Raw genomic sequence first — 110191 nt, 5'->3', positions numbered from 1 at the left:
CTGCTGTTAACCTGATACTTCTCCTCATAAAGTTTGAGGATCTCTTGTCTCTTGCTGCTTTAAGGATCTTCTCTTTATCTTTGGAATTTGCAAGTCTCACTATTAAATGTCTCACTATTAAATGTCAGGGTGTTGAATGGTTTTTATTGATTTTACGGGGGGTGGATCCGGTTTTCATAGATTTTGGGGGTGACTTCTCTGTCTCCTGGATCTGAATGCCTGTTTCGCTTCCCATTAGGGAAGTTCTCAGCTATGATTTGTTCAAATACACTTTCTGGACCTCTGTCCCTTTGGCACCCTCTGGAACCCCAATTAAACTAGATTTTTTCCTTCCGAGGCTGTCATTTATTTCCCTTACCCTATCCTCATGGTCTTTTAATTGTTTTCCTCTTTTTTCCTCAGCTTCCTTCCTTGCCATCAACTTGTCTTCTGTGTGACTCACTCATTCTTCTACCTTATTAACCCTCATCGTTAGGACCTCCTGTCTGGATTGCATCTCATTTAATTGATTTTTAATTTTGGCCTGATTAGATCTAAATTCTGCAGTCATGAAGTCTCTTGAATCCTTTGTGCTTTTTTTCCAGAGCCACCAGTAGCTATGCCTTTGGAATATAACTATGCATCCATCCATCCATATATGTGTATATGTGTATGCAGCACAGGGACAACAGATATAAACAGTGGGTCTTTTGTGGATCAAAGTTGAGAAGGAAGAGAGTCAGGAAATCACAGAAATCAAACCACCATATTTTTTTTTTTTAACATTTCACAAAAGCAACAAAACCCATCTTCGATGTTAGAAAAGTTTTACTGAAAACTGTGAGAAAGTTTCCTTTCTTAGTCCAAGATAAACTTGGACTAAGAAAGTAAAAATCTGGAGGCGGGGCAAGACGGTGGAGGAGTAGGATCCCCAGGTCACCTGTCCGCACCAACTTACCTAGGTAACTTTCAAGTCATCCTGAAAACCTACGAATTCATTCTGAGATTTAAAGAGAGAACAGCCGAATGCTATAGTGAGAAGAGTTTGCGCTTCTATCAAGGTAGGAAGATGGAAAAAAAAAAAAAAAGAAAAGAAAAAGAAAGAAAGAAAGAAAGAAAAAAAGAAAGAAAGAAAGAAAAAGCACCCAAGTGGGAGGGGCCATGCGAGAGCCCCCAGGACAGGAGAGCCCCGACCCGGAGAAGCAGGAGCTTCACCAACCTTCCCAGAGGGAGAGGCGCTCAGGGAGTTGGAGCAGGACCCCAGGAGGGGCGGGGATGCCCTCAGGCTCCCGGGGGCAGTAACAGACACCTGCGCCCTGGGGAGAGCCCCACACCCCGTGGCCGAGCTCCCTAAAGGGCTGCAGGGCGGGCTCGGTTGGACGCGGGAGCAGGCTCGGGCGGAAGATCAATGCGGAGGGGGCTGCGCAGCCGTTCCCGCGGTGCAGGCCCCCATCCCAGGGCACAGGGGACACAGCCCTGGATCCGGCGCTCCCCCCCGCCCCCAATAGGCGGAGGCCAGGAGGGCACAGGACAGCGAGGACGCTCCTGCCGTGGGTGGCCCCGAGCTGTGCAGATCAGCACCCCCCGCGCCTGAGCATCCAGGCCCCTGTGGACTGGGAGCTGCGGTTGTTACTGTGGGAGCTGACTCCAGGGCTGGAGACCTGACCGCTGACACCGTTGTTCCTCCTGGTGTCACCGTTGTTCCTCCTGGTGTCACCTTGTACCTGGGACGGTGCAGGCCACCAGGGAGCAGAGGCCTCACAGGATAAACAGCTCCCACAGAGCCTGCAACAGGCAGAGGGCAGGGCAGCTGCCGCAGGTGCACACACCTGAGAATCAGCACAGCAGGCCCCTCCCCCAGAAGACCAGCTGGAAGGACAGGGGAAGAGCAAGTTCTTGACCAAGCAGCACTGGAAAGTTCCAGGGGAAGTCTAGGGACTTAAAGTATACAGAATCAGAGGATACCCCTCCTTATTTTTTGTTTTTTGTTTGTCCCCACCCCCCCTTTTTTTCCTTTTTCTCCTTTTTCCAGTACAACTTGTTTTTATCTACTCTGCACTGAGCAAAATGACTAGAAGGAAGAACTCACCACAAAAGAAAGAAACAGAAACAGTCCTCTCTCCCACAGAGTTACAGAATTTGGATTACAATTCAATGTCAGAAAGGCAATTCAGAAGCACAGTAGCACAATAATTTATTTTAAAATTTAGCAAAATTTTAATAATTTAACAATTTTAGAAATTTCAATTTTCAAAATTAGAAAAGTTGCAAAGGTAAGACAGAGAATTAAAAAAAAAAAGACAGAGAATTTTTGCATACACTTTACTCAGCTTCCCATAATAATAACATGGTACATTTGTCAAAACAAAGAAATTAATATCGGTACAACACTTTTAAATAACCACACACTTTATTTGGATTTTACTAGTTTTTCACTAATGTCATTTTTTTCCTGTTCTGGATCCAATCCAAGATATGACAATGCATTTAATATTTCCCCATCTTGATCATTATATAGGCATACAATGTTATGAATAACTTCCTGAAAACAAGTGCCAATTGGATTTCTGTAAATTGAAGAGTTCACATCATAAATTTAACATCTATGTTGTATTTTATAATTACAGAGGGTTTTTTTACACGTATTTTTTCACTTTATATTCCTAAGTTATTGAATATTAGCACAGGAAGGACACTCAAGGGTAAAGGCAAGATGGCGGAAGAGTAGGGTCAAACTGTGGAAGGAGCCTCGGTGTCTATTGAAAGATGAATGGATAAAGAAGATGTGATATATGTATATAAAGGAATATTACTCAGCCATTAGAAACGACAAATACCCACCATTTGCTTCGACATGGATGGAACTGGAGGGTATTATGCTGAGTGAAATAAGTCAATCTGAGTAGGACAAACATTATATGGTCTCATTCATTGGGGAATATAAAAATTAGTGAAAGGGAATAAAGGGAAAGGAGAGAAAATGAGTGAAAATATCAGTGAGGGTGACAAAACATAAAAGACTCCTAACTCTGGGAAATGAACAAGGGGTGGTGGAAGCGGAGGTGGGTGGAGGGTTGGGGTGACTGGGTGATGGGAATTGAGGGGGGCATTTGGCAGGATGAGCCCTGGGTGTTATGCTGTATGTTGGCAAATTGAACTCCAGTAAAAAAAAAAATTTAAAAAAAGGAAGGACACTCGAGAATCATCTACACTGGGGCACCTGGGTGGCTCAGTGGTTGAGCATCTGCCTTTGGCTCAGGTTGTGATCCTGGGATCGAGTCCTGCATCAGGCTCCCCAGAGGGAGCTTGCTTCTCTCTCTACCTGTGTCTCTGTCTCTCTCTCTCTGTGTCTCTCATGAATAAATAAAATCTTTTAAAAAAATTATCTACCTATACAACCCTAATTGTTTTATCAAGGATGATTTAAAATGGTTAAATATCTTGAATAGATTCATATCAGAGCCAGGACTAGAACCCAATTTTATTCCCTGTTGAGTATTTTCCTAGAGTATTATACTCAGATCCCAACAATTGGATCACCCATTTAATAATTATCAAAAAGAAAAGGAAATACTGAGTCCCAAGGTCAGGCCTTCATGAACATAGTTGGAAAGCAGCTAGCCTTCTGAGTTTTGAGGCAGGCTTCTTTGCCCAAAGGTGTTGTATCACTTTTTGAACTGGCTTGAAGCTAACCATTTAGAAGAGACCAGAGGAATTCCTTTGTGAAGGAAATAAACCTTTTCAAAATGTGAATAATTATTCTCTTAAGTGGCCTATGAATTAGGATATGTGCATATCACATTTTCGTGAAATATTTTTAAAATATTGCCTACAGAGCAATAAATAGATAAATCACAGATTGAAAATTGAAATATAATTTTCTAAGACCCTTTTCTTATTTGGCTTAATTACTTATGCAACAGTGGGTGGAGATAAAACATAGTAAGTGATGCTCCTAAGTTTAACTTTCTGATAATATTGATAGAAAACAGACAACAAACCTAAAAATCCCTAAGTGAGGCTTTCTAGGCAATGTTCTGCTAATGCATCAGGTTCTGCCCCAATGGGAGGATTAAGTCACCTTCATTAAAAAAAAAAAAAAATCCTTTTGTAAAAGAGGATATTCAGAGTCCTATCCAGAGATCCAAATTCAGCCACACTCATGCCTTGCCATCACATTCAATTGCCTCCCAAAGTTACACCTTTTTCTTTTTTCTTGACTGAAACAATATTCAGATCATCCTCCTTCTCATCTTTGGTTTGTTTTCTCATCTTTGACTTGATAGCCAGAACCTCTAGCCCAGGGCTATCAAACTTTAGCACATACCAGAATCACCTGGATTGCCTGTTAAAGCACAGATTGTGGGTCCCACCTAGTATTTCTTCTCCAGTATGCCTGAGTAGGGCCTGATAATTTGCAGTTCTAACAAAATCCCTGATGATATGTGTGCTGTGGTGCTGCCAGACTTATGACCATGCTTTGCACTGCTCTAACTTGTTTCCTCTAATGTATGCTTTCCACATGTGTGTATAGTTGCTCTCTCTCTTCCTCCCAAGGGGGAGAGGACAGACAGACAAACCAAGAATTCCTAGTTCTGAGCCCATATAAATATTAGGTAGAAGAGAAGGAACACAAAACAGAAAGAACTATGAGTCACATAGAAAGAAAATCAGGAGGGGATGACTTCACAGAACTAAGAAAAGTGTCTCAACTGGGAAGCAAAGAGGTGTAGGATTTCATCACTGTCCAGTTCCACTCAAGTACTGATGCTGGACTTTCTCCTCAAATTCTTAAAAAATAACCTCTCCTCCTTTTCAGGGGAATTAAAAATGTACTAGACTGATAAAAGTGGGATTTCCACACAAAGTGGTTATCCAGATTGGGGTTCAGCACTGCTTTAGGATGACTTATCATGAATGATCCAGGGATGATATACAGATATCTGAAAATGGAAGGATATCACTAGATAATGATAAGAAAAACATTAATAGGTCACTTCCATGACCTATTGCCCATGAGGGCAATGTGCTTTACTCAGTTGAAGGAAGAAGGATGGCCTTTAGACATCAGTTCAGCTTCCATGAAGCTCCCTTGTACTTGGCAATCTACTGACCCACTTCCTTGTCATGTGATCTCTCCCAAATCAGGCCTTCTTTTCCATTTCCCCCGACTTTAGTATTTTCCCAGATAATGAAGTCCTCCTTCACCCAAGCTCCTTACAGAGAGTGGACAATTGTTTAAATATTGAGCATTACAGTAAGTTAAGAAAAGAGAAGTCATCATCAGCTTTGATAGTAGGGTGATCTTTGGTGACCTTGCCAAGAGTTTCATTGGAGTAGACGGGACAGAATCCAAGTAATGTGATGAAGATTAAAAGGGAAGTTAAGGAAGAGGAATGATGAGGCTTGTACAACTCATGAGAAGTTTTCTATGAAGAATAGAAAAGTGGATTGTGAATGCTGAAACTGAAATCAAATGTACAGTTGAGGATATTTTTTTAAAGATTTTTTATTTATTCTGAGAGACACAGAGAGAGGTAAGGACACAGGCAGAGGGAGAAGCAGGCTCCATGTAGGAAGCCTGATGTGGGACTTGACCCCAGAACTCCGGGATCATGCCCTGAGCCAAAGGCAGACGCTCAACCACTGAGCCACCCAGGTGTCCCTAGTTGAGGATGTTTTCAATGATGTGAGATGATAAAGCATTTTTATATGACAATGGGAATGGTTTAGTAGAGAAAGGAAGATTGATGGTCTAGGAGAGAGATCTGAAGAAGTTATGTCCTTGGAAGGTAAGAGGGAATGGTATCTAGAATAGAGGGTAGATGGATTGACCTTTAAGAGGAGCAGGGACGAGTCTTCCACTGTAATAGGAGAATACAGAGAACAGGATGTTCTTGAGGAAAGTTTATAGATTTAGTAATGAGAAGTTGAGACAGCTTGCCTCTGATGGATCCTTATCAATTTCTGCATTTGTATTTCTCTGAGATCTATTTCTATTGAATGTGAAAATGCTATTGTGATGGTGGTTGTATTTTGTCCAATAGCTGGTTATGAGATTGTTTTCTGCAATAGATTTGGGAAGAATTTGTGGAGCTAGTTCTGGGAACTACATCTATTGGGATAAGCAGTTGTTTGTAGAGGAACCAGCTGTTAGTAAAGATAGCATGACCTAGAAAGTGGAACCATCTAACGTATTTAGTGATAAATAGTGAGAAGTTCAGGGGAGCAACTAATAACGGGGAAAGAGGTAGATGAGAGTATAGCAAGATATATCCTATCAGATGGGTGGAGCATAATAATTAGAAATATATAAACGCAGGCTGCATTAAAAACTTTAGTACATAGCCTGGCATATAGTTTGCAGCCAAGATGTCTGAAATCAGAAGCATGTCCTTCCCTAGTTAAAGCCAATTTAGGAACAGACTTCAGTCCCAAGCTCGATGGAGAGGAGGTATTAGAATGGCAAGTATGAGGCAGGAGCTCATTCTAATAAGCATAACTTTATGGAGAGATCATCAAGATGATGAACTTGGCAAGAAAATAAGATTTAACCCTTTTACCAGGACTAGTGTATAAACTTGGGAAGTGGAAAATGATCTTGGAAATATCATAGGGTCGAGGGGCCTTGGTGATTTAGTTGGTTAAGCATCTCACTCTTAATCTCAGTTCAGGTCCTGATCTTGAGGTTGTGAGTTCTATTGGGTTCCATGCTGGGCACGGAGCCTACTTTAAAAAAGAAAAGAAATAAAGAGTGTAGGGGTTTAGTTCTTTCCTATCAGAGGATTCATGTTTTCTGGGGGCCTGAAGTTTTTACAATTTTGAGAGCTCTCTGTAATACATAATTGGGTATAAAAGGAAAAATATTGTTAGAATGAGAAAGGAAATCACAAATTACAAAAAGCTGACACCATAAACATCAATCTATAAAAATAATGAAATAATTTTAATCATTAATTGCTTGCCATAATCTAAAATATTTTTTCCTCTAAATTATTTTGGCTACATATTCCCTGATTATGTTTTTGTGTAATAATGTTTTATAATTTTTTATATATGAATAGTTTAAAAAGCTTTCTTTCAATTTCACAATTCTTTATTAATAATGACATCTGATACATTAAGATGAATAAAACAGATATACTTGATGTATTTAGTACTGCATATAGTTTTGTGTCCTACCAACACAGAAACTCAGATACATTGTATATTTTAAATCAAAAAGGAAAAACGTAGGGGAATTTATAATTGTATATGCTTCATTGTTGAGTGTATTTCTTAGCAGAGAATTTCCATGGTGACTAGGATTTGATAAGGACCAAATCTTTTTCTTATAATTTTACATGTAAAGTGATTAGTTTGCAGAATTAATTACCACAAACATAGTGACTTAAAGCAACACACATTTTTTTGGAAAGATTTTATTTATCTATTTGACAGTGTGCACTGGCAAGAGCATGAGCATGGAAAGGGGCAGAGGGAAAAGCAGACTTCCCGCTGAGAAGGAGCCTGATACAGAGCTCAATCCCAGGGCCCCGGGATCATGACCCAAGCTGAAGGCAGATGCTTACCTGACTAAGCCACCTGGGTGCCCCAACAACACACATTTCTTATCTCATAACTTCTGTGACTACACAGTCCTGGAGTGACACTGGGTCCTCTGTTCAGTCTTATCAGGCTACAATCAAAATGTTGGCCAGGCTGTGCTCTTACCTGGAGGATTGACTAAGGAGTCCACTTCCAAGTTTATTCAGGTTTGTTGGCTGAATTCATTTTCCTGCATCTGTATGACTGAAGCTGAAGGCCTAGCTTTCATGGGATGCTACCCGCAAGTCCTAGAGGCTGCCCACAATTCTCTGCCATGTAACTTCTGCAAAGATAGTTCATAGCATGGCTATTGGCTTTTTCAAGAGCAGCAGGAATATTTGGCTCCAGTCAGCTAAGATAGAGTTTTAGATGATGTAACATAATCATGGGAGTGACATCCCATCACCTTTGCCTTATATTGTAACCTAACCAAGGGAATCATATCCTGTGAGCTTTGCCATAAGAAAGCATGGTTAGAAGCAAATCACAGGTTCCATCTGCCCTCAGAGTAGATTGCAAAAAGTTGTGATTTATTGGGAAATACTTTAGGGTGTACATCCTGAGGGCTGGAAAAATTTTCCATAGACCAGCTTCTGTACATTTTATACCCTGTTTTCCCTCCCCTACCCACATAGTTCTGATGCCATATGTCCAGGCACATTTACATCATGATATGACCTCTGACCTTACATTTTCCTGTCACTATGATGGATAAATCAGTATGACGGCTACCAATATTTTATCTAGTACTATGCCTACGGGCTTACTGTGATGGTTAGCAGTGACTTAACTGTGTGTACATGAAAGTGACCAAGAGCCACATAATATCCCTTTAGTTTCAATATTAATATATTCCTGTTTCAACTCACCCTTGGCTGGATTGTGAAGGTATCCATGGACATTCTAATACTGCCTCATCTGAGGGGAGGAGGAGTGGGGCAGAGAGGAATAAAAAGGGAAAGAGATAGTCTTAACCCATTACAATGATAATATCTTGTTTTTGTGAATTTTGCAAAAACATATGACATTGTGAAGACATCTTTCCCAGGGCCTCAGAAGGGAACTGAATAAATAAGGAACTTGAAGTTAAGTTTTATTAGCTTCATGGAAAATCTGCTTCAGATTGCCACATATTTATACTAATTTATTTGACAATTATTCTCTGGATCTGAAGTGATCACAAGAATTTTAAAAAACTTATGAAAATTTCTTACTCAGTGGAATAAGCGATAAAAACAGACAAACAAAAAACAGGGACCAAGAGTTCCCAAGAAAGTAAATAATTGGGCAGGAGCTACCCTCTGCTTCTATTGAAGCTTCCAACTACTGGAGTTTAAAGGGTTTGGATTTAGATTGTGAAAAACAGTAAAATCTTTCGCCTTAGGGCTACAATTACTATGTAATTACTATGTTCCAATAACTATATTTAGTCTATATGCTTTGTATTCAATTGTGTCTGTGCTTCTTAAACTTTTTGGTATACATAGTTTCAATTTTATTTTGATAGTAAAGTTACTGCTGCTTTCTGACCTCCAAAACATTCTCCTTCTGCTCTTAGGAGAAAGAAAGAGAGAGAGAAGAGAGAGAGAGAAAAAAAGGGGGGGGGGAGAAAGAGTTGGATGGGGGGGAGAATGAAATAGGGGAGAAGGGAGGAGAGACAGAGAGAGGGAGAGAATGAAGGACATTATTTTTATCTGATAGCTAAATAGTAGGGGAAATGAGCCCTGACTCCCTAAAACAAAACATACTTTAAAGCTATTTAAGGTAATTGCCCTCTCCTTTGCTAGTAACTAGTTTAGAACTGGCCACGTGTTCCAATTCTACCCAATTTAAGATGAAGTGCTTAAAGTTCTGGGAAAGGGGAAGCCATGCTTTCTTTCTGACCTTGAGACTTAGAATTGCAATTAGCTTCTAAAGGAAAGCTCAGTGGAGGCAGAGAAAATGACTTCAAGCTCTGAGTTAACTAGCTCTGCATGCTTACCTAAGAACGTCCTATAACCTGAGATGAAAACGTGTCACTTTTAGTCTGACGTTTATTACAGCAGAAAGCATTCTAACAGTGAGAGTGACATGTAAAAGTCATACAAGCACACACTCATAAAACATTTTTTTTTTCTCATTACAAAAGCAGTATATGTTCACTTTGGAAATTTGGAATTAAAGGAATTCACAAGAAAGAAGATTTTAAAAATCACTCAGAAATAACGATATCAGTACTTTTTATTATATTCTTCTATGGTTCCTATACACACATTTAATTTAATTTAATTATTATTTTAAAAAAGATTTTATTTATTTATTCATGAGAGACACAAAGAGAGAGAGAGGCAGAGACACAGGCAGAGGGAGAAGCAGGCGCCATGCAGGGAGCCTGATGCGGGACTCGATCCCAGGACTCCGGAATCACACCCTGAGCCAAAGGCAGACAGATGCTCAACTGTTGAACCACCCAGGCATCCCCCTATACACACATTTTATAAATTATATAACTGTAAAAATTAGGCTAATAGTTTTAAACTTGATTTTTGAACTTAACTCTAACAATTAAATTGAAGATTTAAATTAACTTTAGAGATTAAACTCAACTATATTCTTCTATTTAGTTTTCCATGCACACAGTTTTTAGTAATTAGACAAGCTCAAAGCATTGGCTTAACATGTGAAACCAGGCTACAGGTAAAATAGGTGAAATTCTAAGCATATTTAACCTGTCCATAAGTATTATCTCTTTATGACTACAAAGTAAATTCTGAGACCAGGTCACTTTAAGGACATTCCTAGCTCATTTACACTGATATATGGTCCTTGGAAAGTAATATTTATGACACCCATTTCTCTTATAGTTTATTTTTTTCCTTCTCAGCTGTTATAGCTCTGTTTCTTGGGCTGAAATTGAATTAGTGCAGTCTTTGTTCAATTCATTGTCATTCATTTATGTCATTTGTTTACTAAATTGACTTGCAAGAGGAACCCAAACTATACCCAATTTTATATGCTACATAAAGGAGACAACCCAGATAGAATTCTGGATTCATTCTACAGAATATATCCTTTTTTTTTTTTTTTTACAAGGAATCTTCATCTTTTGTTATGATTGGAAATTGAGTAAATGACTGGAATATCAAATGTATTGAATGGTCTCTGTTGAATGGTATATATCTTTAATTTAAAGCCACATTTACCTTTTGAGCTATAAATTTTAATTTAAATCCATATTATAATTTATATTACAATTCAATTTATATTATATTTATATAATATACTTATTTCTGAAAAGTTTTTAATTACATATTGAGCTTTAGGAAAATTTTTAAGTCTGAAGTGGTGAGTAATCAAATTGAAATAATCCAATATTAATATTATTATGCATGCTTATAAGCAAATGAATACATTCTGATAAAATTTTATTGTAAAAAGCTTTTTTATACAAAATCAATAAGGAACTCAACATTTTTTGTGACATGAGCTCCTTTGGCAGTCTGGTTTAGCCTATAAACCTCTTTTAGGATAATGTTTTTAAATGCGTAAAACAATACAAATAGAAATAAAAGAAAAACAGTTGCATTGAAATATAATTTTGTGCATGGACCATAGGTTACTAACCCCTGCACCAAATTTTGAATAGCCCTTTAGTTAGTATCAAAAAATGCCTGAGAGCATATCTAAATAGAACAATTTCTGGAGATAATAAGAGCCAAGCTGACATGTGTTCATTAAACACATATCTAATAAAGCCCTTAAATCATATCTTATATATGTTTATATGTTTGTTGTTTTGCCTTTAAGTCTGGAAGTAAGAATTGTATCAAATTAGGAATAAGTATATGATAAAGATTAAAGAAGAAAATTGGTTTTGTTGTGACTTACCAATATTATTGTGTCATTTGGTAGAACTATTAAATCTTGGTATCAATATACATGCCTTAAAAGTTAATTTTGAGCATTTCAAAACGTTATAAGTTTCTCGATGCCTTGAATTGAGCCTTGACCAATTCAACTGTAGAGTTGGCACATGGATTGATGAATTAAAGGTATGGGCTTAGTAAAAAAGAAGATATGAATGAAAGAGTAGAAGGAAGGAGCTGAATGGTGACAAACAGATTAGTGGAAGTGGAAATTAGAAAATAATATAGGCTGTGGAAACACACAACATACACACACAACTACACTGAAGAATATGCATGAGAAGAGAAAAATAAGGAAAGACTACATTAGTCTAATTAGTAATTTACTTTCCACAGTTCTCTATGCCCTAGAAAATTGGAAATTACATTTTGTCTTTGGGTGGCACTACATACCTCATGTGAATATAATAGTATTTTACCTATTTTTTAGGAAGAATTTAAAGGATGGCTGAATTTCTTTAAAGTCCTTTATAAACTTTTTTCGTTGTGTATATTGCAGTTTCCTAATTTTCATCCTCCCCTTTTTTCATGGAACAGGTAGAAACAGGCCTGAATTAAAAGAGGTTTGTGCCCATATATTTTGAAAACCATCACTTAATGTGAATATCAGTAGGTGTTACTTACCATTTACAAATTTTCTTTTCCTTTTCTCAATACTTTGTTGATATATTTGACCTGTATATATTAAAGCACACTGTCATTTTCAGTGTGCTTCTTATGTATCAAATATCTTTTCACTTGTGCATTTGCTTGATTTATTTGTTTTTCTCAGTGACTTTTGGATTATAGATTTAGTAAAATCAGAAGATGGAAAAAATCTCTCCTATTAAAATAGAGTGCATGTTATATATAAAACATAATCAATCTTTTCTTGATTGTATTAAAAACAATGTTATTACTACAGTTAATCACCACGAACTCCACTGACTACAGCCTAGAGGAATGTTCTAACCTTTGTCCAAATACTAATCCCTCTACCCCTCCTCTTTTTATGAAGGCGCTTCACACTGTTCCACTGGGATAAAGACTGGGATAAAGGAGAACTACTTCTAAGTTTTATCACATTGGTGGAATGGTTGGTGAGTTGGTTGCTGAATACTTAAAACTTCAGAATGCTTTTGAAATCAAAGAAAAAATTATATTTGTTGCATTTTTTTAACCAGAGGAAGGAAAATTGATCCTATGGACAGGGAATTTCCTGTGCTTTGCGTATCATTGGAGCATAAGATATAACTGCTGCTAGGCTCCTTGGAAAAAAAACTCTTAAAGGCATGCCTAGGTTAAGGCTGTGTTGTAGTTTCCCAGCCTTACTTTTTGTCTTTTTTTTTTAATTTAAAAAAAAATTTATTTATACGAGAGAGAGAGAGAGAGAGAGAGAGAGAGAGGCAGAGACACAGGCAGAGGGAGAAGCAGGCTCCATGCAGGGAGCCCGACATGGGACTTGATCCCTGGTCTCCAGGATTACACCCTAGGCTGAAGGTGGCACTAAACCACTGAGCCACCCAGGCAGCCCTCAGCCTTACTTTTTGGAATCTCGATGCCTTAGGCCATGGCTATTTAAAATTTTTATACATAATTAGACAAGGAGAAAGTAATAAGAAACCTATGTAATGTGTTATAGAAGCCCAGAAAGGGGACAGATTAATTCAGAAGTTTATGATTATGAGGGAATATTTTATTATTTTTCTTGAATTTTCTTTTTCTTTGTGTTTGTTATTTTTATTTGCATTTGAGTTTCTGACAATGTGTTTTCAAAAAGAAAAAGGATGTTAATATAATCTTAAACTCTGTTTATCCGTAAATGTGCTGCGACCTTTGTGTTTATTATTCCCATTTGATGAAATTCACCACCTTGCTCTTCTTTATATGGCTTCCTACATAGACTATCAATTACAGAGAGAAATATCCATATATAAGTGGATCAAAGCATGGATTTAAAAGAGCAAAAAGAAAGAAGAAGTGATTTACTGGATCTGACACCCTGTTTAACATTTCAGGATCAAACCAGTACCAAATTCCTAGAACATAGTAGGGAGTCCAGCACACAGTAAACGAAGTGGCAAATGCAACTGTCATTTTCAAGGTCCTCAGCCGAGCTCTTGGTATATTATTCTTGGACTGATTCAGTTGTAATTCTGTTAGATAGAGAAAAAAGTAGATATTTAAAGACCAGTTTTATTACAAAACCAACATGGAAAAAAGAAAGAGAGATTCACTAATTCAAACTAATTAATGGAATAGGGAACAAATTCCAATATTTTTCATAATGAAAATTTGTTTGAAAAATTTCTTTAATGTTTAATATTCCAAGTTTTCCTCTATGTCACATAACAAATAGAAAAGACTAAAAGATAGCAGTGTTCTTAAAAATAAATTTCCACCAAATAATTTGGATTTGAAATGTATGGGTACTCAAACTCTTAAAACATAAATTTGAGAGTAGACTAAAGTTGAACTAAATTGAATTGTGTGTTTACACAGAACCATACTTACTATCTCTGACAGTAAAGATAATAAGAATCACGTATGGATGAAAGTGTATGTCCAAAATTATCTTTCTCAACCATGTGCTTCTCTCTATGATATTCAAAACAATTTCCCTTTTCATATCAGTAAATCACTTAAAGTCCACATGTAGGTGTGTGGGTGATGTATGTGTGAAGCTTGTATGTGTGCCATCTGTGTGGTGTATGTGAGGTTTGTGTGTTTGTCACATATGGTGTGTGTGTGTGTGTAAATTCACTAGGGTTTAATGGAATTTTTGACACTCACAGGCTGCTTGCATGAAATTTAGCACATAGTTCTTAACTGCAGTTTTAAAGTGCTCAAAATCTGTTCTTGTATTTCATACGCCAGAACTGCTATTTTGAAACAAAAAATGCCTTTCCCATGCTGTATGTTTCATGAGGGACATAGATCATGCTATTCAGAAGCAACCATTTTGCAACTTCTTATTCATTGATCACAAAAGAATGGAAATATGGATGAAAACATTTGCATGCATGATGTTTTAATTATAAAATTAATTTTTGACTACAAATGTTAAAGTCAGTAATTTATTGAGAACAGGTAGGTTATGGATTTCTGTCATACAAACCTAATTATCATTTACTGTGTACCTTGCTATGGGCCTTGTTCTTTTCACACATTATTTCATTTAATCCTCAGTATCTGTAAACTCTAATGATATAAGTAATAAAGCAAACAATAGGAATGGACACATTTAGGAAAGCATCTTGGCTTAGCACAGCGGCTGAATCTGAAAAAATGTTCAACCTCCTATAACTGTCCTTCGACCTCTTTTGAAATATCATCACATATCATTATTGGTTTACTGTTATACCATCTTCTGCAAGACTGTAGACTCCATGAAAGCAGGATAGTGGGCTGTTTTATCCACTGTGGTATCCACATCTATCACCATTTCCAGCAATATTGAGTAGTTAATACATATTGGTTGAATAGAGAAAAGATTAATTAACTAAATCTGTGTTAGTAATATTGAACTATTGCTCCTTGCCTCTGCTGTTTTATTTCTCTGCTTCTGCCTAGCTCACATTTCTTCAGATTAATCCCTATTTGGGATTTATCTTCTTATTCTCCATATGGCCTTCTTAGATATCCCTTATAGAACTGAATTTCTCTGGGATAAGATTTTGAGGGCAAATGTTTTTGTATACTTAAGAAGTATCAAATACCCATTTTGTGCTGGGAACTGCTCAAGTATTTATTATAGAGCATTTCCACAATTATTTCCTTGAGAAAATATCTGCTGAGATTAGTAATCATGCTACTGTAATTAAGATGATTTTCCTGTTAAGTTGTACCACGTTTAACTATGCACCATGCCATTGAAAACATGTCTTTTGGACGTCAGGCCAATATAGCCACGTTTAATTTGAAAATTCATAAATTTAGTTTTCGAGACTACTCTGGATTACTGAAGCAAAAAAGGTACAACCACAGCTGTGAAGATTCAGATGAAAGAGTCAGCTCCATATTCAAGAGTATTTCACACAAGACACACATGCATACAAGTATACAGTTATGTTGTGTGGAAGAGGGGATCTGAGTGGGAAATGGAACAGCTTAACCTTAGCAAGTCTTTTGACTACCATTTGACGAGGCGTGCTTTGTGGTATTCTAGAAATCAGGCGTTTGGCATAGTGTTGTGGTGGCCCAGCAGGAGCAATTTGCCAATTCGTATCTTGGGTAAAATGATAAAATTGTTATTTCATTTTTAATTTCACGGTACAACTTTGGAACATTGGGAGATACCAAATTACTTCATCTGTAAACTGAGGATAGTAAAAGTATAATATAAGTATTAGCTCTTGGAGTTACTGTATTAAATATGCAAACTGCTTTGAACAGTATCTGGCACCTTGTACATGCCACTCTGCTGTGAACATTGCTGTTAAAATCTGTTTATCCACAATGAACACCAAATCTAAGAAATACGTACCGTGGGGATCCTGATGAAGGACTCGTGTCAGAGTAAGTATGATTTTTGCATTGCAGATTAACGTGATGAGAAGAGGGATGATGAAGAGGCAGCTGAAGGTGAAGAAGTTATAAAAGGCTTGATGCCACCATTGTGGAAAACTGCAGTGTGTTACACATTGGGAGAAACCCTCTGTCTGTCCAGAGCTATCTGCTAAGTGGATCATCCTGAAGATGTACAACTGTATGAGAAAAGAAAAAAAAAATAAGAGAGTGGCATTACTTTCTTTCAAACACTATTTGCATATTTTCTTGAAAGCTTTCTCCTTTTGTCTTCTGCAGGCCTTTGAACATGTTACCCAAAGCAAGGGCTCAGCTCCTTGATACTATCCTTTTGACCCTTCAGTAAAAAGTTGTAAATGGATCTTAACTTAAAATATATTTGGATAATGTGAATGAATCTATAGGATCTTAACTTAAAATATATTTGGATAATGTGAATGAATCTATAGGATTTTATTTTTTTTGAAATTATTTCAAACTAGCAGAACAATCATCAACCAAGGATTTAAATACTGTTTGTATTTCAATATCAGATATAATTATGCTGAGTAAAGTTTTTGCAAGTGATTTTGTCTATCATTGTATCTGCAGCACCCAAAACTGTGTCCAGTGGTTAGAATGTGCCCCCCAAATACATATTTAAATTTTACTTTTTTTGAGACAGAAAACCCCATTAAAATGGTCAAAAGACATGAATAGACTATTCACAAAAAAAGATATAGCAGTGCCCTTTGGCATATGAAAAGATGTTCAACCTCATTTGTGATTAAAAAAAATGCCGGTGAAGGCTATACTGAAATGGCATTTTTCATTCTCAAAATTGGCAAAAATGAAAAATAGCAACACATTCTCATATGAGGGCGGGTTGTGGGGAAATAGATACTCTCTCTCCCACACTGCTTAGTGGGAATGCAAATTGGCACAACCCCTATGGAGAAGAATGTGGCAATAAGTGACATATCTATATATGCATTTACCTTTGACCAAGCAATCTGACATCCAGGTATTTACTCAGAAGATACACTCCTACCTCCATTATATGAAAATACATAGGCACAAGGTTGTTATTGTTTGTAATTGAAAAACATTGAAAATAACATAGAACAGTAGCTGAATAAAATGGGGTGGACCGCACAATGGAGTCCTATACACCTGCATAAAAGGTAAGAAATATTTCTAGGTATATTTATGTACGTGTGTGTGTGTGTGTGTGTGTGTGTGTGTGTGTTTATTTTGTAGCTTTGTCTTCTAGGAGGCTAGGAACATCCTAGTAGCAATAAACACATTTTGTACCTGGATTTCGTTGTCTAAATACCATTCTCTATCAAAGGGCACCAGAGCTCATTGGAAAAGTGAATGATTCTCAAGGCTGGCATAGACAAACTACAAAGGGTGCTTGGAACAGCTTGTGCCCCAAATGCAAAAGTACTTAAAGAATAATGGAGCATGTCCAAAGAGGTCTGGAGCCACCTTGAAAAGAACTCCCATTGGCCAAATCTGGGACAGCATAAGCATTGAGAACAAAACCCAAACGCCAAAAAAACCAAACCCTGATAAAAAGGCATGATTAACCATTGAATAAAGTAAGAATCCTTGAGTCCACGCTGATATAAATTATGAAACAATAACAACAAAGAAATGGGGAGAGGGGAAAGAACCTCTTTATTATAGAAAGCAAACTAATAAATGTATAAGGAATAATGAAAGTAGTGATTACTGAATGGTAATGATAAGTGATTCAGGTAAGAATCATCAATGGATAGTAAAAACATGGGCAAATTTTGAGTAAAGCAGGATATTTATATAATTTCTAAATATCTACCTGCAAGTTACTTAGTCATTATGAAGAGTAAATTAATAACTTGACAGTACAAAAATAACCAAAAGATTAAATTAACATTGCCAATAATGGAACCATTGGACAGCAGCTGCTTCCTTATATAATGCATTGAGAGGTATTCACCACCACTACTTTGGTATTTCTGTTTAAAGTGCATAACTTAAATTTAACCATGGGAAAACATCAGACAAACTCAAATAGAGGGGCATTCTACAAAATAAGTGGCCTATACTCTTAAAAAATGTCAATGTTGTGAAACACAAAGAGAGACTGAGGAATGGTTCTAATTTAAAGGAGGCTAAGAAGATGTGGCAACTGAATTGAATGCATAATCTTGGATTTTCTTTTGTTAAAAGGTACATTATTGGGACATTTGGTGAGATATGAAGAAGTTATATAGATTAAATAATAATATTTTTTCAGTGCTAATTTCCTGATTTTGATACTTGTAATGTGGGTATATGCTAGAAAAAGCATATTGAAGTATTTTTTAAAGGGACATCATATCTGGATTCACTTTTAAACAGTTCGGAAAAAAAGTGTATATATGAAACAAAGCAAATAAATGGATGCAGTAAAATGTTAATATTGGGGAAGCTGAAGGAAAGCTATTCCAGAAGTCTTCATGATTATTGCAACCTTTCATTAAGTGTTAAATTGTGTTTTTTAAAATCACAAATTGAATCAACTACTTAAATGTTTCAAGTAGTTGTCAAAAACAAGTTCTAATGATAAGTGTCTACTTACTCATTCCTTCCCCATTTATGAAGCACACTTCTTATCCAGTCATTTCTAAGTTTCTCCACTGAGAAACTTCATTTTACTGTGACACATTATTAAAATGAAAAGCATGCCCAAGCACTGTAAAATTAATAGCAAATAAATTAAAACAAAAATGTCACAGGATTTTAAAAAATTTTAAGCAAATGAGAGACAGTATTGACTTTTAAAAGTTTCTGACTCAATTAATAAATTTTAATTTAGCTTAATTAATCAGCAGGCCCAGGATTTCTTTCCTCTTTGAGGCATTGGAATGGGAGTCAAGTGTGCCTTAAAAAATGCTGTATTTCCTTTATTTGCTTATAGAGTAGAAGATTTTTAAAAGGTATAAATATAACATGCCATAAATAAAATATAAGTAAACGTAATATAAAACATAATGCTGTATCTTTTATTTGTAATTAAAGTGTTGATTTTCAGTTTCAGATCTTTTTTCCAGGGCAAAACAGTTATTTTTAAATTAATCCACTAGAGAGCGCCCAATGACCATATCATCAACTTTAAAGTTCAGAAACTCCAACACCACTTCAACTGATTCTACTTTACAATCCAGACTTTTTCCACATCACGAAGGAACCATTTAAATTTTCTATACTGCCTTGCCACCTGCCCTTATTTAAAACTCAGTTTTGAATTTGATCCAACAGATGTTGTGAGGTGAAGTCTTTGGGTTACTTCATATAGAACCTGAGAATCTAATATTTCTTTAAAACCTTAGCTACTTCTTTCCCCATCTTCCCAACCATCCTTGGACCCAGATGACCCAAGGTTGACTTTGTGTTCTGCACTACTCTGCCACATTTTCACTTTAATATTTCATGTTTTTAAATCATTATGAAACTTTCAGTAAAATGACAAATTAAGTGCTAAGATTTGAACTAATGGTTATCTTTAATATCTTTATATAATATACTTAATAATTCAATTTTAAAAAAGATTTTATTTACTTATTCATGAGAGACACAGAAGGAGTGGCAGAGACAGACAGAGGGAGAAGCAGACTCCCTGCAAGGAGCGGGATGTGGGACTGGATCCCAGGACCCCCAGGATCATGCCCTGAGCCAAAGGCAGATACTCAACCACTGACCCACTCAGGCTTCCCTCAATATTCTCCTCCTCCTCCTCCTCCTCCTCCTCCTCCTCCTTCTTCTTCTTCTTCTTCTTCTTCTTCTTCTTCTTCTTCTTCTTCTTCTTCCTTCTTCTTCTTCTTCTTCTTCTTCTTCTTCTTCTTCTTCTTCTTCTTCTTCTTCTTCTTTTCTTCTTCTTCTTCTTCTTCTTCTTCTTCTTCTTCTTCTTCTTCTTCTTCTTCTTTCTTCTTCCTTCTTCTTCTTCTTCTTCTTCTTCTTCTTCTTCTTCTTCTTCTTCTTCTTCTTCTTCTTCTTCTTTTTTTCGAGAGAGCAAGTGCATGGTGGGGAGGGGCAAAATAAGAGAAAGAGAGAATCTTAAGCAGGCTCTACACCCAGTGCAGAGCCCACCACAGGACTTGATCTCACAACTCTGAGATCATGACCCAGAGCCAAAATTAAGAACTGGTTGCTTAACTGACTGAGCCAAGCAGGTGCCCCAAATGCTTATTGTTAAAGCACCTTCTTGATGAAAAACTATCCTTGGTGCTCTCTGTCATAAAAGATGAACCAGATATATCCTGCTATCAGAGAATTTAAATTTGGTAGGGGAGCTAAAGCATGTATGTGACACCTGCCACACAAGGTAGATTGTTGTAAGTTCTAAAAGAGTGATACAGAAGAGTGTTACAGTAACACAGAATCTTACTCGCCCTTGAATTGTTTTAGGCTGGGTTCAGTTTATTTTGTGCTCGAAATCCACGTTCATTAGAATGATTAATATAGGGATCCATTTTACTTCAGTGTTTTGTTTTTTGTCCTTGGATTATAATTCTTTAATTTCTTAGTTTCTTCTTTCTTATCCTTGGCCCCAGGTCTCATCAGTATTTGCTTTATTTTGCCATAAACGAGAACAATCTGTTTTTCTTCTTTACGGTCATTTGCAGATGCTTCTTATTGTCTTCACCCTCACCTTACCCCAGGCTACATTATCACCAAATCTTTTCCCGTTGTAATTATCTTTAGATGACGTGCTTCAATTTTCTCATCTATAAAATAGGAGATATTAGTAGTATTTACTTCTAGGAGCTGGCAAGACAACTAAATGGGTTAATGCTTGCAAAGCATTTAGAAAAATGCCTGGCACATAGTGCCATATAAGTAATAACCATAACCGTTATTTTTTATAAAAATTTCAAGACACACAACTTATAAACGTGTATTCATATATATTTATTTATACATTTATAAATGTTTACCATGTATTTTTTCCTGATAGCTCTTAACTATCTATTCTCAATTTAAGACTTTCCTGCCTTTTCCTTCTCTAGCCTCCTACAAGAATAAAGGAAATAGACGATATTGTGTAGTGTGATCCAGTGTAGTAGCCAATAGCTCTGGGTATGGAGTTAATTGGTACTGACACCTGCACTTACTAGACAGTAATCATGGGAATTTTATATAATTTTCTTAATCTTAGTTTCTGTGTGAATAAAATCAAGATAATAACTGTATACAATATATAGGGCTTGGGGGAGCCTTATATGAAATAGTGCAGCAAAAGGATTTAGTACAATTCTTGACACATATTTATGTCTTCAATATTTGTCATCACCATCATCATTATCGTTGTTATTTATTTATGTTTATTGATGTTATTTATGTTATTAGCATGCTACTCTATGTTCTAGTATAGTTCTTGGCATATTGTATATGTGTGGTGAGTATTTGTTGAATTTAAGCTGCTTGTCAAGTTCAGAAGTGCATTCTAGTCCTATCAGGTGCATTCTGTGTGTCAAGGCAAGCCTCTATACATCTTCAGATCACATATCTTTACACCAAAGACCAAAGGATGTCTCATCTATCTTGCCTTCCAACCTGGGTTAATGATAGAATTTAAATCCTGTCAGCATGTAATGCTCCACGTTAACACAGAAAAACTAGTATGAACTTCTGCAAATGATTCTTGTGGTGGGAGATGATTGCCATTGGAAACCATATGATTTTTGATTAGATATAAACACACCTAATTCAGGAAATGTTTTCTCCTCAACATGCACTTACCAGCCTAACCACACATGGTTTTAAGGCAGATTTCCTTTCATGTTTGTCCCTTCCTTTCCTTCCTTTTTCTTTTCTTGCTCTCTCTTTCCCTCTTTATCCCTCACTCTTCCTTCCATCCATCTTTTTTTTCTTTTGAAGATTTTATTTATTTATTCATGAGAGACACACAGAGAGAGGCAGACACATAGGCAGAGGGAAAAGCAGACTCCCTGTGGGGAGCCTGATGCAGGACTCGATCCCAGGACCCTGATATCATGACCTGAGCCAAAGGCAGACACTCAACCACTGAGCCATTCAGGTGTCCCTCTTCCATTCATCCTTATATTACTGTTACAAATAATACCTTCAAGACTTAAATTATTATGCTTTGGCATATATAGCTTTCAGAATGAGTAGGATAGCCTGATGACTAGGAGGTAGTTTGGTTAAACTGACTTATCAGTCACAATGAATGCTATAATTTGAGAAATTAGAAATAATCAATCTTCATATAAGCAATTATCTTTGCTGTCCCTTAAATAATCATGTAGTTTTTATACTATTTCCCTCCTGACTTCAAAAACTCTATTATGAACAAAGGAGTGAAAACAGGCAGAGGGGAAGGAATGAGCATTAATGGAATGTCCAATTATAAATTCTTGTACTAGGTGAGTTTATGTATCTTATTCTTTACAATTTATTCTTCACCATTATTCTTTTAAATTTAGTTAAGTGATTTACTCAGAGCCACAGAGATAGTAAGAGACAGCATTGAGATTTGAAACCAACTTTGTTTAAAACCCATACTCATGCCATTTCTACTATTCCATTGCCTTCCAAGCTTTGCTGCAGGAGATCTAAGGTCTTCAGAGACCATGAATGGGGCTAATGAATGCCCAAGCAGAAGACTGGCCTCTCTTATCCCTCTTCAACAAGAATATCTCCACTTAGATGTTTCATGTATTGGGACTCCAGATAGAATTTTGCTTTTTAAAGAATTCCATTTACTAAGAAAAAAATTGAAAGTTCAGCTATGCTATGCTGAAACTTCTGAAAATATATCCTCAAACCATCATAGAATTACTCAAGTAATAGACGATCAATACATGCACCAGAGGATGATGATTAAAGTCATCCTTTCAGTGTAAATTAGCCTACAGGATGCACCTTTGTCAATGGGCTCATTCCACTGCATGGTGAAGCATGAGGAGGGCTTGGTATGTGCTAGTCTAGAAGTAGAAATGTGCCCTTTCAATCTCTTATCCTCCCCATTTAATATATGTAAGCATTAGTCATGGGATTCAAAACCTCTTCTATTCAGAGAGAAAGCAGAGAGCTATAATAAAAAGAAAACCTAGACTTAATAAAAAGGCATGAGTCCAACAACCCAACTGACCCTGGGAAAGTCAATGAATTCCTGCAGACTGTTGTTTTTGAACTGCAGATTGTACCCATTGGTTAGTTGCAATCAACATTAAAAAATGAAATGAAACACAGTTGAATATTTATTTTATGAAAAATTTTCTCAAAGTCTGTATGTGGTACAGATGTCTTACTTTGGGCTACTGCCAGAAGTATTTGCCTGCCACTGCTCTCAAACTTCTTTGTACATTCTCTGATGCACTGGATAGGGATAATATATACATGGCTGTTATGTACTGCATAGAATGGGCTTTTTCAGGAAACTTCAGTAAAGTGCTTTATAAATTTAATCTGCTGCTGAAAGTAAGGATGAGTCATGTGTTTCACCATAAAATAATACCATTATTTTCTGTGGCCCATCTTCACATAAATCTCTCAGGAAGAGTAATGTATTTGAGGTCAGGCTATTACAGGAACATCCTAAACAATTCAAATTTAATTTCATATTTTCTTTTTACTACATCAAGATAGATAAGTATTTGACACTACCTTTCTATTATTGCTGTCATATACTTAGATGAAAATAATTGAATTAATAAATCAATATATTTTTTATAGCCTCTGGGACAGTCCTCTAAGGGAGACTGATGTTATTGGTTTACACTTCCGTTATTATCATAAACTGACCTTCATCAGTATCCTAACTTACTTTCCAAATACCTGTACCTATACAATGACCTCATATTGGTAACATTATGTCCTAAAGCAAATGTTTTCAGCTCCTTCAGAGCCTGCCTTCCCCTCCCTGTCAAACAAACAGAGAAACAAAGAGGCAAACACTCCTTTTCTCAATCTACCTGCCTATTTCAATGGTTGTTAAAACTCTTTGGCTAAAAGTATTGAAGCTGTAGCTTACACACCCTCTGGTTATTAACTCCCTAAATCCAATTTGTTGCCAAGCTTTGTTTTTTTGTTTGAAACGTCCCTCTTACAATCAATTCTCTCTGAGACTATTTTAGCCACCAACCTAATCACCTCATTGCCAGAAAAGCTGGAAAAGATTTCTCTGTCTCTCATGTCTATTTGGGTCTATGTAAATTTTCTAAAAGTATTTTTGTTAAAAAATCACTTTATTTCTTGCCCAGGACTCACAAAGGATTTATTGTTCTCACATTAATTTCAGAATTTCCCCATGATTATTACTGTCTTTTATAATACAGGTCCATCATACCCCACTCACTGATTCATCCGTCTGAAGTTTTTGTTTAAGGGAAAGGTGAAGGATTTATTTGATCTGAAGAGAAATCACATTATGCAAAGATTTTAAATTTCAATTTTTGCTAGTTATCTTATTAGGTAATTTAAATATTAATTAAGTTGAACTTAATGGAGTCTCCATCATTCAAGAGAATATTCCTTAATAGCAAAGACAAGCCAATGCATAATTATGATGTTTTATGACAAATAATGTCATATGTCATATGATATGTCTTCCACCTATGAGGTAGAAGAAAAGGAGCAACCACCAAATCTGATTTCCTGCTATCCCACCTCTCAATCTTTTACTTCAGCCAGAAAAGTCTGAAAATTAAGCACACTTTTCAACTCTTGCTGAAAAATACATGTGATCTTTGACTTATTTTTTCCATCCAAATACCGTTCATTTTAAAAGACTCAACGTATCCTACCTATAACCTTAAATCATTCCTTCCCCATTTCCACTCTTACTCATCTCTCCTTCTTCTTACACTTGTCATAGATTTAAAAAATGTTTAGTATATAGTTGCATTAGTTTTATATAAGTTTTGTCTCCACAACTGAATTACATTTCCTTTGAGGGCTGTTTCTTTCTTTCAGTATCAGACTCAGTGTGAAGAGCCTAACTTGCTTATCTTCCCCAAGAAAACCAGTAAGTAAGGAGCACTCTTAATTTAAAGAAATGAAATGGAAACTTCAGGCATAAGCCTTTGCTAAATAACCTCATTTGGAGAGACACATTTACTAAACCTATTCTTGTATATTTAGTCACTGTGAGAATCATTATAATATGCTTTTCTCCAGGGAAATCAAAACACTAGTATTTCCCATTTCTCCTGCCATAAAATACACCCTAATTAAATTGATCTAATATCCAAAAAATATTAGTTAAGTGAGGAATTGGTGGGAAATTTTGGTAATCCAACTTTCCGGTGCTTTAATGTATTTAGTGGGTTCTGCATGGCAGGTTTTTTGTTTGTTTTTGTTTATTTTTTTAACCACCTAGCTCATTTAGAATGTCTAGATAACTTCCATTTGTAGTGGCCAGTTTTTGGAACATTCTTGTTAACTTTGACATTACTTCTCGACACATCCTTGTACCCTGGGTTCATCATCAGGGTATGTCTAGGGACAACTTATTTATCAGTCATTAAAGGATCTTTGCTATCTGTAAGAATGTGTCATTTTCTTCAGAGATATGACTGCTGAAAAAGACAGATTCTGCAGGCCAATTAATCAGGTTGCCTCTGATGAGAGCAATCTGGGGCGGTATCTGCCTATACCAGAGGGCCTGTGCCTACACCAACAATTTTAATTTTGCTAACAGCCTGTTGTAGTCTAGCCTACTTCCAGATAAGCTCAAGTCAAGCTCAGGGAAATATTCAAATTTCAATAGTCCAGGATTCTTGTTTTTCCTCTTTGTTCAGTCCCACCCAGCTGCAAACTACAGAACAACATACTAGTTGAGAATCATTCTAAATTGTAACAAGACAGGATAGTTTCCCTCAAGAAGTCCCAAATGACACAGATTATAAACACTTCCTACCTGTGCAAATTTCGCAGTTCCTAAAAATTCTCTCAATTTACTATATTAATCAGAGTGAATGGAAAACTAGTTGAGGGACACCTGGGTGGCTCAGCGGTTCAGCGGTTGAGCGTCTGCCTTCAGCCTGGGGTATGATCCTGGGGATCCAGGATTGAGTCCTGCATCGGGCTTCCTGCATGGAGCCTACTTCTCTCTCTGCCTCTGTCTATGTCTCTGCCTCTCTTTCTGCCTCTCATTAATAAATAAATAAATTCTTAAAAAAAAAAAAAAGAAAACCAGTTGAAAGAATAAGATGGGGATGAGGTCAAATTTGACAATAGCTGCATTTTTTGAGGAGCATTTACTACATACCAGAGATATGCCAGACACTTTAATACATTGTTCAATTAATCTTCATGAAAGCTGCATAAAGTAGGCATTACCTCCATCTTATAAATGAAGGAACTGAAACCCAGAGAAGCTAAAAGATGTGCCCAAGGTAACAGAGCCGGGATTAAACTCCACTCTAATTTCCTGAGTCCAAGCTCTCCAAGATACGACAATACTGCCTTTGACATGCAATGCTGCATACAGTACTCAAGTGTAGATAGGAAATCTGTGATTGCCATATGCTAACAAGTTCATGATCTGGTTTACCTGTGGTCCAGCAAAGATACCACTGAGGAGCCAGGCCAGGCCAATCATGGACTGTCCGAGCTTGCCATTGTTTTTCATAGCTAGAGGCCTCGTGATGGCCAGGGAACGGTCCAGGCTGATCACTACCATCATGAAGGCTGGGGCATACATGGAGAAAAGCTTCAGGTAGCTGAGGACTTTGCAGAGGAACTCTCCAGCATACCATTGGACTGTAATGTTCCACATTCCATCCAGTGGCATGACAATCAGGGTCTCCAACAGGTTGGCCAAGGTCAGATGTTTTAAAAGCACTTTCATTCTCGAGAGCTTCTTCCCTTTCTCTTTCTTTTGAATCCACTTTTGAAGTTTCAACAAGAAAGAAGCATTAAAAATTGTAGACAGAAGAAAAAGGAAGAAAGTAACTGTCACTCGGATCTTCCCAGATAAGGTCAGGGTGGGGAGGTTGCCCTGCATCAGCATGTTGCTGTTGTTTACAGCTGAGCAGTGATTTTGATTCTGTTCAGGAGAGGCGCTTGCCATATTCCCTTACTGATGGAGCTTCAAGACTTGTGTTTCTGGCGCTTCTGATGTTTTATTGTAATCTAGCCCACAGCTCCGTTTTATTTCTGCCTTCTTTAGATGGAAACGTCATAGGTTTATGTCAAATTTTGTCCCGGAGCTACTTTATGTTTAACATAAAAGATCAAGGTGAACTTGTTGTGTGGGCTAATAATCCAACAGAGTGCTAAAACAGAGCATGTCAAACACATTCTGAGGGCCAAATGTAACTTAGTACCTCAGCAGATGGCCTGGTTTTCACAACATTTTTCCTAAGAAGAGAAGGTCGAAGCTTAGTTTTGAATTTAAAAGCCACTCATGCTACTCTTTACATAACTTTAATAAAGAGATTTTCTAAAAACTAGTATTATTGTTTTGACAGGTACAAAATGAAAATGAAGAAAAATACTAAAAAAGAACTTTATCCAGTTCAAATCTGTTTTAAGAAATTAATTCATTTCTCAAAAACATTTGTTTTTTCTTCTCAATCACACACTGCTATACATTCAGACACTAGACAAATATGTTCATTTAAAACCATCCTCCACAAAACGTCATATTACTTTTATTTATTTTATTTTTTATTTATTCATGATCGAGAGAGAGAGAGAGAGAGAGAGAGAGAGAGGAGGGCAGAGACACAGGCAGAGGGAGAAGCAGGCTCCATGCTGGGAGCCCGACGCGGGACTCGAACCCAGGACTCCAGGATCGCGGCCAAAGGCAGGCGCTAAACTGCTGAGCCACCCAGGGATCCCTCATATTACTTTTACAGAATTCATTTAGTCTAATACAAATTGGCCTGCATGCAAATTTATGTATCAGTCTAAGTGGCCAGACCATCCATGCTTAGGCTGTAGTAAAAATGATGAACTCTTTTTTATTATTGCCTTGTTTTTTATAATTGTTTGAATATTATACTTGCCATTATTGCACATTATTGCATAAGGTAGCTAGATATTGGAGAGAATACTGTATAAATGCTGTACCCACATTTATATATAATATGAATATTTGCTTAAATTCCTTTCACGCTATCTGATTGTTTCAAATTGGGGCCACTAACATGCACATGAGAAAATGCTCTGCATCACTTGCCATCAGGGAAATACAAATCAAAACCACAATGAGATACCACCTCACACCAGTGAGAATGGGGAAAATTAACAAGGCAGGAAACCACAAATGTTGGAGAGGATGTGGAGAAAAGGGAACCCTCTTACACTGTTGGTGGGAATGTGAACTGGTGCAGCCACTCTGGAAAACTGTGTGGAGGTTCCTCAAAGAGTTAAAAATAGACCTGCCCTACGACCCAGCAATTGCACTGTTGGGGATTTACCCCAAAGATTCAGATGCAATGAAACATTGGGACACCTGCACCCCGATGTTTCTATCAGCAATGGCCACAATAGCCAAACTGTGGAAGGAGCCTCGATGTCCACCGAAAGATGAATGGATAAAGAAGATGTGGTCTATGTATACAATGGAATATTACTCAGCCATTAGAAACGACAAATACCCACCATTTGCTTCAACGTGGATGGAACTGGAGGGTATTATGCTGAGTGAAATAAGTCAATCGGAGAAGGACAAGCAGTGTATGTTTTCATTCATTTGGGGAATATAAATAATAGTGAAAGGGAATATAAAGGAAGGGAAAAGAAATGTTGGGAAATATCAGGAAGGGAGACAGAACATAAAGACTCCTAACTCAGGGAAACGAACTAGGGGTGGTGGAAGGGGAGGAGGGCGGGTGTTGGAGGGGAATGGGTGACGGGCACTGAGGTGGACACTTGACGGGATGAGCACTGGGTGTTTTTCTGTATGTTGGTAAATTGAACACCAATAAAAATTAATTAAAAAAAAAAACAAATTGGGGCCACTGAGAAACTCTCTGTGTTAACTGCTTTAGCTTTCATAGTAAATGTTTGATGATGTTATTTACTAACACGACTATGACTTACGCTGGAATTTATTAAATCACTAGCTTGACTTGTCTTATGTTAACTAGTTTGCTACTGTGATAGCTAAAGCAGGAATAATGTTAAGAGTAGAGGTGACTCTTTTGACTTAGATGGTCCATTCTTGGCTCATTTTTTCCCATCTTATATTCATTTATTTAATAAATAGTTACTAAATACCTACTATATATACTCTTAGCCTTTGCAGGTGATAAAAGGTGCACATGGCATCATCTGGGCCTTGAAGGAGGTTCTCTGGTATTACAGAAGATTAGGTAAGAGTATTGGGTATGTCTCTGTGCCTCCTCAGAGTCCCTCTGTGCTGGCTGCCTCCTGCCTCTGGAGGAACTTAGAGCAGTTGCTTACCTGGGCTCCCTCTTAGCTGTCACCACATCCCCAGAATTACTGGCTTTCTCTCACTACTTCTAGACTTGAATGAAATATTATACTGCAGGACCTGGACTCTGGCTTCCTAAGTAGCTTTCTGAAGGGTCTGGAAATATTTTCTGAAGGAATATTTTGATTCTGAAAGGGACTACTTCAGAATAATTAGTGGAAGGAATAGATGAATCAGAAATTATGAGAAGTACACCTTTTGGAGAAACAGCATGTGTATTTTTAAGCACAAAGATAGCATAATAGACTTGACTCTCATTATTTGTGGTAGTTCTTTAAAGTTGCCACGAACACTGAATTGGTGAATCCTGAGCAAGTACTTGCTCCTAACAAAAATATGGGGTTAGGTTCCTGTGACCCCCAACCATTTGCATTATATAGGCTCATTTGCCAACATCCTTTTTTTTTTTCTTTCTTTTTAAATATATTTTTTAATAAATTAATTTTTATTGTTGTTCAATTTACCAACATACAGAATGACACCCAGTGCTCATCCCGTCAAGTGCCCCCCTCAGTGCCCATCACCCATTCACCCCCACCCCCCGCCCACATCCCCTTCCACCACCCTTAGTTCGTTTCCCAGAGTTAGGAGTCTCTCATGTTCTGTCTCCCTTTCTGATATTTCCCACACATTTCTTCTCCCTTCCCATATATTCCCTTTCACTATTATTTATATTCCCCAAATGAATGAGAACATACACTGTTTGTCCTTCTCCGATTGACTTACTTCACTCAGCATAATACCCTCCAGTTCCATCCACGTTGAAGCAAATGGTGGGTATTTGTCGTTTCTAATGGCTGAGGAATATTCCATTGTATACATAAACCACATCTTCTTGATCCATCATCTTTCCATGGATACCGAGGCTCCTTCCACAGTTTGGCTATTGTGGACATTGCTGATAGAAACATCGGGGTGCAGGTGTTCTGGCGTTTCACTGCATCTGAATCTTTGGGGTAAATCCCCAACAGTGCAATTGCTGGGTCATAGGGCAGGTCTATTTTTAACTCTTTGAGGAACCTCACACAGTTTTCCAGAGTGGCTGCACCAGTTCACATTCCTACCAACAGTGTAAGAGGGGTCCCTTTTCTCCACATCCTCTCCAACATTTGTGGTTTCCTGCCTGGTTAATTTTCCCCATTCTCACTGGTGTGAGGTGGGATCTCATTGTGGTTTTGATTTTAAAACAAGGTGATTTTAAAACAAAGTGGTCTCGGTATTGAAAACCTGCTTTTTCACATAACCCTTTTCCTGTATAACATTTAGCAGATATTTAAAATATTGTTCCCAAGATTCCTGATAGCAGAAATTGCTACTCCTTCAAGCTGAACATTTTTCACACCAGATGGCCTTTTGAATTGTGCAAGTCAGTTACCATAATTTTTTTGGCTTTCACTGTCTCAACAATGCTGTCCACTACGTTTTTAAAAAATTAATCCTCATCTCATGAACCCACATATTATGCCACTTTTCCACTTTTTCCATGGCTTCATCACACAGTGATTACGCTTTAGAACTCTCTAGAGCAGCCACGTGTTCAGATCAGCAATTTTTCTCCTCCTTTTTCTGGATGTACTGGATTGTTGATTCATTAACAATGAACTCAGCCACTGGCACTATTTCTCTTGCCTGAAGGAAGCTTATTTAATACACATATTTTCTCTGTAAGGCACATCACAGCCTTCTTGTGCTTATGAACACTGGACACTAGTACTTCAACACTATGTTTGGGGCCATTTTAATGAGTGAAATCATTACCAAAATGTACAAAAATGTGAAAAACATGGCACTAAATACACTATGGAAAGGAAGCTTGCTTATAGTGTGACAGCTGTAATGAGAAGGGCAGAGAGAGCGTCACCTTCTCTAACCTCTGCTGGAAACTGCACATAGGCAGTTTCCCTCAAATTTATCCCCTCTCTGTATATGCACATGTCTAGGAATAATTATAAAAGCACTGTGGATATTGATTTGGGGTTACAAATGAATTTTAACAAATAAGTGAGTTTACAAGTAATAAGGATTGCCTGTACATAAAAATCAGTGAGTAAAACCAAAACGTTAAAGAAAAATAGAAATTCCTACTAGAACTTCCAAGTAAGTTCAACTGTATTACAAAACATAAAATGTTTATAACATTAAAAAGCAAAGTGTTATCAGAACTTGGCAATAGATTGAAAGAAATACTGTTTTTTGAGTCCTCAGCTGTTGAGAGTTTAGGGGAGATAGTGAAATTATGTTTATATAGAATATTTAAAAAGGCATTTCTTTTACATCTGAGATTTGTGACCACAAAATTTGTACCTACTAGATTAGCCAAATGAGATTCCTTATAACAGTTTATTATTCTGAAGAACTCAGAAGACTTTGCATACACATCATGTCAGCTAATCTGAGCAGGGCCACATGTTTGAAACCAAACAAAACAAGGTAACCATTGGATAGATTTTACAAATCAGAAAAGCTATTACATGGGGTCCCAGAAACCAAAAAAAAGAAAGGAAAAATATTCACGATAAAAATCTAATTATTTTGAAGTATGATTTGCCTTTTGTCTCATTTAGGGAAAGAAAAAACTGGAGCATGAAAGCTGTATTATTAATTTCTACCTTTCCTTTCCTGCCTCTTTCCCTTTCCCATATTCATCCTGGCTGCAAGTTCTTCCAAAATGTGTTTGTTCATCAATGTAAGAAAGAGAACAAAGAAAGACAACAAAAGACAGGAGAAGGGAAGGGAAAAGGAATTTAGGAGACAGGCAAAAAAAGCAATTGTAGGACGGGGTAGATGGATAGGGAGGACTTTCTTGGCAGCTAGAGCAGTCACATGCAAATATGACATTAGAAGGTTTGGTGTACCTGGAAGAGGATATGTGAGTGTGACAACAGGTGAGGCAGCTATCAGATTAGGAAATCCTATATTACAGTATTTTCCCTTTACCTACTGGGACACATTCTAAGACCCCAGTGGATGCCTGAAACTGCAGATAATACCAAACCCTTTGCATATACTATGTTGTACCTATACATACATACATACTTATGATAAAGTTTAATCTGTAAATTAGGCACAGTTAGAGATTAACAATAAGAACTAGTAAAACAGAACAACAATAACAATATACTGTAATAAAAGTTATGTGAAGGTGTTCTCTCTCTCAAAATGTCTAATTGTACTATACTCACATCTCTTCTGGTGATCATGTGTGATAATAAAATGCTTATATTATGAGATGAAATTGAAATGAAGTGAATGAGTTAGGCATTGTGATGGAGTATTAGGCCACAATTGACCTTCTGGCAATATATTATCTGTGCCCAGACTGCACTTGACATGGGGTAACTGGAACTGTTGAAAGTGAAATTGCAGATAAGGGGGCACTGCTGTACATGCTAAGGAGTTTGGGCTTTCCCTGTAAATAGTGCCTTGAAGGATGGATGGTATGGTGTAGATATGGCCAGATTCATGCTTTAGAAAGATCATTGTGTAATATGCAGAGAATGCTTTAGGCAGTAGGCAGATCAAAATTTGAGACAGTTAATTTATTCAGAAAATCCTTGCTACCAATATAACATGGAAAGTACAGTGATAGCATAAAATGGAGAGCATATATATATATTATGTATAATATATACTATATAGTATATTATACTATATACTATGGAGAGCATATATTATATTATATATAATATATATAGTGCCATTAATAGGACTTGGTTGGTTAGTTCTTATTTTTGAGAGCAGATCGAATAAAAAATTAGTCCTTAATTTCCACTTGGAAACATGAGTTGAATGGGCTATCTATTAAGACTGGGAATACTGGAGAGGGAACAATTTTAGACATATGAAGTTTGGGGGTACATGTAAATTAGCCCAAAGGAAATTTTTAATAGGTGCTTAGCTATACAGGTGTGAAGCTCAAGAGAAACAACCTGGCTGGAGATATAAATTAGTAGAATATATTTGTATATTACTTGTGGGTGAAGCTATGGAAGCAATTACCTAGAGAGAATGTGAACAATGAGAAGTGCTAGGAAACAACACTGTGGACATAATCACTTAAGGAGCACATAGAGAATGGGGAACATTGTAAGGTAAAGAAGAAACCAGAAGTGAATAATGTAATAGAACTTAGTGGGAGCAGAGAATTTCAGGAGAAAGGGAGTGATCCATACCTCAAATATCTGTGATAGGATAAGGCCCAAGAAGAGTTAGTAGGATTAAGCAATTAGGAAGTCACTGATGACTTGCCTAGAGTAGCTTTGGAGCTTTGGTGAGAATGACCGTAGAGGGCACATGAAGTCTGAGGAAGTAGACATAAAGAAAAAAGGATTTTAGAAACAGATATGTAAGTCTTGAGGGTATTTAGAGATTTAGAGATGGAACCAGTAGAGAGGGAGAGCAAGCCAAGGGACTAGGGCAGATGTATCAGAAAGACAAGGGAGCAGATCCATTAGGGAAACTACGCAGTAAGGCATCAAGGAGTTAGGGTTAATAGGGAAGGAAGTGGGTCTATGAAAGGGTAGGTAAGGTAGACTCAAATAAGAGGAGGGTCAGGAAAGAGGATCTTGATGGAATGAAAACAAGTTATAATGGAGTAAGGGAATCTTAAACCTAGAAGGATGTATATAGAAATTTGAATTTAAGATTCCAGATGTGAGGTTGTTCTGATTAACAAGAAAGAATAGGGTGTGGCCATGAAAGTGGGTAGGTGAAGTACAGGGTGAATGAAGTTTGATGACATGTTAATTATGTCCTTTTGGTTGCAAGAAAGGAGACTGTACTAAATAATAGAGCCCACTTTCATAATATACAATGCCTAAAAAGCCAACAGGAATCCAGGCAGTTCCAGAGAGAAGCAAATCTCTGTTTTATGCCCTGAGTTAGTCCTCAAACATGGTATCTTTGCTTTTCTTTATATTATCTTCTCTATCCTCTTCTTGTACTTGACTGTTCAGCTCCTTCTGGATTCCAAATCTAAATTCTAAGGTGAGAGACAGATAGTAGTTTGGAAGTGACCCAGAGGAGTAAGAAATAGATTTTTAATACCTCTTTACCTGTAAGACTGAAAGATTAGAAGAAGGCAGGTCTTTTAAAGGAGAAATATGTAAATGAAGAATATTTGGGGAACATTTTGCTTCTGGTAGGAAGAAAAGATAGAGGTACCACTCTACCAGAGAAAAAGAATATATATTTTCCCCTGTTTTTCAAAACATTGTGTACTTTATTTAACCAAGACTATTAGTGTCTGTGACAACTCTGATGTGAGTAAACGGGGGAGAATTTTCATTCCAGTTTAATTGGAAGGAATTGAGTAGGGAAGGTAGGCTCTTCATTTTGAGGAAGTGTTTCCATGAAATTGCTATGGAAATGAGGAGCAAATTCTCAAAGCTATTCAATTTTTTTCTAAACCATGTTAAATTATACATAGCATTTTTTTTTTAATTTATTTATGATAGTCACAGAGAGATAGAGAGAGAGGCAGAGACACAGGCAGAGGGAGAAGCAGGCTCCATGCACCGGGAGCCCGATGTGGGATTCGATCCCGGGTCTCCAGGATCGCGCCCTGGGCCAAAGGCAGGCGCCAAACCGCTGAGCCACCCAGGGATCCCTATACATAGCATTTAAAATGGGAGATTCACTTTTTTTTTTTCTAAGAGTGTATCTTATTTGGAGAATCATGCCATGAGATATTATTATAGTTCTCATTTCAGTATAACTGTGTCAGAGGTAAATGATAGGAATTTATGGTAGAAAATTTATATAAGATATCACAGATAAGATTAACGAAAACCATATAACATAAATTATCAATATTATGAAGTTAATGAGGAAGCAGAAGCATAATGATTATGTTTGTCAAAATTGATATGTTCACTAAATACTGAAAGTCATAATATTTTTTGTTTTAATTATAATTAATATGTAAACAAATATAAGCTAATAAAGCAAGAATGATCATTTTTATTTCAATAATTCAGTTAATTGAACATATTGAACATTATGTCTTAGGCACTGTACTTGCAGTTACCGAAGAAAGGCTGACCAAAGCTCATTATATTTGTTATTTCCTAACATTTAATAATTATATTATGTTGAGATATTTTTATTCATATAGACTTCATGTGGGTTGCTGGGTATTGAAAATAGTACAATTTTAATTTTATTCTTTTGTTGATAATCTTCTGTTGACACACTTAGCATTTCCATTTCACAAGTTTTAAAATACAACACATCTTAACCTCATCTTTTTTAGCATTGAACATTTGAACACTATTATCTCCAATAATTGTTTTAAGAATTTATGATGCAAAAGCATAGTAACATGAATTTTAAAATACAATTTGGAAAGTGTATGTGGTCATTGGTATTACCCATTTTTATTCAAATTAAGTTTGAGCAAGACTGGGTTCCTATAAAATTAATTGACATCCTATTAATTCCTATATAACATACTCACTATTATTTCGTTCAAATTCCTCCTTTTTCTACTTTTAAAAATGTTTCTATAAAGTCTAGGATGTTTTCAAGAGTGGTTTATTTATTTTTATAATTCCTGATGCTCCTTTCAGTAGGCATATATGAAAAATCATCAGTATTGCTTACTTTAAATTCTGTTATGTGCTCCATACAGTCTAGTATTTTAAAGTTTAATATTTTTTGTAGTAGAATTAACTTGATTTCCAACATTTTTTCCATTCTATATCAGAGTGAGGTATAACAAAATGCCAGAAGTACTTTTGAGTGCCGCTGAACTTAGCTTTGAAATAATTAGTGTAATGCAACAAATATTTAAATACGTAGTATTTTTTTCTGAGAAAATAGTAAAGAAATGCTTTTAAAATTTATCTTACTACCTATGCTACCTCTAGAGAGAGGATAGGAAATTTCTCTGTGTTTATAAGATTGAACTATTTCCTAATTCCTACTTAATAAAATAATGAGAATAATGTATCACAAATCTATAAATATTCCACCAGAATAAGAATATACCGACTTAAGTAATTCTCATTTTAGCATTTTTCCCTGTTTTTTTTTAACTTATATTTCTTTAACAAAAGGAGGTAATATGAAGTAAATGGTTATCTTTCTTCAAGATAATATTCTCTAATATGTTAACCTCTTGTAAATAAAGATTTTACTTAACAAATACCAATAAAGAAGTTATTATGTGTCAGAACTATTCTAAGTGCTTTGTAGCTAGTCATCTAATCCTTATAACTACCTTTTGAGGTAAATACTATTATTATTTTGAGTCTATAAATGGGTAAACTGAAGTATAGAAATGTTAGGTAGGCTGCCTAACTTCACATAGCAAATTAGGTGGCAGAACCGGAATCTGAATTCAGGTAATGTTGGCTCTTAACCCTATACTTTGCCACTTCACAAAAAACCACTCAGCAACCTTTCCTGCTCTATGGGACATAACTATTCCTTTTGGAGTTAATGACGATGACACTAATTCTTTTATGATAATTTTTAATAAAACAGAGTTTTAAAAAATTTATTTTTATAAAAATCAATATTATGTTTTTAAATCATTAGGACTTAAAGTTGAAAGAGAATTGATACTCAGGGATGTTATAGTTATTTAACATCTTTTCGAAGATAAAAATCTTCGAAAGGATTTTTACTCAAATAGATGATTTTATTGTCTTTTATCTGGGATGTTTTTGTGATTGTTTAGCTAGAATGTGTGATTTTGAAACTTGGTAGTATTTTTTGAAGGTAGGAGTGATAATAGGAAGCTTATAAATAACCCTTCTCCAATTTATTTTCCCTGGTCTATAATGCAGATATCATATATTCAAGACTTATTATAAAGAGTAATTTCATAGATAGGAGTCTATATCTGTAATATAGTATTATTTTTATAAAGAATTTTTTCTTACTGGATCATCAAATCCCCCATGGGAACAAATAAAAATCTCTTAAAGCAAATGTCTTTGAATACCAAAACTTGACTAACTGGAATTTTACAAACCGGGATATGGTTAGTAACTTGGAAATGTTTTTGCACTATACTACCATGAAAATCAGAAGAAGGAAAAAGAAAGAAAAGTGATAACAGGGATTCAGTTAAACATAGACCATGTCCGAAAATCAGTATAGTTACATTTAGACGCTTAAACTACCTGCATCTAACCTTGTATTACAATACAAGGAAATATCATGTTTGTAATGATGAACTTTAGTCAAGATATTCTGAAACAATAAAGATTCAGTTGGGTTTATTATAGTGGATTTACTGAATTAGGAAAACACATTCATGTATTTCAGGAAAAATATGGCTTTCCCTAACTCACCTGAAAATGAAATTAACCAATGTATTAGGTCAGTCAGAACTGGAGATGATGATTCTTGTGTAAGTGGTTTGAGGAAGGCTCCAAGGGGAAGCCTATAAAAGAGGGAGGAAAGCAAGATAGGGCAGAGGAAGAAACCAGGCAAATGTGGCTTTGGCTGGACTTCAGCCTTAGCCCAGTCCCACGTGGAGCACTGCAGCACACGTGTACCACAGTTTCCCCACCTTTTGTATAGGGGTCTGAGCTTTTGTACTCCTGCATCAGTTACCCATTGGCTGATACCCACAGGTTGGGTGGGTAGAAGTATCACTTCTCAGGCTCAGATGGGGGATGGCTCCCAGAAACTGCAGGCATTTCTCAGAAGAGAGTAGCTCAACAATTGATGGAGGAGTATCCATGTCTGATAGAGGGGTCTGGGTGTAGCAAAAATAATGTCCCTTACAATCAGAAAATCCATTCAAAGCATTCTAGGAAATCAGGGTTTGAAGGCAATAACATTATCTGTAATTGAATTTAAACCAAATTTTCATAATAAATATAGTAGAGAAGAAAGAGCACAATATTGGGACTCGAGAGATCCCCATTTCCCTGTGTGACTCTCAAGCCTCTGGGGCCTCAGCTATTTCCTGTAAAATTCATAGGATATGTTCTCTGTTAACTACAAAATCATTTTCTTTAATTATGCACAGATTTCTATTCATTAAATGGTGTATTTTCATTTGTTGGATATGCCTTATTTAATACAGTCATAGGAACTAGATTCCAAGCTTTACTCATTCATTCACTTTTTCATTAATTTATTTAACAAATGTTTTTGTGCATCAGACAGAGTTCTAGGTGTTGAAAATATAGGTTGAAAGCCTATAATATGGATTTTACATTTTTATATGAAAAAATTTTAAGAAGTGTCACTTGAAGCATATGGGAAAATAAGAATTTTCCTCTTAGAAAAATAATTAACATGAATTTATATCAAAATTCCCACATAGTGAAGGGTTAAAAGAAAACGTGACAAGACTTATTTTTTCTAGTACTTCAAAATTTATGTCATAAGGTTCTCTCTCTCGCTCTATTTTTTTTTAACAAAAGGATTCTTGAAAATGAAGAAAGAATAAACTACAAAGGTTGTTGCTTTTGTATTGTTTACTTGCTGAAAAGTCTTGATGAAAATCATTGAGGAAGCCAGTTATTTTGCACTTAACCTATAAGATCTCCTGAGGGAAGTTAAATTATGGCAGAAAGAGTCTGAACAATGCTACATGCATTTTCCAGTGGCATAAACAAGGGTAGTATGCTTAGCAAAAAGAGTCCTGAAAAGTAGCAGTCTGAGTAAAAATGAGAGAAATCAGAGTTCACAGTGAAAATACTCATCTGCAGTAAGGGTAACAAATTCTAATAAAACTGGTTTTGCCAGATATTGAATTACCTGATAAACAATCACAATACTGCAAGAGATGCCAGATAATCCAAGTGGTTGCAGCACAAAGGCATGAGGTTTAAACAGGCAAAAGAATAAACCAACTTAGAAGTGAACCTTATAAATTAATTAACATATTACCACTAGTAGTAAGGAGGGGTTGATGGAAAAAGTGGACCTCAACACACAGTACTTACTTGTAGTGTTATCTATATGATATTTAACTTGTCTATTTAAAAAACTAGGTAATAATATATTTCTATTCAATGTACTGAGTTTTTACTATTATATCAAAGTTCTCATCATTAACTCTTGCCAGATACTATGTTAGAGCAGAAATGCCTGAATCTGGAGAGACCCAGGAATTACGACATTGTTGACCCAGAGGGCAGGAACCTGTCATTCCTTACTGTTCAGTCTCTCTTGTAGAGGAGAGGAAAAGGGAGTCTTTCATCACAGAGTGAATCATTATACAGGGTGATTTACTTAAACCGACACTATCTGGAAGTGGCAGGTTTCTTAAATGTGCTTACCTAATGTACTTGTTTCATGTCAAATTCTTTTCCAAAATAAAAAGTACTTGTACTTTTTTTTTCCTCACAGGAATATTATGCACTTTCTAAACACGAAGAAGCTAGGAAAAGAAGAGTACTGGTGACTTAAATCATCTAGCTTTTTTCTCAGATACCAGAATATGCATAGCATGATATTGCTTTATGCAAAATCTGTAAAGACAATAAATACATGAAAATATAGAATGTGTTGTGAGATAATATAATTTAGAGTAACACTGTTTTGATTCAGAAGTTAACACATTTTGCATTGGGTAATAGATGACCATTATTTTTTTGTCTGCTAGAATTTTTTTTTCTTTAAATGCTCCTCCCTGTTCTGAGGGGCTATTGATTAAGGCCCCTCCCACCTCCACCAGGTGGCACCCTCAGGATTATTTTTTTTAATGGAATTAGAGGGCCGGAGTGCTGCCTATATGTGCATCTGTCAGTTTAGCACTAAAGGAAACCTAATCATAGAGCTGGTCTTTACCACCTCAGCAGGTAGCATTTGGCCATGAATGAAAGCAGAGGAGAGAAAAGTTAAGATGTGGCTAGAGATCAAGACACCGTTGGAACCCCTGGAGCTAGCCCCAGGATCCACATGTGGATCCCTTTATTTTTAGTCAAATGAATCAAAAGTTTAATCTTTTCACTAAAGCTAGATTGAGTTTCTCTCGCTTGTGACCAATGAATCTTGACCAATATCCATATTTTTTGTAAATACTTAATTTCTAAAAAATTAGAAAGTAGGAATACTAATTCTTATAAATGTATAGCTTGAGATATGTCAAAATATTTTAAAAATCCATAAGATAATAAAGCTACTGTATTCATTCATCTACATAGTCTATGACAAATCTTACATTTTAGAATACTATGCTCGATAGATCCTTAAGTATAACCATAACACATAACAGTGCATAGTTGTTTAAAGTGTGGACCCTGGAATCCAATTCTCTGATTTTGAACCCCAGCTCAGGCAATTATAAGCTCTCTGGACTTCACTTCCGTCTATCTCAGTCTCCTTATCTATAAAATTATGATTGCAGGGGAATAACAACGTTGTGAGGGCTTAGTGTAATAATGCATATAAGCTGTGCCTGGCACATAGTGGTCTATAAATGTTAGCTACTATATGAACATAATTGTTCTTGGGGTCCATGAACAAAATCTATATCATAATAAAAGCTATTAGTGGTAGCTTTCGGTGATGAAAAAGAGAAAGATAAACTGACTTGGAGATACGGCCTGGACCACACACAGTCTGGGAACTCACTGCCAAAAGATAATATTCATGAGAAAAGCCAACTGATCTGTTTATGTGGCAAGTTGGCATGAGCCCTAACTGTGCATTTATAGACCTCTGTGCCCTCAGCTGGAATGTTTCTGTATGGGCAAAAGGAAAGTGAAATGAAAGTAAAATTTCCATATTATTTATTCTGCCTGGTAATTGATATTATTGAGGAATTTTAAGAGATTGAAGATATGGAATACATATCTTATATGTTATCTGCATAGCATGTTCAAGCCTACATAGTGAAACACAGCCCACGTGTCTGATGATAATTTTACTATTACGTGCTTCTATGTGAGAAACATCTTGGCCTCACATGTAAAAGAGAAATAGGAACAGATCAATTCAACGTACCCCGTGGGATTATCATGCTGTTTTGTGTCAAGAGAGTGAGGAAGCCATAGATAGGGAAGAGATTAATGTTGGCATGAAGACTGGAAAGAACACAGCTAGACAGATTTTCTTTGGGAACTTTTATAGGCATTACACTGCAATTCACTAGGCTGCAACTTACCAACACATGGATCGTGTGGCAGCCGTGTGATTCAGCAGGGGATTATTTATATATTCAGAAGGGAGTTTATTGCCAACACATATTCTGTGATTTCCTAAGGTACCTGGGTCTACAAATCGGTGAAGACCTCCTTAGTAAACTGTAATCCATGTTTGTTCATATAATTACCTTCAGTCTGGAGAGGGGTAAAGGGGAAATTATATATCCTAGTTCATTACTGTCACTAGCCCCTTTTCACAATCTAACATACAAATTTTTCATAGTTCTGAAATTGTATATCCTTATATTTGCAACATTAAATGCACATAAAGAAAGGTATTCTAAGTTAAATGTGGTTTGGGAATTACAAACATATTTGTAATTGTTTACAAATTACAATTTGTATACAATTATACCTGAAAAAGGTATAATTTTCAAACTTTATAAAGAACCTCTGCACTAGAGACCAGTTTTGGACAAGATCCAATCTCGATAGTATGTTACACGAGTGTAGACACCAGGCTTGTTTCGGAGAGCACATTCATCTCCCCAGCTTACAATGCCAGCAAGGAACCAAGTGCCTTTATAATCTGCACCAACCAGAGGTCCACCGGAGTCACCCTAGAGAGAAAAAGGATACATACAATTACTATACTTTAAAGGTGAATACTGCTTATTTTTCTCTTCTGTAATAAAGTCAGGGAGATGCAGAAAAAGGAAAAAAAACCCTAGATATTTCAATATTGAGTGGAGTCATTCAGTATTTTTTTTTTTTTTGTGGCTGGTTTATCTCACTTAACACAGTGTCTTTAAGTTTCACCCATGTTGTAGCATGTGTCAGCATTTCCTTGCTTTTTAAGGACGAATAATACTCAGTTTTATGTATATACAACATTTTGCTTATCCAATTATCCATCAGTGGGCACTTGGGTTGCTTTCATCTTTTGGATTGTGAATAATGCTCCTATGGGTTCAATGTCCAAATATCTATTTGTGCTCCTTCTTTTGAGTATATATCCAGAAGTGGAATTGCTGGATCATATGGTAATCTATTTTTAAACTTTTGTGAGGAACCGCCATACTGTTTTCCATAGAGGCTGCACCATTTTACATTCCCACCAATAGTACACAAAGCTTATTTTACAATTTTTAAAAATCTAGTGCCCTCCCTCTGAATCTAATCTCTTAGTTTCAAATTCATGGAGTAAATGGAGAATAATAGATAGCAATCTCTCCATTTCTTGTCCTGTCTCTTTTGACTTCCTAGCTCATCTGCATCAGTCCACACCTGTATTCATACTCCTTGTCAGCTAAATGGAGATACTTAGTTCTTTCTAAGGCTAATCCCTCCACCTGCGCTCTGGATCAAGGACACTGTTCTATCAATAATCTTCTCTTGTTTGTTTTTCCTAATATGCCTTCATTTTCTCCACTGTCTTTCCCCACCAGGCATATACATTTTTTTTTCCAGTTTTGCCCATCCAAAAAAAATGACAGCCTTTCTGATCTTAAGACCTCTTCTATTGCTCTAATTATTTTCCTTTCATAGCTAAGTGGCTTGAAAGGCTATCAGATTTCTTCTGAAGTAGAAGTTTATATTGAAATTTTCATTTTCTGGTCTTATTTTTCTTCTAAATGGTTTTTCTTTCTACCAAAGAACCTTCTAAACTTTACCAATGAACTATTGTTGAAGTTGATACACTCTTTCTAGCATCTATCTTACTCCTTGGCATGTGTCACTATTAACTATTCTCTCTCTCTCTCTCTTTTTTTGATCCTTGGAATCCCATGAAACCAATTTCTTCTTCTTCTTATTTTTCTGATCTTTCTTATCTCTTCCTGTTAGCCCCTTAAAAGCATTTATACCAGAGTTCTATCACTTAGGTGCTTATTTTATATACTGTATCTGAGCAATTTGTATCAGTGCTCCTGAATTTAACTACCACCACAAGATGATGATAACTTTCAGATATATATCTACGGCCAGAACTCTTTCTTGAGCTCAAGGTTTTTATTTCTAATGGCACATTAGACATATATACCTGGATATTTCACAGGCACTTCAAATTTAGCACACTCCAAACTTCATTCTCCACAAAACTTCCTTTTCTCCTGTACATCTTCTCTCCAGTTGCTCAGGGAGAAACATGGAATTTAGCATGTATTCCTTCTTTTCCCTCATCCTTAATTCTAATCACTCCTGCAGTCTTGTCTACCTGTCTTGTCTCTTCATTCCTAATGTGTCTTAGTTGAAGCCCTTATTACCTTTTTTAGGATCTTTTAATAGTTCTCAATATCTCTAACTTACTTGCTTCCAGTCCATCTTCCACTCTACGTGTATTGGATTTGGCAATTATATTGTCATTAGTAATCTTGGCTAAAATACTTTCACTGATCTGATAGGGCAAAAGTCTGGAAGCAGTGGGTTAGAGAGTAAATAAGTTGAGACTATGGAACTATTGGTGAACTATTCTGTAGAGATTTGACCAAGAAGGGAAAAAGAAAGATAAAGTAGGATGTACTAAAGGAGAGAACTAATAATACTTATAAGAATTTGGAAGAGTCCATTGGAGTGGGACAGTTTGGAAAATATGGAAGAAAGTTCAAAGTAATGTAAAGTTCAAATATTTGTGTAGACAGAGAGTGGGTGAAGAATACAGACAAAAGATTAGGTTTGAAGAGTAGAAGTAATTAATTTGTTTGTCCTGAGCCTGGAGGGTGAAGATAAGTACAAATATAAATTTATCATGTAGAAAAGAAATTAAAGGAGCTCTCATGACTTTTTTCATTTCTTTTTTCTAGTTAGTATGATGAAATGTCATATGTTAAGGAGTGTAAGGGCATATAGGATCACATTCAAACAATGCAATGAAAGGCTGACATAGACTACAAAGGAGGTATTAAATAATTCTATAGTGTGTTAAGGACCCAGCTGTGATATATATGACACCAGTTTACAAGGCTATCAGATTTCTTCTAGTTGTGCTCAGGAGCTCACACATAGGAGTCAATAAAATAATCATATTGCTCTGTGGCTGGAGATTATTTAGCATAGGTGTGGGGAAGTAGAAGATGGTGAAGTCACTGAGGGTACTGTCAATGGAGTGGTTGAAATAATAACACCTCGAGGCTGCATAGGGTCAGAAGAGAGTCATGGTGCTAAAGGTGATGGATAGAGAAAATTGAGAGAAACTAGGATTTAAACTTGTCATAACTTGGAAGAATAAGGTTAGTGGGGCAGTTGGAAGGATGGGAATCTGTAATTGGAGATGATAATTATGTATTGTAAGTACTTGTTTGTTTGTCTTCTAACTCTAGAGTACAGGGATAATGCTTTATTCACTTTTAACTCCTCTGCACTCAGCACAGCGTCTGGTATGGAGTAGTCCATTAAAATGAATGAATAAAAAAAAAAGGGTCTTTCTGGATTTACCACTGATTCTGCTTGCCTAGATAACTGCAGTAGTACTTTTGTTAACTCTGAGACTATTGCTTATAAATAGCACCAGAGGTGTTTGAAGCATATTAAGCATAGGAAAGGCAGCTTAGTGGAGCATTCACTATGTATACGCTCTATAGCACAGTGTGCTCTGCTGAAGTCTGAGTTCTACTACTTAATACCTGTGAGTTTAAACAATTTATTTGATCTCCTTGTCTCAAGTTTCTTCATCTGAGAAATAGGACTTACAATAGTATAAACGTATGCCACAGGATGATCATAACTTAAATAAATTAATATTTGTAAAGAGCTTAAAACAGTGCCTACCACATGGAGATGCTATACAAGCATTGTTAAGTCAACAAATTATTTAGAGTGTTGGAATCACCCAAAAGAAGAAAGCTCCATGATCATTAGGTTTGGTGTTGGATTCAGTTGAGTGCTTCTCCGTGAAGGAGGACCAATCTAACTAAAGTTGCCAATATTCCATTCATCTCTTTATTGCTTATTCCAGATTTAGTCTCTTCCCCACTCCTACGTCATGACAGCTTCTTGTAACAGTAAGAGCAGTTTAGCCCTGTAGTATTTTAATTTAATAACTATCTTATTAAATAAAAAATTTCTTCTTTTGAGAAAATTGAACAAATAGACTGGAGTTAAAACCCACAAAAAAAATCTTGAAAATGGAATAGGCAGATTTACCTGGCAGGCATCCACACTTCCCTCCAGGAACCCGGCACACAACATTCCAGGTGTGATCACACCACTGTATACCTCTTCACTGTTGCAGGTTTTATTATCTATAATCTTCACTAATCCTTTTTGGAGTATATTAGGACTTGTTCCTAAAGGAAGAAAGTTATATAATTTTTGCTAAAGTTAATATTAATATCTCTGTCTAGGCTTATTAGTACCTAACACTATGTACAATTTTCAAATCAATGTAAAACATCCATTTAGTTTTGTCTCCTTTCTTAGTCACAAAGCAGATTACATGTATGCCTTAGAAAACAAAATGTAAAATTCATATTCCAGAAGCATATATTTTATAATCATTCTAAGATTTTCTGCCGTTACTGTAATTTTGAATCTTATAATTAATTTTAGATTTTTTCTTGCTTTCAGATGCTTTTATGAACATAAATTGCCACTAAATCTTTACATCATTAAGGTCATGGGATGCACATATTTAAATGATTTTTGCTTAGGTATTGCCTTGTCACTTAGGGCTACTCATTTCTCCCCATCAGAAATGTTCAATCTTCTGTAGTCCTTTTTATGTTTTTATTTTATTATTTTATTTTTTTGTAGTCCTTTTTAATTGTTTGCTATGGTACTTACCTGCACAAAACATGCTGTGTAATGTACTTATTTATTATATTTCATGGTTATTGTCTTCGTTTTGCTAAAAATGTAAGCTTCATGAGGACAGGAATATTTGCCTCTTTTATTCATTAAAATATCCAAACCATGCATACTGGTGTTTGGAATAAAGGTGGTAATCAAGATAAATGTTTATTGAATGAATGAATGAATAAAATAGAGGAAAATGAATTACTGCTTCAAATACTGCATTTCTATAAAAACTGCCATTGTTAAGGGAAATTATGGCAAAAGTTCTATGAAATTGTGGTTTCTGTATGAATGTAGTTGAGGATATTTTTCCATCCATTGCACATTATCTTCTTTGAAATGATCCAGAGAGAGTATCTCTCAGGTTTAGTTGTGATTTGGAATGTTTTTTTTTTAACTCTTAAAACTCAAATTCAAACAATGTAATGAAGGAAGGTTAGGAACTCACCATCAGACTTTAATGTTCCCCATCCAGTGACCACCACATCTGAATTGGGTGGGAATGTATAAGTAGCTTCTGGAAGACATGCTCTTCGGATGTTGCTTGTATATAATACTGGCGAGGACAGATGTACAACAGCTATGTCATTATCATGTGCAGGATAATGGTAGTTTTCATGAATTATAATATCCTTGATACTTCGCTGTGTTTGTGGGTCACTTAAAAGAAGTCCAAAACTAACACTCCATTCTTTGGGATCACTGGCTCTAAGGAAAATAGATTTATTTATTAAAAGTCCTATATTTCAGAGTTGTAGGAATTAACATATGTTTTAAAACAATTAGGTATGTATTGAATACCCATAGTGCATTTAACATACAAAAGTAAAGCTGTATGTAAAAGAAAAAATAAAAACAACACAAATAGACTGAATAATTCAGTAAGCTATATTTTTATTTTTTCAATAAGCTATATTTTAAAAAACAAGCCATGGGAACTAATTTTATCTGACTAGAAAGGCTCAAGAGTATTTAGAAAGATAAATATGATAAGACAAGAAAGTAAGATTAAATAAAAAGTGGGCAAGATTATGGGACAGAGTAAACTTATGGAAGTAGCCTAAATTCTCTATTACCATTAAAAGCTATAAAGAGGAAGATGCTTCTGATTTTTACTATAATTTGTTAATGAAGGATTTTTGTATTAAGCCCTGAAAAATAGTGCTGTTAGAACATTTCAAAGTCTTAAGTTTAAAGGGGATTTTTATTTAAAAATAAAACCAGTAAGTGTTACATAAAGCCAATAGAAATTTTAAAAAGGGTAAAAATAAACCAAACATTTGGTGCACTCCTTTAAAGAATTAATAATTTCAAGTAGGGCTATAATATATATGGGGTGATGCACCATGAATTCATATACCTGTGATTAAATAAATAAGACCAGATAAAATAATGATGAGAAAGAAATAGAAGGCCGGTGTGCAGTTTAGGATTTATTGTTTCTTTATAAAATTGAATTAAGTCTAGCTTAGTGATTCTCAGCTGAGGACTATTTTGTCCTCCAGGAGACATTTGGCAATAACTGGAGACATTTTTGGTTGTCAATCCTGGGGGGATGCTACTGGCATTTGGTGGATAGGGGCCAGGGATGTTCCTAAATATCCTATAATGGCTGGGATAGCCATCCCAAAACAAAGAATCATTTGGACCACATATAATAGTGCCACTGTTGACAGACCCTCTTCTAGCCTAAATATATCTTCTTTTTAAAACTGATTCATTGAGTGATTTTGAGAGTATACTCCACAATACTGAACAGTTGGAGGCATAGTTGTATGGCCATATTCTTTTTGTTTTGTTTTGAATTTAAAACATTTATTTAAACTCAATAGACAACATATAGTACACCATTAGTTTCAGATGTATGTCCATATTCTTGAAAGATATGTTTCAGACTTTTGGTACATGAGTAGCTTTGAGGCTTTATGTAGTCCAAAGCTTACTTTATAAAACAATGAGCAGCAGTGACAAGCCAGCTGTTACTAATCAGAGTGGCTCCACATCGGTGGACACTATTCTGTTGAAGGCTAGCTTGCCAAGGCCATTCCCCTTCCTGGGCATCCATACCCCCTGCTATCTTGTTGCCAGAAGGAGTTATTGTCCGTTGTCCACAACCTGCTCAAAATAGAATTCATTAGCATATAATGATATTGATATTGCCTATGCATGCATTGCTATAGTAAACAAACTCTCATAATAAGATTGACTGAGGAAAAGCCCACAGTCTAACTGAGGACATGAGATTTCCTGAGAATTCATTCAAATTAGATTGACATCTTCCTCCTCCATCCTCATCAGTTACATATACTCTCTGTGTATCTGTATGGCCTTGCTATGATCTGTTATAAGAACCAAGTGAAATGAAATGTTTGCATTTGGAAGATAAGAATTGCTATCCAGTTACTAAGTTGTATATAGAAATGTGTGCTTTTAATTTTGTGAGCAGTTGTTTAAAGCCGTGATTGCTCTGAAACATTCATAAGAGAGGGTGAATGGCTGTGAATGTCAATGAGATGTTGACAAGAGAGAGTAAACAGAAACGTGTTTGCATTCAAGTTCAATCCACAATATCTGGCTAAAAGGAATAACACATGAAGAGAGCCAAACTTTTCCCAAAGTAAAATGCTTCTCTGCATCAGGACTGTGCTCTAGTGTCAATTTATTTTTTAAAAAAGATTTAATTTATTTATTCATGAGACATACTGAAAGAGAGGCAGAGACACAGGCAGAGGGAGAAGCGGGCTCCCTGCGGGGAGCCTGATGTGGAACTTGATCCCCGGACCCCGGATCATGACCGGAGTCAAAGGCAGACACTCAACCACTGAGCCACCCATGTGTCCCTCTAGTGTCAATTTAGATCCAGAGAAACTGGATTCTTTAAATTTTTAAAGCAAATCTGTAGTAATAGTACAACTTTACTTTTATTTTGTCTCTTTCTGATTCTCTTGATTATGTCATCTTACTCTAACAAAAGCACTGAGCTCGTTAAAGATTTGTGGTATCTTTTACTAGAGATTGTCAGCCTCATTAATCAAACTTTTTAGGGGGCAGGAACCATATCTTTTAAAATATATATATTTCTAGGACCTATCATAGAGAACTTACCACCTATAAGGAGCTCAATAAATATTTGTAGAAATGAAGTCTATGTCATATAACTCACAAGATATTTTGAAATAAAAATATTTGACTTCAAGACCCCTTTCTGTAATGGGTGTGTTCCATAATATTTAGAGAATGAGAAACACTTGCCATAATCAATGCAGTGGGCATAGATGAAAGCAGTGGTTCTCAATCAGGGACAATTTTGCACTCCACCCCTAATCCCAAGAGAAATTTATCAATATCTGGAAATATTTTTAGTTGTCATAATTTATGTGTGGGAGTGCACTACTGGTAGGTAGAGGCCAGGGATGCTGCTAAAAATCCGATAATGCATAGAACTGTTCCTCAAACAAAGAATTATCCAACCCAAAATGCTGATAGTGTTAAGGTTATGGAACTCTGACTTAGAGAAAGGTATTTGTATCAAGAATGAGAACATTTAAATTAATTGGAGAGGGTAGATGGTCAATTGTTTCATAGGGATACTACAAGATGTGGTTGAGATACTCTTTCTCAAAGGTGGAAAGGCATCAGGAGGACAGGGGAGGGACATGCAGACTTTTAAAAAGGTCTTTGCTAGCCCTCTGAAGTCCTTAAATTTGTATATTGCTTCTGATACTGGATTGTTCTCTTTGATGCAATCTAAACCTCTGATTATTAAGGCATCCTCTTTATAAAAACCACTTAGCTGAAGCAGAGCTTAGGTGGTTATTTTTGAATGAGAGAGTCTCACTTTGACTCACTGACTGTGACGCCCTTTTCTTTTCCTCTTTCTTTCCACTCCCTTATCATGGAATCTTCAGAGGATAAAACAAATAACTCAGAACCCAAAGGTATAATGGTTCTTCCCTATCCTCCCTTCGGTTTGGACAACTCCTAAAGGAAGTTGGCTTTTACTCAACTTGCTTCAGAGAAATAGGAAAACAAAGATGCTTCACTGTGGGCTAGGAGAACCTCCCCTGGGTGATTCTACTTTCCTGTTTGTGCATTTGTTCAGAATTGTAATCTAATTTATATCCATGCCTCAATTTCCATTCTGAGTTCTCATTTATTCATAGTGTTGTGTCTGTTAAGCTTCCAGCTGCCACCTCTGCAGTATTACCTTGTTGTTACCTCTGCTGAAATCTTAATGGCACCTTGTAGCTTTTGTTATTTCAGAAAAGGTCATACGGTAAACTTCAAGAATTTAAGGAATATCATGAAGACTTGATGGTTGACACTTCCTGAAACATCAAAGACTCTACCAAGCTCTTACACCCTCCCTACCCTTCTAACTTCCATCTCATCTCTCATTACTGTACTTTAATATATTTTGTCATGTACCAAACTCCAGTCTTTCTTCAATCCTGTTTGATTTTTCTTGCCTACCATTCCCCTCTCACTTTTTATTTAAAGTACAATTAAAATTTCAAATAGGCCAAGTCAAATTCAGAATATTGATCTGAATGGTTGCTTAGTTCAGATGCACAGATTGGCTGATCTCTTTCTTATTGCCATTTTTACTCCTGTCTTGATTACCTCTCTTCTATGAAACTGACACATTTTTAATTGTGGATTTTGATTGTATCCATACTAAAATTTCCAATTGGAATGATTGACTTAAAAATGTCATATTAAGTAGCTTGAGGATTGTTGAGTCAAAATACATTCAGAGAGCAAAATAATCTAATACAGTTTTGTGCTTAAGTTTTGCCCAGCTTGCTCAGAAATAACTCTTCTGGTGACTGAAAGGTACTAAGAGCCATCATGGTTGGTGTCACTGGGCCCTGAAGAGTGATTTCCAGCTCCTAATTAGTCTCAATGCCCAGATAAGGGCAGTGCTTCTCTGACAGCCTGCTACAGGTTCTGGAGATCAAATTTCCTACAGTGGTTGTAGAGAAAGTGGAAGCAGAGTGTCTTGGTCAGCAAGGAAGCTACTTGCATGTGAGTCCCAGCTCACTAAGGTTGGCTTGCATGATCAGAATTCCATAGTGAGTTCCTAGGCCTAAAGTTTTTATAGGTAGAGTAAAAAAATACAACCAACATCTACTGAGTGCTTATTATGAACTGTATACTTTTGTAAGTACCTTACTTGTGCTATCTTCTTATGTCATTGCAACAGCTTGGAACTGAGGGTTTGGGAAACTAACGTTAACCATCCAGTTAGGATGTGTTGGGTCTGGGGCTCAAAACTGATGTGCAGCTGGTTTTAGATCCTAAATTCTTCATTATCACTACTTGTCCATAGATCCCATCTGTCATTATGCCATGTAATCCTGCGTTTCTCATTTAAAATCAATTTATATCAGTCAATTTAATCAATGATATCAGTCTATTTAAGACCAACCACAGTCACATTTTCACAAATTTCTAAAAGCAGACTTCCCACTATATCCTTATGGGTACCATATTGATTGTCAAGTGGAAGTCTTTTTTTGCCATCCCGGGAATTAAGTTTCACTGGAAAATTACTCTTTGTTAATGAACTTACAAGCATTGAGAAGATTTTCTGCTGTCGGCATTGCAATATCTAAAAGTCAAAAAAAAGAAAAAGGAAATATTTACATTTATGAACATATTAATACTAATTATTTCTTTTTGGGGAACACATTATTCTGTAAATGTAATCATTTTATTCATTTTTGATCATATAATTTCTAGTTCATGGATTAGCATAGAGAGAAATAAAATTTTAGTATTCATTCTTCTGTTTATAAAAAAGACTCTCAAGTTCTGCATTATAAGTTGAAAAAGAGGTCTGGGTCCTGGGAAGTACTACAATATATGAAAAATAGTGATCTTTCACTGTATCTTGAATTCAAATCACCAGATGACTCATTTATGCACCACTTTATTTTTTTTTAAGATTTTATTTATTTATTCATCATAGACATAGGGGGAGAAAGAGGCAGAGACACAGGCAGAGGCAGAAGCAGGCTCAATGCAAGGAGCCTGATGTGGGACTTGATCCGGGGACTCCAGGATCACGCCCTGGGCCAAAGGCAGGCGCTAAACTGCTGAGCCACCCAGGGATCCCCTATGCATCACTTTAAATAGTCTTCACCAGTAGCTTATCCCAATAACAATGTTGTAACAAATTCTACACAGATTTGGATCCACTTTACTCAGGAGTGATTTGACACATGTCCTTTTCAAGTTAGTGCCTTAGATTTCTCATTTTCTGCCAGAAGGAACCCACTGGACATTCCAAGATGGACAATAGGAAATGTGGGAGTTAACTCTGCTGGAATTGGTGTAAGATGGGAGTCAATAGACAAATGCCTACCCCTTTAGTAATAGAGGAATACAGTTCTAATATAGTACTCAGAAGATCCCATGGGATGGAGCTAGAGTTGCTTCCGATGCTGAAAATTCTTCCTCTCTATTTTATTCTTTTTGCTCTACTCTTTCTCAGATCAACTACTACATGAAAGTCTCTGTGTCAGGCTTTGCTTTTTGAGAAACCAGGTTAAGATACTGAAATAACCATTTACCATAACAGATAATGCTAATAAGTAGGAGAGACTATGCACATTATTATATTTAGTGCATTTTTTGGTGTTGAGTGCATTTTGCTACAATTTGATCCTTTTAAAATTAATATCCTTTGTGTGGTTTCAATTATTCAAAACACTCAATTAAGCGTGTCATTTCATCTACCATTTGCTTTGGATAAAAAAATTTTTTACTCTAGTAATAAGGCAGACTTTAGTATTATCTACCCATTCCTAGACATCTAGGGAGTATTTTAGGCTAAGATTTACAATAGATTGTTTTGCTTTAGGTCCCAAATCCTTGCAGAACTGCAAACCTGTTTAATTCATGATGAAAGTGTGTGGGAAGGTGGACGAGTGAATCACAATTATGTCCCAAATTTCAGATGGAAAGAAATGTAAATATACTAGCCATTTCTATTTAAGAGTTTCTCTTTAAAAATGAATTACTACCTGCTTGATAGTTAAATACTATAAATGCCAATGTAAGTTCATTTTTATTATGCTCTTGTATTTCTATAAATCCAGAAGGGAGTATCCATTTGTATATAATTATAGTTGCACACTTTTACATTAGGTTGCACAACAAATCAGGGAGACAAAAGAATCTTACCAGAAAGTCAGCTTGTTTGAACAAAAAGGTAGGACCAATTAAACTGTCAGATAGACTGAGTAGACATGAGCCAGATTCACTTAAACAGAAAGGTGGCCCATTTCCACCTAATCCTTCAGAGCTGCCTTCCAGCAGCTAATTTTATTTGGACAGGATACCTAAAGAGTTTGATATTGAACTTTGTGTGTTTAGTAAAATATACCAAACCGTAGTAAGAGATTGGGAAATGCTTAAACTCCTGAAAATCAACTGGAAAAATGTCAAATCCTACACCTTATGAGAACTAATTATTTAGAAAACCCTACTATATTCACAGAACCTTCTTTCTTTGAGGTTTCTTTATTGATGTATGATTTGCTAAAGGGAAGAAATGTTTTTGACTTATAATTTGCTTTTAATAGTTGTATAATCCCAGAGCTTAATAGAATAACTATCACTTGGGTAGGAGGAGGACAGACAAGTACAATAAATGGAGAAGTAATTTAAGCTGTCACTCCTTCGGATTGAGTCACTGCTGTGTGGCTCTTTGTGTTTCCTTCCTTTAAATCCCTTGGCTCACACTCAAAGGCTAGAACTCTTATGGATTTACCTGTGAATCAGGAGTCAACTCTGTAACCTAAGATACTGTCTACAATGTAGCGTATAAAGGAAGTGACAAAAAACAATGGCACTGTCTCTGCCAAGGAGGAGATTCCATCAAAGGATAATAAGACAAATCAGTTTTAAAAAACAGCTGAGGAACTGTGCATTGATCTCCTATGGGCCAGGAATAAAAAACGATGGATGTGGACCCTGTCCTCAGTGAACTTGGAGTGTAGTGGGAGAGATGTACAACTAAGTAGATAATGTAATCCTCTATGATTAGTGCTATGGTATATTTGTGCATAGAAAATTGGATGCACCAAGAAAAATCATGCAGCATAGAAGGGCAGCAGGGGAAATAAGAATAGCTGATGACAAACATTCTTTTGGGAAGGAGTCAATGAAATTTACTGGGGGCAAAATAGGCATGATTCACTCATTGTTGAACGTTAGATTAGGAGAGATGCTTAGATGCTTTCTGAATGGGCTTTTGGATCTATAATTATTTAATGTTTAGTGTCTTTCTGGGATTGTAAAATAAGAAATGCAAATTTGGATATGCTCATAAAAGCATATCCAGCGACTCTTTTCTTCCTTAAAAAATATCTGAAACATAAGAATGATGAAAACTAAGCTGTATGATTCTGAAGTATAAGGAAGATTTTTACAGTAGCAGTAGATAAATTTATAACATAAATTTTGCATAGAGCATGGGCTTTAACTTAGTGAATTTATTACTTAGGTTAATTTATTACTTTATGTGAGTCCAAATGTTAAATAAATTGATTAATCCTACTTTTCAGATAGTTTTCCTAGGGTTCTAGCATTAAAAATATAGAGGAGATTAGCTGATTCACTTTTGGAGTTTTTTATGGGATCTTTAAAGATTTTCATGTGTTAGGTTTGAGAAAATTTTAAAAATAAATAAATGTACATAGACTTTCTGAATAAGGTTACTACTATAAAATTGTTTTGTAACACAGGAAATATCATCTTCCACCTTGGAAGTTTATTTATAATGTTTTCACTACCCCCATCCCCTCCAAAAAGGAGCATTAATATGACTGGTCTGAATTAAAACACAAAGGAACAGAGCACGGACTTGGATTGTGGTTGAACAAAAACTGATTCTTCACACACTACAGGTTTGGATTAATCACCTGACTGCATACGTAGCTTTAGCAAATGCGTTTCTTTATGTTTCTAATTAGACTGAAAATTATGTCTATGGTTAGACATAACATATCTGTCATTCCTCAGAGTGATGTAGATTAGTTTTTTTTACAGCACGTATCTCCAATATGCTATTTTGTCCCTGAAGATGAAATTTAAAAAATATTTTAAGACTTAATTAACTATAACAAATACATCTTTTAATAAAATGTTTTAGGGCAGCCCCGGTGGCGCAGCGGTTTAGTGCCGCCTGCAGCCCGGGGTGTGATCCTGGAGACCCTGGATCGAGTCCCACATCGGGCTCCCTGCAGGGAGCCTGCTTCTCCCTCTGCCTGTGTCCTGCCTCTCTCTCACTCTCTCTGAATGAATAAATAAATAAATCTTAAAAAAATAAAATGTTTTAATAAAATCAATAAATTTTAAAATTAATGATATCTTTAAAATTAATTAAACCTAATAGTCAATTGTATATGCGGGTGGTAGCTTTTTTAAAAAAATATTTATTTATTCATGAGAGACACAGAGAGAGAGGCAGAGACACAGGCAGAGGGAGAAGCAGGTTCCCCACAAGGAGCTTGATACAGGAATCCGGGATCACGACCTGAGCTGAAGGCAGATGCCCCACTGCTGAGCCACCCAGGTGTCCCTGCAGGTGGTAGTTTTTAAGGTAGAACTGTGCTCCAATTTTTTTTAATCTTTTTTTTTTTTTTTTTGCATTGCACTTTTTTAATTGCACAGGTTGTTTTAAATAAGTGGAGAAAGCACTGTAACCAGAGCACTGTTCCTCTCTTACACTAGCAGGGAAAGATTCCATCAAGTATTTACATAGTAAATTTTCATAGTTATACAAAAGATTCTTGATTTTTACTTGAAGTGTACATGAGGGAAAGGAGCCCCTTTAGATAGGTGTTCTCTGCTTGCAGAAGCAAACTAAAGGACCTAAAATTGGAGGCCAGCTTGGGATGCCAAGACGAGGGAAAAGAAATATTAAAGGCCCACTCAAATTTCATGTCTAAGACACTTGTCCAATGATGCTTACATAAGAATTTTAGGCCAGACTACTGCCCTTAAGATACAGGTACCACCTCAAAAGCTGTAATTCTGGATTATAGTAATATATCTGAGTACCTAGCACTGCTAGATGACAAAAGACAATACTTGAGGTGACCTATAAGATTTGAACAGACAAATACTTTAGAAGAATCCCCTAGGACTGTATACCCTCTACTTTGGCTTTTTTAAACGAAGCACAGGCTTCTCTGCTATCTTCAGGCAGTATAATGGTCAAGGGAAAGGGTAACAGCACTGATCATTCCTTAGACACTAATCAGCTGGGGAAAGAGTTCATTGGCAAAAGGGTCCTCCCAAGAATGGTCTACACCAAGCAGTGAGGACATGTCGTTGAAGGGAGAAAGGGACCCCTCATATCCACAGTCACTATAAGCATCCAGTAGAGAAGATGGCTTCAGGCAGTGGCTGGATGAAAGTAGATCTGCGGTGCCCAGCTCTGGAACGGAGTCATCTTCTACAAGTTCTTCCTTCCCTGAGACAGTGAATTCAGGGAGATCTTTCTCTGAGGGGCTGAAAGGTGCTTCCTCAATTTTCACTACCACATTAGCTTGGGTCTCCGACTCAGAGGGTATCTCTAAGACTAGGGGCTTGGTATATTCGTGGTCAAAAGGAATAAGTTCATTAATGGCTTCCAGCTTGGCTGATGAGGTCCCCAGTGATGGAGAAGGGGAAGCCGGTAAGGAGCTGGGTCCTTCTGGGTGGACCCCTGGACGCTGCTCCAGGCTGTAGACTCTGGGGAAGGATGTCTGAAGGACATGGCTGGACCCAAGTTGAACAGAATGCCCAACAGGGTATCAGACTGAGTCTGAAGAGTCAACGCTGTCAGGATCCATGGGGGGATGCTCCGGAGGGGTGCACCTGCTGCGGCCTCACTCCGTTCCCCTGGGCCTGGGTCTCCATCCCCAACCGCTGTCCTGACTCCTGGCTCTCAACTACAAGGCCATGAGGTTTCTCTTGTGAAAGCTGATTTTCTAGCAAAAGTTTTTGGTTCTTTTCTTCCAAATCTACCACTTGCTGTTCCAGCTCCCTCATTCGAGCTTTCTTGTGGTCTCTGGCAGGCTGGGCTGCTGCTCTTTCCTGCGCAGCGCCTCCTCCTGGGGCTCAGGTGCATAAGGCTGGCGACCCTGCAGGCGGCCTCCGGGAGGGCCCAGCGCGGCCGGTGGGGCGGGGGGCTGCGGGGGGCCGCGGGGGGCCGCGGGGGGCTGCGGGCTCGCCCCACAGAAGCAGCACTTTGGGGGGCTCAGCGGCCGGGCTCTGCGCGGCTGCCACCACCACCATTGCTCTACAGTGTCACCAATTTTTTAAAATTTTCATGCAGATTTCAAGAAATGTGAAGAATGCAAATTTATTTGGATGTTATTCTATATTTAGCCATCATTGATCTTAAGCCTTTAAGCAGTACAAAAGGCTCCTAAAATGGAGAGAGGACAAACATGTCCTGAAGAATGCATTTAGATAGTTGGTACAGGGAGCAGTGGACAGTGTGAGTAATGGCATCTGTCTTAGGCTTTTGGAATGACATGCTTGTGTTTCTAAGGGGCCCTTTTGAGGACAAATATTGGATAGAAGGTTAATATGTACGATTAGCACTTTCACTTAGAAAAGTTTCTAGTTTGGTTCTCTCTGGGGCCTAGGCATCTTGTGAAGGTCAGCACTTCGATGGCTTGGCCCTGGGGTAACACCCAGCGGAGAATACTTTGGGGACGGATTTCTTTCAGTTCGTATCCATTGCTTTCCTTAAGAAATATATGAAGCTACTTCTTAGCTCTGTCTTCTCAGATAATTTTTTAAGAAGATTTTATTTAGCCATTTGCCTGAGAGAGCGAGAGAGCACAAGGAGAGGAGTGGAAGAGGGAGAAGCAGATCCCCCACTAAGCAGGGAGCAGGTGGGGCTTGATCCCGGTACCCTGGGATCATGATCTGAACAGAAGGCAGATGCTTAACCAACAGAGCCATCCAGGCGCCCCTTCTCAGACAATTTCTTAGTTTCATGTTCTCTGTCAGTTTGCACATAGTAGTTTTTGATGCAAAATAACCATCACCTTGTAATAATTTTGTTCATCCTGAACAAATTAAAAGTTTTTCTCTGGAATTTACCTAAGTTGCTTGTTTAAAATGTATTTTTTTCTACAGTAAAATAATTCTTCTGGGAACTGTGCATATTTAAAAAAACAGAAAAATAAAAATATTCAGGCATTGGTTAATGGACCCAATGATAACCATAAGAGAACCTGTAGACTTATTTTATGCAATACTTATGAGTAAAGCCATGAAAATTACATGGTTTTTGAAGTTGCACAAGTAACCTGTCATTGAACACAAACCACAACTATTCTTTTCTTACTCAGAACACGTAGGACTCCTGTGTGTTTCTTCAGACATTTTACATAAGAGACAAAGAATGTAGAAGGTACAAAGAATGGAAAAACTGGTTAGGAAAAAATTCTGAAATCTCTAAGTTTAAATTTCTTCCTGACTCAAGTTGACAGACTGAGTAAAGACATTTCTTTTTTTTTTTTTTAAAGAGAGCTATTCATATTTTGAATGACTTTTTTTTTGGTCCCTTATTGACTTTTTCCTTAGATGAGCTTTAATAGAAGCTCTTGGATGCACAACTTATCAGTAACAAAAATCACTTTAAGGGGAAAAAAACATTAAAACTGGCATCTAGTATATGGTATTTTCAGCTATTTAATGTGTACTGCAATAAGAGAAGCAGGCAAGAGTCATACAGAATTCATCAGTAATGTAAAAAGAAGAATCAAAGTGGTTTTGCCTGATAGTTTTAGTACCTTTCCAATCTTATATTAAGTGTTTGTGATTGTCAAAAGATTTTAACATCAAGAAAAAATCTCAACCTAACTTTGCATCTCAAGGAACTAGAAGAAGAACAAAGTTACCATGAGGAAAGAAATAATAAGTGTCAGAGAAGAAATAAGTAAAATAGAGATAAATCATAGAAAAGATCAGTGAAGCTAAGAGCTGGTTCTTTGAAAAGAGAAACAAAAATGACAAAGCTTTAGTTAGACTCACTAAGAAATAAGAGGGATATTTCAAATAAATAAAATCAGAAGTGAAAGAGATGTTATAACTGATACCCAGAAATACAGAGAATCCTAAGCTACTATGAGCAATTATATTGCCAACAATTTAACAATTTAGAAGAAATAGATAAATCTCTAGAAACATACAACCTACCCAGACTGAATCATCAGATTACAAAATCTGAACAGACTAATTACTGCTAAAGAGATTCAGTCAGTAAACAAAAAGCCCCCAACAAAAAAAAAGTATAGAAACAGATGGCTTCACTGGTGAATTCTATCAAACATTTATAGGAGAATTAATACCAATTCTTTTCAGACTTTTCCAAAAGGTAGAAGATGAGGGAACACCCCAAACTCATGAAGTCAGTATTAACCTGACACCAAACAAAGAAGGATGTCATGAGAAAAAAAAAAAATATATATATATATATATATAGGTCAATGTCTCTGATGAACAAGGATGCAAAAATCCTCATAAAATATTAGCAAACTGCATTCAACAATGGCTTAAAAGAATCATACATCATGATTAAGTGGGATTTATCCTAGGGGTGCAAGGTTTGTTCAATATCTGCAAATCAATCAATGTGGGGTGGGGGGAGTTGGGCAAAATGGGAGAAGTGAGTCTAAAGGGGGTTATTTTCCACTTATAAAATACATAAGCTATGTACATGTACATGGGGATGTAATGTACAGCATCGTGACTATCATTAATACCATATTGCATTTTTGAAACTTCCTAAGAGAACAGAACTTAAAAGTTCTCATGACAAGAAAATGTTTTATTTTTTATTTATTTTTTTAAGAAAATGTTTTAAATAAATATTTATGGTGACAGTTGTTAACTAGAGTGATTGTGGTGTTCATTTGGCAATATATACAGATATTGAATCGTTATGTTGTACACCTGAAATGAATGTAATTAATGTTGCATATCAATTATACTTCAGTAGAAAAGATTTTAGCCTGCTGGAATGGAAGATAAAATATCATTATTATATTATGGTAGGAGTAACTCCATAGTGCTAGACTTTTAGTCTTAAAAATATTGCCAAGCTTCTCAAAGACATTTAAAAAACTCATGCTGGGCGCCTGAGTGGCTCAGTGGTTGAGCACCTGCCTTTGGCTCGGGTCGTGATCCCCGGGTCCTGGGATTGAGTCCTGCATCGGGCTCCCTGAGAGGAGCCTGCTTCTCCCTCTGGCTGTGTCTCTGCCTCTCTCTCTGTGTCTCTCATGAATAAATAATAAAATCTTTAAAAAAAAACTCATGCTATGACCCATTTAAATAATATTTGTTACAACAGTAACCCAGAAATCTAGGAACATAAGAGATAAAGAGCCAAACTTATCAGGATGTCTAATATCTAATCCCAAGAAATGTGTATGTAAGTATAATTTTTAAAAATCCAGCATTTTATTATAATAGCAGACTCAGATGCACTTGTAATAAATGATATTTGTGTACCCTTTTCCAAATTTCCCCAAAGGTAATAATATCTCTTAGAGATGTAAAGACATCTTCAAAACTATTGTACAATATCAAAACCAGGATATTGACATTGATGCTGTCAAATACAAAACATTTCCATCACCACAAGACTTTGTCGTGTTGGGCAGCCTGGGTGGCTCAGCAGTTTAGCGCCGCCTTCAGCCCAGGGCCTGATCCTGGAGACCTGGGATCGAGTCCCACGTCAGGCTCCCTGCATGGAGCCTGCTTCTCCCTCTGCCTATGTCTCTGTCTCTCTCTCTCTGTGTCTCCCATGAATGAATGAATAAATAAAATCTTAAAAAAAAAGAATTTGTCATGTTGCTCTTTAATAGTCACATCTACTTATTTCCAATCCTACTCCCACCTTAATCCTTGGTACCCACTAATCTGTTCTCCCTTTCTATAATTTTGTCATTTCAAGAATGTTATATATTCATATAAATAGAATCATACAGTATGTAATTTTCTGGATTGGCTTATTTCACTCAGTGGAATTTTCTAGAGATTCATCCAAGTTCTTTTATTACTGAGTAGTATTCCATGATATGATGTGCTCAAGTTTGTTTAACCCTTAACTTCTTGAAGGATATCTGAATTGTTTTAAGTTTTTGGCTATTAGGAATAAAGCTGCTTTAAAGATCATGTATACATTTTTGGATGAACACAACCATCATTTGTCTGGGGTAATGCCTAGGAGTGGAATTAATGGGTTTTATGGCTTTTGCATTTTTAATTTAAAAAATACCCCCCCCCCCCCCAAAAAAAACCCCAACCAAACTGTTCTCCAGAATGGATGTACCATTTTAAATCCCCAGAAGTGTAGTATGGATGATTCAATTCCTCCATATCTTTGCCAGAATTTGGTTTTGCCATCATTTAAAATTTTTTAAGCCATTCCTGTAAATGTAGCAATATCTTATTGTAGTTTTAAGTTGTATTTCTCTAATTGCTAATGATATTGAACACCTATTCAAGTGCTTATTTCTTATCTGTATACTCTTTTTGGTTAAATATCTCTTCACATCTTTTGCCTGTTTTTTTTTTTAAAGATATTATTTATTTATTAATGAGAGACACACACAGAGAGAGGCAGAGACATAGGCAGAGGGAGAAGCAGGCTTCATGCAGGAGCCCAGTGTGGGGACTCGATCCCCGGACCCTGGGATCACAACCTGAGCCCAAGGCAGATGCTCAACCACTGAGCCACCCAGGTGTCCCATCTAGTATTATTTTCAATTCTTCACATTTGCACCATTTTCTTTTTTAACCAATCTCTCTGCTTAAAAACTCTCCCCTCTAGCTCATTTTATGCAATATTATCAAATAAAATTTTAGAAAGCAAAACTTTGGCCTTGTATTTTTTGTAATTTAATGGACTTTAACAGACCCTACCAAAGTGTAAACTCTTGAACTTAAAACTCACCACTCATAACTCATTCAGGCTGGGCATAAGAAGTGTAATGGCCCCAAAGGCTTAGGTTCTTAGGAAATGATAAAAAGCTAGAACAAACTTGAGGGTGAAAGGGGCATTAGTCTAGCTATATGTACAGTTAATACCTATAGTAAGAGTACAGTAAGTACTCTTAGGAGTATGTCAGGCAAGTAGGCTGTCTGAAAGCCCATAGCAAATTTGAGATTGTTTGAGCTTGAAAGTGACTGGCTGTGTACTCTTGCAGGTTATATTAGAGTTCTCTAGAGAAACAGAAGTATTTGTTTATTTATTTATTCATTCATTCATTTATGTTTTATGAGGAATTGGCTCAGAAGCAATTATGAAGGCTGAGAAGTCCTCTGATCTGCCCTCTGTAAGCTGTAGACCCATAAAGCCAGTGGTATAATTCCAGTTCAAATCCAAAGGCCTGAGAAATGGATTGCCAATGGTGTGAATTCCTGTACCAGGGGAGGAGAAAACCAATGTTCTAGCTCAACAATCAGGCAGAAAGAGAGAATTTACCCTTTCTGTATCTTTTTATCCTATTTAGGCCTTTAATGGGTTGGGTTATGCCCCCACACACAATGGGGAAGGCAATCAGGTTTACTCAGTCCATTAATTCAAATGTTAATATCTTCCGGAAACATCCTCACAGATATACCCAGAAGTAATATCTAACCAGCTATCTAACCATCCTGTGGTTCAGTCAAGTTGCCACATAAAATTAATCACACAGATCTATCCAACTTCAGATGGATAATGTTGGATATCAGTTAGGACAGTAATGTCTGTGTTCCAGGCATGTCTAATACATAGTTGTATTATTTAATAATGTGCATGTCAAACGCAAAGCTTGAGGTTGCATTTTTAAAATCCTTAAATATTATTTTAAATAAATATCTAGCTTTATTGGAAGACATTTTGAAATACCAACAGGAATAATGCTCCATATCTTTTAGGAGACTTGGCAACATTTTCTCTGGAATAAAGTCAAGAATCAGGAAACAATGGTGTCTGAGGAGTCAAAAGTTATATAAAAAGTTAACTCACTAGAGCTTATTTAATTAAGTAATGAGGTCCTAGACACCCTCATTCAAAGGCTATTTACTTTTTCCAATTTTTATGTATAAATTACTATGAAATATTTAAAAGAAATTTGGAGAAGGTAGAAGAAAGAACACAGAAAACAGAAGTGATAGCAAGAATTCTGCTTGACATTGAAGTATGAGAAAGAAATAAAATAAAAAGAACAAACGTAAGAGCTGAAAACCCTAAATATTAGGATCATTTATTGAGGGCACCAATAATCCTACATTTCCCTAAGGGAACTACAATACCCATTATATATTAATGAATGTCCATAGCGATGTCAGAGAAGTAGGTGTTGAATTTGAGAAAGGTTTTTGAAAAAAAAATTTTTAAAGAGACTTTCACTATTTGTCAAAAAAGTAAAATATAAATAAATAAATAAATAAATAAATAAATAAATAAATAAATAAAACCTTAAAAAAAGGGGGGGGGGCATCTGGGTGTCTCAATGAGTTAAGCATCTTCCTTTGGCTCAGGTCATGATCCTGGAGTCCTGGATGGAGCACCACGTTGGACTCTCTGCTCAACAGGGAGTCTGCTTCTCTCTCTCCCTCTTCCTGTTGTCCTGCTCATGCTCACTCTTTCTCTATCTCTTGACTAAATAAAAATTTAAAAATAAAGTATTTGGAAAATTTGCCTATTTAGAAGAGTTACTTCCAAGGAATTTTGAATGGTCAAGGTCTTACACTAAGAATATTCTAAGAAACTATTTGCTGATAAAACAGGTTTATAGAGCTTAACATTGATTATTTGTTAAGAAAGGACACTCTGGGCAATCCTATGCTTTTAGAAAATGTCCTCTAGGATTAAAGAATCATTAAAGAATGATTGGTTCCTTAAAAGCATAGTAGAAGTGAAGCCATGCATTATCTCAGGATCAAGCCACATGAAAGAATGTGTTCTACTAACATCATCATCCATATCTCAGTGCTTGCCAGCTGCTCCCAAATGAGTGGTAAGACAGAGCTTCCTTCTTCCTCTTGTAAAACTCTTAATAATGGGTTAGGATCGTCATCCTTGTATATAAAGTTCAATGTTCTTATTCTTTCTATTACTTCCACATAATTTGAGTTTTTACTTGAACAAATTATGATTTAGCATAAGTATTTAAAATATTTCTCATACTTATTCAATAGATAGCTAAGTGTACCAGTATATATACAAGGCATCTTTGTGTAGGAAATGATTATTATTTTTCTATATACTCATTAAAATTATGAGCATTCTACTTTATAAGGTGTTTCAGTTAAAACTCTACTTAGCTTATGAGGCATTTTTTCACTTTTACAAGGAATGACTTCAGTTTTTCCTTCCAGAACTTTTAGGAGAGCCACCATGTAGTCATCCTTGCAGTCCTGTAGTTGGTGCATCTAGTCTAGTGTTACATTTTTTTCTTAGCTCTTGGTGTGATAGTTTATGACAGTCAGTGTCAAGTGCATCATGCTGTGAGGTCAACTTGTTTGGTGAGATATCATTTGCATTGTTTTACTTGTTCTTTTTTTGTATGCATTAAAATTTAAATTGCATAAACATTAGGTATTATATGTATGTTCTGTTTTGGTCATTAAAATATGAAATAACAAGATCATGTGAGTAATCATACTATAAAATAAGTAATAAAGGAAAATTGACTATGTTAGCCAATTTTAAATATTGAGGTTATCATCTCTATTTTTTTTTTTTTTTTAGATTTTATTTATTTACTTGAGAGAGAAAAAGAGCACGAGTTGGGGAGGTGTGTTAAGGGAAGAGGCAGAGGGAGGAACAGACTCCCGCTGTAGGGAGCCTGACTCAGGGCTCCATCCCAGGACCCTGAGATCATGACCTGGTCAGGAGGCAGACACTTAACTGACTGAACCACACAGGTGCCCCTATCATCTCTATTTTAAGGGAATGTGATGTCAATTAAGTGCAAGTAAACAGAAATTCAGAGATTTGGGAATGCATAAAAATTTTTCCCATTGAAGTCAATGGTATTAAGTTAAGGAACTTGCCTTAGGAGAGTTTAGAATTGGTGGAAAAAAACGTGGCTATCTAACTAAAGAATGCACTCCATAAATACTGGTTGTTAGTACCTTGGAAAGTAGTAGATGTAATTTTTCATGGAATTCAGGAATGACTGGAAAATTAAACGTTGTGTTCATGGGTATTAATAATTGAAGCATTCTTTGCATCCTAAATCTGGGAGTGGCAATGTCTATTAGTAGCATACTTGCGATCATTCATTTTACAAGCTGATGACAACATTAGGTCCAATCCACATTACACTGTTTATATTAGATAAGCTTAAAATATATTTGTGTAATAGTCATACTGCTTGTGTTTTTCATATACACTAAATCAGTGTAAGCTTAAATATATATCCTCGTATATGTATTTATTTATTTTATAGGCTTTTTGCTGACAGGGACAATATTCTTTTTCTCTTAAATTTCCCTACAGTACCTAGCAAAGTGTTTGTTCAAGTACTTCATAAATGTTGATAATTGTTAATATTGCATAATATTTGATTTCAACTCCTCTCAGCAATTCTTTAAGTTAGATATGGATTTACATGCTTTCTTCATTGATGTTAACACTGAGGTCAGAGTTTAAAAGATTTTGATCTGCAACGATTGACTTCAGATTTAAAAAAAGAAGCCAGATATTTTTTTACACTGGAATTTTAAAAGTTGCATCTTAAGTAGATTTTTAGTGCAGCTCTCAGTTCTAAACTGATTCATGAAATAGTGTTGAGAATGCAGAGTGTACTCAAAATCAGAACATATGGCTTAAAGAATCAGGTTTGCCCGAGACTTTATTTTATGACTTAGAGTGAATTTTATTTCATTGACTCTTCTTTACCTACAAATAAGGCAACCAGACCAGAGATTGCTAAGGTCTTTTTCAACTTTAAGTTCTTCTAAATGCCCACAGTGCAATAAATAATGCACTTTTCATGAATTTAATTTGGACCAGAAATCAGTAACCCATTTTCACTATTCCTGATTTTGCCACTGATCTGTAATAAATAACTTAACCTGCATGACAGTTATAGAGAATTCAAATTCTAAGTGGAAATCCTGTGAGATTTATCCTTTCAGTCATCATGATAGATGGCAAACTATTTTTTTTAAATCAACCAATATCCTTTTTAGATACTCATTCCAATATCATTTGGTATGTGCATAAGAAAAAGAAATGAATTTCCTATTAGCATAAACAAAAAATGGTAAGTGAGAATTTTATCCAAATTTCCTGGCCCATAGTCAGTATTCAGTCAGTATTTATTTGATAAATGAAAAAATAAATTAAGCCAATAATTATTTAGTATTATTACTAAGAATTACATAAAGCAGTTTTCCTGGGGTAGGTGTAATTATCAAGTACTGAAACATTGATGGGCACTTAAGTTGATTAACTTATTATTTCTGCAAAAACAGTACTTTTCATCCCTTGATTCAACTACCACTAATTTACTTCATCCTTGGGGCTTGTAACATTTTTACATTGGGCTATTGCCCTGCCTTGAATCTATATATCAAAGGCACATAGATATGTTCCCTAAGATTCCATTGGTGTGCAGTGAATATTCAAGAACACAGTTACCAGAAGAATAACCATGATCTCTGGCAAAATACTCTTACAAAGTATATATATAGAAGAAAATCTATCTTGGTTACTGTTTTTTTGGTCTCTACGTTAGACACTGCACTAAGGGCTTTAGATGTGTGTGTTCATTTTTTTTTTTTTTCAGAAAAAACACTTCTACTATAAAGTATATCAATCATGATCTCCTTTATAAAGGTGAAAAAGTTAAAGCTCTGTCAGATGAAGTAATTTGTTTTTGGTGGGGGTTTAAGGGTAGGGGGATATGGAGTTGCCCCTACTGCACTAGTACTTTGAAGTGTGGGGAAAGTACTTGGGAAAAGGACAATGACCCTCCCCCCCCACTACACATCCATAGTGAAGTTTCTGACTCCTCATCCATAGTGAAGTCTAAGTTTGGGGGAGAAGATATGGGCGGCCTACTGATAAAAATAATAGCATATACACATATATAAAGTTGACTTGCAAATATATAATCCATAGGACATACATTTTGAGTGTTTTTTTTTTCTCTGAAAACCAATTAATATTACTTTACCCTAGTCCTGTTTTTTAAAGTGCATGAGGTCTTTGAAATACAGCAGCCATATGCAGTATTTTTTATTCTTGCCATCACCATGATGAAGTGTTTAGACTGAGGTGCAGAAATGTTAAGCAATTTTTCCAAAGTCACACAGTTGATATACAGTGGACCTGGGATTTAAATCTCAGCAGGTCTGGCAGCTCTGGTGGCTTAGCGGTTTAGCGCTACCTTCAGCCCGGGGTGTGATCATGGAGACCCTGGATCCGGGTCCGCATTGGGCTCTCTGCATGGAGCCTGCCTCTCCCTCTGCCTGTGTCTCAACCTCTCTCTGTGTGACTCTCATGAATAGATAAATAAAAAAAAAATCTTTAAAAAAATCTCAGCAGGTCTTAACCACTATTTTGTATCTTCTCTTTCTAGACATAATAATATAGGAACCTTAGTTCTGTATTTAGCCATGTTGTAACTAGTAGAGCTGGCCAGTGGTGTCCAAGCCACAGCTGTGGGAAGTAGTGACTTCTTCCTCTTTGTTAAGCAGCTTGTATAAAAATAAAATTCAGCAATATTGACATACTTAGGAGCAGGCTCTAAGCAACTAAACTAACCAGAAAACATAAGGTCAGACTGTCAATAAGATAGCAGCAACCTTGTGACAACAACCTTGACTATCTAACTAAGGTTTTCATAAATCCCTAAACCAGAGACATGTTTATGTGGTGACCAATGAAGATTCACAATCACCTAACTAAGAGCTGTCTTAAATGTGAGTTTTGTGTTAACTCATTTCATTGTGGTTTTGCAGAACTGGTACAGTTGGCTGCTGGGTTTGGTACTCTACCTGCAAACCCCTGGTTTCACAAGACATCTAACTTCTGATGAAGGATGAAAGAGGAAGAAGAGGGGGTTTCTAAGCAACAAGTAGAGGCTAAGACAATACCAAAGCACCACCTGCACTTAAGTGTATTACACTTAACAGTCACTGTTAAGTGACACCCTTCCTAAAATAGTAGGGTGGCATTGTAATAAATAGAATTACTGAAGAAAATAGTGGAAATCTAATGCTGTTTCTTTACATATAAATTCATGTTTTTAGCAGATGAATTTTTAAGAATATATCTTTGGTGGCAAATTCTCTATAAATTGCAGATCTGCTCTATTTCTCTGTGTTCTTTTGAGGTCACCACACATAGGATAAGCTGTGTGAGAAGGAAGGTTCTAAGAGAAAGCATCTAAACCTGAGAAGAGTCACATTTCAATAACCTAATGGTTTCTTATCCAGGGGAAGCATGTTCAGGTTTTGCTTTTGATCCGTTTGATATTCTATGCAAATGAACCCTTGGCCTAGATTTATTTTTTTCACAAACATTTCATCCTTTTAGTCCTTCCTATAGGGTCAGGGATACTTTTCTGCCTTGGTCAAACATGTGATAGCAGAGAATTGATGGCCAAGCTTAGCTGGGCCAAGCATTGGCTATACCAGAGAGACACTCATTATCCTGGGCATGAAGGGACATTTGTCTCTACCTTTTAGAAGCTGTCTTTCACAATATTGTTAGGTGACCAAGAATAAGAATTAGATTGTATAATTGTACACCTGAAACTAATATAACACTGTATGTTAGCTATACTGGAATTAAAAAAAATAAAAAAAGAATTAGATTGTACTTATGAGTGAGAGAGAGAGAAAGTCCATTAAAAGCCTATGAGGAAGTAGGCTTGATAATAAAGAGATTCAAACTCATTTCTGGAATGTAGGAGCCTAGATTCTTGAAATAGCCAAAAGAACTCAGGGAGAAATCACAACCCACAGAACAAGCCATTAAGAGTTTATGGCTGCCTTGTTTTGCAAAGAAATGTTATTTGGGTCCCTGACTACTTTTTTTTTTTTAAACTCTATCATCAAGTAAAGTTTAATTCCAGGAGTACAAGAATGGTATTATATCAAGACATTGATTAAAACATAGACCCTGATTACTTTAACAGTGGTTAAAAGCAGTAATCAATGTATATGAAATCATATTTAAGAAGGAAGTGTTGTTTTTAATTTTTACAAAAAACACTATATTAAAATTAAAACTTGAAAATCACTCTATACCATACACAAAAAGACTTACCTGAAAATTTAAATGAAGAAGAATCTATACATAAAGACCCAGTTTTGCCTTTTAGCTTCTGATATAAAGTGGTTTCAATCCTATCTCGAAATTTTGCTGCAGTATTTTTAAAACAGGATTTAAACTTCAGCACAGCATGTATTATCACTTTCCCTTGGGCTCGGCTGCAGAATAGAAACAGACAAATAAATTATAATTTTATTACTGGAGACTTGATCATTCTTAATGGAGTCATTTTATAATTTTGCTAAGCAGAGCTTCTGGCAGCTATTCCACTCTCGGGGGGTAGAAATGGCACTTTATGTCCATGGTGAACAGTAAAGAGAGTGTGATTTAGACTCAGAGGAGCTGTGTTTGTATTCTAGATTCACCATCTGCTAACTCCTTGACTACAGCAGGTGGTTGGCATTCTTTGTACTTCAGCAAATTTCTTCATCTCTGTAATGGGGATAATATTATTTACTGGGTTACTGTACACACCATATAAATTAATGTACATGGAGGTATTTTGTAAATGTCAGTGCTGTGCAAAAAATTTATTAGTATAAGTATATCTATGTATAATAAATCCATGATGTCTCTAAGAGCATAGGGCCAATAGCACATAACAGAATGAAACTTAACAGGTGAGATGAAAGAATCATTTATTATCTTGGTTCTCTTGTGTGTATGTGTGTGTTTTCATTTGTTTTGCTTTTAAAGATTTTATTTATTTATTCATGAGAAATACAGAGAGAGGCAGAGACACAGGCAGAGGGAGAAGCAGGCTCCTCTCAGGGAGCCTGATGTGGGACTCGATCCCAGGATTCAGGGATCATGCCCTGAGCCTAAGGCAGATGCTCAACCGCTGAGCTACCCAGGCATCCCCTGGTTTTTGTTTTTTGTTTTTATTTTTGTTTTGGTGGAGGCACAGTTTACAAGAGTGGGCCAGTTTCTCTCTCATCTGTTGGAAATCATGACTGAGCAAACACCTTAGACTGGATTTATTTTATTTGTAATTCTGACTTGAAGATTCAAGTGTACTATCCAGAAATTTTAAGAGGGGTTAACTATTTCTGACTTGATGAGATATCTATTCTGCTCTATTCTATGTTTCTGTACATCCTCCCTTCTTCCCAGGCATTTCTCTATATTTATGCATCTGAAAATCCACAACAACCTCTGAGTATGTGACTCAAGAGAGATCTTGAAAACATCCACTTGCAAACCTTCATAATACCCGTGAACAAAAACAGAAGCCATGGCTAAGATCCAAGATTTTCTAAGTCATTGCAAAGCTTTATTATTTTAATAATATTTTTCCAGGGTAATTCTAGGTAATGGATTAGCTAAGTTTTATATAACCTTTTATTATTTTATGTTTTAGGACATACGTACACCAGATGCTCCTCCTTTAAGCACTATACATGTATTCTTTTTATTTCCTAGGTACCGTACTCAGCATTTAGTAGTTATATGTCAATTTACTAAGTATTCTCACCTCTTCTGCTTTTACGCAGGTGCAATGCTAGTATTTTCTTATGTTATTTATAGAGACAAACCCTTTACTTCTCATGGAATAGACAAAGCATATTGTATTGCTCTGTTGATTTTAAAGATTTTGTCAAACCATAGATGTCACTCTGAACTTTTCTCCTGGATGGGATAACAATCTAAAAATAAACTAAATACAACATATGGATTCTTAATCTGACATCATCAGAATCATATGACCCTCTTTTACACTGAAATCATGAACTAAAAGTTATTTTAATATTACCTTCTCTTGACTCATAAAATAATCTTTAGTTTTATATGACAAATGCATCTAATTCTTTTCCATTGGCAGTTTTCCTTTCCATTCTTGAAGTTTCAGTTCAGCCATTCAGTCAGTCATTCACTTAACAAATGTGTATTAGTCCAGGCAATATAGCAGACAGCATTCTAGGTACCAGAGTTACATCCACTACCAGCATATAAGAGCCCAAGGTGCCTGCTCTCATGCTAGTAAGAGAAACAGATAAACAAGAAAATGAAGGTATAAAATAACCTTCAATGTGTGTTCTATGAAGAAGACAGCAATGACTTGAAGGTTGGAGGTGGCAACATTATAGACAGCTTCAGGGAAGGATTCTTTTTTTTTCAAACGTTTTGTTTGAATTTAATTTGCCAACATATAGTATAACACCCCATGCTCATCCCATCAAGTGCCCTCCTCAGTGCCCATCACCCAGTTACCCCAAACCCTCATCCACCTCTCCTCTCCTTCCACAACCCTTTGTTTGTTTCCCAGAGTTAGGAGTCTCTCATGGCTTGTCTTCCTCTCTAATTTTTCCCCACTCAGTTTCCCTCCTTCAGTGAAGGCCTCTTTGAAGTGAGGTCCCATGACAAGGAGTGAGTCGTGAGAACTGAGGGAGAAAAATCCCAGAAAGAAGGAATAGCAAGTACAAAGGCCTTGACCAAGACAGACTTAATACTGTTACCACTTGGGGATTTGGGTCTTGTATTGCCAGATCTATTTACTTTTCAACACATTCTGAGAATTATGTCTTTTATGTAATATTTCCCAACTTCTACATTAATTAATTAATTAATTAATTAATTTTTAGATTTTATTTATTTATTTGAGATAGTGAAAGAGCAAGCACAAGCTTGGGGAAGAGAGGCAGGGGAAAGGGGGAAGCAGACTCCCCACTGAGTGGGGAGCCCAATATGGGGCTCAATTCCATGACCCTGAGATCATGACCTGAGCTAAAGGCAGATGTTTGACTGAGCCACCCAGGCACCCCCCAACTTCTACATTTAATCCACAAGTCTTTAAGCTAGATTTGGCTACCTATTAGTTTGCTCCCCCCAGACCAGATATTCTGTATATGGCTTTCTTATCTTATCCATTTTTTTTCCTATATTGAAATAATCTCCTGACTTTATATTTGTCTTCCGACCTTGTGCCTTCAAATAAAAAACAAAACTTTATATTTGTCTTGTGACCTTGTGCCTTGAAATAAAAAACAAACCCATGCAACCTTTACCTGAAACTCATAATCAATCAGAATTGGTTCTGGTTAAATAATTTTCCAAAAGATCTTGAATATCTTTTTTTTTTTTTTTTACATTTGAAAATGCTAGTGCTTTTGAAGCCTCAAACTAAAATTTATTTCATCCTTTGACTTTATACCAAGTGAAGATGAGGCGTGAAGTGAACAGAATTTTCTGCTCTGTGCTTCTTGGGTGATTTTACATACCTTACTTGGACAACATGAGATTTGACATACTGTCTTCTCAGTTTGGATCCATGAAATGTTTCATTTATCTGTTCAAAAGTAAAATGAATGGTGACTTATGGTTTTTTTTTTAACTTTTAATTTTTCATTGTGGAGAACTCCAAATATACACAATGGCAAAAGAAAGAGTATGGTAAACCCCATGAACCCATCATTCAGCTTCACCAGTTATCATTAAATGGCTAATCCGGCTTTATTTTATTACTACCGGCATCCTAAGAATTAAATAAACCCTTAATATCATTGAATATATCGAAGTTTGAGAAGAGAAAAAAGAGATAGGGGAAAAATAATTAACAGTGAGAGAAAATGGTTCTGAATTAAAAATCACTATTCACATATGCCCACTGAGAAAAATACAGGATTAAGAACTCTAAAGCAAGATAAAAATCAGAATTCAAATCTCAATAGAGGAAAAAATGCAGAGAGGAAATAGTGGTGAACAATGAAACCTGAGGAGGGGGTGTGTTCAATGCAATGAATATATAATTTCAATGCTTGCAGTGGAAGCAACCTACTTTAAGAAACATCCTACCTAGTAAGAGTTTAGAGCATCAGATACTATCTCAGCAAAACCTAATCACTAGAAATAGGAGTGGGGGAGGGAAGAGGAAATAAAAACGTTAAAAAGCCTTTTCAAGAGTAAAGAATGAGAAGAGAGGAGAGAACAGAAGTGACAGTCATTAAAAGCCTCTTCTAAGGTTAGGGCTTAGGTAAGAGAAATAACTAACATTTGATGGGGCTAATAATTTCTGTAATACTAGTGGAAAAATAAATGCATCCAATTTTGAGTTCCAGAAGAAATAACTATTAACTAAGTATGTTGAAATTTCCAAGAAGAAAAAATACAATGAAAAACAATTTAAACCAGCCACAAATAAGGAAAAGAAAGCAAAAACGTAAAATAAATTATTTACTTAAAGGAAACTGCAGAAATAAAATCAAGTATCCTACTTGTTACAATTGATGGGAATAGGTAATCTATCAGGTTGCATTTGAAAACAAAACCTCGGTATCTGTTATTTATTTATTTATTTAGTTATTTTTTATAAAGATTTTATACATTTATTCATGAGAGACACAGAAACACAGGCAGAAACAGGCTCCCTGTGGGGAATCTGATGCAGGACTCGATCCCAGGACCCCTGGATCACGACCTGAACCAAAGGCAGATGCTCAACCACTGAGCCACCCAGGCATCCCAGTATCTGTTATTTAAAAGGATCATATTTGTAAATAAAGCAATGAAAGATTGTTGGAGATGAAGCTGTGGGAAGGAAATACTATCCCATTAATTGAAACCCAGTAATGGAATCCAAAAGTATATCCTAGAATATAACATTTATGTTATATAACAAGGATGGCATTTTAACTATTGGGATAGGCTGGATTATTTAATAAGTGGTATCAGGTCAACTGGCTACCTATGCCAGAAAGAAAATAAATTTAGTCTCCTACCTTAACCTAAACTACTTCAATATGAATAAAGACTTAAAAGTGGGGTGCAAAACTTCCTAGGAAATGGAATACACTTCTTTTAGGAACTGTGCAGGGATCCCTGGGTGGCGCAGTGGTTTAGCGCCTGCCTTTGGCCCAGGGCGCGATCCTGGAGGCCCGGGATCGAATCCCACGTCGGGCTCCCGGTGCATGGAGCCTGCTTCTCCCTCTGCCTGTGTCTCTGCCTCTCTCTCTCTCACTGTGTGCCTATCATAAATAAATAAAAAAAAAAAAAAAAAAAAAAGGAACTGTGCAAACCATTTCAATCATTTGAACTTAGCCAAAAGGCCAAGAAGCGATGAAACCATCTCAATCAAAACAGAAAATTTAGAAAATCAAAAATACTGATTTGAAGGGGCACCTGCACCCTGATGTTGATAGTAGTATTATCAACAATAGCCAAATTGTGGAAAGAGCCCAAGTGTCCATCAATTGATAAATGGATAAAGAAGATGTGGTATATATATATACTGTGCAATATTAGTCAGCCACCAAAAGAATAAAATCTTGCTATTTGCAACAACATGGATGGAGCTACAGTGCATTATGCTACTATGTTAGTCAGAGAAAGACAAATACGGTAGGATTTCACTCATGTGAATTTAAGAAACAAAATAGATGAAGATAAGAGAAGGAGGAAAAAAGAGAGAAGCAAACCATCAGAGACTCTTAACTATAGAGAAAAAACCCGAGGATTGATGGAGGAGAGGTGGGTGGAAGGATGGCTTAAACGTATGATCATATTAAGGAGGGCACTTGTTTTGAGCACTGGTTGTTATACGTTAGTGATGAATCACTATATTCTACTCCTCAAACCAATATTACACTATATGTTAACTAACTAGAATTTAAACGAAAATTAGAAAAAAAAGTTTTAAAAAACTCAGTATACAATATTTATACTGAGTAATTAATTATAGTAGGACTATAATAATTATATAATTATTATATTATAGTAGGACTATAATTTCATTAAAAAATGAAGCTCATCTTTTAATTTTTTTTACTGGAGTTCAATTTGCCAACATTTAGCATAACACCCAGTGCTCATCCCGCCAAGTGCCCCCCTCAGTGCCCATCACCCAGTCCCCCCAATCCTCCGCCCACCTCCCTTTCCACTACCCTTTGTTCATTTCCCAGAGTTAGGTGTCTCTTATGTTTTGTCACCCTCACTGATATTTCCACTCATTTTCTCTCCTTTCCCTTTATTCCCTTTCACTAATTTTTATATTCCCCAAATGAATGAGACCATATAATGTTTGTCCTTTTCCAATTGACTTATTTCACTCAGCATAATACCTTCCAGTTCCCTCCATGTTGAAGCAAATGGTGGGTATTTGTCGTTTCTAATGGCTGAGTAATATTCCATTGTATACATAGACCACAGCTTCTTTATCCATTCATCTTTCGATGGACACTGAGACTCCTTCCACAGTTTGGCTACTGTGGACATTGCTGCTATAAACATCAGGGTGCAGGTGTTCTGGCATTTCACTGGATCTGTATCTTTGGGGTAAATCCCCAGCAGTGCAATTGCTGGGTCATAGGGCAGATCTATTTTTAACTCTTTGAGGAACCTCCACACAGTTTTCCAGAGTTTTCCACACAGCCATTTCCAGAACTGGCTGCATCAGTTCACATTCCCACCAACAGTGCAAGAGGGTTCCCCTTTCTCCACATCCTCTCCAACATTTATTGTTTCCTGTCTTGTTAACTTTCACCATTCTCACTCGTGTGAGGTGGTATCTCAATGTGGTTTTGACTTGTATTTCCCTGATGGCAAGTGATATGGAACATTTTCTCATGTGCTTGTTGGCCATGCCAATGTCTTCCTCTGTGAAATTTCTGTTCATGTCTTTTGCCCATTTCATGATTGGATTGTTTGTTTCTTTGTTGTTGAGTTTAATAAGTTCTTTATAGATCTTGGATACTAGCCCTTTATCTGATATGATCTTCTCAATAGATGCAGAGAAAGCATTTGACAAAATACAGCATCCATTTCTGATCAAAACTCTTCAGAGTGTAGGGATAGAGGAAACATTCCTTAGCATCTTAAAAGCCATCTACGAAAAGCCCACAGCAAATATCATTCTCAATGGGGAAACACTGGGAGCCTTCCCCCTATGATCAGGAACATGACAGGGATGTCCACTCTCACCACTGCTATTCAGCATAGTTCCAGAAGTCCTAGCCTCAGCAATCAGGCAACAAAAAGAAATAAAAGGCATTCAAATTGGCAAAGAAGAAGTCAAACTCTTCCGCTTTGCGGATGACATGATACTGTACATAGAAAACCCAAAAGACTCCACCCCAAGATTGCTAGAACTCATACAGCAATTCGACAGTGTGCCAGGATACAAAATCAATGCCAGAAATCAGTGGCATTTCTATACACTGAGACTGAAGAAAGAGAAATTAAGGACTCAATCCCATTTACAATTGCACTGAAAAGCATAAGATACCTAGGAATAAACCTAACCAAAGAGGTAAAAGATCTATACCCTAAAACCTACAGAACACTTCTGAAAGAAATTGAGGAAGACACAAAGAGATGGAAAAATATTCCATGCTCATGGATTGGAAGAATTAATATTGTGAAAATGTCTATGCTACCCAGGGCAATGTACATGTTCAATGCAATCCCTATCAAAATACCATGGACTTTCTTCAGAGAGTTGGAATAAATCATCTTAAGATTTGTGTTAAATACCAATAAAAAATAAATTTATAAAAAAATTTGTGTGGAATCAGAAAAGACCCCAAATAGCCAGGGGAATATTAAAAAAGAAAACCAGAGCTGGGGGCATCACAATGCCAGATCTCAGGTTGTACTACAAAGCTGTGGACATCAAGACAGTGTGGTACTGGCACAAAAACAGACACATAGATCAATGGAACAGAATAGAGAATTCAGAAATGGACCATCAACTTTATGGTCAACTAATATTCGACAAAGCAGGAAAGACTATCCACTGGAAAAAGGACAGTCTCTTCAATAAATGGTGCTGGGAAAATTGGACATCCACATGCAGAAGAATGAAACTAGACCATTCTCTTACACCATACACAAAGATAAACTCAAAATGGATGAAAGATCTAAATGTGAGACAAGAATCCATCAAAATCCTAGAGGAGAACACAGGCAACACCCTTTTTGAACTTGGCCACAGCTACTTCTTGCAAGATACATCCATGAAGGCAAGAGAAATAAAAGCAAAAATGAATTATTGGGACTTAATCAAAATAAAAAGCTTCTGCACAGCAAAAGAAACAGTCAACAAAACTAAAAGACAACCTACAGAATGGGAGAATATATTTGCAAAAATGAAGCTTATTGTTTGAAATGAAAAAATAATAAAGTAGACATAAGACCATCTAAATAGTGACATGTAAAAAGCACATTTGGAAAGATATTTGCATGCAAATAGGAGTATTAACATCTGTAATTTACAGAGATTTTTACAAATTGGCAAGGATTAGACTACTGGAATAATGAGGCAAAGGATGTGAATGGGAAATTCACACATGAGAAAGTCCAAATGGCCACCATGCAGAGAAATAGACCTTCAATCTCACTACTGGTCAGTGAAATTCGAATTAAAGTAACAATGATATACATTTATCAGATTAGTACAAAGTAAAAAGTGTGTTTTTTGCACCTGTTGCTGGTGTAGATGTGAAGAGTAAGCACATACGTGACTGGTAGATGTGTGAATTATTTCAACTTTAGAAAACAATCTGGCAACATTTCTTAAAATAGTCATTTGATGAAGAAATCTTAGTCTATACACCTATCAAATATGTGTAAGTATATGGTTGCATGTAAGAGGATTTGTTTTGCAATGTTGGTTATATTAGTCAAAACCTAGAAACAAAATAAATGCCTGTAAGTAGGGGGAGGGTGAAGTATATTATGCTACATCTACACCAAAGAATAGTATGCATTCATTGACAAGAATAGATTATACCTTTATATTGACTTGGTGGGATTTCGATGAGATACTGCTGAGGAAAACAAATAAGTTTTATAAAATTGTGTGTAAGGAACTGTCTATGAAAACTTTCAGACTAACGTAGATTTTCTGAAGATCAATAAAAATAACTATGTCACAAAAAGGAGAAGAAAATATTTCTAGAAAGCAATTGGAGGCACTTTTCTAAAAATTTCCAGTTCCAGTTCTGATTTATCTAATTTTAGCATAGTAACAGTTTAGCATTGTTTAACATTCATTTTTAATTAATATTTATACAAATCATCCACATATTTAAAATTCTGTCTTTCAAATTGGTTCACAAATATATAGGAAAATGTTTTTGGTGGTATTGTTATATTATTAAATTATACTGTTAAATGTATAACAAAGGATTATAAGATGACGTGTTGTTATAATGGCAGGAAAATACTACTTCCACATGACAGATACACCAAAAATGGATGCCAAAGAGATAGAACGTTTGCTAGATAGGTGCTCTCAGATGTGTAGTGAAAGTTGGGTCTATGGTTCTTTCTGCCTTTTAACAGTAACCACCCTCTCCCTATGACTACAGACAACCCGAATATCCAGTATTTCATTCTTCTATTCTTGTTTCTCAACTGTAGAAAAGAAAACTAGCACATCAGTAATTTTGTTAGTTATATTTATATCATTTGAAATATGAATAATAGCTCTGTAATGTTGGTTACATTTTTTTGTAAACCTTGCATCTTCTTAATTTCTTCATGGCTGAAGACTTAGTGTACAATCATTTAATACATTAGATATTATTTTGTCTTAAAAATAGCTTAGAGAGTATGGTAATATGGAATTTAGGACCATTGCTGGTATTTTGGTTTTCTGATATGTTTTCAGGGGCATAAAGTTGCATGAACACTGACAATTTTTACTCAAGCTAAAATATTGTTAACCTATATTGGATGGAACAGGAGTCCTTAATGTTATCCTTCATTTTATTACCTTTAAAAATTATATTTTTCTAATCCTGGTTAATTCTATAGATAACCTGTCATTTGAAAGGCTGCCCCAAAAAAGGAATATGCATAAAGGTGCATATGCCTACATCAGGTTCAGGTTAACTCAGTGGAAAATTTATTTGACAGATGACCTGGTTATGTAGTGACCAAAGATGCCTCCTGCTCTTGGACACTGTGATAAGTGGTTTGATATATGAGCTTGACTGGCTTGTTTGGTATGGGTAATTTTAGTACCCTATCCATATCAGATATAATTTTGGTCATCTATAATCCAATGCATTATATGTGAAAACCACATAGAGTTTGTTTAAACATTTTTCAATATTTGACTGGCCATGTGAAATTGATGTAATCCGAAATGCGCTCAAGATTTTACATTTGCATGGTCTTTTGCATAGGACAGAAAAATCATAAAGAAGGTGGAAGCAAACTTTCAGTGTGACCCTGAGTAAGTTAACCTTTTAGGACCTCAGTCTCCTCCTATGGAAAATGGGAATATTGTAAGGATCAAAAAAAAAAAAAAATAACATACAAAGTACTTAGGGCAGTACTGATCATTAATAAAGCTAATTATTATTGTTAAGGTCTCATTTCACTTGAATTTTTAGAATTTCTATTCACTGTAATTGGGCATCATATCTGCTGAAGAGCTACAAAAAATAAGAAATGGCATAGAGATTTCTTCTTGAGTTGCCCACTGGAAAACCACATGTCTAAAATATGAAAATGTTCCCTATGAAGGCCTAACCTCTGTAGTTAAAAAACTGCCATTCATAGGAAAGCAGCATCTTTCTTTATCCAGTTTATTTCTTCTTTTTAGAGTCAGTCATCATAAGAATTATTTAATGGAAACCAGAAGAAGAACAGTGTATTATAATAATGATTAATAGGTAAGTTCCATGAATGATTCACAACTCCATTTGGTGATCGTATACCAAAGGAGTACTTATAAATAGTTGTACTTATGAATGCTGTGGACATGGTGATAATCATAACACACAGAGCATCATAAGTGAAAACAGGCATGTAAAAGCAGGACTCTAACACATGCAGAGGAAAGAGTATGAGAAATATCTGGTAGCTGTTTTAATATAGTTGTGTTAAAACTGGGAATGAGGACTGCTAAAGGAGCCTGGAACTAGGTGTCAGGATTGGTGCTAATTGACCAACACGATATGATAATTGATAAAACCAATCATTTTAGAATATTAATTTTGAGGTAAACATTGGTTAATTCATTTGAATGAGTTGATCCAAATTTATAGATGAAAAGATGATTTTCTTAGTTTGGGTATATTTGGAATTATTTTGAAGTTATATATTAACTATTATGTTTATGATTTATTAAGAATGTTAATGATGCTCTTGTTTTAGATATTTTTAGGCTATTATATTTTAAGGGATTACAGAATAACAGGACTTTTGCTAAGATTATGACATATTTCATCTTATGTGATGCTTACTACAATCCTATGATATAGATATATATATATATAGCTTAAGGTTATATAGCTGGTAAATGGCTAAACTTAGAATTGAACAAGGACTCTGGGTCCAAGGCCTGTTCTTAACCATTGTGTTCCCTAGCTCCCTTGTCATTTCCTTTTTATCATAAAACTAAACTAAAGGTGGGGATTGTCTTCCTCCATTTTCTATATGCTACTTTTAGCATACCATGATTTTTAAAGACTGAATTTATTATAAACTTGGAGGTAGAGGGATATGATGGAAAGACTATAAGCTTTAATCCGATCGACCTGGATCTGAAGTTGTCCTGTTAGGAATCTGCTCAAGGAAATGGAAGATGGATGATGTCACCACTGCTCTCAGCAGGATTTAGTTTGGTTGGTAAAGTTACTTGAGCTAATTAGAGTATATCTACAATAAAGGAAGATTATGTCTAAGGGGCAGTCAAGACTTTTCATTAGGTTTTTAGTCTGCTAAAGGTGAACTTAAAGCACACTCTTAAGTAGACATTTAAAACTTGATAAAGATCTTTATTTTGGGCAATATGTCCTTTTCTACATTGGACATTCTTCTTCCTTGAAGGACTCCTTAGTTTAGGAACAGAAACTGCATGACTTTCATCAGGTATCTTGGAGGTAGGATATATTTTATTTATTTAATTTATTAATGCATTAGAAATATTCATGTCTGTAATGTGTCAGGCATTTCTTAGGTGTTCTCTCATATTTAGATATGTCCCTCTTGCATTTTTTTTTCCTGGTCATGTTTTCTAACTAACTTTCTGAAAGTGCTGACTATCTTAATCGAGAACTTGAAAGGTGATTGTTGAGTTTCTGGCACTTCTAGAAACATAACATTTAAAAGGGCTATGCACAGAAAAAAAATGTCAACTTACCAAAGACACTATCTTTTTGTTTAGATCCATATATTCTTGTGAATACGGTTTTTCAAATTTGCTGTCATAGTCAATGTTATTGACTTTAAAGCTGATGTGGTGGTAGAAAGGCGTCTTCTCTGGAAAGGAGGGAAAAGAAAAAAAACAGCTATCAATTCATTCATTTTGTGACTATTTTCATTCTTAAGAGGATCATGTGAAATATAAAATTCTTTTTTTTTTTTTAATTTTTTTTTTTAATTTTTATTTATTTATGATAGTCACACACAGAGAGAGAGAGGCAGAGACACAGGCAGAGGGAGAAGCAGGCTCCATGCACCGGGAGCCCGATGTGGGATTCGATCCCGGGTCTCCAGGATCGCGCCCTGGGCCAAAGGCAGGCGCCAAACCGCTGCGCCACCCAGGGATCCCGTGAAATATAAAATTCTAATGAAATTGCAGATAACTCAACATTTCAATAGTCTTTATTCCTAGTGATTTTTTTTTAATTTATGATAGTCACACACACACACACAGAGAGAGAGAGAGAGAGAGAGAGAGAGGCAGAGACATAGACAGAGGGAGAAGCAGGCTCCATACACTGGGAGCCCGACGTGGGATTCGATCCCGGGTCTCCAGTATCACGGCCTGGGCCAAAGGCAGGCGCCAAACCCCTGCGCCACCCAGGGATCCCCTATTCCTAGTGATTGTTAAACTGACTTTGACAGAGCAATGTTTATTAAATTATAAACCCACCCGAAGGTGTATTTGGAATTTTTAATGTAAAATTTGAATGTGTCAGATTTCAAATTTGAGCCATATGAAGGCAGATATTAAAGTATAGATAATTATCTTAGGTTTTGTGATCATTACAGTTACATTTAGGAAAATCAGTAGGGTCCTAGTTTTTTTTTTTTTTAGGGTCCTAGGTTTTATCATTTATGAAACACCTAGGAAGTGAAAATGAATAAAAGAGAAAGTATAATGAAGCATGACTTGTGAGTACTGCAAATTAAGTAAATAGAATAAAAAGAGAAACTTAAAAATGTACAAAAGTAAAGCAAAGGAAAAAGTTGAGTGTTAAGCTGAACTCTTCTATTTTAATACATCAAATATAGTAGAAATTGTTTTTCTTGCAATTTTTCTCAGATCCCTTTGTACCTTTCCATTCTAGAGATTAGAGAACATGATGAGAGGAGAAAGAGAGGGAGAAAGAGAGCCAGAATGTGAGCAAGCTCAAACTCTTTCAAGCAATAGAAGAAGAAGAAGAAGAAGAAGAAGAAGAAGAAGAAGAAGAAGAAGAAGAAGGAGGAGGAGGAGGAGGAGGAGGAGGAGGAGGAGGAGGAGGAGGAGGAGGAGGAGGAGGAGGAGGAAGAGGAAATACTTTCAAACTCATTTTGTGGAGTCAACATTACTCTGATACCAAAGTCAGGTAAGGACACTACATAAAAAGAAGAGTATAGATCAATATCCCTGATGAATATGGGTGCAAAAATCCTCAACAAAATACTAGCAAACTGAATTTAAGAATACATTGAAAAGATCATACACCATGATCAAATGGGATTTATCCTTGGGATGCTAGGATAGTTCAATATACACAAATCAATAAATGTGATATACCACATTAATAAAAGAAAAATAAAAATCATGATACTCCGATGGATACAGAAAAAGCATTTGACAAAATACAACATTATTTCATGTCATAAAAACATTCAACACACAGGGTCTAGAAGAAACATATCTCAACATGATAAAAGCCATATATGCCAAATCATAGCCAACATCATACCTAATGGTGAAAGATTAAAAGCTTTTCTTCTAAGATCAGTAATAAGACAAATATGCCCACTCTCATCACAGCCAGAGCAATCAAGTAAGAGAAAGAAATAAAAGGCATCCAAATTTGAAAGGAAGAAGTAAAATTGTCAATGTGATCTTATATAAAGAAAATCCTATAGATTCCAGCAAAAAGTTGTTAGAACTAATCAAGTTCAGTAAAATTGAGGACACAAAATCAACACACAACAAACAGTTGTTCTATACACTAACAATGAAACATGTGAAACAATGTTATGTGTATGGTGCTATATAATACATATATGTTATATAATATATGTATTTTGTTATGTAAGTGTATCAAGTTAGTTCATTGTACACCTTCAGCTTACACATGTGTCAATTATGTCAATTATGTCTCAATAAAACTGGAAAAAGAAAATTCCAAAGGAATATAGTATTTTTGTTGTTATATATTTTTATTCTTAAATATTTCATAACTTATTTTTCTATTAGAATATTCAGGGTTGAGAATCTAGGACATTGAGGCAGTGTTGGGTTATATTAAATTCTTAGAATACTTAATGAATTTTGAACAGTAAAGAGGAAAGCCATTGTCTAACTCTGTTATTCCATAAACAGAACGTATAATGGTCCATTGATTGATGCATGGATGAAGAAGATGTGGTATATACATACAATGGGGTATTGTTCAGCCATAAAAAGAAAAGAATGAAAACTTGCCTTTTGCACTGACATGGATGGAGCTAGAGAGCATTATGCTGAGTGAAATAAATCAGAGGTAAACAAATGCTGTGTGATTTCACTCATATGTACCATTTAGGAAAGAAAACAAGCAAAGGCAAAAAGAGAGAGAAAGGCAAACCAAGAAAGGACCTTGAAGACAAGGAAGGAGAGACTCAAAGTTTGGCCTCACTGCAGGCACTTATTGTTTCTGAATCTCTCCTGAGACAAAGGACACAGACGCGTGGATTTTCTTGCATTTCAAGACCCTTCTGTCTGTGGCTGGGGTGGTAGCAGGTTGCGGGTCTGTGCCAAAGCTTTTAAAGGAATATTCTCAAGATGTAGATGTGATTTCTCTACATAATTTCACCTGAGGAAGAAACTTAGAGAAGGAAGAAAAAAGGGCAGAAATGGAAGGTTCTCAGATAAATGTTTTCTGGGTCAGGGGTTGTCTACTTTTCTTCTGGCAAAGCCATGGTTTTAGAATGAGCAGACATTTACTTCTGTACCTCGGGTGTTCCTGTGTAACAAATTTGTTTCAACTACTTTTTTTGTAGTTTTTTCATAACAGATTTGAGTAATTGAAATAGAGCCTAGAATGGCCCAGCAAGAGGAAAAATATTTACTTTTTGGCCCTTTACAGGAAAAGTGTGATGATCGTGCTGTAGATGCTGAGCACTTTTAGCACAAAGAGTAGGTGAGCTCTAGAAACTGTCTTCCATTACTGCTATTCCTCCATTATGGCACCTGGCCTACTATCTGTCATTAAATACATCGTAGTCACCCAGTGAATGCTTGTTGAACTGAATCTGGGTAGTTTCAGATACTCTTCCTTTTTTTCTTTTCTTCTTTCTTTCTTTCTTTCTTTCTTTCTTTCTTTCTTCTTTCTTTCTTTCTTTCTTTCTTTCTTTCTTTCTTTCTCTTTCTTTCTTTCTTCTTCCTTCCTTCCTTTCTTTCTTTCTTTCTTTCTTTCTTTCTTTCTTTCTTTCTTTCTTTCTTCTTTCTTTCTTTCTTTCTTTCTTCTTTCTTTCTTTCTTTCTTTCTTTCTTTCTTTCTTTCTTTCTTTCTTCTTTTCCTCTTTTCCTTCATTCCTTCCTTCTCTCTCTATTCCTTCCTTCCTATCAATCTATTTTATACCTATTTACCCATCTCTTAAAAAGTTTACCAAATAGAAAACACAACATTATCATTATATAGAGTCATATGAAGCATAAAAATGTAGGTATTCTGGAATGAATGTATGGTGTTTTAGTTTTTCTAGCTGTCTTTATTTAATCAACCACTAGTTTATGTGACAGGGTAATTATTGAGAGGATGGCTCACTGCTTTCAGGTTTAGAGTCTGGTGTAGCAAACTAGAAAATCTTCAAATGGTACTGAAAGCTTCATTCAAAGGAAGATTATCATAAGACTGCCTCTGTATGATGCCAAAGCATCTGGATAAAACATAAAATATTTGGTTCATCAGATTGAGATTTGGTTTATTTAATGACAAATATGTAGATTTCTTAAAAGGATCTTTCTGATTCATATAATGTTTTATTTTATACAAGATATTGTGGCATCAGGTATGTAGTCTTAAGGTGAAAAAATGATATTTATTCATTTATGTATTCATTCATTCATTTACTCATGAGAGGTACAGAGAGAGAGAGGCAGAGGGAGAAGCAGCTCCCTGAGGGGAGCCTGATGCTGAACTTGAGATCCCAGGACCCCACAGATCACGGCCTGAGCAAAAAGCAGATGCTCAACCACTGAGCCACCCAGGCAGCCCAACCAATGAGTGTTAAAAAGATAAGCCCTATAAAATACTTTACACAGTCTCAGGAGGTGCTAATCTTGTTCCCAAAGGTTTACTATGACTTGAGAAAACTTACAGTATTAACAAAACTTGCTTATTCTGATGCAGAACTATTTAATTTGGGCTTTTTTCCTTTTTATTTTTTAAATATTTTATTTATTTATTTAGGAGAGATACAGAGAGAGAGAAAGAGAGAGAGAGGCAGAAACACAGGCAGAGGGAGAAGCAAGAAGCTCTCAATGCAGAGAGCCTGACGTGGGACTCGATCCCAGGTCTCCAGGATCATACCCTAGGCTGAAGGCGGCGCTAAACCGCTGAGCCACCGGGGCTGCCCGATTTTTTCTTTTTAGAAATTTTTATAAGTTGCTAAAGTTTACAATTTCTGGGAAATAAATATAAGTAATTCTAGGAGCAAGATCTTAAATATATTAAAACTCATATGAATTTTCATATGGATAGTTTCTTCTAGGCCCACTAAACATCTGCATAAAATATTGCTTTAGTATAAACTGCAAGTGATGATTATACACACAAACACAAATAGGTAGATAGATAAACTTGGTATTTCAAACAAGTTTATTTTATTGTATGTAACCATAAAGCAATTTTGTTTTTAAATTCTTTAGTAACAAATAGTGTTCTGGTCACTATAAACCATAAAATGTGCTCTCAATTCAGATATAAAATACCCAGATCTCTTTTTTAGTCAAAATTTGAACTTGATGTAAAGCTGAGGGTTTTCTCCTCTCTTTCTCTTTACTCAGCTGGTGCTGCTATTCTTCCTTTTCCACTTCATTGACTGGATTTGGACTCCTCTAGGTCCTTACTTGAAAGGTTAAGAATTTGGAATCTAGCTTTAGTACTCTGGAAACTTAGTATATATTTAAAATCAATTTCTTTCTAGGTTTTCCTGAACTTTTCTTAAATTGGATTCTCTCTCAAAGCCCATCTCTCAGGTTATATGAGGGGGAAAACATCTGTTGTTCACATATTGGGGAGGTTGTAGTAGCTTAAAAAAATTATGGTATGCCTATGTCCACAGATAAACTCTTAAAATATCTTTTCTTCTCTCCAGTGTCTGGCAATTTTATTCTTTGGAGGAAAGGCAGTACTCTCTGTGTCTATATCTTGAGTGAGCAACTTATTCAAAGATTTATGGGCATTTGCCATACTATGACTCTTGGTCTGGCAGTGTTGGCAGCTGGCATTACAATCCACCTAATGATCATGTTCACACAATCTATGTGTAGGAAGGGTGTGTATGGAAGACAAAGTGTAATAGTATAAATAGTTTTTGAGGATATGGCCTCTTTACACCAGTGTATACAACTCTATTTGTCTCTATGGAAATTATTTTTCCCTTATAAACTAAAATGGTTGCTTACCTAGACAGCTTTTTTTTCTAAATATATTTTTTCCAGAAAATACTATCATGTTCTAAAGCAGTAGTTCCCAATTTATGACCCATGAGTTATATGAAATAGGGGAATGGTGACAGTAGAAGATGATTCTAGGGAAAAATATTTATATATACATCATTCATTATTCTAGATTAAAAAATGATGATTCTCATACTTATATGTATTACAAATTTTCAAACATAGGTAGATATAGTTAATTAAATGCAAGTTAATTTAAAAGGAATTACTAAATTTATAGTTGTCTTTATTTCTTTATTCAACAAAGTAATTATTCTCTTGCAAGAATGTAGAAATATTTTCCTATAAAAACGCCCTCATTCTTGAAAATATTAGAAAATAGTGGGTTAAAGAAAGTGACAAGGACAGCACACAGCAAATCTGGCCAATGTGCTATTTTTAAGAGAGATTGATCTTGAGGATCCCATAATTTTTTGTACTTTATGTAAAATATCTAAAAAATTGTATTTGTACTGACCTTTTAGATTTCATCCCTCAGTAGTAGGCAATATTCTAGGTAGTCAGAATTTATGAGAAGAAAATATTGGATGGAGAAAAAATTATAGGCTTTGAAACAAAAAAAATTGAGCTTAAAATCCCATATTCTGGGCTTTTATACTTATTTGTTAACTTACTGATAATCTCTTGAGAAAGTTACAAGTTCAGCAATGATAGGGACTGTGGCTTATTCATCAACATGTTCCTAGAACCCAAGTCTTTAGCAGGAATTTAAGAAAAGAGTACACCAAATCTTCAGGTCTAGAATACTTTAAGCCAGTGGTCACTAAAGAAGTTTATAGTCAATGTTATTAACCTTAAGAAATTCTCTCTACTAAATAATCTTATCTGACTTCTTTCCTTCCCCCATTTTCAACATTCCTAATTTTCCCAATAATAGAAGCAATAATTCTGTGCGATTAGAAAGTTAGGCACAGTAAGTACTTACCATAAATGACAAAATAAACAATGAGTCCAATGATTATTGCAACAATAGCCAGCATTAAGATACCCAGGGTAATCTTTCCACATGTTGTGAGTTTCATTTTTGCGTTTGACTCTGTCCCTCTAGGCAGAAAGGAGAGGAAAGCAAGTGTTAATAAGAGCAAGAAATAGGACATTCGCAATAATAAATATGTACTTGATGTGAAGCATAACATAAATTATTTTACATTAATTATAGACTCAATGGACTGCTGAGCTTGGAAAACAACATATAGGACTAGTAAATATAATATTTTTTCTGCTTATTTTTCATTATTCATTGTTATTATGAATAATAATGGTAATAGTAAAATCAAAATTCATTCATTTACCAAATACTTATGGATGTTCTACTATGGACTAGGCATAGTAGTCGGAGCAAAGATCTCTTTCCTTATGGAGATTACATTTTACTGAGGGGAGATAGCAAAGAAGAATATAATTAATAAACAATAATATATATCTATATATAATTAATAAATAAATATAACTGTGAAAAAGATCTTAAGTGCTATAGAAAAAAATAGAGCTAGGTAAAGATCAGAAATGTGGGAATGTATATGAGATGATAGAGGCAGAATATGATATTAAATAGAGTGTTCAGGTTAGGCCTAATGAGAAGCTAAAATCCAAGAGACTTGAAACATGATATTGTTGGCCATACAGCTATCTGGAATGTCCCAGGCAGATGGAATAACTCTACAAAGGCCAGGAGGGAGAGGTATGCCTAGACGAGCATGCTAGGAGGGCAGTGTGACTGAAACAGTGAATAAGAACAGTAACAAAGGAGTAATTATGAGAGGTACCAAGGCCTTGGTCATACAGGGCTTGGTGGGTCATTGTAATAATTTTGGCTTTTTCTCTAAGTGAAATGTGAGTTTTAGGAGGCTTTGGGCAGAACACTGTGATGAGCTGACCTAATTTCTTATGGGATCTCCCTGACTGCTTTGTGGAAAGTAAGTTGTGTATGGCAAGGGTGGAAGCAGAACCACAAGATAGAAAACGATTATAATAATTCAAGCACAAGATGATGTTGATGTGGACCAGAGTGGTAGAGGTAGAGGAAGTGAAAAGGGTTTGAATTTGCGTACATCTTGACTACAGAGTTGGTAGGATAGAGGTCTCAGACAGGAATATAAATTTGGCATTCTTCAACATGTATGTTAGGATCTGAGACTAGGAGAGATTTACCAGGTAAGTATAGATTGAAAATACCAGGATATGGTTACTGGAGCACTTCCAAATCCAGAGATTAGGAAGAAGAGCAAAACCAAGCAAAGGAGACAGAGGGAGCAACTAGTAAGGGTAGTAGGAAAAGAGAGAAAGTGGTGTTCTGGAAGCCAACAGAAGTGTATTGGGGAAAGGGAAGGGAATCAACTGTCAAATGTTGCTGATAATTTAAAATAAGTGAACAAGCATTGAAAATTGACCATTGGATTAGCATTATAGAGATAATTGATTACCTTAATGCAAGAAGTTTTAGGAGTGGAAGAGGAAGGGAATAGTTAGAAATGGATTCAAAGACAATGCAAATAGGAACACCTGAGTGGCTCAGTGGTTGAAAGTCTGCCTTTGGCTCAGGTCGTGATCCTGGGGTCCTGGAACTGAGTCCTGCATTGGGCTTCTGGCAGGGACCTTGCTTCTCCCTCTGCCCATGTCTCTGCCTCTCTCTGTGTCTCTCAAGAATAAATAAAATATTTAAAAAAGACAGTGGAAGTAGAGGGACTGGAGTAGTGACCACAGTCCATTTTTTCAAAGATTTTGCTGAAAACAGGTAATAAAGAAATGGAACTATACATGTTGAAGGAATGAGATCAAGAGAAACTTTATAATAGAATAATGTAATAAACCTTCATATCCTTCACATAGATTTAAGAACTGGGAACACCTTACAGTATTTTACCTATTTTTCTGAAATATTGTAAAGTAGTTGCAGAAAAATAATTGCATCATGACATTCACACCTAAATATTTCATTTTCCCTCTAAAAATAAGGATATTAAAAAAACATGACCATTGTAATACGTAATGAAATTACCAATAATCCTGAATGCCTCTATTACCAAGTTTATATTCAAATATCTCTAGTTGTCCTCAATTGTCTTTCACAATTTTTTTTTGTTTTTGAACAAAAAATCAAACACAAATATTCACACTGCACTTGGTTACTATACTTCTTATCTTTTAAAATCTAGAACAGCTTCAATACTCTGCCCTCATTTTAAATTTTTTCATGACATTGATTTATTAAAGGCACTGGGTTAGTTGTCCTCTGGAATACCTCAGAGGAAGAGAAGTTTGTGTATTTATGTTTCAAAATTTTTTTAATTAAATGTTTTATTTTGTGATAGACTCATATGTTGTAAGAAATAATACAGAGGGATCTCTGGTACGTTTTTCCCAGTTTTCTCCAGTGGTAACAAATTGTAGAACTATATAGCACAGTATCACATTAGGATATTTATAGTGATATGGCTAAGATACCTAACATGTCTATCACAAGGGTCCCTCATGTTGGTTTGTTTGTTAGTTTTTTTGCCACATGTACTTGTCTTCAGTCCCCTTATCCTTATTAACTCCCTGGCAACCACTAGTCTCTTCTTTTCTATAATTTTGTCATTTAAAAAATGTTATATAATTGGAATCCTACAATATGTAACTTTTTAGATTTTGTTTTGTTTTGTTTTTTTTTCACTCAGCAAAATTCTCTGGCATTCATTCAGGTTGTTGCATATATCAATAGTTGTTTTCAATTTTTTTTCAGAAATTGCTGATGTATGTACTAACCCTTTCTCAGATATGTCATTTGCAAATATCTTCTCTCAGTCTATAGGTTGCCTTTTAGTTTTGTTGATTGTTTCCTTCACTGTATAGAAGCTTTTTATTTTGATGTAGGCCCAGTAGTTTATTTTTGCATTTGTTTCCCTTGCCTCAGGGGATTTATCTAAAAAAAAAAAACAGTTGCTATGGCTGATGTCAGAGACATTACAGCTTGTGCTCTCTTCTGGGATTTTTATGGTTTCAGGTCTCACGATTAGATCCTTAATCCATTTTGAGTTTATTTTGTGTATGGTTTAAGAAAGCATTCCAATTTCATTCTCTTGGATGTAGCTGTTGAGTTTTCCCAACACTATTTGTTGAAGAGACTGTCTTTTTCCCATTGGATGTTCTTGCTTCCTTTCTCAAAGATTAATTGACAATATGATTGTGGGTTTATTTCTGGGGTCTCTATTTTGCTCTATTGATCTATGTGTCTATTTTTGTGCTAGTACCATAATGTTTTGATTACTACAGCTTTGTAGTACATGTGAAATCTGGTATTATGATACCTCCAGTTTTATTCTTTATCAAGATTGCTTTGGTTATTCAGGGTTTTATTTGTTTCTACACAAGTTTTGGGATTATTTGTTCTAGTTTTTTGAAAAATGCTGTTGGTATTTTGATAGGGATTATATTAAATCTGTAGATTGCTTTGAGTAGTATGAACATTTTAACAGTATTTGTTCTCCAAATCTATGGACACTTCGCATCTTTCCATCTCTGTGTATTATCCTCAATTTCTTTCATCAATGTTTTATAGTTTTCAGAGTACAGGTCTTTCACTTCCTTGGTTAAGTTTATTCCTTGGCAATTGTATATGGGCTAAATTGTTATTTTGTAGTGAGTTTCTTGTAGACAACATATGACTGGGTTATATTTTTAAATCCATTTTATTAATATCTGTCTTTTACAGGTATGTTTAGACAATTTACATTTAGTGTAATTATAAGTATTTTAGGGCTCAAGTCTGCCTTTCAAATACCTTAATCAAAACATCTTTAAGAAGCTCTGGGAGATTGTTCATCATTATTCATAGACTCATGGGATTGTTAGAAGCATGTGATGACATGCACAGTTTGGAAACAATAGTAGGATAGAGTAAGAGAATAAGAATAATAAAAGCTCTTATAATAAACTATCATTTATGAATTGGGAGGCAACTTTATTCCATGTCTCTATGTTTCAATATTGTTAAATGTTTGGAGCACACAAAATGTGCGTGGAGGAAATGACTCTTTAGAAGTTGAATAGTTTATTGTATTCATGTTTATTAAGCATCTTCTATGTGCTAGATATTGTGCTAGGCAGGGGGTATACAATGATGAGCAAGAGCACTAACAAATGCAAACTGCAAGAACGTAAAATATTAGTTTTGTCTTATATACTTATTATATACTATATTATTATACTTGTTTGCAAGTATACGGGTGATACTAATTTGGGCTACCATAACAAAGTACTGTTGTTGAGTGCCTTCAACAACAGAAACTTATTTTCTCACAGTTTTGGAGGCTAGAAGTCTGAGACAGAGGTGTTGGCAGGGTTGTGTTTTTTTCTAATGCTTCTCTCCTTGGCTTATAAATGACTGTTTTTCTCCTTATGTCTTCACATCATCTTCCTTCTGTACATAAATGTGTCCTTATTTTTGTTTCTTTCTTTTTTTCTGTCTTAAACAACACAAAAATTTCTTTTCTCACAGTTCTAGGGGTCAGAAGGCTGAGATCAAGGTGTTGGGAGGGTGAGTTTCTCCTGAGGTTTCCCTTATTGTTTTGTAAGATGGTCATGGTTTTCAGATGATTTTCCCTCTGTGTATGTCTGGCCAAATTTCCTCTTCTTATAAGGACACCCGCCATACTGGATTGGACCCACCTTAATGATATCCTTATAACTTAGTTGCTTCTCTAGAGACCCTATCTCCAAATATAATCAGATTCTGATGTTCTATGGTTTAGGATATTGACATGAATTTTGAGGGGACACAATTCAGTCAATAACATTTTTGGATCACATTATATACTTGATATTATATATTTTATATACAATATGCCAGTATGTACAATATTCCATGTATGCTTATATGTTTGTGTGTATGTTTCATATATGCATATCAGTATAGGTGAATGATATTAATAAATATTGATTAGTTTGAAATACCTATATTTATTTGGTTTTTGTTTGAAAACAGAATCAAGTACCTATAAAAATTTTATTTTTTGGTTAATGGTCGTTCTCTGAATAGATGATACTCCCTAAGGAGCTAATGTTAACTAGATATCCAATGCAGGTTAAATTTTCAAGTCTTATGTTCTTAGAAATTTCATTTTACTTAAAAACCACTTTGACCATTTCAATATATTTTGTCCAAATTATGTTTTCAGTTTGCACATAAATGTTAATATCTTCATATTTCTATGAAGGTATGATGCCCATGAACATTTTTGGTTCATAATAAAATAAAAATCCCTAAAAGACACTTCACTATGAAAAATGTTTTCCTGTAAATATTTATAATCTGACCAAATCACTGAGTTTAGAATAGTGTTTAAAATTCGAGGAAAAAATAAATGACTAAATTATTTGGTGAAACCCTGGTAACTTAAATTCCTGTTATCCTAAAACATCCTCTCCCACATCCATATATGTATGCTTATATATTTTACTCAATACAGTTTGCCACGGAATAGGCCTCAATGAAAACATGATGATTGTAATATGAAATTGGTGGCAAAATCTTGGAGTATATTTTTTATTCATCTCAGTTGCATCCTTCTAATAGATCGAACTATTTAAAGATGCTGCTTTTTTTGGTTAAAAAACTTGAATTTTGGTAATTTTACAATAATTCACCCTAGAGGTACACAGATACACTTTGTTTATTGTCTCCTCTTGTCATAAGATAATATAAAAGTGATTCTTGTAACTAAGAATTTGTTTAATAGGGAGATTGACTTCAATCCTCCTGCCAATGTAAAGTTCCTAAAATGAGAGATGCATAGCCGTTTGGAACTGGAAGGGATTTTGCAAATCACCCATTCTGGTTTCCTGATTTTAAGAGGACAGCCAAAATCTGAGATCACTAGTGATTTTACTATCTAGATTCACAAATGTAAAATTTTGGTTAATGAGTAAAAATAAATTTTAAAGGCAAATGAACTAAATGTTGCTGTCATTCTTACCTGAGTATTCTAAAATGCAGATGTTCTTCCTACTTGCAAAGGGTTTTATTGATTTGGAGGGTGATTTCCCCTGTGTGTGTATGCGTGTGTGTGCACATGCATGTCTATGTATGTGTATTCCTGAATTCAAAAGGAAAATTAAACTCTGTCAAGATCCAGTTCTTTTAAGTATTCTTCTAAAAACAATGCCAGACATATAAATTCCATTTTCCCAAAGTGTTATTATTATGTGGAATCTTGGCTGAAAATAGATTACTTATTTGGCAGCAAGTGGGTCTTGGGTGTAGTTAACATGAGCAATAAAAAAACTTGTTTTTATTTTAGCAATGTGCCTTAACTTTTTCAAATTTCTGTATTTATTCACAAAGTATATCCTGGAGCCTTTCAGTTGCTATATTAAGATCGCAGTGATATTTAGGATTATTTAGCGATTTCAGAAACACTGGCTTTTTGGTGAGTTGTGCTTTTTATTAATTCTTTGAATGGATGAAACTAGATCTGTCTATATATTATTTCTCACATACTGTTTATGGAGCACAAGGAGTTGAGTAAGTTGACATGGACATGAGAGCTAAGATGAAACATTTTTACTGACTTTTTGTTAATTCATAAGGATTAACAGTAACAATTTGGAAAATATTTCAGAGATTCTCTTAGCTAATTAAACTAAATACTAATGTGAATATGTAAAGTGAGTGATTTTTAAAGCTGTTTGTTGTGATGTTACATTCTGCACAATATGTTAAACTGTTCACCTAGAATCTAGATGTTGGCATGATGTAGCAACCAGAGAAGTTGTCTGAAGATTTTATTAAAAATATGGGTTGGGTTCAATGGGTTTATCAAAGCATTCATTTTGTTGGAGTGCTAGGGAAGACTAATATTTATGTGAACATTTATCTTTGCCTTAATTTGATTAGCATAGGAATCAAGCCATAAAAATTATTTGTTCATCTGTGTGCGCCATGTGCCAACAAGTCAGCACATTTGTTTGACTTTCAGGCCAACTGCTATCTGAGCATAAGGCATAGCTAATGGGAAGAGATGAAATCCCCTATTCTTTTTTCCAATTAAAATTTTAAATCATACCACTAAAAATGTCCAACAGTGAAGTGCTGTGATGTTTCAATAATTAAAAATTAAGACTTAAACTTTTCTCTGCCACATCCTACAGCTAAAATGTATATTGTGAACATATTAATGTCTCTATTATCAGCATACATCATTAGAAATAGAGACATATAACTATTTTGTATTCTTTTAATTTTCAAAGTGAAATTCTTTTTAAAAGTAAAATGCCCCAATTTTACTTCAGCAGTTTCAGCATAGTTTTCATGAATGCTTTAATTATGCTGGATATATTTCTCACAAAAATTAACATCCCAAATAGATTCTAATGATTAAAATTTATGAATCTTAATCATTCTAGTTTTTCTTTTATTTGGGAGATGTATTGTTCCTACTTTTATAAAATGTCACTTTTAAGAATTTTAAAATAGAGATGAAACTACTTTAACTAATTTGATCCATTCAGAGAATTTCTCCGAGGAGAAATGGCGAGCCCTCCTGCCACCCACTGCCATCAGCTTACCTGTCCTGCAGTGGTGTCCATGCATGCTGTCTCTGAGGAACCTGTCCCTTTGCCATCTTCTCCTTGAGTGCCGTGTGGCACAGTCATTCTCCACCTATTTAGCTTATGAAATTCTGACTTTTATGTGTTTTATGATAATGATAATACTTAGCACTCATATAACTCCTCTTCAAAGTGCTTTCTGAACATTTACTAATTAATTTTATATTAGTAAAACATGTGCTATGTATATGCTGCTCCTTAAGTAATAAATAATCCTATGACCCAAGTGGAGGCAAATTTAAAACTCTCATTTGTTGTGACTGAGGAACCAGTTGGGTCACCTGGATTGAGAAGGATAGTGAACCTTTTCTCAGCTTTGCATTTTGTGAATATGGAGATAAGTCTCTGCTCTTCTCAGGCTCTAGAATCCACTTCCAAAGACTGTCGCAATTTATTGCTTTTTGGTGGAGGGCCAGTGGCTCTCCAAGTTCTAACCCTCCATTAGGACCTGAATTTTCTCCAATTTATAATTGTCTTCAACTTCCTTCTACTCATATATTATCCTTTCATGAATTCCTCCATGAAATTTTGACTGCTGTCCTAATACTAGCATCCATTAAAAATTTTTTGTGCCCTAAAATCCAAAGGGTGTTGCTTTTTTATTAAAAATATATATGGGTTTAACAAGTAATCTTTCAAGTTTTGGATAGAATTCTCATTCTCAGCAGCCAATTTAGATGTTGGTGTGGAGACTACGTAGGACACATCCTAATGTTTAGCTAACTGGAAGAGAAAGAACTTACCAGAGGCCAGGGACCAGCAGCAAGGGAGAATCTAGTTATCTGGAATCTAGGACAGAAGGCTTCCTTGGGTAACCTTATCATATGATCAAGTAAAATCATTGTTCTACCTATGCGACCTCCTCCTTCTCTCCCAAACATGTAAAGGGAAAGATAATCAGAGAAATCATATTTGCCTCAGAATGAAAAAGAACCATAATGGTAGTTCTTGTATCAGTTATTGATAGGACCTTGATCAGACAAATATATTTGAATTCTTTAAAAATTTCCATTTTAATTGTATTTAAGCATTCCAGACTCTATGCTTCTGCATATGTTCTCAAAATATCCAGTATGTTCTCACTCTCATTTATCTTTGTAAATCCTACTCATTTTTTAAAAAGACTTATTTATTTGAGAGAGAGAAAGAGACAGAATGAGGGGAGTGGAAGAGGGAGAGAATCTCCAGCAGACTCACCGCTGTGTGCAGAGCCCAATGATGTGGGGCTCAATCTCATGACTCTGAGATCATGACCTGAGCCAAAACCAAGAGTCAGATGCTGAACCAATTAAGTCACCCATGTGCAGAAAATGTGCGAGAGAGCTGGTTGACCTGTTGGAAACTGTGCCGGCCATTAGTAGCATGAGTTGAGTCTGAATCAGAGATAAAATAGGAACCCAGACCTCTGAGAGGACAGGTGTGGAGGGCTGATAATGCCTGCAGACCAGATGGGGCAATGTGCATCTTTGGAGAGGACAGACTGGACAATGATGACTGTAGGGTCAGTCCCTTAGCCCCAATCCTTTGACACTAGGTAAAAGCTAGAATACCTGGAACTAAGATGATGGGAAGACTATAGTAGCTTGCCTGATAAAACCCTAAGCTATCTAGGAAAACCCTGGATTGATTAAATCTACCAAGAAGAGAATGTATAGTTACCACCACTAGGCAGAATGGGGGCTCGAAAGAGACATAATTAAGAAAATTACTTTTGGTGGGGGGCATACTTCAGTTTATCACAAGAAAACATATCAGCTAGAGTAGCAAGTTTGAGTATGAGCTTAAAAATTGAGGCATCTTTTAAATTATAAAGAAAAGTTTCTAGGAAATTTTAGTTTTTAAGCAACGAGATGTTTAGAAGTATTAAGGAAAGACATAGGATAGTAGCTTTATGAAATTATATGGAACAAAGATGCCATAGAAAGGTTATAAGGAAGTTACAGCTCTAAGTTTCCTTTTAAATTCCATAATTTTATAGTCTGAAAGTGTCTTCCTTATCTATACACCTAACATCTGTGACAATGTATACTAGAACACTTTAAAAAATAAAGTATTTTTTTCTTGTTACAACTCTTATGTGATCACTTTAAAAGCCATCGTTAAAAATAACCAACTATAGGATTGAAATGAGAAAGGTTTAGAAAGTAATTTTGAAGGACTCCTGGGTGGCTCAGGGGTTTGAGCATCTGTCTTTGGCTCAGGGCGTGATCCTGGAGTCCCGAGGATCAGTCCCGCATCCGGCTCCCTGCATGGAGCCTGTTTCTCTCTCTGCCTATGTCTCTGCCTCTCTCTCTCTCTGTGTCTCTCATGAATAAATAAATAAAATCTTAAAGGAAAAGGAAGGATTGCTTAACTTTTTTTGGCCTATTCATTTATAGCCACTATTAACACTTCATGTGAAAATTTAAAAATGAATATCCTTTAAAAGTAAGCATAAAATACATATTACGCACTTTCCTACCCAGTTGTCATATAGAAAACATTTAATGAAGGGAAGGTTAGGAAAGGCACAAAAGGGATCCCTGGGTGGCGCAGCGGTTTGGCGCCTGCCTTTGGCCCAGGGCGCGATCCTGGAGACCCGGGATCGAATCCCACGTCGGGCTCCCGGTGCATGGAGCCTGCTTCTCCCTCTGCCTGTGTCTCTGCCTCTCTCTCTCTCTCTCTCTCTGTGACTATCATAAATAAATTAAAAAAAAAAAAATTAAAAGACTAAAATTTAAAAAAAAAAAAAAAAAAAGGAAAGGCACAAAAGACAAAACATAAAAATATCTCAATGTTTAAAAGATACTTAGGTGACTAAGTATGGGGTGGCTCAGCTGTTGAGCATTTGCCTTCAGCTCAGGGTGTGATCCTGGGATTGAGTCCCACATTGGGCTCCTCACCACCCCCCCCGCCCACCCCGAGCCTGCTTCTCCCTCTGCCTCTCTCTTTGCGTCTCTCATGAGTAAATAAATAAAATCTTTTTTTAAAAAGGCACTTATGAAAGAGGAAAGATTATTGGTTTTTAAACATAATTACCCATTTTAGAAGACAGTGTTCTGTGTAAAAATTTTTATTTGCAATCCCAAGAAAGATAGTTTAACAGGTAATCCTGTAATATAGGCAATTCGTAGTTTGAGAAATAGTATTTATGGAGTTTATTAATATATGTGTATACTCATTAATAATTCATATTTTAATCTATTTTTGTAAAAATTATCTAATAAAAACAAATATTAGTCAAATTCTCTATTTTTGCCTGAGAATACTTTCTTTGATTTTTTTGTTAATGTACCTGATTATGGTTCTATGGATACATATATTTCCTTTAAGTTCCATAATTGTATATATTTGAAAATGTTTATATCTATGTCTATGTCTCTGTATGTACCCAGCTGATGTGTTAGCACTATAACATTTTCTAACTCAGCCTGTACACTAGGAAAACTTTTTGAAAGAATTTTACCAAAGTTTAGATCAAATGCACTCTAGGTTTTTCTCCCAAACTTATTTTGATTTTAGAAGCCATAATAAAAAATAGGAGCATATACAATAAAATTTCCTATCACTGCAATATCCATCTACTATGAGAAGAAATGTAATTTTATTTTAGTGACATTGAATTTTAATTTTCATTCATTCAATCCTTTGGCAAGCTTTCATTGAATGTCTGTTACTTATTATGCATCATGATAGGAATTCTAAGATAAAAGTCAATATTGAAAATTTAAATCCCACAAGGATTTTGTGGAAAGTTTCTGTATGTGTGTTGAAGGTGTAAATTTCATGAGAAAGCTATTACCTAACTGGTCATGAGGTCAATTGCTATATATTTTTGTCTTCTCAGTCCCAATGATTATATCATTCATTATTACTGAATTCCATAAGAAACCTAATGTGCAAATACACATACACAAATTTTGCTTTTTTAGATGTTTAAAACTTACCTGAGTAATTAAAATCCAGTATGTCAAAAAGTAGGATCCTATTGAACTTTTCCATATATACATAAGTATTGAAAATATATACTCATATATTGGTAAATATTTTCATTTAGTTGATGGATAATTTCACGTTTGCTTAACACAAACATTATCCTCGTAGCATATTCTCGTAGATTCCATTACTTTGCCTAATTTTATTTGGTTCACTTTTAACTCATTTAGGAATTTTCAATTTTACTTTTGAAATTTAAGGACATATTTTAGAGGAGCATAATAAAAATCTTTTTTTGGAGGCAGGGTAAAGGAATCCTTTAATTAGAGAGCTCTTTTTCATGAGAGAGCTATTCTTATTTTCTAACTTTCTTAATGTTGCCACTGGGCAAGGCCCTACAACTATATGTCTCTATGCTGGCATTTATCCCCCAGATAATATGAAACTATGAAGAAATGAAAGCCACGCTTCTGGTTCTCTAGAATTGGTGGAGAAGAAAGGAAGTCTTCATTTCAATCTCTGCCATTTAGGATAAATGTTACCATAAAATTAAGGGCATTTTATGCTGTGACTGATGTTTCCTGAGCCAAGTTTGGGCAAAAAAAAAAATGAAGTTACATTCAATTTATGTAAACCAAGTGTGACAAGTCCAATATAAAAATGTTTAGAGAAGGGATTGTAACATCTTCAGGGTTTTAGAAAATAAAAGTTTCCTTGTGCTGAAGTGCTACAAACCAAATAGTAAGATTTCTTTTCTTTTTTTCTTTTCTTTTTTCTTTTCTTTTCTTCTTTTCTTTCTTTCTTTCTTTCTTTCTTTCTTTCTTTCTTTCTTTCTTTCTTTCTTCTTTCTTTCTTTCTTTTTCTTTCTTTCTTTCTTTCTTTCTTTTTCTTTCTTTCTTTCTTTCTTTCTTTCTTTCTTTTTCTTTCTTTCTTTCTTTCTTTCTTTTCTTTTCTTTCTTTCTTTTTCTTTCTTTCTTTTTCTCTTTTCTTTTTACCAGAATAATATAATTAGATAGACTTTAACATCTGGAGAATAATTTTAAAGCTCTTTTTTTTTAGTAGGTTCAGGTAGGTGGTATAAACATATTTTTGGAGCTAGTGTTGATTTTTTAAAAAAATATTTATTGCTTATGACTTTAACAGTTCACTAAAATTTATATTTTATTAGATTGCTCTTACTCTCAAGAGTAGAAAGTGATATATTTAAGGTTGAAAAGATAAAGGATTGCATTCCAGTCCATTTAGGTACCTAGAAAATGTCAGTGAAATCACCCCATGAAGGCATAAATCACAATGAGAGGAGCAAAAGCAGGATTTTTCAGGTGACCTGTGATAAATACGAGTGAGTGGTATTGAGTTAGGACAATATTAAAACTAGAAAAGTTTAGGAATTACAGATAGTGTGTGATTTAGTCAACCCCATGTACAGAGAAAGATACAGTAAGTTGAAACTATAGTAGAACACTGTCTCCAGCTGACTTACGGGAAGCCCAGAAGTTTTTACCAGCACCACTCATACCTTTATCCTAAATTCCTTCTCAGCATCTGTTTTCATCGCAGTGACATATATATGGAAGTTTTAGTTTTCTTTCTTTTAGAGGCGGGACTTTGTTGGAGGCAGTGTCCAGAGGGAGTTCAGAGGAAGCATCAGGTCCTTTAGACTGTCATCTCTCAGGGTTAGAGGAGTCAAGAACCAAAACAGAACGTTTTATTATAATGAGGGGTTTGGTGAAATTTTAAGGAAAGGACGATTAATAAAAGCCAAATATTCAAGAACTATCTTGAGACTCTGGACCCCATCAGAATCGTCTATTATGAAAAAGTGTGGCACAGGTTTGGGGGAAGACTGTGAAGCCACTCTTTCTGCCCCTATACAGACATTTCTATCATTCCTGAAGGTTAGAAGTTTAGGAAATCTCCAGAGATGGTAGCATTTGTGGCCTGGATGTGGAGATAGGTGTCATAGTGGTGAGACTATGAGTGGCTTTGTAGGCAATGTAGGCATATTCAAGCCTGGGAAAGAAAGGAAAACAGGGCAGCTTCTATGTGGTGCTTACAGATGGAAGCAGCATTGTTCAAAAAGGAGACATACGTGCTATACTGTCACACCAAGAGTGTAAATACATCTAGAGAGACATGAGGAAGACCATAAAGAAATTTGCTAAACCGAGTGTCATAATTTTGAAGGTATCAATTGGAGTTAGAGTCAGTGTGTATTTGTTGATAATAAGAGCTGTGAATACATAATAACATTTGAAAATCTAGATTATCAAAACATGGTGACTCTCATAATGTAGAAGGCATTAGTGAGAACATGACTATCATTATAATGTAGAGGGAATTGTATTTAGATAGCCTCCTTCTTAGTTTGAAAACTCAGTTTGGAAAATAAAAATAATATGGCAAATTCAAATCATACTGAAGATTAGTTTCTAAAGGATAAATACAAAGGCATTAGAGTCCAAAAAACTGCCTTGAGATCTTAACTGCAATTTACCAGCTCTGTGATATCAGACATTTTGCTGAACTTCTCTGAACCTCATGTTCTTCCTCTTAAACATAGCGGAAATAATAATATTAAGTGAAAGGCCTAGTGGTAAGCAAATGCTTCATAATATATATAACTTATAACTATAACTTATAACTATTGTTATTGTCAGCTCATACTTTCAGTCAGTGGAGTATCAGTCACGTTTGCTTGGTCCCCTGTCATACATTATTTTCCAAAAAATTCCTGTGATAAAATAAGTTTTTGCTTCTATGGTTTCCACTTATTACTTAAAAATACCCTCAATGAAGTAGTAAAGTTCATGAGGAAATATTTGTAAATTCTAGATTACAATGAATTTTCTTAGCTGATAACTTCAAAATTGGTCAAGTGAAGAAACTGTGAATACATGTGTTTAACTGGGGTAACCCAGCAAATCTGCTCATGTGAGAGTATCCTAACAAAACTATCAGTAAAAACAGATATTCTTATAAAACTGTTACCTGAAGCAAGTTTTAACAGAAGAGAGTATGTTTTGGATAATATATAGACTTTAATAGTAGGGTAGGCCTAAAATGTTAACAACCACAGTTTCAATACATTTATGTTAGAATTCAGAGAAATTGTCTCGACTTCCTGGGTTCTACCCAAATGAGTCTTATGATCATGTAAGAAAAGCCCACTTCACAGTATTTTAGGAATGCTTTATTTTTGTAAAAGAAAATGATCCAGAGGTATTTCTATATGAACTAATTCTTTCCCCTACTCCTTTAAGAAAAGCACTTTCCCTGATCTCTGTGTGTAAAAAGAGAGGTTTAATGTTAGTTTCATTTAAAGAGAAAATGTAGATGATTGGTAACAAGAGCATGTGAACTTTGAAGCTTTCACACTTTAATTTTTCCTGATCAGGTTTTGTCTGGCATGAATTCTGAAAAGGAGCTCAGTGCAGTCTCTTTTAAAAATAGATGGCCTTTATTTAATTACCCAACCTGACTGGAGGGAACTGAAATCTTTTGTTTACTAGGATTGGAAATTTCATCTGGAAGAGGATTTTGCACTTTCCGCTAAGGAGGGGCACATCTTTTTTTTTTTTGACTCTGATTAGATTTTTAGAAAAAGACCTCTTGCTTAAAATTAAAATCCAAGATTAATATAAAAATAGGACTTTAAAATGTATAGCCGTTGCAAAATAAATTACTCAGAGTTACTCTATTTTAAAATCTTTGTTCTTAGTTTTATATGGTCCATTTCACATAATTTATTATAATGTCCAGTTTACTTGAAGTAAACCCCTGTGAAAAGGGAAAATTATTGTTGAAGCCTTACAGCTAAGGAAATGGGAACACTGCCCATGGCCTACCATGTTCTTCAATAGACCAGTATGACTGAAGGAATAGTAAAAGTGGCTGCTGAGAGGTGGTGTACAGGGATAGAGAGCTTTGGTCTGAGTCAGAGAACCAGCAATTGAGCTATCTACTGCCATTTCCTACTGTGTGGGCATGGTCACTTCAGTTCATGTCTGACATTTTACTTAGAGTTCAAACAACTTTTTAAAGGAACATGCTTGCTTCTTTAACTAAATATGACCATTAGATCATACCATGAGTCAAATTTGCTTCCCTATCCTTTTCTTTCCTAAAATCCTTTACAAAAATGTCTGATAATTTGAAAATACTATCCAATGCAAGGCCTTAGCAATTAGGCTAATAGTATCATTGCTGTTCATCAAATTTTTCTTTATACGGTTGCCATCCAAAAATGTATCCATAAGGCTCTGACATCATGTTAAAGTTTCTTTTCAGTGTGGATGCCTGCAGTAAAACCTACTTTTAAAAAGTATAAGTCTATGATAGTTTAGAAAGCTATGTGAAATAGGTTTAGGGAAAATTCTGACATTTTCCCTGCCATGAGTCCAAACATTTAAATATCTACTGATATCGAAGGGATTTACTGAATTTATCTCTTCTTAGCATATATTAATGTCGTAAGTCTTAGTATTGGCTAATATATTTGATAGTTTTCTTTCCCTTTTGCCAATCAAGTAAAGAAACAGCTGACAGGAAACCTTGACCATTTTCCTTGACCAGTAGAACCAACACAGGAAAATGAGTTGTGGTAGTCATAAAAATGGAAATGTTTAGAATATTAAAAGATGCTTACTTCAAGACTTTTTCTATGAAAGCACTTCAAAAAAATATATGTGTATATGTATATTATCCTCAAACTTATAGTTTATGAAAATTACTAATTGCAAAAGAAATAGTACCAGATATTCTAATAGTACCATGCACACTAGAAATGTTTCTTAACAGTATTAACATTGCTAGGCAATTGTGCTAGATCTATAAAAATTCAAATGAAAACAATTGTTAAAATATTAATATGGATTATGAACAGGGAAAAATTTGCTTTTTCTGCTATCTACAATGATATATACTTTTTAAAAAAGTTTTATATATTTCCTTCAAGGGCTCTTTTCTGAATGATCCAAGAATTATTCATTGTTCTCCCTTACAATGCCTGAGGATCGTAAGGGAATTGTTTTGTATCAGAGATGTGAAAAATAATACACATACAGGAAAGTACATAAAACACACGTGTACAACTTAATGACTTACTACAAAGCAAATATCCATAGAAGTTTGCTAACAAGCCAGCAGCGCTCTGTCTTTCCCTTCTTGGGTTCAGTTCTACCCTGCTCCCCCAAAGGTGAACATTGTTTATAGTTTTTGGTAATAGATTCCTTGATTTTTTTTGAAAACAGTTTTTCATGAGTAAAAATGAATTTTTAAACAATACAGTTGAAAAACATATAAATGGAATAGTATGCATTTTGTTTTTAATGACTAGCTTCTTTTAACTTTGTGGTTTTAAGGTTCATCTTTGTTAAGTGTGGCTCTAGTTTATTCATTTTTATGGCTGTAGGATAGTCCATTGTATGAATATAACAGAATTTACTTATTCATTTCCCTGCTGATGGCCATTTGGTTGTTGCCACTATTTGGGCTAGTATGAGTAATGCTGCTTTTGATGTAGGAATGAATTAGGGGCCAGGCAGGGAAAGATAAGGGAAATGCCCAGAGTCAGGATCCTACCCATCCAAAGAAAACTGAGATAAGACAGTAAAAACAAAAAATAAACCTGGCTCCCTAGCTCCAAAATGTTAGATGGTATCCACCTTTAATGGCAACTAACTAATCACAGAAATCCCAGATGTAGAGAAATGTTATGGAGCAGATAATAACCAGAGAGAAGGGAACATTTTGTGCTCATGATATTTACAAAAAAACAAAACAAAACAAAACAAAAAACCTTGTTTGTTACAAGTCTACCCTGTTTGTTTGTTCTAAATATCCACCCGGATATTGACAAGAAATTTACCAAGTTCCCTGGTCAGTTTCCTATAAAAAACAGACAATAAAAGCCCTCAGTGGCAACCCTGTAGGGACCGCTCTCACTTTTGAGAGATTTCTCTGTACCTTTGCTCATTGTCTGTTGTCCATGAGATTCATTCTGCAACTCCGTGAGACAAGAACCAAGCTCTCCCATATCACTTTGAATATTCCTCCTTATGTGCACCCATTTCTAACATACTCACTTTGGAGTAGAATTGCTAAATCATAAGATATACATATGATATACTTTATTGGATAATGCCAATTTCCCCTTGTTAAACTGCTGATATTAAGACAGTTTACACTATGCCATCCTTGCCAGTTTTTGAATTTGCTAGACTTTCAATTTTTATCCATTGGTGTGTTGTGCTATATTATAACGGCTTTATTTTTTTATTTTCCTTATTTCTAATAAGATGGAACCCTTTTTATTGCATTTATTGGCCATTCAGATTTTTTTTTCTGATGTACCTAATCTTCTGTCCATTTTTTTATTATTTGTTTTTACTTATTGATTGGTAGTGACCCTTATACATTTTAGATATGAGCTATATTTTAGTTATATGTACTACAAATATCTTCCCTCAGTCATTTTCCTTTTATTCTTTAACAGTCTTTTGAATAACAAAATGTTCTTAATTTAATAAAATCAGATTTAACATAAGTCTTTGTTATGATACTAAATATAATTTTTCATCTTAAGACATCAGGATATTTCTTGAGGTTATCAAAGTATTTCCTTATGTTCCAGAAGCTACATTTCCTATTTTTTCTTCCAGTCATCCGAAATGATTTTGTCCCCTACTTCCCTGAAAGTGTAATTGATATTTCCAATTTCAGACTCTTCTCTGAGCTACAGATATATATTTATAGTTTTTTGCCTAATCTGATTGCTTGTACATTTCAAATGTAACATTTTCAGAATGAAACTTTTTTTAAAAAACGGTTTTATTTATTTATTTGAGAGAGAGAGAGAGTGTGTGTGTGTGTGTTTGTGCAAGCGAAAGGAGGAGGGACAGAGTGGGAGTGGCAGAGACTATCTATCCTTCAGAGTTAACTTGGCAGTGCTCTTTTTGTAGAACCAATGAAATAAAGTATGCCTCTTCAGAATTTACATGAGGAAAAACAAGAAGTTTGCACTACAATGCATGTAGTTATTCTGATACCCGGGTGTTGTGATTCTCCCCAAAATCTTATCCTCAAATTAGAATAAAATAAGAACTTCTTTGTACGGCCTGTGTGCCTATTTCTTCAACTTCTTTAACACCAGTTTCTCTTTCAATAGCTTTGGTCCAACCACATTGACTTCTTACTGTTCCTCAAACTCACAAAATTGTTACCTTAGGATTTACATACTTGCTTGTTTATCTGCCTGGCTTGGTCTTTCTTAGAAGTTGCCGTAACTAGCTCAGAATAATGCCTGGCACATTATAATCACTCAAAATATTTTTAGAGGCACCTGGATGGCTGAGTTGGTTAAGTGTCTGCCTTTGGTTCAGGTAATAATCTCACAGTCCTAGGATCAAGCCACATATCGGTTCCCTGCTCAGTGGAGAGTCTGCTTCTGGTCTCCTTTCTACCCCACTCATGCTTGCTCTCTCTCTCAAATAAGTAAATAAAATCTAAAACAAAACAAAACAAAATAAAACAAAACAAAACAAAAACCAATTATTGGTAAATGGATGAGTGAAAAAATGAATGACTGGTTAGATGGATGAATTTTGTAGGGAAACCCGTTTTATTAATGTATCATCTGATTTTTATTGCATTAGTAATTTCAGTCTAATTTGTATTATTGGAGGTTAAAGGTTGGCGTTGCTCTGGAAAATGCCCTGAGATTCCTGTTTGCATTTTGAATTCCTGTTTCATTCAGTTGCTTTTTTTCCTCCAAAATGGATTTCTACTTCACTTGATTTTTGATCAGTTTGATTTCTTTACTGTAGATGATTTGTATCATGGTTGTGCACCAGATTAAAGAAACAATGTCCCAAAGCTTTGCAACTCCTTATTCTCTCAGAGATCTTATGCTCCCTCAAAACTATTTCCTTATTGAAGGTAGAATATTAGCCTGGAAGGGACCATGGAAATCATCCTTTTTTAAGCCTGACCCATTGTAGAAATCCTCCAAAACATTTCTGTAAGTGATCATCCAGCTTCTGCCTAAGTATTTCTCTTGACATGGGAACTGTTCCTTCAAAAGACAATGGATTCTTTAAAAAAAAAACGATTTTATTTATTTATTCATGAAAGACATAGTGAGAGGCAGAGGGAAAGGCAGGCTCCATGCAGGAAGCCCAATAGAGGGCTTGATCCTGGGACTTCAGGGTCACAGCCTGAGCCGAAGGCAGATGCTTAACCACTGAGCCACCCAGGCATTCCAGGACAACTGATTCTTATAGAAATGAATCACTAGAAGTATGCAGGGAAATAGCCTGTTTTCCCCATAGGATATTAATCAAACTGATTGACTAGAAATGAGAAAGACTGTGTTTTGGGATTTGGATTATGTGGACATATGAAAAGTATAAAAATACCCCACCTATTTTGGATCTGTTGGAAGTGTTTAATGTTTAGCAAACTGGAAAATAGGAATTAAATTGTGTAAATGAGAGTCTGCAACAGATTTAGATAGATAATCTAAGAAGTTCTTTGCTCCATTCTCATATAAACTACAGAGTAATTATTAATTTTGGCAAATCAATGTTCTGGGAGACTCGTTTGTTTTTTAAAGATTTTATTTATTTATTCATGAGAGACAAACAGAGAGAGGCAGAGACATAGGCAGAGGGAGAAGTAGACTCTTCTCAGGAAGCCCGATGTGAGACTTGATCCCAGGCCCCGGGATCATGCCCTGAGCCAAAGGCAGATGCTCAATTGCTGGAGCCACCCAGGCATCTCCTCACTTTTGATATTTAAGATATTTCCCCTGAATCTTCTAGGACCACAACCCTTTTTTTGTTATTCTGTAATGAATATCCTACTCTTTATTATTGCATCCATCAAGTTTTATTGTATGTTTATCAAAACCACCATTCTCTGGATGTCTTAAGTGTAGGTACTATGTCTTATTTATTTTAATTTTATTAGTGTCTGGTAAACAGCCTATAACATATTAGGGCTCAATAAATTTGTTAAATGAATGATCTACACTCTGCAATTAAGCCCTCCAAGTAGTGCAAAAAACAGCCAATTGTTTGCTCTAAACTTTCTTGGATAAGTCTCTTTTCATTAGTTCTGCTCACTGTTTTAAACCAAATAAGATTCAGTTTGAACATCAAATATTCACATTGTTTGCCTATTTTTTTTTTTTTTACTGGTTAGTCTGTGTTTTCTATATGCTGAACAGAGTTTTCCCTGATAGTAATAACTTTTTCTGGCAGTGAATTAGGTTACTAGAAAGTTTTTGCCAGAGTTTCCAGAATGATTTTTTTAAGAACTGAAAGAATTTATGAATTACCAGTCTTCCCACAAATATCCAAAATTGTTCTCATGGAGTTACTTAGGTCTCAGAGAAGTTGAACCCATCAGTACTTTAAAAATAAATAAATAAATAAGAAAGAAGCTCTTAAATGGGTATTCTGGTATTCAGATATCTCTTCATAAAAATAAACATATTTTTAAATAATATTTTATTTTCAATAAACCGAGTTTGTTTTATTTTGCTAAATAAGTACTTTATATAGCTTTCAAAATATAGGAACAAATAAAAATATGTTTATGATTATGTGAGGGCATGTACACACACACACACCCCAACACACCCATACACAAAACACACTTTCTTTGAGGCTTACTCAAAATTACCAATTTAATGTTGTCCTCACAGGATAAAGCCAGGGAGTGTCAAGCTGGACGCTTGTCTCAGTTATAGGACTTGATTATAAGGCAGCAGAAAGTGCCAAGCCTTTAAATTCTACTTAGCAGTTAGTTCTCTTGTAGGAGAACCAATTAAATAAATTGTTTTGAATTGTCCTTCATAAATTATAACTTCCATGAATACTTAGGTGGGGAAATAGTTTTAAAAGAGTTTATTTGGAATAAGGTGTATCGATAATTTGTACATTTCATCAAACTGGTTAAATTTTCAACTTCTTTTCCTTAAAAGTAAATGATTTCTCTGTAGATCTGTTTAGCAATTTACATGAGGAAATACAAGAAGTTTGCATCATAACACATGTTGTAGTTCTGATACCCAAATGTTATGGTAGCTTCTAGAAGGAGGAAGCCCTGACACATAGATGGTCATGCGTAACCAAGCTTCAGTTAATGCTAAAATCCCATAAAAATTCAGTTACATTCACAATTCAGACTACATAAATTGCTGTGCCATTAAATTTTAATGGATTTATGTTCTTTTGTAAAGTGTGTGTAAGGGAGACAAAGGGAGAAAGAAAGAGGAAGAGAGAGAAATGTTCCTTTT

The 110191-nt window shown here is 35.6% G+C and overlaps 2 protein-coding genes and 1 pseudogene across 2 annotated transcripts; all 3 read right to left on the bottom strand.

Moving 5' to 3' along the window:
• Positions 1-13144: 13144 nt before the first annotated feature.
• GNRHR (gonadotropin releasing hormone receptor) lies at positions 13145-27081 on the bottom strand. The gene is made up of 3 exons (XM_026003472.2): positions 26506-27081; positions 15937-16156; positions 13145-13606 (listed from the first exon to the last, which is right to left on the bottom strand). The coding sequence occupies exons 1-3, from the start codon at positions 27022-27024 to the stop codon at positions 13362-13364; spliced, it is 984 nt and encodes a 327-aa protein (XP_025859257.1). The 5' UTR covers positions 27025-27081; the 3' UTR covers positions 13145-13361.
• Positions 27082-38829: 11748 nt separating this feature from the next.
• LOC112923652 (transmembrane protease serine 11C-like) lies at positions 38830-95987 on the bottom strand. Its single transcript, XM_072743513.1, has 10 exons — positions 95932-95987; positions 88310-88428; positions 81641-81759; positions 72771-72838; positions 69547-69710; positions 51823-51861; positions 48191-48362; positions 46696-46955; positions 45597-45739; positions 38830-42076 (listed from the first exon to the last, which is right to left on the bottom strand). Exons 1-10 carry the CDS (start codon positions 95985-95987, stop codon positions 41915-41917), a joined length of 1302 nt encoding a protein of 433 aa, XP_072599614.1. The 3' UTR covers positions 38830-41914.
• Positions 56329-57542, bottom strand: LOC112923607 (uncharacterized; annotated as a pseudogene).
• Positions 95988-110191: the final 14204 nt, after the last annotated feature.

The sequence above is a fragment of the Vulpes vulpes genome, chromosome 2, assembly GCF_048418805.1.
Source record: "Vulpes vulpes isolate BD-2025 chromosome 2, VulVul3, whole genome shotgun sequence".
NCBI lineage: Eukaryota > Metazoa > Chordata > Mammalia > Carnivora > Canidae > Vulpes > Vulpes vulpes.
The sequence above is the reverse complement of the archived record's forward strand: the minus strand, read 5'-3'. Positions and strand labels throughout refer to the sequence as shown.

Excerpts from the sequence above, each read along its gene's own strand:
- GNRHR (XM_026003472.2), bottom strand. The coding sequence starts at position 27,024 with ATGGCAAGCGCCTCTCCTGAACAGAATCAAAATCACTGCTCAGCTGTA. Across the intron at positions 16,157-26,505 it reads GTATCTTTGCTGGACCACAG|TTGTACATCTTCAGGATGAT; the intron begins GTAAACCAGATC and ends TTTCTCATACAG. Across the intron at positions 13,607-15,936 it reads CCTTCATCAGGATCCCCACG|AATTACAACTGAATCAGTCC; the intron begins GTACGTATTTCT and ends TCTATCTAACAG.
- LOC112923652 (XM_072743513.1), bottom strand. The coding sequence starts at position 95,987 with ATGGCAAAGGGACAGGTTCCTCAGAGACAGCATGCATGGACACCACTG. Across the intron at positions 69,711-72,770 it reads TCTCATGTTGTCCAAGTAAG|CCGAGCCCAAGGGAAAGTGA; the intron begins GTATGTAAAATC and ends TCTATTCTGCAG. Across the intron at positions 48,363-51,822 it reads AGAAAATCTTCTCAATGCTT|GTTGTGGACAACGGACAATA; the intron begins GTAAGTTCATTA and ends TATTTTGAGCAG.